Source organism: Watersipora subatra, chromosome 10, assembly GCF_963576615.1.
Source record: "Watersipora subatra chromosome 10, tzWatSuba1.1, whole genome shotgun sequence".
In the NCBI taxonomy this organism is placed as follows: Eukaryota; Metazoa; Bryozoa; class Gymnolaemata; order Cheilostomatida; family Watersiporidae; genus Watersipora; species Watersipora subatra.
The window spans coordinates 40989465-41127301 of NC_088717.1; the positions used below are offsets into that span (position 1 = coordinate 40989465).

At 36.8% G+C, this 137837-nt stretch overlaps 4 protein-coding genes across 7 annotated transcripts in view; 2 read left to right on the plus strand and 2 right to left on the minus strand.

The window, feature by feature from the left end:
- LOC137406440 (phospholipid scramblase 1-like) overlaps nt 1–12953 on the minus strand; it is a 16352-nt gene extending 3399 nt beyond the window's left edge. Inside the window, exons 1-6 of one of the 2 annotated variants that reach the window (XM_068093026.1) lie at nt 12796–12953; nt 7649–7693; nt 6893–7000; nt 4888–4965; nt 3134–3273; nt 1457–1621 (exon numbers count right to left, since the gene is read on the minus strand). In XM_068093026.1, the coding sequence (XP_067949127.1) occupies nt 1457–1621; nt 3134–3273; nt 4888–4965; nt 6893–7000; nt 7649–7685 (528 nt within the window). In that variant the 5' untranslated portion in view covers nt 7686–7693; nt 12796–12953. Of the gene's footprint in view, nt 1–1456; nt 1622–2491; nt 2632–3133; nt 3274–4887; nt 4966–6892; nt 7001–7648; nt 7694–12795 lie in introns of both variants that reach the window. The other variant, XM_068093025.1, reaches the window with a different exon arrangement.
- Nucleotides 12954–23782: 10829 nt separating this feature from the next.
- LOC137405891 (E3 ubiquitin-protein ligase MSL2-like) lies at nt 23783–29256 on the minus strand. 3 transcript variants are annotated; one of them, XM_068092336.1, is made up of 4 exons: nt 28394–29256; nt 26130–26156; nt 25700–25953; nt 23783–23940 (listed from the first exon to the last, which is right to left on the minus strand). In XM_068092336.1, exons 1-3 carry the CDS (start codon nt 29209–29211, stop codon nt 25713–25715), a joined length of 1086 nt encoding a protein of 361 aa, XP_067948437.1. In that variant the 5' UTR covers nt 29212–29256; the 3' UTR covers nt 23783–23940; nt 25700–25712. The 3 variants fall into 3 exon arrangements, with proteins under 3 accessions (XP_067948437.1, XP_067948436.1, XP_067948438.1); XM_068092335.1 differs by having other exon boundaries at nt 25696–25953; XM_068092337.1 differs by lacking the exon at nt 23783–23940 and having other exon boundaries at nt 25811–25969.
- Nucleotides 29257–29491: 235 nt separating this feature from the next.
- LOC137405904 (von Willebrand factor A domain-containing protein 3B-like) lies at nt 29492–84291 on the plus strand. The gene is made up of 30 exons (XM_068092354.1): nt 29492–29543; nt 37997–38120; nt 38686–38807; nt 40479–40576; nt 42115–42262; nt 45148–45250; nt 45595–45754; nt 46702–46871; nt 47458–47564; nt 48143–48274; nt 49619–49827; nt 50579–50733; nt 52515–52653; nt 52772–52928; nt 54434–54673; nt 55533–55683; nt 57894–58070; nt 58826–58959; nt 61906–62138; nt 62435–62611; nt 66392–66561; nt 68956–69110; nt 71625–71749; nt 74999–75216; nt 76474–76678; nt 78070–78180; nt 78564–78724; nt 79481–79695; nt 82254–82485; nt 83538–84291. Exons 1-30 carry the CDS (start codon nt 29492–29494, stop codon nt 83701–83703), a joined length of 4746 nt encoding a protein of 1581 aa, XP_067948455.1. The 3' UTR covers nt 83704–84291.
- Nucleotides 84292–100258: 15967 nt separating this feature from the next.
- LOC137407078 (uncharacterized) lies at nt 100259–113223 on the plus strand. The gene is made up of 6 exons (XM_068093684.1): nt 100259–100336; nt 104433–104525; nt 106731–106794; nt 107080–107152; nt 108746–108898; nt 112981–113223. The coding sequence occupies exons 1-6, from the start codon at nt 100327–100329 to the stop codon at nt 113221–113223; spliced, it is 636 nt and encodes a 211-aa protein (XP_067949785.1). The 5' UTR covers nt 100259–100326.
- The last annotated feature ends 24614 nt before the right edge of the window (nt 113224–137837 follow it).

Consider the following 137837-nt stretch of genomic DNA (forward strand, 5'->3'; position numbering starts at 1 on the left):
AAACGTATACATACAATTTTAAATGGTATGACAAGATTTTCAACTGAGCAGTCACCATGTAAACAGTCATACCTCGATATACGAGCCAAATGAGTTCCAGGACCGAGCTCGCATATCAATTCTCTCGTATCAATTTTTTCTATAGAAAATAACTAAGTAAAAATTGATCCATTCTCACCCTTTGAAAAACCGCTAAAACAGGATATTACAATAAAAACACTTGTTTTTAATTGGACCAATTCACCGACTACACTCACAAAGTAACAAATACCCATTTAGTTGTTATGATCTGCAATAAAATGTAACATCACTATGTACACAACTGTATGGAATTCTTACATTCGATTTGACAGCCATTGATAACGGCTGTCTGAGAGAGAAACTTAACGGCAAGGCGTAAAGGTTAAAAATAAGGGGACACTAGAGTACTGATGACAAACTTATTGTTTAAGGAAAGGTTATATGTACAAATGACATGAAAGCACTTAAAATAGCACAACTACCTTTTTAATTTAGTCTCATTCCTCGGCTGTAAGACTGTTGAACTCAATGAAAACAACATAAATCGGATATAGTGAAGAGTTTGTCACTCTTTCAATGAAGTGATGAAGAGGTAGCAGAAGAATTGTAATGATTTCAGTACACTGAGTCTAATAGTGTGTATATGTAAGAATTGTAATGATTTCAGTACAAGGAGTCTAATAGAGTGTGTATATGTGAGAATTGTAATGATTTCAGTACACGGAGTCTAATAGAGTGTGTATATGTAAGAATTGTAATGATTTCAGTACACGGAGTCTGATAGAAAGTGTATACGTAAGAATTGTGATGATTTCAGTACACTGAGTCTGATAGTGTGTATGTGTGAGAAATGTAATGATTTCAGTACACTGAGTCTGATATTGTGTGTATGTGTGAGAAATGTAATGATTTCAGTGCATTTCTCTCACATACACTAAACTTTGTTAACCCTACATAAGAAACTTGATTTTACTTGAATATATTTATCTTTCTAAACACACACTTGAAGCAAAGTTTTGATCTTTTACTGAACTTACTTTGATTTACTGTAATACTTTTTAGTATCTGTTTCTAGTCAGGCGGTTTTTCCTCGCATTCACTATAACTTCTAGCCAACCTTTTAAAAACTTATTTCAAACTGATTGAGGAGATAGACTGAGCTGTTATGGAAAGCGGGCTCTCGCATACGAAACCATGTAGTAAGAGTAGTGGCCATCGAGAGCCGACTCGAATGCTTGTATTTCAAAGATTAATCGTTTCTCCAGGAAAAAACTTGCTCAAAAGTCAGCTTATAGCCTATCTCAAGTTTCTCGTATGTCGAGACACTCGTATGTCGAGACACACGTATGACGGGGCAATCGTATGTTGAGGTATGACTGTAAGCTATCGCCATTACAAATCTTGGTTCTAGAGAAGTACTTTACAAACAACTTACATCAAACTCTACATCCCCACACATGCTGCATGTAAAGCAGGGCCCATCGATTCTGAGTATGTCCTCGCCTGCTGCATTCTGTATGTAAAACTTGGGTGTACACACACTCCAAGCTTGCTTAACATACCCTATAGTTTCACCAGGAGGTGCCTGCACCTCAACCCTCTGTAAATGTATATTTATAAATTAATAAAATCTAAATATTTGCAATGATAACAAAATTCTGTCAGTATGGCTTCTAAAATTGTTACTGTTAATCCTTCAGATCAGTTAAATAACAAGCTGGAATAGCATGATCTTTAACCTTACGAAAACTGAATTAGAGCAGTGTAAACGTGCAACACTCCAGACCAGTTTAAAAAACAAAAGAAATGATTTAACCGTTACTCTTCCATATACAGAATTTGGGGATAAATGCATAAATATATCAATAAATAGAAGGAAAACGAGATAAATCTAATAAATATAACAGTAAGATGGAAAGAAATGAGACAAAGAAGATTGCAAGAACAAGTAATTTGATAGTAGATATCAACAAGCAAACTACCTTACTTAATAGGAACTCGAATCACATCTTACAGTGTTTCTCCATAAACAAAGACCGTACAAGCTATACTGGTGCTCAACATATAATACATGAGCAGAGCAATCTCTCAAACCCTAAAAACCATCACCATAAACTACAAGCATTAGATGTAATTAGTTGTAAAGCATTAGACAGTGAGAGACAAAGAGAGATACATCTAGTTACTATCAAGAGCTAGCTGTTATCAAAGCAAGACTAACCAACAAGACAAGCAGGCAGAGCAACTATTTCAGGACAGCTTGCACCGCTACCACACGCAGCATCAAAATGTGAAACATTACAGATCTGAAACCGATCTGGTTAACACCTTCAAGTAGATCTCTCATCCCAGCTTGGAATAGAAAGACATGCACATTACCCGAAAACCAATTGATGTATTTCGCATGCGTGATAACCACCACCAACATAGATGGCTGCGAGCTTTCATCCAGCAACTGGTCCCAGTTTACCTGCAAGCAGCAGGGGCACCAACAGGTGCTACACCTGAAAGGCCTGCTAAGATGCATCACTTCTCGTTGATTATTGTCCAAAATCTTGATTTCAAATGACCTGTTTGGGCCACAAAAGAGTCTTGTGCAGCACCCACTATCTGAAGGAGAAATCATAAGCTAGAAAAGCAATTTATGGCTAACAGAATCGGCTGACACACCGGAATCCTCTTAATTTGTCATATTATCTTCCGGAAGACTTGGAATGATGAGCGAAACCTCAACGAAGGACTCCACAAGGCGAGTAGAACACCAATAAGAAACCAAGAATGAGATAAAAGCCAGAGGAAGTGAAGAAATAGGGATGCATAAATGCAGAGATTAGGCGTGCATTAAACAAACTTCTATAAAAAGTGAAAGTGACTCGCGTCAGATAAGACACTCCCACACACGCATTTGTGAGTGACGCCCAAAGTGTGCTAATGATTCAAGACGGTGTTGATGAGATAACGATAGTATTACCTACTGCTATTACCTACGCAGTGTGAGACTAGGTGAATAGTATTACCTACCGTGATTACCTAAGCAGTATGAGACTAGGTGGACACAAATTATATAATGTAAGATGCGTGTTATGTTAGGAATGGCTGAGGAATGGGTCACCTGTAGACAACATGGACACCAGCAAGTGCTGCATCTTAAAGGTCTTGTGAGCCTCACGACCTCACGATTATTATTATCAAGGATCTTGATTTCAAATGCTCTGCTCGGACCGCATATATTCCTAGAGCAGCAGTTTGTATCTGTAATTCATAGTTATACTTTAGCAGATCTATAGATTCTAGGCACATACTTATGTTTTAGTGTACCAGTTTGTATCTATAACACAGTTGCTTTCGCTTAAGCCGTGGCCTGTTGGTCTAGAAAACCTGACCTGGAAACAACAGGTTGGAGTTTATTTCCCACAAAGGCCACTAGAGGTAGTAAGAATGGAATTTAAGGTTGGATGACATCCAACCTTAATTGCCCTCTGCAACTAGGCATGCCTCCAGTTGTCAAGGTTTTCTTGTAGCTAGGCTCACATACATGCATGTCCAGTCAAAACCACAGAGACATTGTTTGCGCTGGTGAAGGTCGGTTCACCTCGATACGTTAGGGTTGTTCTCTCGATGATTAATCGTTGACTATGCGCACCGCAGACTGACAGCATCGTTGGGGCACAGCGATATATTCAGTCATAGTGCAATGAAATTGCACTATGAGTGAATACAGTTATGAACCCAGGCAATGTAAATCGTAAAATGATACTTCGCTATTCAATAGCATAATATGGCCCCATGTTTCCCTCACTGCTTATGTGTAATTTAGTGCATGGCAAACACGTAGTAACAGACAGCTGAGATCTGTTTATTTACTAAGGCTTGCGAAATTCAATACAAGCTTTCTTTGTTTGGCATGATTTACCAACACATAATGTCATGTCGCGTAGCAACTCAAAACAACTAGGTGCCATTCTAAGCAAACTCATGCAGCGGGCTATCAAATTAGCTGTAGAAGCAATGACAAGGTTTATTGTGCTTGAAAGTAGCAGCATGGCTGGCACATGAAAAATACGACTGCCAGAGATAAGACTCAAGCGCCAGACAAACATTCCTTTTAGTGCCAATTTTGATCCTTTGAGGTCCAACCATGGCGACTTTTCTATAAATCATTTCTATATGAAATTCCTAAATCTCATTGACAATGGCGTTACAAGAGAGATTTCCGAAAGACAGATTAAAAAGCGTATAATAGTCAAATGCGATAGGAGTTTCATATTGTTCTCACAAACGATCTAAGCCTACCCGACTCTAATCACATTATGGATTGTAAAAGCTGAAGGAGATGATGTGATGCTAGCAGTGAATACTAGACCATGCATGTGTATTAGTTATGCTTGACATTTTCGCCTACCACTATGTCATGATTAACTAACTTGTCAATTTCGTATTGACAAGTTAGTTAACCATGACTAACTTGTCAATACGTATTGACAAGTTAGTTAACCATGACTAACTTGTCAATTTCGTATTGACAAGTTAGTTAACCATGACTAACTTGTCAATATGTATTAGTCATGTTTTAAACATGTTTAAAAAAATCAGAACATACAAAAAGAAGGTAGTTCAACATAATAAAAACTTGGTCAATCTATAATAATGTAACGTCGGTCTAAATAGATTTTTTTCATAACAAACAAAATTACCAAATTATCATATTCCATTGGCCTTAATAAAATTGATGCTAAATATAAGTCAAGAGGCAGATGATTGCGTTTGTATATAACACCTCAAATGTGCTACAATTGTAAGGTTGACAATAGCACTAATATTTCGCAAAGCCTCTTATTTCACTGCTATTCAACATTACTATCTTACCTTCTGCAGCGAAATAAACTCTCTGGCCCAGACTGTTCTTTATCTCATACTTGTTGTTAGTCTCATAGCCAATGAAAGCTGTAAACAATAACGAGAATATTCTAATAAAACTTGAAACTTATCAATAAAATCAAACTTATTTGGAACAGAGAAAAGAGATTGGATGAAAATAGTTGGACACAGAGAAAGCCTAAACTTCAATTGCAATGCAGTGATGAACATCGTCGGTTAGGTAAACTCCTAGACCGAGTTCCATGCGACTTTTATCATCAACCATTGGCTAACATGGTATGAGTTCATGAAATCAAAGATTGGGTCTATGACACGCACATCGTTACTACTATTAGACCTACCAACAGCGGTATACCAAACAGCAGCTTGAAGAGCTAAGTGTTTATTGCAGTAGTTTGTTCTATCGATTATTTTAAAACTTGAGAAAACATATTTAAAGAAGATAAATTTACATCTAGCTGTAGGTTTCACGTTGATCCATATTGGTGTTGCTTGTTACGATTGCTTAACGAAGCTGTGCATCCAGTTTGTGAGCAGACGACATCAAAGCTTCTGGAAGCATTGAAATTATATAAGCTGTCACCTTAAACTCCACCTAATGAGAGTAAACCTCACCTTCTACCTTCAAACCTTTCCATTGCTGAGCCTACACGTCCATATAAGTGTCACTAGGATAGATTACCAGTAATATTTCTATTGATTATTATTGTATTACTTTGGTTTCTACACATATATTAACTTTCTATATAGTTTTATTTAATGCATTTGCTTTAATACTAAGCGTAATTACCTGCAGTACTGGTGTATTAACTCGCTCATTACAGAAAGCCATTAAATGGTTCACCTATATTGTTCACCCTGAAGGAATGTGGTTATCAGGGGTAACCTCAGTACCTTTACAAAAATATCACGGATTATAGGGTAAACAGCTCTACCTGAAATTTTGCCACAACACATTTAGGATATTGGGTTATCATTTAGCTAACATAAAACGAAGCGGCTAGACTTTTTCCCTCGGTGAAATTTATAAACAATCTATTTCTGCATATATGACATTTAGACCACCTATTGTTAAACCGAAACAGTCATGTTTTGATACAAGGTTCCCGGGAATTTTGATGAAAGATATTGTGAAAAATGTCGGCAGTGTTCTTCTCTTCATTGAAAAAGGCCAACAGCTTTATAAGAAAAGAAGAGCTACAAACAAACGTTCAATGGTCGACATACAAAACAGAGAAGAAGTTCTTGGAGACTATAACATTTGGTAGTATGTAGGTCAATGTTGGGGCAAGAAACCTTAGTTGGGGTTGGCAATTGACTCTGGATGTGTAGTCAATCATTGGAGTAAATTCTATTCTATACTTTAGAGAAACCAAGAAAAAAACATCATTCCAATATTAGTCTTGCTTGGCAGCTACTCCTTGAATCATTTACCTGTCTAAATAATTTTACTGACATCTCATTCGTCGTAATCTATGCTGAAATATATTGTTTATAAATTTCACCTTTTCACTCAGAAGTCACCGCATAATATAGCAGACGCCGAACCTGTGTAATTACGCCAAAAATAGCTGTACAGTTTGGTTACATATTGCTATTCAAAGGTTACACTAAATACCAAACAACCGTGTTTATGGCTCTATAACTTGAGCTTTTACACTGCCACCTTGTTTGAGATATCCAGTTAGAGAACAGAGGGTCTGTCTATTAGACAAACTGCAAAAATGATAGCGTTTTCCATTGACACCTGCTTTTTGAAACTATAAACAAGTATTGAACATGGCGTGTATACTTTGAAAAGTTTAGATGCATTGCTTATCATGCAGTTCTCGGCAGATATCAAAAAACTGTGATTGGAGCTCTATGATAAAAACTGTAATTTTTTACAGCAAAAATCCTGAGTGAACACCCGCCACCATATATAACGTTACATAAAACAAAGATCAGAAAATAGAAAATTAAAAAGAATTCTTAGTTTTAGTTTGTGTCGAACCTTCAAGAAGCTCCGTCTTCTGATGGACAAGCAGTTGATCAACGAGAGCAAGATACTCTAGACCAGGAGGACAGTTAGGTGGCGCCTGCGGGGCTGACATCCACTGCACTAAAGAATCAGAGCAGGCTGTCAACTACAGACTTGTAAGCTGAACAGACTTCATAAAGACTCGAGCCAGCTGCACATGAAAGACGTGTGGAGTCGGATATGGCTGAGCAAACAAACTACTTCATGCAGGTACGCAATGCAGGTAGTGCATCTCCTTAATGCTACTAGGGGCTGCACTATTGACATAACCTTAAATATAATAATGTAAACATATATTTTCCACAACAGGTAACACAGCACCACAAGAAAGCCAGCTTTCTGTTACTAGACTGATATAGAAAAATGTATATTTATATAACATCGTACTACGTGCCATAAACATAAAAAAAATAAATAAATTTATCATGAATTTTTAATGAAAGATGAATTTATCATAAATTTTTAATGAAAGATAAATTTATCATCTTGTTCTAAGTGATTTAAAATGCATTTCCTTTATAATAATAAAATACGCTATGAATGAAGAACTTCAGCTAGCTGTCATACAATAGCACCACTGTACACCACTAGCACCACTCACCATTTGGCAAGAGCGAACTTATGATCTGTATATATATAATCACTATTTGCCAGCATAAACTAACATAAGCGCACAACTGGTCTAGCCATGCTTATGCCCTATAAACAATTTAGATTAATTAGACCTACCTTGGCCTTGAGGCTGAGCTGTTACAGGGGCAGCCATATTTTATCCTGTAACATATGGAACAGAGAGTGACCAGCACGTATATATACCTAACAAACATATCATCTACACTTACGAACAGCTGCAAACAGTATGACTGGGTGAAAGTACATAGATCTATAATCAACAATTTTAAACTTTTGTGGAAAGATTTTTTGTAAATTTAAAGGTGCTTTTGGGTGGCAAACGGGTTTATCCATACAATCACGAAAAATCATTCTTCAGTCTAGATATTTTATATAAAGGTTTACTAGAGCCAATTTAAGAGATACAACATTGTTGTGTCATTCGTTCCCATCAAATGATGTTCAACAAATAAATATTTGCTAGTGAGAAAATAGTAAGCAAGATAATATAATAATAGCGCAACAACTAGCTACATGTCAAGCAAACATTAACAAGCTCGACATGTTTGATGCATGCTGCTGCCCTTTTTGCAAGGATCGTGGTTTCATACGAGTTTCAAAGCGCCTTCTAATAATAGAAAATTGAGAAAAAATGGACAAAAAACATTAACTAACAAACACTGCTGATTGAACCGCACTATTGTAGATGTCTTCTTTTATAATTCTAAAATTTCATTCTCAAATGACGCCATTCTTCAGCCATCCACAAACCACTAACTTCAAACACACTTAAAAAAATCTGAACATAATTAATACAAAATATCAATATAAAACCTGACAATAATAAATACAATGTACCAATATAAAAGGCAATATTGTATCTATTCTTATCTGTTGCACAGTTTTAAATTGTTCCTAAAACTATTTTGCTTCATGTTTCGATGACAATTTAACATATTGCGTTGGATAACATTGGAGAGGTATATACTGTAAATGACCATGACTTTCCTATGTTCTATAATTCTATGCACATTGTAAAAGATAACGAAATCGGATCTATTTTTTAAATTGCTGACTGAAAAATAACTTCATAGAAGGTTTGACACCTAGTAGCAAGTGAAGCCACTAATAGCAATTTTACTTCCATTGGCAAAGTTTTTGAAATATGTGTCAGGTGGACATCTCTGTACTGGATTCGCTCCCAGGAAAGCACTTGCTAACTGACCACTTGATGAGTAGTATACATAATATGTTTTGCTGTATTGTTACTCATAAGCAGTCGTACTATAAAGTACAAGAAATAAACATTGAATAATACAATATTGCATGACTAACAGTACATAATTGCATAATAGTGGTTTAAAAATTACCATGAAAATATGATTTGACAAAGAATGCAAAAATAATAATATGACAGTAATACTTGTTACAAACTCACACAAGATTTTACTTCCTTAGAGCCAAGAAACACATAGATAAACAGGTGCTACATTGCACATATATAATATAGGTTCTGTAGCAGAACCTAAGAACAAAAGCAAACTTTAAAATACAGATACTAATTTAAAATACTACATGCATGATAAAATGCATTCTTCACAAAACAATTAAAACACAAGAATAAAACAAGCATTATTTTATGTACAGTGCACCCTCGAGATACGATTACCCTGATATACGATTTTTTCACCTTACGAAGTCAAACATTGTGATATCTTCACCTCGCTATACGAATTTTATTTCACCATACGAATTTGAGAAAAGTTTCGCCCGAGTTAAAATTTGGCCGTCGATGTGCTCATAACACACGTCGAAATAAAAAAGACACCGGAATATGGTTTGCCGAAACATTCTTAGAATGTTTAGAAGAGACACGATGATCGACTTCTCTTATGTCCGCGTGAAAAATTTCGTGTAAAATACACAAGCAAGAGCAAATATTCATTTGTAGCGTTATTATAGCTTTTACTATAAACTTTTAAGTCAGCATACGTATATAACTACAACTATCTACATTTAATTCGTTATCTATGGAATCTGAGACCGATACAAACGTAACAAAATGAAGGAAAATTGATTTCTATGTCAACAAAGTTGGATGTCGTAAATAAGAAAGCACCCGTATTATTAACATTGTCAAGGAATATGATCGCAACCAATCAGCATTTGCAATTATTATTAAAACAAGGACTCCATTCAAGCAAGCACAAGAAAGAGCTTCCGACTGAAGATTTGAAGGAGCTAGGTCATGCACGCGATCAGCATTCAAAAGGAGCAACCATTTAGTAAAGGCGAGGAAGTACAATATACAGAAAACCCCACATTAGCAGAGATATTTCAAGTGTTTAATTTGCTGATGTGGACTGGTACATTAAAACAATGCATATAATTATAATACATATTATTTACCTCTTGTGTGGCATGTTTTTCACATTTTATTTGTTTCCTTTTGATTTTGTTTTATTTTTTTGTTTAACCATGTCTTTGCAGGTGGGCTTGTTGTCTCCTACGTGAATACAATTCATCGTATGTTTGTAACTCATATAACTAGCTACTCAAAATAGTTGACGCATTCACATTACTTTCTGAAACTTATTAAAGCCCTTTCCTCTAGGGTATAAATACGTACAAACTTTTTACGTGTGGTTACATTGATTCTTGTGCACATTTTATACAAGACAAACTACTGTACCACATCCTGGATCACTGGATCCTTTTACAAGGCTAGATAGCATTTTTCTGCATTGCACCGGACAGGAATGGACTTCTTTTAGCCTTCTAAAAAATTCCAATTCATTACGTTTTAAATTTATTTTCAAGTTTACATCACCATAATTAGCATTGATACGTTTTTGCCTCCTCTCTGCTTTACCCGCTACATGTACCAGCTAAAGCCACGTTACTCCAAAGGTATGTACGTCCAGTATAGAAAATATAATTTTCTTTTTCTTTTCGGTAGCCATTAAATGGTCAAGTATGCGAGAGGCCGCTTTCTATAACTGCATCGCTCGGCCTTATTGATTTAGGTTGAAAAAGGTTTCAACCAGATAGGCTAAAATTTATAATGAAAGTGAAGATAGGAGCTGCTGAAGGATAAAATTTCGTGATAAAAAGTTGAAATTAAGTAAAATAGCTCAAAATACATACTAAAACTTAGTTTTAAGTGTAGGTTTAGCAAGCTAAACTTACTTGAATTGAATTCAAAGTTTATGTTATGCGTACCTTTTGAAGGCAAGAACTCCTTAGTGTACGTACTACATTTGGTACACACATTATAATTTTGCGTTTTATTGCAGATCATAACCATTAAAATACACAAAATACAATACAGTTACTGTAGGTAACTATAATTACTAAAGTTAACATACTATTTTGTTGCTAATTGTCAATATGTACACATCTTTATATAAAAAATTGACGATTTTCACCAGGGGGTGTTTGCATTGTAGAATTACAATGGTCTCTATACCCCGATATACGATTTTTTCACTATACGATGCCAACCCTGGAACGAATTAACATCGTATCTCGAGGGTGCACTGTACTTACATAAATTGTATAGAAATATCAGTCCAGATGATAGGCTACTGCTGTAGTAAGCAATTGCTACATTTTAAAATGAATAATATGTTTAGATAAAATAGTTTAAAGTGTGTAAGCAGTAATTATGGATGCTTAGACAGAGGTGTCTGACTGAGCACTGACTCAGTGACCTAATTTAACTGAGCAAAGCAGCCAATAATGTTTTGTGGTAAAAAATGCTTCCTACCTAATGACAAAAACATACGCCATGATTCATTTCAATGTTTGACCAAAAAGCGCTGTAAACTATCCCAACACAATCTCTGTTCGCAACACAAAACCATGGCCATATTCATTCCCTGTAGACAGTCGGCAAAAATACTAAAATTATGATGAATACTGGACAACCAAGAAATTATGTGTCCAAACAATAGTTATTCGAGCAGCCGTGTTAGGTGTCTTTAGCGTTATGAAGTCAGAACACTGCGAACGGGTGACAAATTGTAAGCGTTTTTAAACATAGCCTATAAGTCACAATGTGCTAGTAAATAAATGTAAAAATTCTAGTAAGAACTGAAAGTCTAGAAGCAAGAATAGAGTAGCCATAACTTTACTAAAATAATCTTAATCAAAAGCACACCTTGCAGCGAAGGAGAAAAAATCACTGTGCTCCCTATGGCATCTTTAGGACAACTACAGACAAAACCGAACTACTAACTTCTGAGCAATTACCTACAGCAAGTAGTTGATGAATAATAAAACTGAATCAATTACCTACAGCAAGTAGTTGATGAATAATAAAACTGAATCTAAGCGGTATTGCAACAAGACCTTAGGGTACTCCAAAAGTATTCTAATGAGTGGCAATTGACTTTTAATGTTTCTAAATGTGCTGTTCTTTCAGTTGGAGAGTCGAATTCAAAAGCAAGTTATTTTTTATGTGACCAACGTTTAGACAATGTTGATTCACATCCATATCTTGGCATTGAGTTGCAAAATAACCTGAAATGGGAAATTCACTATGCAAAAAAAATAAGCAAAGCTAATAGAACATTACATACGCTAAGGAGAGTTTTAAAGCATGCTGACACAAAACTCGGCAGATTGCTTATTTTTCTTTGGTGAGGCCACTTTTAGAGTACGGTTGCACGGTATGGAAACCGTTTATGAAAAAAGATATCAAAAGATTTGAGAAAATACAGAACACCGCTTTAAGGTTCATTTTTAAACTAAAGGGACAAGTCAGTTTTACAGAAATAGGAGCAAATACAGGGATCGAGAGTTTAGCTAAACGGCGAAAAGATATTAGGTGTGCATTTTATTTAACAGCAGTGGAAAGAAACTTTACGGTGCCCGATTTTAAAAATACTATCAAGCACCACAACACTCGACAGAAAGCAGGTCTGTTTGTGCCAACAATCCGGACAAATGCGTTTTTTAATTCTTTTTCGCCGAGAACAACTCGAGACCTGAGAGGTTTTTAGTAAAGAATTTTTGTGATAAAGGTTCCACGCCTTTCCTTCTTTCTAGAAGGGTGTAGTGGGAAAATTTTAGATTAGATTATTAATATAGCGCTTGCTAAGTCAGTTCACACATCCATACTTGACAATGTATCATCCGCATCAATACGCAAAAGAAAGATAATCATCAGTCCAGCAGCTTGAAAGAAAGTCACAGCTTGTTTGGTTTAATGAAAAAAGTTATAACTAAATCCGATGTGAAAGGTTTTTTTGATTACATACCCTTCCTCTAAAGTTCCCCACAATAAGCGGATAAATTATGCTACCAAGTCGACTGAGCCTGCTTCACGTCCTTGCTTCTCTTCGCTTGCTGTAGGCTTTCTTGTATTGGGCGTGAGGTTTGTTTTGAACGCGATCTAGGTCAGATTCGTGCACCATAGGGGCAGATCAATTTCTACAATGAAGAACGAAGCAACTATATTTTCCCCGATATCGATTTGTGAACCTAGGTTTACTCACGTGAGCGGCAATAAACCAGGTTCGCAGAATCTTGAAGGAACAGTCCCTATGCGAAGTTGTGTCATCATGTGTTAGTATATACCGGAATGTTTACGAATGTGGACAAAGTGGTAAATTCAATACGTAATGCACATTCAGAAACCCATTGATGCTTGCAACAATGAAAAAATGCACAGTCCTGACACTGCTGCATATCGAGATTGCCTCTATCTGAACGACGATAAAGCTATTATAGTCTTTCATAAATATAGTAACACAAATTGTTTTACTTTCATAACTCTGATTCATACTAGACGCAGATTTTTAAGCGCGACGATTACTCAAACGTGCAACAAACTACCGTATATTCTCGTTGTAATCGTAGGCTATCAATGACATCTTTGACCTAACCGTGTAATTAATTAAAACCAAAACGCTAAAGCAAAACGGAAATATGGTGCTGCTTGTTAAAAGTGTTACATCTGTTGTTTGTGTAATGATGATTAGTAGAGGTGGAACGAGACACGAGACGTCTCGAGTATCGACCTGTCTCGTCTCGTATCGGTCTCGTCTCGACTTAACTATTGCCAAACTCGAGACAGGAAATAGAACTAAAGCGCCTGCGCACGGTTGTTAAAACATGGCTTCTTGCGGTAGCAACAACTCCATATATTGTAATGGATTGCGGGCAACTGCCTTTAAAGTTATACCCGGTCCGTTACTACCTGTTGCTATTGATTATGTTGGCCACTGAGTTTAATTATGTAGTCCGGACAACGGCCCTGTTATATTTTAGTTCGGTTCTGTGACCTTAAAACAGATACCAGGTCGTATCTAATTACTCTTCGGATAATCCAATTTAATAAATAAGACTTGCGGGTAAAATGTCTATATTTTATCGTATCGTGTTTAAACACCAACTGTCCTTCATAAAATTCGGGCCTCTTGTACGTATATACTACCAATCGCCGGTAAAACTTGCCCGGACACGGAGAAACGAACGAAAGGCCGTGTCGACCACAGTCCGTGTTCGGTTAACAATGACGTTTTGTTAGCTCAATATAAGAATATACATGTGCATGTATACAGTAATTAATATAATTTCATGAGTACAGTTTAAATATAATTCACATACTACAGTTAATACACAAACAATACTTAACATTAATGAAACGATAAGAATGAAAGTGTTATCGTGTGTTCTTTTAGTTGCGGTATTTCTTTGTAGAGCGACGGCTATCGGCTTCATTACATTAAAAAGTAAGAACTATTCAAGAGATGGTAAAAATATACATGTACAACGCAATATGTTTATAATAATTGTGATCAATCAAGCTCAAAATTCTTAGAATATATAACTTCGGTATTTTAGAGCTGTTTGTGTCACTTTTGTTTACAAAAACTACATGCATATCACTATTAAAATGTTGCATTTAAATCGTTTACACCAGGTGAAAATTCAATTTAAAAATGGTTTTATTAATTTTATATATACCAAGTAGCTAGTACTTGTGTAGTGAAATCATCACCAAATGCTCATTATTTTACTGTCTCGTGTCTCGAGTCTCGAATTTTTACAAGACAGTGTCTCGAGTCTCGTCTCGAGCTTAAAAAACCTGTCTCGTTCCACCTCTAATGATTAGCTTTATTAATTGATAAGTAGCAGAATAACATAAGAACCAGAATAACTCGGCATGTTCTCTAAGCCAGCTCCGAAACCGGAGACCCTCAGCGAAGCTGCAAATCGGCTCTAGAATATTAGCGAGCCCACTATTATTATAACATCTCCTTTTCTCTGAACGCAGTAACAATAAGATAATATTGTCCCCTAGCAGCCCGCGTAGAGGAGTGTACAGTATTATGTGTAAAAAGGGCACTCAACGAGTATTTGGGTATAATAGTAAATAAAAAGTTAAAAACAAGGCTAAATACTAAAGTGAAGAAAGCTATCTATAGCCTAATTACTAACTACCTTTACGGATCTAAGCTACTAAACTACAGTACACACGTCCTTCTAAACGGTCATAGTAATGACTACTCAGTTCTGAACCTCAGTGGCTTTCTAACAGTTCTGCCACTTCTGGTGTGGGTGACAGGGGTCGTTGGTGTAGCAGACAGTGAACTTTGAGTTTGATTTGATAATGTGCCGGAAGTTTCAGCCGGTCTGACCAGTGCTTGCTTTGGAGTACCTGGTAAAGACACAACGGGTGGTCTTTCTGACTGTTCGCTACCGGTCTGATTGACAACTGTCTCGGGTCCTGTATTCGGAAACTGCTGCGGAGTTGGTTTTGATACAGTCCTACTTACGGGTGCAGTATGTGGTTGAGTTTCGTCTTCTCTCAACTGCTGCCTGTTTCGTCGGATAACTGCCGCTGTAGCCAAATTTCGGATTAAGTATGAGCGGGTCTGACTTGCATGACTGACCACTACAGCTTGCTCCCACTTACCGTTCAGCAACTGGAATCTCACAGGCTTTCCTAGCGCTAAAACTGACCTTTCTTTACCTGTGCACTTGGCGTCATGATTGCTTTTCATGTTTTCTTGTCTAGATATCATTTTGGACTTAACTAACTCTCTATTGTATGCTCTAGGGAAAAGAGTGTGACATTGCGCTGGCAAACCATCATAGAGGGTGCGACCTTGTAAAAGCTGTGCAGGGGAAAGGAAGTTTCCTTCTAAGGGAGTGTTGCGAAGCATGTGCAACGAATGCCAAAAACACTTGCCATCTTCTGAGGCTTTGATCATTAACTGTTTTACTGTTTGTATTGCCCGTTCGGCCTGCCCATTAGAACGCGGAAAACTGGGTGAGGAAGTGTCATGCTCGATTTTGAGCTGTTCAGCAAATTCCTTGAATTCCCTAGATGCATATTGAGGGCCATTGTCGGATCTTATTTTAGAAACTTGACCAAAACCTGCGAACTGCCTCCTGAATTCCTGTATGATGTCTTGGCTTGTCAAATTCCCTAGTGGTGAAACGTTTACCCATTTTGAATAGTAATCTACATTTAGCAGGTAGTGTTGATCTTTGGTTTGAAATAGATCGCTACCGATGATTTGCCACGGATAGCTAGGAATTTCACTAGGTATCAGTGGACTGTGTTGTTGGGCTTTGTCATGATGTTTGCATACGCCACACGAACTAACTCTATCCTCAATGCGCTGGCACATGCCTGGCCAAAACAGCTGTACGAGCACGCTGTTGTGTTTTAGTTATTCCTTGGTGACTATCATGCAAACGCTCTATAATTTCCGATTGTTTTGTATGAAGAATTACTAACCTCTCGCCGTAGAACAACAAACCATTATGTTCACTGATTGTGTCTCTGAACTGCCAGTAAGGTTTAGCCAAGGGATGGCATGATTTCTTTTGCTTTGGCCACCCTTTCTTGGTGTACTGAGAAACGATTTGCAAGCTATGATCAATGCTGGCGGCTTCATAATACTCATCAAGAGCCTTACTACCACGTATAACAATGGCACAAACTTGTGGCATGGGATCATCTAGGCTCAAGTTTTTTATCAGGTGCTGTGGCCTTGTAAAATCTAGACAAATAGTCTGACAGATACATTTGTTTCCCAGGTATATGTTTGACAGTGTATTGGTAATGTTGCACACGCATTTTCATTCGCTGAAGCCTGGGCGTAAGCTCATTCAGTGGCTTTTTGTTGATCCTAACTAAAAGTTGGTGATCCGATTCTACTGTGACCTCTCGGCCATATATGTACTGATGAAAGTGTGTTAAACCAAACTGAATTGCCATCATCTCCTTTTTCAACTTGCGCGTATAAACATTGGGTAGGAGTGAGCGAATGGGTCGCATACTCTACTGGTTTGCCTTCCTGTAGCAACACTGCACCTAGACTATGTGAACTAGCATCTACATTGACTGTTACTTCTTTGTTTGGGTCAAAAAGTGCTAAAACCGGTGCATTGACTACTAGCTTTTTGAGCTCACTAAAAGAATTTTTCTGCGCCCCCTCTCAGCAAAAATCGACTGTTTCTTTGAGTAACTCCCTTAGCGGCTTAGTAACTTCCGATAGACGTGGACAAAATTTGGCTAGGTATGTTGCAAGACCTAACAGGGATCGAACCTCAGCTTTATTCTTAGGTCTTAACGCATCTACTATGGCTTGCACTTTGTCAGGAGACGGTTCAATACCCCTCTCAGAAATTAAGTTACCCAAAAATTTCACGGTATTTTGACTGAAATGACATTTGCTCGAGTTCAACTTCAAGCCAGCTTTTCTAAATTGTGTCAGAACTTCACGGAGCTTACTGTCGTGCTCCGCTTGAGTAGGGGCATGCATGAGAATATCGTCTATGTAAATTTCTACACCTGAGAGATCTCCCACGATATCATATATGGTTTTGTGAAAAAACTCTGGAGTCGACGTAATGCCAAACGGTAATCTCTTGTAACGAAATCTACCAAATGGGGTCAGAAAAGTTGTTAGTTTAGAAGACTCATCATCAATTGCTATTTGATGAAAACCGGATTGTGCATCAAGTGTAGGAAATACTCTGGAACCAGCTAACCGGGCATAAATGTCACTTATTTTGGGCAAAGTATAGCGCTCTCTGATGGTTGCTTCGTTTAGTCTCTGCGGATCTAAACATATTCTTAGTGTGCCATTAGGTTTGAGTACTGGGACTATGGGGTTTAACCACTCACCTGGCTCCTGACATTCAGCTATGATGTCTAATGAGACTAAACGTTCTAGTTCGGTTTTGAGTTTTTCTCTAAGAGCATGTGGTACTGACCTTGGTGGGCAAACCGCAGGTATTGTATTGGGTTTGAGTCTTATCTGATGCGTGGTACTTAGTTTGCCAAAACCAGTAAAACCATCTTTGAACTCACTTAATATGTACTTGTGATTTCCACTGGATTGATGGATGTCCCGTCACTACCGATGGTTGAGACAGTGTCAATGAGACCCAGCTTTGTAATTGAGGGTAGCCCTAGAAGTGTCCGAGCTTTTAGTTCTTTTCCAAGTACATGGAAAGAAAGCATGTGGTCAACATTTGCATGCTTCAATGTGATGTCGGCTACTCCTACAATGGGGATTGTATGGCCAGAGTATGCTGTGAGTTTAGTGTGGCTAGGTCGAATAGTTGACTGTGGAGAAACCCGCTGAAGTTCAGAACTCGATATGACATTAGTTTGAGCCCCAGTGTCTACTTTGGCCCTGAGGTTAAAACCATTTACTTGAAAATCCATTAACCATTCAGTTACTACAGCATCAATAACAAAAGCTTCAGCTAAAAACCCTGCATTAATGTCAACGACGACGTCATCTGTGTGTAGATGGAATTCACCCTTCTGCTCAGAAGTGTTGTCTACTGTCTCTGCCACCTCAGCCACAGCACGTGAGGATTGTTGTTGGCAGACTTTAGCAAAGTGATTGCGCTTCATGCATATATTGCAAGTCTTTCCATACGCAGGACCAGAACGTGGTGGATGAGATCCTCCGCAGTACTTGCAAACTCTTCCTTGGGTAGAGCTACCTGTTCCTCTAGCTCCACCTTGATTTGACGTAAAGTTTCTAGGCTTCTCTGACGAAGTACCACCTCTAGCCTTATCTGTAGAAGTATTTTTCATCTGAGATTTGACAACTTCAACCTTAGCCTCTGCTTTCATTTGGTTTTCTATGGTCTCCTTAGACCTCATCTTTGCAGTGACTGCTGCTAGGATGACCGCTTCATCTAGCTATAATTCTGCACTTAATGTAGTATCTAACATTCCAGAAAGCAGCCTATCTTTGATCATGTCTTCTTTTGCAAGGTTCACCGTGAAATTACATTTGCCGGCTAAATTATGAATGCCATGGATGTATTCTTCTGCTGACTCATTGACTGTTTGCTTACGGTTATAAAACTGTTCTATAATGCAGTACATTTGAACGAGGTTGAAAGTACAGAGCGAATGCTGCTATAACCTTATCTAAAGTTTTATCACCTGCGATCACCAGCTACTCATAAATGTCTTCGCTCTCCGAGCCTAGAATGTAAAGGAAAGTATCGATTTGTACTGACTGATCTTGTGCAGCTAGTCCACTGATGTTCTTAAAACGATTAAATCTTCGCAGCCATTCTGTCCACTGTGTGCTGGCATTGACAAAATCCAGAGGCTTAGGTGTATCTACCTTGATGCGTAATGGTGGTGGTGGATCCCCCATATCAATAGGATTTGTTACGTAACTGAATTGAAATTCTAATATCTCTCTTTAGGCAAGTACTAATTGTGTAAGTAAGTGTATGAACTTAGCTCTTCTGCCTTTGCGCCTAGGTTACAGAGGCCAGGTATACCTAGGCATTCAGGCGTGAGGTCCTGGCACCTGACACCATGTTATATCTGTTGTTTGTGTAATGATGATTAGCTTTATTAATTGATAAGTAGCAGAATAATATAAGAACCAGAATAACTCAGCATGTTCTCTAAGCCAGCTCCGAAACCGGAGACCCCCAGCGAAGCTGCAAACCGGCTCTAGAATATTAGCGAGCCCACTATTATTATAACAAAAAGGAGTACAGACTTATTTGTGGCACTTGTAATAGCTTCTTTACATTTTAATTATTTTATTGCAATCCTACAAAATAACTTTGTATTGGTTGGTACTTTAGTCGGTATTGGATGTTTTTTTTGATTTTATACGATAACTGTATTCATGAAGTACTAACGCCATGTTGGCGAAACTTCCTCAGCCGTGTCCCCATACAAGTGTAAATATTAAAACTAGTGCGCACTCACAGTAGCAGATGTATATATACGACATCTCCGCTTCTAAGGTGGAGTTCTAATTTAAAATTGATTGTTTCGTCAAATTAGAATTAGATTATAAGTTGAACTAGTTGATTATCCATATTGGAAATAGTCCTCTAAGTATCGTCTGTGGGTAAAGTATCTCTCTAGAAGTTGGTATAATAGGCCTTCAGCTTCATTGGTAATCTTCTGGCCCTTACTGGCCTATCCGCCCCGTTTGCACCAGACACCTGGCTGACCAGAGTGGCCTGACATTGACCTGTGCCCTCTGCGCACAGAGTATCTGGTGCTGTCTGTGATGACTCTCGGCTGGCTGGATTGACCTGACATTGGCCTGTACCCTCTGCACTACTGGCCACCACAGACGTCTCTAGGTATTTGATCTTCGCCAGAGCACTCCTGTTCCTCCTGACAGTACTTTTGTCAGTCTAGACAACCAGTGAACGTGGGCCTGCTGACTGCATGACCACACCTTCCCGATCCATATTCCTCACTACCACTTTTGCTCCTGGGTCCAGAGGAGGCAACTGGGACGCTCTGTGTAGTTCATGATAGTTCTTCTTAGTCCTAGAGTTGATGTGATATTCTTTTTCTTGAATATCTGCTCTGTGATCAGGTCTATGCATTAGAGCTCCTGAAAAACTAAACAATGTAGTTTGCAGCATCCTTCCCATAAATAGCTCAGATGGTGTATAACCATTCTCTACAGGTGTAGCCTGGTATACCATTAGGCTCAGAAGGTAGTCATTGCTCTTCTCCCACAACCTCTTAACAGCGCCCACCGCGCGTTCTGCCCCTCCATTAGCTTTGGGATAGCATGGGAAACTGGTTACGTGTGTAAATTTATATGGAGCAGCACATTCCTAAAACTCTTTTGATGCCAACTGAGGTCCGTTATCTGAGAGCCTGGTCAGGTATGCCATGAATACTAAAGATGGACTTCATGGCGTCTACACCCATCTTGGTTCCTAACAAACTGAGCTGTCGAACCTCAATCCACCTGCTATAGAAGTCTACTAGCCATAGATAGTGTTTATCTTTGAACGGGAATAAATCTGCCACTAATCTTTGCCATGGTCTGTCAGACAGTGTAGAAGGACAGAGTGGCTCAGTAGGGGTTGGTGAGTTCTTCTTGCATAGTTCACACTGTTGGACCATGCTTTTGATTTGAATCATCATAGAAGGCCACCAGACAGCTCTCCTGAAACGTCCTTGGCATTTTACAATGCCTTGATGTGCCTGGGGAATCTGCTCTAGTACTTTCAGTTGTAGAACCGTAGGAACCACTATTCTGTTGTCATATAATAGAAGTCCTTCAACACATGAAAAATGGCTTTGTTCATCCCAGTAATGATGGATTACCCTGTTTGAATCTGACTTGTAGGCTGGCCATCCATTCCTACAACAGCATGTAACCTGTTGACAGATAGCGTCATTCTCTTATGCTTCTTGGATCTCAGGTACTAATTGGCTCTGTGAAAGTAAGTCACCGACTTTTAATTTTAATTGCCAAGCAATGAATACTGAAGTATTAAACTAATTTAATCAGTTTAGAGTTATCTTCTCTACAATGCTGTGCTCAGTAAATCATCTTTCCACGCTGTTGTAACAGATCTGCAACGCTTGCCAAGAATTTTGTCAAAATTTTTCCACGAGCAAACGAGCGGAGCGATGTGTGGGAGTTTTTATGATAAATGCATGTGCACACAACTTACGGAAATTATTCATCAACAATGAGACGAACCCTTGGCTAGAAATTTCATCAAGAAATTTAAGCATCGGAATGTAAAGTCGTTAAAGTATAATAACGATACAAAACACATTTAAATCTATTTAAATATGTTACCAAGTCTTTGTAAACCGTCGGTATTATCTTTAAACTTACCCATCTGATCGGATTATACACAAATAGACAGATTTATTTGAACGAAAATTGCCACAAAAAGCTTGAAAAGCTCGGTTTAATAAAAGTTAAGACCGAAAATTGAAACGCCAATAAAGCCGTGCGACCGATTGTAGAACTATTTAGTAGTGCGTATTTCACGAGAAAACCGTGTTCATTTCACCAGTCTAAGGTGCTGTTTACTTGTAATCGAATTTATTCGAAGGTTTTTGTAATAAACGTAGACCGTTTGAGGCGTAGACCGATTTACAGGTACGAAATTGTGGTACACCGTTTATCAGCCTATGTTTTTTGTCCAATCACCGAAGGTTTCATTATTTAAAACGTTAACCGAAATTCTTTACAACTTACGTACCAGCTAGGGCCGAACTACAACGCCCCTTCATGACGAGAACATTTTTTATTTTGCTACATTTTTATACGCGTGAATGCTCCTACCCGCTCTCTGTTAAAGATCGCTTATCAAAACCATTCTACATTCAACCAACCAACTTTCAAACTGTGTATAGTACACAGTAGCTTGCCATTTTACTTCTAATTTTGCATTTCAGAGTTATAATAAACATATTTCTTTATTGTTGTTGAATTACATACATTACAGTAAATTAGGCCTACAGCTTTATAACACTTTTATAACAGCTTTTATTTTGCTGCAGTTTGCAGAAATCTTCGAGACGCATGAACGCTCATAGGTTTTCTATTATTGCTGTATTACTATATTAACAATATTGGTTATTTTAATAATATCAGTGCATTTTACTTATAATATTGGCCAACATTGCATTTCTCCTATTGCAAGGGAGAGATATAAACGTGTAATATTTTCCTTTCATTGTTGTTGTTTGTCATGACCAAACACTTTTTAAATAAATTTTCTAAAAACCTATATAAATGCCACAACTTCTCGATATTGCTACCTATGACGTTTTGAAATGTAAACAAAATTGTGTATTGGTTTTCTATTATTATTACTATATTAATAAAATTGATTATTCTAAGAATATCAGTGCATTTTACTTCTAATATTGGCCAATATTGCATTTCTCCTGTTGCAGGGGGAAAATATAAACATATTTTCCATTCATTATTGCTTATTGTTGTATATAATAACACCCACACCCAGTACATTACAGCTACCATTGCAGTTATCCTAGTGCACTGCAGAGCCATTTGATTGCTAATATTGCATTTCTCAACCATCAGTACCCTTTATTTTTTTGCCAATATCTCTGGCCATCTCTTTGGTCGTGGGCTGTATGACAGTGGAATTTCTAGTATAAAATATCCTACAAACAACATCCTCACCTCACCAATAATCACCCCAAGAGTTGCTTATACTGGTAGACAAATCAACAATACAGTAGAATCCATCACAATACAACAGGGCAAAATTAACACTGCTTTCAGCCCAATACAGTACTTTTCTTTATTGGTACACAACATAGTGCATACGAACATACTTAAAAAGTATGTTCTATGCAGTCTTCCAGGGCCACGACCAAGCCCCAATTTACTTATTTTAATACTTTAATTTGGAAGCTCATTGACACGGCCTTACAGCTGAAGAGAATGGAGAGTGACTGCAACCATATATATTAAATTTACCGCCATTATCAGTGAATATCATTCTACTTATCAATTTATCACTACTAGTTGCAACACAGTTTTACAGCAAGGAAGGATGATAGTTCTTTTGGTACTGAGAGCTTTTATTATCATAAAAAATAACAGACCAACCAATGTATATACAAGCACTTTCACATTTAGAAGAAATACCAGTTAAATTCTAAAATTCAGAGGTCTGTCGCTGCTAAATAAACATCAAGGGAAACTTTCTGATCTACGTACAAAAAGGCATAACAAACATACGAACATTGTTGGATTACAATTAATCTTAGTGACATTCTATTTACAGCTATGTTCTATATCATATCACAAGGCCTATATGCTATTTCCATTAAAAAGGTGTGAGAAGACCACATCGATGAATTGCTGCTAGATAGAGTGTCACGTGAAGGAGCAATAATTCCATAGGAGAATATTCAAAGTAGTCAGGCTTCTCAAAGACAGTCATAGAGTCAAATTACACAAAGCAATGAATCCATAGAAAAAAGGTAAGACAACTACAGGTTATTAGTAAACTACATGTACACAAATCCATATGTATTCTTTGCACGATCCAGTATGGATGGTTAGTTGCCTGCGTATGTCATATTTGCCTTCGGATTGCGTTGGACCGATGGGATGCAAAACTAGATTACAACTCTGAAAAAAAGTCATGATCTTGATAACAGCTTAAGTAGTAATTGACTACTTCACAGCTTATAAATTTCTATGCAGAGCCCAGCTAGCTGTAGCATCAGCTACCTGTAGCGCCAGCTACCTGTAGCATCAGCTACCTGTAGCACCACCTACCTATGGCATCGGCTACCTGTAACACCGGCTACCTGTAACACCGGCTACCTGTAGCATCAGCTACCTGTAGCATCAGCTACCTGTAGCACCAGCTACCTGTAACACCAGTTACCTGTAGCATCAGCTACCTGCAGCACCACCTACCTGTAGCATCAACAACCTGTAACACCAGCTACCTGTAGCATCAGCAGAGTTTAATCATCAACATATTTTTCACAAATATCATCAATCAGAATATAGTGACCAAGTTATTCTGTGATTTATTAAAGGTTTACTTGTAACAAAATTTACATTACAGTTATTTAGTATCAACAGATTCACCATGTTTTACTCTGCTGTGTTGTAGGTGCCAAATATTTGGGAATGTGATTACAAGCTCTTCGAAGCTCAAAAACGAACAGGTAATCGCCGCCATCACAAAACCGCCGTAGATCAGAATCTCTTTCCAAAACGGCTCAAATGGGACGTAGATGAACGAGATGGCATCTGTTTACACCTTCATGCAACCTTATTCGTCAAAATATTTTCACAAATATACTTCATGCATTCAATAAACCCATGTCTATTGTTCTTATGCGTCTATTTCATCGTCATTGTAATGCTGTCACTTACAGCATTGATATCTTTTAACCTACCGTGAAAATTCGTTTAATTTTTTAACCTTAGCTCGAAAGAGTAAATATCATCGTCTAATAAATATGACGAGCCTGTTGGTCACCTGTGATAATCGGAAAATGCTGCAGGAGTTATTCGCGCTGTTTGGCAGGCAGTATGGGTCACATGATCAGATTACGACTAGACGATAAGACCAAGCCGAAACAAAACTGTAAAGTAGCGAGCATCTATATTTGATATGGTATCTTCTGTAAAACCCGAAGTGTTTGTCATAAACTAGTGCTACGAAAAGTTTTATATCGAGCCTTTTATTAGCCTTTCAATTCACGTGAGCACATCACGTGTCAAAACAATGACCAAATGGAACGACTACGTCAGAGAAATAAACTGATTTCGATCTACTGCAGTTTCATGATGGCGGCGATTAACTGTTCGTTTTTGAGTTTTTAAGAGCTTATAATCATGTTTCCACATAGTTTGCACCTACAACACAACAGAGTAAGACATGGTGAATCTTTTAATACCAAATAACTGTAATGTGAATTTTGTTGCAAGTCAACCTTCAAGTAAGAAAATTGCTGTGGATCTGTAAGTTATCAGAATTTATACCTTTATCAGGAACATTTTTACCAAGAATTTAACCGCATCGCTTTACAACAATCCTGCGCATACATGGATATAGCTGTAGGACTAGTTAAAAAAGGAAAGGTCTCTTTTGGTACTACTGGATAGCATCTGAAGTTAATAAAATATACAAAAGTTCAAATAGCCTGAGGTCTGGCGTTTAAAGACAGCATCACCTTGTAAACGTATAAAACTTAACAAATTATAAAACCATGATAATTTGATTGCCTTGACAACTTCTGGCAATATCTTATAAGATATACTTTAAAGAATTCAAAACCAGATGCCTAAAATATAGTTACTTCTAATTATTCCTTTTAATACGGTACTTGCAGTTCTACACACAACTGCGAGTTTTAGACACACCTGCCTCCACATGTAGATCACTCTACATTGATCTCATCTCCATCAGTGTCCTCGGATGCCTGCTCTATGCGTACAATTTTATTAGGGTTTCGACAACCTCGACAGCGGCAGCCAAGGCAAGGAATACGAGAACTGTAGCAAGGGCACCGCTGGCCATAGCATGTTAGCTTTCCTGGCAATGAAGTGACATTATTTCCACAACCACACCGCTTCCTCTCCGCTTTAGAACTTGATAAGGTGAGATCACGGCTCTGTGAACTGACAAGACCGATACCTGTTATATAATGATATGTCACCTGCCTACACGTGTCATCTCAAGCAATGTTTTCTCAATATCACAGTAACTGAACACATGCAATGCCTGAATCTCATCAGCACTGAGCTTATTACTAGACTGCTATAAAACTTCTCAGTAGATACAACAGCCAACTCACCTGTCAAGCGTGGCTGGCTGTGAGGCACTACAAATATAAACATACAAAATAATACATTGTTCTAGCAATAACGTGAGCAAAAACGAAAAGAGAAAAGTTAGTTCTAATAAATGGTACTTTATAAAACAGAAGGAATCACATACAATATTTGTAAAAATCAACACACTAAAGCAATACAGCCCGATTCCGGTGGCATTTAATTGGTTGCTTCCTCCTTATCAGTTCATAGCATTAAAAGGACAAAGAGAATTTAAATTTCATATATTTGCAACAGCAGATCTAGTGAAAGGAATGTTATTGCCATGTGATACAGTGGCAGCTGTTCAATACGCATTTAAAAATGATTTATTTTTTCATCGTAAACTCCAAGTTGGACGTTTAGGAAACGGCAAATTTTGTAGTTTCACCCAAATCATGAGAACATGGTAGAAATATTTGATATTATAAGAACAATAAGCAGACTTGAGATAGTAAACTGTACCGACATTAATGACAAGTGCTCCATTGGTCAAAGATATTTAGGAATAATATCACCACAGTTATTGGCATCTTATATCATGGCATTGATAAGAGACTCATAAGCAAATGAACTGCCAGCTTGTAAAGAATGTTCTCATGGTCTAAATGAAAGTAAGAGTCGGGCAAAATAGTGGATATAAAAAAACTGGTTTTCTTTGAGTTGAAGTATAAAATTACGGAAAAGAATGGGCAAAGCATACTCAGATTTTTTTTTAAATGCCAGGGCTGTCCAGTAGCTATAGCTTGTTAAATGCCAGGGCTGTCCAGTAGCTATAGCTTGTTAAATGCCAGGGCTGTCCAGTAGCTATAGCTTGGGCTGTCCAGTAGCTATAGCTTGGGCCAACACCAATTTTAATCTATATATATAAATCTCAAAGTCTGTAGTTTAGTTTGTCCAGCTATAGATATTAAAATCTAGGGAGTGAAGGATCGTATCACGCAAGATTTGATCTCGGAACCTCCCGCGTGCCAGACAAATGCCTTACCAATTTAGCTGCGCAAGATTGATGGATTCATTAGGCGATATATGTCGCTATGTCCATGTTGCACCATAACGAATAGTGGTAGCTATTTTCACCCACGGGTGAAAATAGCTATTGTTGTCGTTGTTCAGTGTGTTAGTAAAAACCATAGCTAACTAGCTTACTTAAATTAGCCATCGGCATTGTGCCAGGCTAGCGGCAAGTGGCGTTGTTTATAAGCTGAGTTTAAAAGTATGGCACTGCTATCACAGTTTATTTAAGCTGATTTTTAATACCCGAGCATTCGTCTAGTATAATATAAAGATATGGCAATATTTTTTCACAAGTGCATCAAAAAATCATACAACTTATAATTCTTGTCCAATTTATGTTGTGGGCCTAACTATGTTGTTATGCCCTCTAAGAAAAACTACAAAACATTCAAGTCAAACCTTTTTTTAACTAAGATTATGGTGGAAGATTGATGGAGACTATAATTGGTGTTGTAGCATAGCCTGCCCCGACAAATCCAGACAAAACTAGCCACTGTGTGCGGTAAAAGAAATTTTTTTTACTGGATTGGCACAGGGCAGAATGTGTTTAGGCACACTGAGAGTGAGCAACTCCTTGTGAAGAAAATGACAGCCTGCTCCTTAGTTTACAAGCTAGTTTGTCGATGACCGCAAGCAATATTTGAGCGTAATTACAATTGACAGACCGAATTTCAACTAGCCAAAAGAAATATAGTGACATAATGTTATTATTTAATGAAAACAAGCTAAATTGTTTTATTGGTTTACCGTAAAAATAGCTCTTATGTCATACACAAGTGATCTCACTGATTACTAGCATGACTAAGAATCTGCTAGTTGGCGCAGCCCTAACAACCGCTTGTGATAATGGTATGTGAATATTCTAGAGTAGGAAATAATATAACTGTGTCATTTTCATGATCTGTCATAGTAATAAATCAAAGCTTTTATAAATTTTTAACATGAAACTAATATGATTGAAGAAAAATATGTGTGATAAGGAGCTGAATGGTGGTAGAATAATAATAGCACACGTGCCTGCCAGCTTACCATGATATTTCTTGTTTGCAAAGCTCACTAAAACTAAACAAAGTTATGAGTGTGATGTGTTTTGTTGTCAAGATAAAAAACAAAGCGAAAATGCAGATTGTTTTGTTTATGCACAAATAATCTTGTCAATCCGTGCCAGATGTGATTATAATACTTTTTTTCTGTAAAATTAATTATTTTGCAAGCAAATAGTAAAGCTTACCTATGAGCATCACTTTCATTTCTGCTAGTAGCTTGGCCTTCTACATTTTTTTGTGAAGATCCAGATGGATTAAGTAGCAAATCTAATGATGTTGTATGCGGGCTATCCGGATAAGACTTCCTGGACAAGCTAAGTTTCTTCCTAGCAACCTTTGACTGATGGTTTGATGCTGCAGCGTACCAATGTCGCCGCTTTGGTGATGGTATTATCAATTTGAGCTTAAGGTCACCCTTTATGGACGGTGAAGATTGAGACTGTGTATCTGCCCTACTTGAATTTAACGTGACAAGGTCGTCATTAGTGTTTAAAGGTAATGATTTTGGAGTTGTCTCTCCTTGAATAGTAACGATCTCGGCTTCCGCGCCTTCCTTTAACAATGATGCAATTTTTTCCTTAGCATTGTCAACTGAGCTGTTTCCACTTTTTATGGAAAACGCAATTTGATTACGATAATCAGACGAGCTTGCAATATATTCACAAAGTTTTTTGTAGCATCGTATCAAAACTGTCAATGACTTATTATCGATGAAGTTATCATAGTTTTTACACCACCCACAAGAGGGCTTTAGTCGCATTTTGCCACCAACACAAGTTCGACAAACCGTGTGCTGGCAAGCAGTATGATCAGGTGACACAGGATTCTGCAAAATTTTGTTGCATACGCGACAGCTAAGATAGAATCTCAGAGGCGTTAAGGCTTCTTGGAGAAGTATAAAATAGTTTTCATTAAGTTCATGAGAATCCATAACATACTGCGTAGCATTAGAATAGTAACCAAATGCTGCCATGTTTAAATAGTTTTTTATACCAGCGAACATGCACCAAACAATTATCGTTAGGTACTTCTAGTAGTGGTTCTCAGGAAATCGCGCAAATGCAAATAATACCATTTAGGAACTAAATCGAACGCGAAATTTCTCCTTAAATGTTCGACTGTCGAGTATGATTAATACGGAAACAAGTTTCCAAGCAACCATCAAACACCGGAAATAGGTTTATGCAGTTCACCATTATACACGTTTTGGGTTTCAAGTATTCAATGTATTTTGCTTGCTTTTCTTACAATATGTCAGCATAGATTATCGAGCAATTTTAGTGATGACAGCTCTCGATGTTGATCCTTATCTTCCTAACGCATACTCGAAAACTCGTAAGTTTGTATAAGCTATATTTTTGTTTTGTCTTTGTTCGCCGAATCTACATTTACCTACACGTCGTAGGTTAGTTATGAAGTGGGAGCATAGAACATTCATATTGAATGCTTGCTAGCACTATTTTGTTGACGGATGATGATGATGATGAATAAAAGCAGTGTTTTGTGTTATAATACAGTTGCTAAAATAGTTGAGACCATCAGAATTGGTTTAAATATGTATTTGTGATTAGTCATCAAATGTTAGTTATTATATATTGATAATACCGTTCTTGAAAAAAAAAGAATATATTTAATTTTTTATTTTGTAATTATTGAATGAAAACTTTTGGTCAAGAGCCATGGGGTTTAGCTATTCTATACTGTAGCTCAGCCTTCTAGCTGATTCTAATAAAATTTTACAAATGTCAGGCTTATATCAAACGATGGATTTTGAGCGGTACAATTTTAAGCAAGATTGTTTACAGTTAAATGAAGTGTAGCAATTGCTACCTAACTGGTTGAAGTGAGATTTCATATCAGTTATAGCAAATATCAATTATAATACTAAAGTGTTGGCAAATGCATATATATTTGGGTGATTTTACGTACATTGTTACAATACCACTTGTTAGTAGGCTGTCGGGTCAAGGACATAGGGCACTTCCTGTTGTGCGCGGCATGGTCGGGCTGATACAAGATACATGTACTTAATATATACTTACAATATACCTGCGATTTAGCCGCATTAAAACATGGTGTCAGGAGAGGATGAGCAACAATAATTACCAGTCTCACTAACACTCACGACCAATAGACAGTACATAACGATAAATAATAGTGCGGGTTCAACGAGCTGAAGGAGCTAATGGACTACTAATCTACTGCTACTTCGACAACCACGACTCATCATCTCGTCAACAAACCTACGTAGGAGCATAACGAAGTCAACGATCTATAACAACATACAATTACAGTAGCGCTATTTGGGGTAGAAGAGTGATTATGGTGATATATATACATAAAGACATACATCCCATAGCATTCGTTCGTGCACTCGTTATTGTTGCTATTGATTGACTACATCACTACTAGCTTATTAGATATACCCACGCAGACGCTCACAGTATTACTAGAGGCAGAAATAGTAGACTGTGTCGTTTTTATAAGCAACAGCATCTACTGCATGTATCATTCTTATAATTAAGAAGATTATATAGATAGATATATATATATAGTTTTTTTAGTCCTTGACCTGAATTTTTTTGTGTAGGTTATTTAGTATAGTGGTTGTTCGCTTTCATCTATTTACGGTGATTCATAGTACTCATTATTATGGAATCATTGCTTCCAGAACCGTTGTCAGAAACAACTGAGGCGTCTACTTTAGCGACACAGTGGACCAGATTCAAGAGACAGTTTGATTGGTTTATAGCAGCTAACGATAAGGCAAAAGCTAAAGATGAAATTAAGCTGGCTATACTCTTGCGCACAGTGGGGCCAAGAGGTATTGACATATACGACAATTTCAGTCTGACAGATGAAGAGCGCAAAAATTATGCAACAGTTGTTAAAGCATTTGATGATTACTGCAAGCCTAGAGTGAATTTGTTTGCAGCGAGACACAAATTTCTGACAATGAAGCAAGGTGAGCAGACTGTTGATCAATTCTTGACAGCATTACGTAAGCAAGCAAGAGAGTATTGTGACTTTAAAGAAGCAGCCGAGGATTGGATCTTGCATGCGCTCACTTTGGGTTTATCGGATGAGGGGACGAGAAAAAGGCTCTTTGAAAAAGAAGACCTTGATCTGGAAAAGGCTATAAAGATCTGCAGAACAGTAGAGGATACACAAAAAGAAATGGCAGGGCTTAAGCTGAATGAGGAAGCACATGCGGTGTATAAGCGTCCATCGCGACCGGTTGATAGCACAGTAGTCATAAAGAAGGAACCAAAAGCGAGAGGTAATTGCAAGTACTGTGGCACATCACACCCTCCTCGGCAGTGTCCAGCATTTGGAAAAGCATGCAATGCTTGTGGCACAATGAATCATTTCTCAAGAGTCTGTCGAAAGAAAAATGAAGCAAGCGTGAAACTAGTCGATGAACTAAGAGAAGATCAGGTGAACATGGTGATGAAGGAAGGAGACATGTCTTCGGGGTCAGAGGATGCATGGCTAATCAGGGTTCAGCGCGAAGGCCGTAAACTGGTAACTAACCTACAAGTCAAAGCTGAGGGAGTTAGGGCTCCAAAATGGCTAAAGACTCAGCTGGACACAGCAGCTACATGTAATATTTTGAGCTTTCAAGCCTATGAGCAGTTAGGCAAACCGCCATTGCAAAAGAGTTCGACGAAGCTTAGCATGTACAATGGCACAGTGGAACTATCATTGGGTAGATGTGCTTTAACTGTTATGAACAGTGAAAAGCCAGTGATTTTGAGGTTTGAGGTGATAGATTGCAACAATCTTACATTGTTATCCTTGGACTCATGCCTATTGTTGCAGTTGCTAACAGTGAATGAATGTGTTGACTTGGTAGAAGGAAAGGAATCGGACACTATAGCATGGGCTTTAGAACAATACAAAGATGTTTTCACCGGCCTGGGTAAATTAGCAGGGGAGTACGATATTGAAGCTGATGAATCTGTCAGACCTGTTCAGAATAGGCCAAGAAGAATACCTTTTGCGCTTAGGGCAGATCTAGCCAAAAAGTTGGATGCTTTAGAAAAACAGGAGATTATAGCTAAAGTGGACAAACCCACTCCGTGGATTTCAAACCTTCTGGCCATGAGGAAACCGTCAGGGTCTATTCGAGTTTGTTTAGATCCAACTGATCTCAACAAGGCAATACAAAGAAATCATTACCCATTACCAACTTTGGAAGATGTGTTACCAACATTGAAGAATGCCAAGGTGTTTTCGTTGGTGGACGCTAAGGATGGTTTCCTGCAGTTTGAGCTGAGTGAAAGGAGTAGTTTTCTTACTACGTTTTGGACACCTAAAGGCAGATATCGATGGAAAAGAATGCCCTTTGGCTTGAGTAGCAGTCCAGAAGAGTTTCAGAGACGTTTAAATGTAGCGCTAGAAGGCATTGAGGGATTAGCAGTTGTGGCAGATGATGTGTTGATAGTGGGCCGAGGACAGACTATAGATGAGGCAATGAGAGATCACGATAAAACCTTTGTAACTTTACTTCAGAGGGCCCGTGAGACAGGGCTAAAGCTGAATAAAGAGAAACTGAGATTAAGATTGAGAGAAATACCATACATAGGACATATCTTATGTGAAAGCGGAGTGAAAGCAGATCCCAACAAACAAAGGGATATAGTTGATATGCAAACTCCAAAGACAGTAGAGGAGCTTCGGAGGTTTTTAGGCTTTGCAAATTATCTTAGCAGGTTTATGCCTAATCTAGCCACGGTTACAGAGCCGCTGAGAGCACTGTTAGGCAAAGGGGCCGACTTCAAGTGGGAGCAAAGACAGGAGAAAGCATTCCAAGAAGTGAAACAGTTGGCGCTGAGTGGTGAAACCCTTGGTTATTTTGATCATACCAAACCTATTGTTTTGCAGTGTGATGCCAGCACTGTTGGGCTTGGGGCAGTACTATTACAGGACGAAAAACCCATTGCTTATGCTTCTCGCTCATTGACCAAATGTGAAAAGAACTACGCACCCCTTGAATTAGAGTGCTTAGCCATGGTCTATGGTTGCCATCGGTTTGACCAATACATTTATGGCCACCCAGATGTGACAGTTAACTCAGATCACCAACCTTTAGAGTCCATAATGCGAAAGTCATTGCTACAGACACCTAAGAGACTACAGAGGATGAGATTGATGTTGCAGCGATATGATGTCAAGGTGACCTATTGCCCAGGGTCCAAGCAGGTGATAGCAGATATGCTTTCCAGAGCACCTTTAAAGGGTGACAGTTTAGTAGATATGGGACAAGAACAGGTGTTTCAGCTAAAAAAATGGGAAGTTCGAGCATTAGAGATTGAAACTGTTAATCCAGAACAGTGTTCACAAGTAGGTGATAGGAAATTAGAGAGGGTGAGAGAAGCAACCAGTGGAGATGCAGAGCTGGTGATATTGGGCCAGGTAGTGAAGCAGGGATGGCCAGACAACAAGGATGAGGTGGATGCGAAAGTGAGGAGCTATTGGAATTTTAGAGATGAGATTGCTAGCTTTAATGGCATTTTGTATAAGGCAGAGCGAATAATTTTGCCAAAAAGCATGAGAAAGGAGGTGCTGAATAGTCTTCACAGCAGCCATCAGGGTATTGAGGCAACTCTGAGACGAGCGAGAGATAGTGTTTATTGGCCCGGCATCACAGCAGATATAAAGCAGACAATTGGAGAGTGCCAGGGCTGTCAGGACAACAGAGGGAGTCAGGCAAAAGAATCACTGAGGTCTCACTCGATACCCAACAGGCCCTGGGTTAAGCTGGGTATGGATTTGTTTCAAACAAGAAAACAGGAAAATTATGTGATTATGGTGGACTATTTTTCAGACTACTTCGAGATAAACAAATTACCTAATCTTGAGGCAGGAGCTGTGATAACAGTTATGAAAGAGCAGTTCGCGAGACATGGTATACCGGAGGTAGTACACTCTGATGGTGGGCCACAGTTTACGTCAGATATGTTTGCCAGATTTGCACGTGACTGGGGGTTTCAGCACACCATATCTTCACCGTATCATGCACAGTCTAACGGGAAGGCAGAGTCGGCTGTTAAAATAGCGAAAAACATGCTGGACAAGGCTGACAACATATATGCAGCGCTACTGGAGTGGCGGAATACTCCTTCGTACATTACAGAGAGCAGTCCAGTACAGAAATTGTTCAGCAGGCGCACTAGGGCCATGGTTCCACAACCAATACAGTCTCTAATACCCCAGATCCTAAGTAGGACACAGGTAGTGGATAGAAAGAAGTGGGGTAATTTCAAAGCACAGCAGAACTATAATGTGGGAGCCAAAGACTTACCTGTCCTTCATGTAGGACAACCAGTATATGTTCAAGATTTGAGAAGGTATACCAAGGGAAACTGGAATGGTGGTAAAGTGATAGGCATATGCTCTGACCGTTCTTACATAGTCGAAACTGGAGGCAAAATGCTAAGACGAAATCGACGTTATTTGAGGCCTGCAGCCACCAAAGAGGGCCCTAGTTGTGTGGGGGGTGAAAGGGATGATCAGTTATCTGCTGCAGAACCCCCGACTCAAGTTCAAATACCTGTTAATCGTCAGAATTGTGTGAGGAGTGAGAGAGCAGATGAAGGGATATCTGTTGCTGAACTCCCGACTCAGACAAGGGTTTGTGAGAGAAGCGAGAGAGCAGATGTGGGGATATCTGTTGCTGAGCCTCCAGACCCTTCTCAGTCAGCTTCAACAAACAACGTACCAACTAAGACTCGTAGTGGAAGAGTTAGCAGAATGCCACGACACTTAAGTAATTATGAGTAGACTGCCAGGATATCAATACACGGACAATCATAAGTTGGACACTTGAACAGTGGATTACATAACAATACTCTACTTACATAACAATACTCGGTATATACATATTAGTAGTTAACGCTCATTTGTTTTATTTTGCTTGTCATTGCTTATTTGGTAGTATGCATAATAGTTTGACTAAGCTTCATATACCTGTGGGGGGTCCGAGGGGGATGTTACAATACCACTTGTTAGTAGGCTGTCGGGTCAAGGACATAGGGCACTTCCTGTTGTGCGCGGCATGGTCGGGCTGATACAAGATACATGTACTTAATATATACTTACAATATACCTGCGATTTAGCCGCATTAAAACATACATTACATAAACATATATCGTTAAATATTTGTTGAGTTAATTATAAGTTGGAAATGTAGATGGCGAGTCGAACCATTAATGTTTAGTCATAAAATTTATGTAACACATACAATTTATCTGCTCCTGTATGGTTCATGTTCTTTTTTAGTGAACAAAGATGGATCGCCTGAAGGTATTTTTAATTGTTAAGTCTACCCTTTCTAGATCAGCTTTTGCTTAATTCATTCAACATATTTTTCACTTTTCGCTTCTCTTTCTTCTCATATGTGAGCTTGTCAAGTTTTGTCGATTATATTTTTTCTTCATTTGATTTTTATAAGTAGATATCTTTGCCAGTTTTGCACGCTTTGGTGTATAAAATTAATGTTTATCTTTTCTAATATTTCTAGTTATTGTTTAAAATTAAAAAAATACTTCACGGTAATTTAGGTTAACTAGGGTTTGCAATATATGGAAAAAGCCAATTGTCATCTAACAGCATCTAATTGATATATGAAGGTATCAGATTTTCTTTATTGAACAATAAGTCTGATTGCCAAATTGTAAACTGAAGCTCTTAAGTGATCACTATGTTAAATGATACATGTTCCGAGAGTCTTTCGATTTTCCTAGTGAGCTGAAATATTATTTAAGAATTTGTTACTATGAAATTCATACTGGTCTGGTTTGTTCGCGCTGTACATAGACAGAGCTCAGCTAACCTCATACAATGTGGCTTTCGAAAAAAGCTTAAACTCACAAGGTCATGCTATACTCATAAAAAGCAAAAACTTTGAAGTTTAAAAATGTGTTAAATTCCACTAGTTCACTTGAACAACTTCTCTAATATAATCATATACTCTTTTGACTTGCGCTTTGAACTTAATGAAAGATTATATGGAGTATTCATAGTGATATTAGTGAGCTAAAGAAGAAGATACAAAACAACTGTAAATATGGGATTCCAATAATCAATAAACCAATATCCCGTGTATATCTCCAAGGTTTCTTCGCTATTCGAGATTTCTTTAGAGCAAAACCATTAATTAGTCTATCAACTTGCATTGATGAGTTCAGCTTATCAAAGCTGAAAGATTTCTTTGTACGTGTCTAGCCATTTGTCAGTCTTTCCTATGAAATCTGCGCTGTTATGGTGTTGCCTTGACAACACCAGCATCGTCAGTGAACATTTTATTACAGTGTTAAGCCGCTACATTGATACGGTTATTTATTAATGCGCTTGCGCTAGACTGGGAATTCTTTCTAACACGAACCGTTTCTCATAAATATTCTGTTCAGTTTTATTACATACCTATGCATCATGGACTACCTCTTCATTTATGTTGAAAATATGTCGCTGCTTAGCTACTCTCGTTTGTCATAGATGTCTGGAAAGTCACAAAAAAAGTTGTAAATTATGGTTATTTGGAGCCAAACATTTATTTTGGTAAATAGTTAGCTGGGTATTAAATGATTCACACGATTTGTGTTACTGTCACCATAAGCTGATTGATATAACAACAATTTTAGCTTTATAATGTTATTGGTCGTTTCTAGAGACATCGGCGTTAGCAGACAGAATATATTGCTAGTTCTAGAATCTAGATCATATAATTTTATGCTTGTTTGGGAATGTTTGATAAAAGCTGAAATTGATGAAAATTTAATTACAATAAAGGGTTTTACGAATCAGTTTACTAAACCAGTAGTAAATAAGGCCTACATATGTTTAATCTAAATAGAGGGTATAAGTGTATCTTTTTTAAAAGAGTGAATTTAACATTCCATAGACATCTGCATTCATAGCTCTCTGTAAACTTGTGAGCAAATGTACAGTTTGTATATTATTGGTAGAATCTATCGAAAGGTCTTCTCATATATAAATTATTTTATAGTAGTACTAGAAGCAATCATCTGGCGTAGAAAGCCTGTGATTTGCATTCCCTCTTCTCTCTTTCTCACTACTTCGGGGCGATGTAGAAGTTAGCACGTTGGAACACAATAAGCAGAACCCTGGTCTATTCTGACCATACAACAAGCTGTCTTTAGATCATCTTTAGCCAGCTCTCGTCTATTGTCTTTTATTGTATGACAACCATCTGTTGACAACCGTCTGTTGACAACCGTCTGTTCTCCTTTGTCATTGCATGCCGCAGTCTTGTTGTAGCCCTGCTTTGTTTCAATCCGTAGTGTCTCGTCCTGTCTTGTGCATTACTGCAACCAAGTTCTTCCTCAGTTTGTCAATGAGGGCAAATTATAATTTCACGCTTAATTCAAACTGAAATTTGCTCCAAAGCCATGATCTGCTCAGAGATAATGTTCGCTAGAACTCTTTTTTTAGCTGATGGTGATGTCAACTATCGCTATGTTTCTTTTCCATCCTTTCATGTGTCACAGCCTTGAGTTAGTGTCACAGCCTTGAGGTAGTGTCACAGCCTTGAGGTAGTGTCACAGCCTTGAGGTAGTGTCACAGTCTTGAGGTAGTGTCACAGCCTTGAGGTGGTGTCACAGCCTTGAGGTAGTGTCACAGCCTTGAGGTAGTGTCACAGCCTTGAGGTGGTGTCACAGCCTTGAGGTAGTGTCACAGCCTTGAGGTAGTGTCACAGCCTTGAGGTGGTGTCACAGCCTTGAGGTAGTGTTTGTTATTCTAATATGCTGTGTATCTCATACAGGCTGCAGGTTTGACCTGACATCATACCAAGCGCATTTGGAGTCGCAAGAAGAGCCAGGGAAGAAGTTAGTCACCCCAGAGATAGTTGCTGACGAGCTTTTGCTGAAGAAGAATGAGAGAAAAGGGTATGTGATGGCTCAAATCTTTGCACAGCTCCTAGTAATTGTCTGCTTGTTCAAATCAAATGTGCTCTCATCAGTCTGTGGTGCAGGATTGCACCTGACAACTGCGCTACTGCCCGATTGAGCAGTTCCTCGTCTGCATTTTTAATCAATAAAACTTTGTCTTTTTCAAAATTACTCGACTACATCAAGTTGCTTAAAATTCATAAACTTCCCCAAACTGTGTCGTGCATTTAGACATATGTTAGTCTACCATAGAGTTGGCTAAAAATGGCACATTTATCCTGTTGCTGTATAACTATTTTCAGTTTATTTATTCTTTCATGGAAATTCCTCTGTCGACAGCGCTTAGACTATAGCATTATTAGTTATTCTTTTCAGAAATTTTTAACATATACAAATAAAATTATGGTTATCTAGAGTTTTCAACGTCATAAGTTCTCTTCTAAACATTGTTCAGCCTATCAAAAACTCATGTTTATATTTCGTAGATATATTTAGAATTTGTCATCTAGTGGTATTAGGCCAATCTAGCGAGTGACAGATGTAATCATTTTTGCTCTTTCAGATGGGAGTTAGACGTAAGGGGACTCATGTCCACCAAGAAGTGGCTCAACAACTATGGACTAAAAAAGAACAAGCTAGACATACAGTCTCTTATGCAGGCGGTTGGCTTCAAGAAGAATGACGGTTAGTAGCTTTGTCGACGCGCTGTCGTTGATTACTCCTGTCAGAATCTTATTAGAATTTCAAGTGACGACAATTTATGGAGTAGTGGCAGTTCACTGTCCCCATTCCACTCATTAGTGTCGGCCTAATCTGTTCATAACTCGCTATATGATTGTGAGAAACAGGTGATTAATCATACAATATCATATCCATTGTGTGGACAGTTTACATATAACATAACGCTTATTATGAACATTGTACGTAGATGTGGACAGTTTACATATAACATAACGCTTATTATGAACATTGTTCGTAGATGCGGACAGTTTACATATAACATAACGCTTATTATGAACATTGTTCGTAGATGTGGACAGTTTAGATTATTTTATCAAACAAACTTTTTTTGCTGCTACTTTTTTTTAAATTTAACTTTCACATTTGATGGGTTTATAATCCTTAGTAAAACGGTTACCTAGCCTCTGCTCTAGGTTAATTCTTAAGATTATGGTGCTTTTACATAAAGTTAAGGGAAACACAAGTCTTCAATAACAACTTAAATTGAATTTTTCCTAGCTTGCAAGGTCTGTGCCGTGAAGAACAAAATGTATGTGTAAAATAATGTAAAGCAAAATATATCTTTACTATAGTACTGTCCGTCTGTTTGTCCGAAGTGATGGTTAGAGGTTAGGATAGAAGATTGTTTTCAACGAGACTCAAACTCGTAACATTTAGCCAGAGTTAGAGTGTCAGTCTTGGTAGACTGCCAGAGTTAGAGTGTCAGTCTTGGTAGACTGCCAGAGTTAGAGTGTCAGTCTTGGTAGACTGCCAGAGTTAGAGTGTCAGTCTTGGTAGACTGCCAGAGTTAGAGTGTCAGTCTTGGTAGACTGCCAGAGTTAGAGTGTCAGTCTTGGTAGACTGCCAGAGTTAGAGTGTCAGTCTTGGTAGACTGCCAGAGTTAGAGTGTCAGTCTTGGTAGACTGCCAGAGTTAGAGTGTCAGTCTTGGTAGACTGCCAGAGTTAGAGTGTCAGTCTTGGTAGACTGCCAGAGTTAGAGTGTCAGTCTTGGTAAACTGCCAGAGTTAGAGTATCAGTCTTGGTAGACTGGTAACTATCCCCTTCAGGTGTTTATGAATAATTGTACAGCTGCTTGTTCCCTTTACTTCATACCTGACAATCTCTCATGGCACACAAGACTATCAGGGTACTAGTATATAAAATAGAGATGCTCTAATACGCCATTTTCTTTCGTAAATGCGGCAAGAAAGGAAAGGATATTTTTTAGGCTAGTAATGGTACCTTCGTTATAAAAACTTTAATTTGTAACTTACACCGATTTGATGCTTTGCATTATATGTGATTTCTGACGTAATACATGAGTTCTTTGTTACCTGGAATTTATGTATAAGGAGGTTTACATTATAGGGGCGTCTACTGTAGTCAATTAGGTTGTTGCCAGCTAAAGTCTCATATAAGAAAACAAAGCCATTACACTGTATAATGAGCTAATGATGTTTAGGCTATCATGTTCACTTATCTTGCATGTTGGTAGAAATGGAATTCTGTATGACGCCAAGAACTTTGCTACGAAAACAAGTTTTTCTACATAGGAAACAAAACTATTAATGTGTTTTGTAGGCAACTGTAATAATTGCAGTATCTGTACAACTAATGATACATGTTATCCTACAGGCTTTGACTACACTCTACTAAAGCCAATTCCATCAAAGTATACTGTTGGCAAAGGATTCGTAGAGAAGTATACAGCAAATGATGGGAGGATTACCAATGTGAGTAATACAATCACTTTCACTCGGGTCTTCACCAGCACCTTCCTTACCATCAATTGTTAGATAGAAACTAGAACGCAATCTGCTGCAATTGTGTCAATGTTTGCGAGAAGCGTTGTAAGAATACTCGCTGCAAAGAAGGGCAATATGAATCTTTGACTTGTTGATGGGTTCTTATGCCCTCCTTACCTTAGGATACTTATGTATTCGCCTCATCTAACTTTCGCATTTTCGCGGAGTCGTCCTCTCGCGAAGATTTTATGAGCGAAACTAAACTATCATAACGAACGAGCGAAAACGCGGAATTAAATAGCTTTGTTCATTGATAGTCCAAGAAACAAATGACAGCAAGCGATCAAATTGCATTATCGATCTCGGCCACACAATTCTACCTGCGGTTCACAATTACAAACTAGTCCCGAATTGAGAAATTTTTTCTTACCGATGAACCGAACCTGAGAAATCTAATTATGTTTGTTCCACTGCATTTATTTTCACATCACTATATTTTCGCACTCATCAGAGCTGCAAAATTAAGTTGCAGCAAAAATTTACTCTGTATGCTACTCACGAAACTAAATACTAGTGAAATATAAGTGTCCTAGGGTATGTAGTATTTCTACAGTGTATAACATATCATGCATTGATTCTAAGAATGCCATTGGTCTACATGCTGATGTGTTACATAATCTATAGATTTCTAAGTTACAAGTTGTTCGCTTAGACAAAGTCTCAACGAGAAAGACAATTATTTTTTAAGGGTTTTTAGTGAGGGTTTAAATACTGTTTATAACAACCTATGGCTCCTGCGTAGCTGTTAGAAAAAATGATTTTCAGTACACGTTGGGTTGCTATAGATAAACAGTACACGTTGGGTAGCCATAGATAAACAGTACATGTTGGGTAGCCATAGATAAACAGTACATGTTGGGCTGCTATAGATAAACTTATGTAATCTAATGTATAACATTGTTTTATTTAATCATCAAACAAGCTTTATTAATCCAGCATACCTTGACAAACAAACACATAATAACCAACACCACCGATTGAGAGAGTGTTTGAGTTCTGTTGATTAGAAAACAAACAAATTGGTTATAGGCGTTAGCATGGTCCGTTTTGTCTCGATGCAATATGAGAAAGACACTCGCTGTTAACAGAGTACCTTGTAGAGCTGGAAAATTAGGCTCGGGTTACTTCCATTATTTTACATATGTATATTTAATAATTGACTTGACCAATATATAAATAACATGCTCAAAATTATCGGTACCTTTACATTTCACCCAAAGGGTCTAGCAAAAGACTGCATGTGCTTCCTGTAATAGCGTTTGGTTCTTGACTCTTTATAATATGCTGTTGCAAGTTGCAGCTTTGCTAGTTCAGTGTGATGGCACGTACGGTAAGGTGAAGGCTGAGTTTTTGTAATTTTTTTGGTCTTTGTCTGTTCATCGCTTGACCAAGTAGTTAAGTAGTTAAGTTTGAACATAGCGTCTCTAAAGTTACTCAAGTAGACAGCTGGATTTTGCTTTGCTCAGGTCTCGGTGAGCAAGGAGCGTGTGAAGCAGATTGCCAGCCGCCTGAAGCAGGCTATCCAACTCTTCAAGCAACGCATGGAGTGGCTGACATCAGAGAGCCGTCGCATTTTTGGGGTCATACAGGAGTCAGTCGTCATCATTGTTTTGGGTGAGTGGATGTTGATTTACATTTTTATTGATTAGTAATGTATCTTAAAGCCGTGGTCACACAATGGCCGAGCCGACTTAGGTTTGGTTCGGAGGTTGTTTTACTTCGGTTCGGCTAAGCCACATGTAACATGGCATCCGAAGTCACTTCGTTTCCTAGATACCATACGCATGGAGACAGGACACTGTTTCATTGATAGTCCCACGACCAAACACGAGCGAAGCGATTGTTCGGAGCTTTATGATAAATGCATATGTGCACACAACTCACAAAATTATTCATCAATGCCGTCGCAAACCCTTGTACCGAAATATCATCAACAAATTTAACCATTTTTCAATGGAGTCGTTTAAGTATAATAACGATGCAAAACACATATAAACCTATTTAAATATGTTACCAAATCTATGTTATTTGTAGACAATATCAAATAGACAGATAGAACAGACAAATACAGACACAAAGACAGAATAATTTGGCCTGAAATCGCAACAAAACACTCGAAAAACTTTCTTTAATCATAAATAAGACCGGCCAACGATACGCCAATAAAGCTGTGCGACAGATAGTAGAACTATTAAGCAGTGCGCATTTCACGAAAAAAACATGCTCATTTCACTAGTCTATGGCATTGTTTAATTGCCGACGGTTTTTAACATTTTTCCGTTTTTAATATCTTGCAAAAATATTTAATTATAAGAATAATTATTCGATTTTATAAAATTATTATAAGATTTAATTATAAGAACAATTTTTCCAATTTATCCGAAGGTTTCTGTAATAAACGTAGACCGTTTGAGAAGTAGACCGATTTACAGGTACGATATTGTAGTACACAGTTTATCAGCCTATGTTTGTTTGTCCAATTACCGAAGGTTTCATTGAATTATTTAAAACATTAGCCAAAATTCTTTACATCTTATGTACAAGCTAGGGCCGAACTACAATGCCCCTTTATGACGAGAACATTTTTTTATTTTGCTCCAGTTTACAGAAAACTTCCAGACGCGTGAACGCTCATACTTGCTTTCTGTTAAAGATCGCTATCAAAACCATTCTACATTCAACACAACCAACTTTCAAACTGTGTATATTTCACAGCAGCTTGCAATTTTACTTGTAATATTGCATTTCAGAGTTATAATAAACACATTTCCTTATTGCTGTTGTTAAATTACATACATTACAGAAGGTTAGGCCTACAGCTTTAATTAATATTTATTTTATGGTTGTAAAACAGGTTTGAGATAGTAGTATATTAGGTGTGATTTTTTTACAACCTTTTGTTTTGCATAATTGACGTTTTGAATTTAATTTCAAAACAACCTGACAACTACCATGGTCATACAGCTTCCCAAAACACCACGTAGTGGCCGACACAGTGACCGTCCACGTGTCTCTCAATTATTACAGCTCAATAGGAGGATAAATAGAAGGTCCTCACAGCAACCATCAACATCAAATGCTAATGTTCAACAACACGCTACTCAAATTAATAACAACAACTCATCTGATTCAGATAATTCTTTAGTAGATGTTGTAGGCGATGTAAATGACATGGACTTGGCAACCCCTTTGTATCCAGATCATGATCATGATTTTATGGACATCATTGACCATGAAAATATTGTACAAAACAATATTGCTCCTCCCAATGCTGCACCCCTTCATCACATTCCTCAATTTCAATCTTTAGATTATCCTGATTTTCAAGAACTGCTGAACAACTTTCTAGGCAGACTTGACAACAACGTATAATAGCTCACATGTACTGGATGTAATGAGAAACATTTACACTATACTCTGTCAATTCCTGCTGACAACTACTTTTTCAACAACCAGCACTACCATTTCTTTTTTCCATTATTACTTATTACATTATCAGGCCGACGGCTGTATGACAGGGGAATTTCTAGTTTTTATGTATTTGAGCTAAATATTTCTATTATAAACAAAAAACTTTGAGGAACAATTATTAATTATAATTACACAGCAGATTTATCAGAAGATCGTTCAGCTGCTCAAAATAAATCACTCGATACAAAGATTTTGCCAACCCCTCCCATTAACATAATTATATTTTTTGTTAAGATATGAATATTTTTCTATGCTGAGTACATAACAAACAAAAACAGTCTTTATCATAGTACTGTGATTTTACATAAATAACTCAGTCAACGATTTTTCATCAGGATGAGTATGACACATTACTTCTATTCTACACGAAATAAAGCCACAACCATTCTCTTACATTTATGCAAAACTTAAGTGCAACATCTTACATTTATGCCACACAATCACAAGTCCCGGTGAGCCTTGTCGTAAATTGCTTCATGTTGTTTATTTAACGAAATAAAAATATCGTCCCATTTCTTTTTTAACTTTGCTCACACCCACGTAAGGAGAAGTGCGACGCGTGCTCACTTGAATTTTAACCAGCCAATAAGAGCAAGGGTTCGGCCATGATATTTCGAGCAGTACCGAAATGGTTTGTTTCGGCCAGAAATGTCTTAGGCCGAACAGTTTACAGCTGACAGCGACGTCCTTTTGCGTCGTTTAGTTTGTTTCAGCTCTCGTGTGACCACCCCTTTAGTCTATCCTAGTATTTAGTGCTCGTTAGGTTGTCATATCAGCTGGGCAATGGATTAGCTGTAATGTTAATAGAGTTGTAGTCCTTAGAGAGTCATTTGCAGGGTTGGTGAGGTGCAATGTTAATAGAGTTGTAGTCCTTAGAGAGTCAGTTGCAGGGTTGGTGAGGTGCAATGTTGATAGCGTTGTAGTCCTTAGAGAGTCAGTTGTAGGGTTGGTGAGCTGTAATGTCGCTAAAGTTGTAGCATAAGGTCAGTTCCATGTTATCTGTTCTACAGCCATTTCGTTCTTTGCAGATGCAAAGACACTTTCCCCTCAGCAGTTTGACCAATACCGATGTGCGGTTGAAAGAGTTCTCAAAGAGCAAGTGTCAACTGTTGCGAAGTTTAATATATACAGGTACTTTTGCTGCGGCTGTCATGAAAGCTTTCCATCAATCTGTAATTATGCTGTCTCTGAATTGCTTTATACTGAAACAGTTTGTACTTCTCATAAATATTTTTACATCAGTTGATGTCAAGGAGCTCTATGTTTGGTTGCATACTATCTACACGTATAACAGTTGAAGTTTTACATTGGCTACTAGGAGATGGTAGCAGTTCACCTATAGTCTGTATCAAACAGGGCATGTAATGATGGAGTATGTAGTTTGCTTTAGCTGTATTCTTATGAAAACCTTTCATATCCTTCGTGGGTTGTTGTTCATCTATGCCAACTTTATGATATTAAATTCACTTCTCTAGGGCTACAGATGACATGCAGATGTACAAAGATGAATGTGTAGCAGTATCTCAAAAGGCCATTGACGATGCGGTAGACTGGCTTTGGACTCTTGAACGAACCAGACCTTCTGGACAGACATCCTGTTGCGAGGCGGTCTGCAAGGCTCTCGATGATAAACAAGTATGATTTGGCTTTTTGTACTCTGAACTTTGTCATGTAAAACCTGGTTATATATTGTTATATTTAAATAATTACATTTTATAATGGAAAAATTTACAATTAATCTGTTTTAAGATATAAATTTTTTATGCGCTTAGAAAGCCATGCTTGGAACATATTTAAAACTTCCTAAAGCTGTCGTTAGTAGCGATCGAATAGGTCAAGGCCGTTAGCAGCACTTAGCTGTAACTATTCTCTTGTTTCATTGAAGGCATGAAATGCATTTGCAAAGATTTAAGATTGAAAATACTTGTGATTTAGAATTTTTCTATCTAAATGAATTCAAAGACTACATGTTGATGATTGCATTTATACTTATTATTGCTGAGTCCACTTTTATTTTAACTATATATATAGAAATTTATAGACTAAAACATATCTGGAAAGTTGAATTTTTCTTTGCTACAAATCTGTTTCGCGGTGTCGCTCATCTGGTGTCAATCAGGTGTCACTCGTCAGCTGTAGCAAGAAAAACTTGACTTTTTAGATAATTTTTAGTCTAAACATTTACTAGATTTATTACTATAATAATAAAACTTATATTTATTGACAATTATTTTACTATTAGTGTAGAGTTATGTTATTGTTTTGAATTTTACCTTATATTATTTATATTTAGTCGAAGGAATATTGAATATTTTGAATATAAATGTAGGATAACCAACTGCTTATAAATAAGTCAATACATATAGAATTTATAAATAAAATAATTTATTTATGCATTTATTTTTATATCTATAATAAAAGCATATCAGAAGTTGCGACCATCTGCATGGATCAGATAGGTTTGAAATGACTCATCTGATTGCTCTTATCCTTTAAAGCAATCTAACCCAGTTTTTGGCATTTCCTTTCAACCGCTGTTTTTTACAAACTGTTAGATAACATGCTCTTCCGGTGAATTGCAGGCACAGGGCGTTTATCTGTTCACTATGGGTAACTCTGCAGAAAGCTCTCTAGAGCTACTCCTTTCAAACTGTCGGGACTCTAGAAAGCCCCTCAATGTTGTCTCATACAATTGCACAACCCCTGAGGTTATGAAAAGTTTGAAAAGTCTCTCTGAACTTACCAAGGGCAGGTTAGAGTCATAATGGTTCTCCCTGTTGTTTAGTTTTTTGGGAATTGCCTTTACCTTTTTGCTCTTGTCCGAAGGACTCATGTTGAGAGCTCTTTCAGACAGGCCTAAAGACTTGTATGCTATGTAGATTGGTTGCCGTGTTATTTGTGAGCGAAAGTACAATGATGAAATAAAACCATAGTCTTTTCTTCAACTGCAGACTTATCTTTACACTACTATAGTATTTAAAAATTTACTGGTTTGTAATGCCGAGGACAGAAAACATTAGCTAGGCCATGTAAAATTGTTTGCTAGTTTTTTATGATTTCTAGACTTTCCTTCTTTGTGTGAATTCTATGCACACCTGGGTAAGATATCAGACTATGAACCACTCTACATTTATGAGTAGTGAATCTTGGAGATCACGTTATATCAAAAATGCATTGAGATTGCCAAGTTTCGGCCAGTAGCTATCTTTTCTTGTCAAGGATTAAACATAAAATGAGTTATCCTCTCTTATTCATGTATCGCTTGCTCATAGTTTGGCGCGTAAATTTGGCCACTTTCTAATGGGTAGTTTACCTCTATAGTCGATAACTATTTGCAGATTTCACGCTTATGGGGTGATAATGGAGATGGAAAGTTTTGACCCACTACCTTTGGAGGATGACAGCAACAGAGCGCATGTGGCAGTTAGAAGGCGCACTATAGGGGGTGAGTCATTTTCTAGGTTATTTTTGCTTTTTGTCATCTGTGACTATTTGAGAAAAACCAGCTTATAGAACACATTAAATTTTAATGGTGTAGAACTGTTTATTTACAAGGCATGGAAATTTTTGTATACATTTTTTGCTAGTTTTCAGTTTTCCTCAGATCTTGTTGCTACGCAAAGGAGGAGCGCTTTCATGCCTTCAGTGGAAAAGCTATTTGACTTGTAATTCAATGCTTAAAAAGTACAAGACTAGCAAACACAACATGGTTAATGAACTCACTCTAGTTTGAGCCATGCAATAATGAGAAACTGAACGTCCATGCCTGATGGAAGTTCCAGTAATTCCAACCATGATGTTTTGACAACTCCAAGATAAGTGCAATTCAAGTGTGTACATCGCATCCACTTTACACATGGAAACAATTTAGTGTTTGCGCTAAAGGTTTTTAATTTGGATGTGTCTAAACTTTTGTTAGCACAGTTTATTGCTGCAGCTTCATATTTAGCAGTAAAAAATCTTTGTTCTCTCTGAGTTTTTTATCTGTCAACGCATTAAATATCGTTCTATTGGTTATTGCAGGAGTTCCTGCAGGGGCGGGTGTTAGGCCAGACGTACTCAGACTATTTGAAGAAATAGAGGAAGCTGAGTCTAGCCTGGCGCAGATAGAAGCTATCCTATCAAAAATGCCTGCAAGCAAAAAGATGCCATTCAGTAAGCATTCGTCTAATTTTCATTTGGTGAGGAGCTAGTTGTGAGGGTTTCAGTTGGTGAGGAGCTAGTTGTGAGGGTTTCAGTTGGCTGGTTCTAAAGTGCCAAACTATTCGGGAATTGAGAAATTGTAGATTGAATCATATCAATTTGAAAAGTACGCGACGTTGTTTGACGTCAGAGGATGCGTAGGCTTGGCGATATCTAATCATCATCATGGGATGTTAAAGTGTGACTGGATGGTGCATTTGCTGTTGTTCAGGTGGTCTGTTATGGTACCGTTGTTGCGTGAGTTGGATGGCAAACTACATGTAGGCTTGCACAAAACTGTAGAGCATGATCATAATCCACACTCATGAATGATAGCAGGGAGCTGGCTAGCTGTACATATTATGAAGGAGCTCGAGTGGGAAACTGTTATTAACAGAAAACTTTCCTATTAAATTTTACCAGACAGATTACCAGAATAACTAGGCAAAAAAATACTAGAGTTGTCATCAAATTGTAAGCGATCTTTATGAAATCATGAAAAAGATTAAGTTTAATTTTATATAGCAAATTATCACTCTTGCTAGCGAATCACAATGTATGTTGCTTCGCATAGATCATTAGAACCTATACACTTTAAAGTCTAATCTTGTATACACAAGCAAGTCCCTGATCCTACTCTGTATTAACAAGTTTCCATCGACTGTGAAAGTACTTAGAATAACACAATTCCTTCTGAACTGAATATCATTTTGAAGTTCTAATCTTATAGAACGTGATGAAAACAAGGAAAATCAAATGATGTAAATACTTTTTTTACACTTTTAAAAATGTGTTTTAAAAATAACTGAAGAAACGTAACGATTGCAGTACACCAAGTGTGGACCAGTAGAAGAAGGAGTGTGTATATTTGTTATGAGTAGAAAAACAAAAAGTTTTAGCATAAAGCTCTTGCTGAGGAGAAGAAGCTTTCGACTTTTGTCTAGTTCTGATCATTCATTACCAAAAACCTCAGTAAGTGTGTCACTGGGAACTCATTTTATGTCAGCAGCCACTTTTCACTTCTCGGTTAGTTAGAATTCTCCTTGATATTTAGACGATAGGAAGAACTAATAATTTAATCGACTTGAAACAGCGGAATTCGATTAAAAACACATTACACACAAAGTTACTATAATTTGTAAATCTGTGTAAACTGGAAGTGCAAAAACAAAGCGAGACTATGAAACCGAGTTTACGCAGACTTAGGATCAGGGGAAGACAACTCCCTATTATCTCAAGCCCAGGTTTCCAAGCGTTAACATAAACATTATAGAATGTAAAAGTCAGAGATTTAAATTTATATTTTATGTTATACAGAGAAGAACCAACTCTCCCAGAATAACATGAGCCGACATCTCGATAGAGCTGAGGAATACATGGGCTCTGCTGATTGGCTCAATGTCAATGGGCTCAAAGTCAAGCGACTGACTTTCTATGACTTGCTAGGCAAAGTTGCTTTCCGACACTGTGATGGGGTTGTCAACTTGAAGAAAGCACCCACACATGAAAGTCAAAAGACAGACGCAGTGAGTCGTTAAAAATCTGAATACAGATTAGCGTTGTTTGTACTTACAAACCTGAAGTTCTTGAAGGCAGCTTTTTTTTAGTTTGTTGTGGATAGCTTATAGCTTAGTATGTCCTGTATAAATCATAGCCTTTTTTGCTCCTTCTGAAGGGAACTAAAGCCACAAATTTTTATATTATCAGAGGTTTCTTTGATTAACATGAACATTTTAGATAGGTTTTGAATGTTTAAAGTGATATAAAAAGAGATGTTCAGGTGATCTTTTTACAACAAGCCTGACTGTCTGCTATCTCGGCTAGTCCACTGTTCACAAACTGTACATGAAAATTGTGATGAAATTTGGCGAAGTGATTAAAGACAATAAGAATAAAAGGAAATTCATTCTAGTAGTAATGAAAGACTTGGGGGCTCATCTAGCTCTAGAATTTAGTTTGTATGTTTAGCACAATCAGCAGAGTAAACTGCTCTCAACCAGACACTTCAGCTAGTATAGTTTTGGGAGCATCTCACATCACTTGGTGTTTTCTTGAATGAATGTAAAAACCTTGGAGATAAAAATAAATTGCTTGCTATTAACAAATGAGTTCTGTATTTTTGCTAGTCTCGGACATAAGTAACGTTTTGTCTAGCACGAACTTCTTGTGTGCTGGTCTCAATACATATTGATCTCAATGTGCCTGCTGCTGTTAACGTGTGTTATCGTAACGTGCCTCTTGCTGTTAGCATTTTTTATACCAAAGTGTCTGTTGCAGGACACAAAGAACATTCTGGTAAATGCTCGTTACTGCGACCAGTTTGCTCATGTAAAGTGGAAGGATGGTACATTGGTGCATGTGCAGATAACTCCAGAGACACACCGAGTCTTTGAGGAAAAGGTGGTTGGACTCTTGGATAAAATATCCAATCGGTTAGTTATTTGTTTGTTATGAATAGTTGAGAATAATTGGTGATGTTGACCTGACACATAAAATCATCAGGGAGGAATAATTCAAGGTCGTTGAACTGATGGTCCCAAAGAGGTGAATCTGTTGGAACTGCAGTGTATCTTCCTTAGCTATTGTTGCTTTTACAAGCGTGTGGCTTTATATCAATGTTACTACTATTATAATAAGCAAGTATTCCATGTATATCATTATATGTATTTAGCAGAGCTGCAGCATGGAGATGTGATTTTAAGGCCTCATAATCATTTGCTGATTCTGTATATAGAAGATTTTTCTGGTTTGCTCGGTCAAAACCATATATATAATAAAACCATAGATATAATAATAGGTATAATAAACATAGATATAATAACGGTTTATTATATCTATGGTCAGAGCATAATTGAGTGAGTGTTGCGTTTCACTGACCTAAGTAAGTAGGTATAATTAGGTGTGTATCGCGAGCAGCATGCTCTGTTGCGTATGATTTATACAGAGTGAAATGCAGCCATAATATCTGAACGATAAATAGCAACATGGAGTATTCATTATGGTCGCACTTATTCTAGTATTTCTGCAGAATGGAAGTGAGTATTATATGCAGTAATGTTGATTACCTTCCTTTAGCTATATGTAAGTCTCTGGATATTTCAATCTGTTGATATATAAGTTTATGAATAAGTCTATGAATAATTACACTACGCACATGGCATTGAGTACATCTTATAGTCAGTCAATGATCACAATCAATACTTTTTGTGGTTTCCAGAGGATTCCTATGGAAATGAAGAAATGTCTTAAAAGGTTTACTTGAAACAAAATTCACATTACAGTTATTTGGTATCAAAAGGTTCACCATGTTTTACTCTGCTGTGTTGTAGGTGCAAAGTATGTGGAAATGTGATTACAAGCTCTTAAAAGCTCAAAAATGAACCGGTAATCGCAGCCATCACAAAAACGCTGTAGTTTGGAAACTCTTTATTTCGATTATGTAATCAAACATTGTTGTTATTGTTTTGACACGTGATGTTATCACAGGAAATAAAAGGCTCGATATAAAACGTCTCATAGCACTATTTTATGACAAAATCTTCGGGTTCTACCGGAAAACCCATATCAAATATAGATGCTTGCTACTTTACAGTTTCGTTTCAGCCTGGTCTAATCATGTAGTCGTAATTTGACCATGTGACCCATACTTCCTGCAAAATGGTGCAAAAAATTTCTGCAGAATTTTTCGACTATCACAGCTGACCAACTGGCACGTCATGTTTATCAGAGAATGATATGTTCTCTTTTGAGCTAAGGTTAAAAATTTAAACAAATTTTTATGGTAGGTTTTGAGATACCAGTGCTCAAAGTGACAGCATTACACTGATGATGAAAGAGAAGCGTAAGGACAATAGATATGCTTTTATTGAATGCGTGAAGTATATTTGTGAAAACAGAAGCCATCATGTTCAACTACGTCCCATTTGAACCGTTTTGGAAAGAGATTCTAATCTACGGCGTTTTAGTAATGACTGCGATTAACTTTTCGTTGTTGAGCTGTTAAGAGCTTGTAAGCACATTTCCACATATTTTGCACTTACAACACAGCAGAGTAAGACATGGTGAATTTTTTGATACCAAATAACTGTAATGTGAATTTTGTTGCAAGTCAACCTTTATAAATAAAAAAGGTTCAGAGTTATATTGGTGAAGATCTGAACACCTAGCTAGCCTTTTCACATGCAATATTGCTCATCGGTGGATTTCATTGTAGGGTGAAGTGGTTGAATCAGGGCAGTAGAGAACTGTTTGGGACAATCATAGAAAGGAAACTCTATCTTGTCATAGACACATCGGGCTCTATGGCTCCAAGTCTACAGTTTGTAAAGGACAAAATATTTCTTCTCCTCCAGGTATACCCGCCTCTATGGATCATCTTCCATCTTAAGTTGAAGCTTTTTATCTTCCTTGCATTTCTAGTTTTACCTCTCCTGATTTGCTTGTACTATCTGATAGCAAATTTTGTTCTAGGAACAAATTCGACACAAAGATGCATTCAACATTATTAGCTTTGGTTCCAAAGTAACTCCGTGGAGAGACAGACTTGTGGAGGTTTCTGAGGAAAATCTAAAACAAGCCTGGACTTGGATCAGAAACTTGGAAACTGACGGTTCAACCAACACATTAGGTATGCATTCTGTTGGGGTCATTGTTTATTTTGTTGCCATTACTATTATTGCCATTACCATTGTTGCCATTTTGTTGCCATGGTTGCCATAACTAGCGTTTAAGCTAAACCAACAGGTCTGTACCATAGACTGCATCATAAACTTGAAAATATCGAAGAGCAGGCAATAGCAGTCTAGTAATTGTTCTAGTTGAAAAGATCGATGAGCAGACAATAAAAGTCTAGTAATTGGTCTAGTTAAAAAGATCGAGGAGCAGACAATTACAGTCTAGTAATTGGTTTAGTTAAAAAGATCAGACAGTAACAGTTTAGTAACTGTTCTAGTTGAAAAGGTCGAAGGACAGACAATAACAGTCTAATAATTGGTCTAGTTAAAAAGGGCAAGAGGCAGACAATAAAATTCTAGTAACTGTTCTAGTTGAAAATATCGAGGAGCAGACAATAACAATCTAGTAACGGGTCTAGTTGAAAAGATCGAGGAGCAGGCAATAACAGTCTAGTAATTGGTCTAGTTAAAAAGGGCAACAGGTAGACAATAAAATTCTAGTAACTGTTCTAGTTGATAAGGTCGAGGGGCAAACAATCACAGTCTAGTAATTGGTCTAGTTGCATACTAGAGCATTTTAACTGTAATAGCCATAAACCTTATCTGTGATAACTGAATTACTGAAGGAATTTCTGTGATCTATAAGATTCATGCAGAGAACGAATGAACTCTCTAATGGTATGTCCTCTAGATTCATGTCTTTATGACGATTCGATGGCTCAATCTTACCTGGTTATTGGTGCAGTTTGTTAACACATTGAATCCTCACATCGTATACATGAGATAATCCAATAATTCTAGACTGTATTCACGACCTTCAATCAACTGTGAAAGTACTTGATACCTTTTTAATTTTAAAGCTCAACTCTTGTTAAACGCAATGAAAAAACTAAAATCAAACATAGTAAATTGTTTTTGTACATTTTCAAAGTTGGGGTATTTAGAGGTAACTGAGGAAATGCGATGTTACCTCAGGATGTATCCCAAGTCTGATAGAGTGTTTTTTATGAAAAATACAACAAATAGTTTTAGTGTAAAGCTTTTATTATTGAAGAGAAGAAGCCTTCTAACTTTCTCTATTTTCAATCCTTGATTACTAAGAAATTCAACCAGGATGTCATTAGAAACTAATGCTCTGTTGGCAGCAATTTTTCATTTTTCTGTTGGAAACTTCAATATGTTGGTGATATCTTGAGAACTAATGGTCCAAGCAACTTCAATCTTCGAAATTACGCTGAAACCGTATGCTGCACAGTGGCCAAAGTTCATAATCCTCTTGTAAATCGGAAGTGTGGATAACCAATGCGAAACTACGAAGTTGAGTTTACTCAGGTGTAGGATCAAGTGGGGAAACAACTTCCATCAATTATTTTGAGCCCAGGTTTTAGTGTGTTAAACCTTCCTTTCGCATCACCATCACATGCATTATAAAACAGATAAGGTACGACATGAATTGCAGGTGCTCTAAAGTATGCTCTGGCTGACCACAACACAGAGGGAATCTACCTGCTGACTGACGGTCGACCCGATCACCCACCAAAGTCAGTCTTAGCGCAGGTAACATTACAAGATGCCGTACCCATTCACGCTATTAGTTTCAACTGCGCGGATGCAGAGGCTAACAAGTTCCTATGTCAGCTAGCCAAAGACACTCGGGGGCGGTACCACTACTTCTCCGAGCACGGAGATGATGTAGAAGGTGAGTCTGACCAGCTGTGGGACCTCATGGAAGTGAAATAGATTTCAATACTGAGTAAGGACGGTTGACACGTTCTGGTCAGCTGTTATGGTCATCAAACTGCAAGGCTGTTGATTGGCAAATTCACAAACACTTGACCTATAACCTATAACCTAACCTATGACCTGTAAGTGCTCATGAAAGCTAATTTATACTCTGATTTCCATAGACATTGTCATTAAGTTTCTGGCGAATGATGTTTGTTGATTGTGAAGCTTCTGTATAATTGTTGTATATAATTGTGCTTTCTTGAAAATCAATAATGCATATATATCTATTAAATTTAACCTACAAGCTACTCAGACAGATATTACATATTTGTCAGAGCAAACTTAAATACTACGGTGCTTCTAATAGACAAATTTACTCAAATGCACTTGTATTTAAACAAGCTGTGAAACACTTTTTTAAAGCTTTACTTAAATAGACAATATAATTGATAGCCTCATATGTTATTAATAAGGGTGGTTTTCCATGTAGCTGGAGGATCATAACATTTTTCAGTTACATGTTAGCTAGGGAATACACTGTGGCCCTACAGAAAGGTAGGTTTTTAAATAAAAATTAATATAGTCCAAAATATTAGTTGTCATATATATTTTTCCGTTTCATGTTTGTTTATTACCTCAGAGGTTCGAGGTTTTCTGAGAAAATAAATAATTTTATGGTCAATCTTTGACAAGGAAAGATAACTTATAATCTAATTCTATCAATTTCTATGCGCTTTTTGAGGTAACTTGTCACATCTCAAAAATACTTTACTTATAAAAGTCAAGTTCAGTTGATAACCTGGTGTCTTATTCCTTTGGTATAATTTTAGGGCCCAACGCTTATCAAAGTGAGGACATAAGGCTGTTGGAAGAGGAGAGGCAGCAGGGGCTCCAACACTTGGCAAAGGTGGCTGAACTTAGAGATGAGTGCCAGGAGCTGCAATGGAAAAGGTCGGCAAATGCTAAGTGGCCTGCTTTACGGTGAGAGTGCATCTAACAACTCATCACCTCTTTATGGATTCACAGGCTGACTAATGGTTTTGTGGCTAGCCTAACACTGGTTGTTGAATCTCACTCTAACATTACTACTCTAATAATAATGGTTTGTTTAGGACAGGGTTCTGCAACCTTTTCCACTCAAAGAGCCATTTAGGCCCGTTTTCCGCAGGAAAGAATGTAGTGGGAGCCACAAACCACCCTTTGATATTTTGAATTAAAAATAAATAAACACTACATGTAACTTTTTGTTTAGTTTTTAATGCTTTTATACCATGTTTACACCATAAAATGAAATGGTGTGGCATGTATAATGATTTAACTGCTGAGAAAACAAAATTACACTTTTGCAAACAACAACAAAATAGTTTTGGCCGTTTTATTGGCGCATAAATTGTTATAAGGTGTACTACCTGTATTAGTGTTGTTGTTTGTCACTAGTGTTGTTGATGATATTGCGGTCCTAAGTGCCTGGCCAGCCTTACTAGATTTATAATTGTTTAACCCCGTTTGTTGACATAATATTATAAGGTATCTCGTAGCGATCTGGTCTTCTGCATGAATTTGGTAGTACGTTTTTTTGTGTTTTTATGTTAAAGTTAAAGCCATGTGACAATCATGTGATAAGGTACTAATAACAATAATAGAATGTAAATAATGACGCATAACAAGCGGCAATGTTTGATTTATTACCATAATTACATTTTTTAAATTATCTTACAAAATTTAGTGATAAAACTTCTAAAGTTTTATGAATTACTTGGCATATGATGAAAAAGGAAAACAATCCAAAGTCAGAAGAAGCCGCAGCGAGGAGATGAAAGAGCCAGCCGCATGCGGCTCCGGAGCCGAAGGTTGCCGATCCCTGGTTTCGGAGGTTTCACATGTCAAGTGTGACTATATACTGTCAACAATTTTCCATCATCTCTGTCTATATTTATCCAGGTCAAAATGCCTCTGTTTCAACTCGTTCAGCCCATTGACTCATGTTACATGTTTCAGCAATATTGCTAGCTGAAATACTTCGGCATAATTCCTTTATTGAAAACTGAATTAAGATATGTCTGGTAAGCGACAAGAGCAATTACTAGACTGTGATTGTCTGCCCCTCGATCTTTTCAACTAGAGTGATTATTAGACTGTCATTGTCTGCTCCTCCAACTTTTTACAGTTTTATTCTCACACACGAGAGTAAGATCATTATTACTGATCAGCTTTTAACGCAGTCTATACTTTGCAGTATACTTTCCAGTACTTTGGAGTATACTTTCCAGTACTTTGGAGTATACTTTCCAGTACTTTGGAGTATACTTTCCAGTACTTTGCAGTATACTTTCCAGTACTTTGCAGTATACTTTCCAGTACTTTGTAGTATACTTTCCAGTACTTTGGAGTATACTTTCCAGTACTTTGGAGTATACTTTCCAGTACTTTGTAGTATACTTTCCAGTACTTTGCAGTATACTTTCCAGTACTTTGCACTATACTTTCCAGTACTTTGTAGTATACTTTCCAGTACTTTGGAGTATACTTTCCAGTACTTTGTAGTATACTTTCCAGTACTTTGGAGTATACTTTCCAGTACTTTGTAGTATACTTTCCAGTACTTTGGAGTATACTTTCCAGTACTTTGGAGTATACTTTCCAGTACTTTGGAGTATACTTTCCAGTACTTTGGAGTATACTTTCCAGTACTTTGTAGTATACTTTCCAGTACTTTGGAGTATACTTTCCAGTACTTTGGAGTATACTTTCCAGTACTTTGGAGTATACTTTCCAGTACTTTGCAATATACTTTCCAGTACTTTGCAGTATACTTTCCAGTACTTTGCAGTATACTTTCCAGTACTTTGGAGTATACTTTCCAGTACTTTGCAGTATACTTTCCAGTACTTTGGAGTATACTTTCCAGTACTTTGTAGTATACTTTCCAATAATTTGCAGTATACTTGCCAGTACTTTGCAGTATACTTTCCAGTACTTTGTGGTATGCTGGACCCTTATTCAATCTGTCATACAATAATTTTAATAGGTACTAGCTGTTGTACTACAGTTTGTAAGTTAGGCAAATATCAGGCAGCTATACAATTCAATAACGTTAGTAACCTTCATATAAGCCAAACTTTGATATTTCTCGAATGCAACTATATCCATATCTTTTATATGCTTTTATGTGGAGGCTGTTTATTTTACAGGAACTCTGCTACAGGAATACAGAGGCCACAGAGTGCTATGGTTAGCCTTAGGTCCTCAGTTAGCTCTTTGGAAATACCTGAAAGACCTAAATCTTCTAGACCTGGACTTCCAACGAGTCACAGCGCACCAGTGTTGCATACATCACACCATTCTCCTCGTACCTCGGCCTATGTGCGGTAAGAATTAGTGGCTCTACCTACAGTGCACATTTATTAAGCTATTTTTAACAAATGGCTTGCAGGCCACTTATTCACTGTTCTTAGGGCTTAGAATCAATGATCAGGCAGTATTATTTAGTAGCATGACAGCTATTATGAACTATTGCTGCCCCCTATAAGCTATTGGCTTATAGGTGGCACCTTTGGCAGGTGCTACCTACTCAGTAGCATTATGAGTACCCTGGGCAGGTGCAATGCATCCCGTTGGTATTTCAAGCATTTTTCAAGATATCTTAAAAGTGACTTGTTAAGGTGGTGGATTCAGTACAGAGAGTAATAAACCGCAACACGAATAATTTGCATATAGAATGTTAGCACTTAGAGTGATTATATTTGAACAGGTTGTGATATAAAATGGCATGCTATGCAGGTGATATGCCATGACACATCACAGGTAGTTTCTATATGACATGCGATATACTATTAATAATGGGAAATCAATGACATGGATTGTGCCTAAGATAATAAAAATATATTAGCTTCGAGGCTATTCGCGTGGCCTTTGGCCAGTCGCTGGTGTTTGGAATAGACACTAGGATAAGCATTGAAATACCAAATCTGTTTAAACCATTTGATACGGAAGTCTAAGATCATTCTATGGTGATGTAGGTGTGTACTTTGAAGTCAACACAGCATGTATACTGGTGAGGATAAATCTTTTGCTGTTCCCAACAATCTCTATAGATTATATTCTCAATTGTCTAATTGTTCAGACTGAACAGCAGAGGGAGCAGGAAACCTAAGGTAGCCATGCACACTAAGACAAGCCTGCTGAGGTCCCTCAGTGCGAGCAATGACTGGGTGCTACCTGAGACCAAGGCAATGCTCACCAGACAGTTCAAATCTCGTAAGATGTACTTTTGTATTTCTTAGTATCCTTACTGTCAATCCAATGACTCAGTAATTTTGGATGAACGTTTAAAGATCTATTGGATAGCTCTAGTTAATTTTGAATCACAATTACCTTATAGTCCTAGTGTGTCTCACAGCATGCAGGTATGATTCCTGTCACAGATTCTACATCGCATTCATCATTTAGTAGACATATTTTGACTACTGTCAACCTTCTCTGTAATTTAATAGTTCTTCAAATCGGGAGTTGTTTGTCCTAATTGGATTCAGCCAATAGTCCTTGCTCACACTAAGTGTCTTGATTGGTTCTTTCAAGTTCTTGCTCTGCAGTATCCACATGTGAACATGACCCAGCACTCGCTAGAGATTGTCTTGTGGTAGCTTTCCGATGTCCTTATTTGATTTCATTTAGACAACTCAAATATGTTTTCGTGTATGAGTTGGCTTTAAAACTAAATCTTTGTTGATATTTAGATAAGATATTTTGATCTTATCATCACAGGTGAAGGTGATAAGATATTTAAATGTTAATAAACTGTGGGCAGCTATTGGCAATTATGCTCCAATAATATTTCAATTATTGGCATTCAGGATATCTATTATCTATCCGCATCATAATGGCTTTGCTGTGCTGTTTTTAGATGTCAAGGATGAATTTTCAGTTTTAAAATTAGAATTTTCAGTAGCTATGGTAATATCAATATATGGATACCGACTTAAATTACTTGCACGAGAGGAAAACTCTAAAAACTCTATCAATTTCACCTGTAATAAAGTAAGAGCCATGTCCTGAGCCAAGGAAATTAGATTGGTGGACCGACACCCTAATCACTGCACCACTCGACTACCTTGTCACATTTTGGAATAATTATGCACATTGTTATTACACATGATGGTCTCTCACAACGTGTGTGACTGTCAAAATGCTAGTACTGATAATAGTGATAACAGTGATAATTGCTAATGATTTATTCCTAATGAATGAAAGAAACTTATAGTTTGATAACCAGTCATCAGTTGGTTGCGTATTATGTTGTCAGGTATATAATAATATTTCACAGATTATATAAGGTGGGGAGATTAATATGATATAATAACAATCAGGTGTAATCAGTGTAATAATTGAGTTTGATTATCATATCTAATTATTATAATAAACTAGCAGTAAGTTTGGCGTCGCTTGGGATTTATTTTATTTGCAACGCAAGTTCTAAACTACTCCCATGACAACGATCCATGAACACATTCTATGAGGCTAATCACCATTAATCCATTAAAAGGGCCATTTTTGAGTTTCTAATCAGATAGATTGTGGCGCGTTTATATGAAAAATGAAAGCTCTAAGATTGCCAAGTGTGCCTGGCATTCCTTGAAGTTGCCTGCTTGTTGACATGAAATAAACGGTAGATAATGTGCAGTGCGCTGGCAGTCCCCTCTTTTAACTCTTCTGCCACGGGAGAATTTTTTTAACGTCACGGAACACCACTCTTATTATAGTAAAAAGTATTATGCCAATCCTAAAAATGGTCAGATTATCAAGCTGAGTTTTTTGAGTTCGAGCCCTGGACATGTCAATATTTTATGAAGCACTTTAATAGCCACTCATATCATTTCTCCAGAGTGACGGTATCAAGCAAAGTTACAAGATGATCAGAATTACATGTAATATAAGTATATAGATGTAGATAAATTTATATATTAACTTCTAAGGTGTGGTAGTGCAGTATTGCTGCAACGACACACAATGGCTGCAGAAATACCCATAGCAGCTAGTTACTGATTTTACTAAATTACTGCTCAGTAATTATAATGATAAAGAGTTAAAATAAACTTTTGAATAAAAATAAAACTTAGTTATGGAAGGTAAAAGCAAATAAAACAATAGAAGATTTATTCTATTAATAAAGTCCGATAAGTACTCCTTGAAACCGCTCAATTTACTCTCTGTCTAATGACATAACTTATCTGAAGCACTGTTTGCTTGGTTTTTCCCGTTTTGATTCCAAAAATATACTACTTAGCCGTCTTGATTACAAATTAAAAACAATTTATACAATACAAATAAAATACAGATTAAAAACAAATTATACAATACAAACAAAATACAGATTAAAAACAAATTATACAATACAAATAAAACACAGATTAAAAACAATTTATACAATACAAATAAAATACAAATTAAAAACAAATTATGCAATACAAATAAAATACAGATTAAAAACAAAATATACAATACAAATAAAATACAGATTAAAAACAATGTATACAATACAATACAAATAAAATACAAATTGAAAGCAAATTATACAATACAAATAAAATACAGATTAAAAACAAATTACACAATACAAATAAAATACAGATTAAAAACAAATTATAAAATACAAATAAAATACAGATTAAAAACAAATTGTACAATACAAATAAAATACAGATTAAAACAATTTATACAATACAAATAAAATACAGATTAAAAACAAATTATACAATATAAATAAAATACAGATTAAAAACAATTTATAAGTAAAGTATTATTACTTTTTTACTTAAACTTTTGAGCTCAACATTCACATAAACTGTTAATTATAGCTATTCAACATTTTGGCTTTATCGGTGAAGACATCAATGTAAAGAGTACAATACTGAATGCTATGTAATGATCATGACTTATTCTTATCTGTTAGTTATGATAACACACTGAGAATTGCTGTGGGTAAATTCAGAAATATCTACAGAAGTACATGAAGTGTGGTTATATCGTGATCTTGAGTGTGCATGGATTACCCTGTGGTTGGTGTAACCCATAAACTAAGAGAATAATCAATGTTATGCAGTATTTGTCTTTTTTCGATGATAATTATAGTTATCCGTTATAATTATATTGTATCTTGGCAAGGTTTCAACTTTTGTTTTATTATTATTTTTGGATTCTTTGTAGCTCGGGAGCCCTCCACTACAACCTCTGCAACTCCGAGGGAAATCGCCGCGGCCCCACAATCTGCTAGAACCAAAAAGTGCAAGCCAAAGTTTCTTTCTAGCAAAGCTTGGCTGCAAAAACATGGCCTTCAAGCTAGCAAGCTGTTGCTGCAGGATGCATTAGGAGAAGCTATTCAGAAAGACCGCACCACTTCTATTCTGGACAATGATGCTCTCTCTCGTCTAGTCGATGAGGTATGAGTTTCTGTACTTTTTATTGCAAGCATCTCTTTGCACGTACAAGTTAACGCTTAGTGTCCAGCATACAGCATCAGAAGGTGCACTTGAGTTATTCCTCTTGGTTTATGTGTTTATGAGTGTTTGTAACTGATTGCTTTATATAAAAACTTTTTATTTCTGGGTCCTTTCTTACCATATCCAATAAAGGAAAGGCTTATCATATCTCACAACAGCATTGAGCCCCTGGAGCTATTCTACGCATGATAGTCATTCCAGCTACCTATATATCATTTATCATGGCATACTTTCAGAAATTGTCCTCTGAGCATAGCCCCAGGTTGGAGGAGCTCCTGTCTAACCCCTATCTTGACGAGTGCCTGCTGGACTATGAGAAGAGACTTGTTCAGGCCACTGAGCGGTATAAATCAAGGCTTGATCGGCTTGTTTGGGAATCGCTTCCCCTTTATGAGCGAGAAAAGTATAGGTGGGTCTGTGATAAATCTTTCTTTCCTGTATCTCTTATCTCTTCCTACCAAACTGTTGCGCTCCGAGTTCAAGGTTGTTGTGATATTTCTCTCTTATTACACCTCAACAGAATAACGTTTAATTGCTGCTCTTATATGTAGATTTATACTGGAATTTTTTTTAATCTTTGTACGTGTATCCTTCATATAAATAGTTTTTGCTAACTAGTTTTTATTAATATTGAGTGAGCTTATACAGACAGCTCAGTGTTGCACATGAATAGACTAAAAAATGTCCATTTTATGTTTAAAATGTTAAGTAAAATATTAACTTTACTAGAAATTCCACTGTCATACAGCCCACGACCAAAGAGATGGCCAGAGATATTGGCAAAAAAATAAAGGGTACTGATGGTTGAGAAATGCAATATTAGCAATCAAATGGCTCTGCAGTGCAATAGGATAACTGCAATGGTAGCTGTAATGTACTGGGTGTGGGTGTTATTATATACAACAATAAGCAATAATGAATGGAAAAGATGTTTATATTTTACCCCTGCAATAGGAGAAATGCAATATTGGCCAATATTAGAAGTAAAATGCACTGATATTTTTAGAATAATCAATTTTATTAATATAGTAATAATAGAAAAACAATACACAATTTTGTTTACATTTCAAAACGTCATAGGTAGCAATATCGAGAAGTTGTGGTATTTATATAGGTTTTTAGAAAATTTATTTAAAAAGTGTTTGGTCATGACAAACAACAACAATGAAAGGAAAATATTACACGTTTATATCTCTCCCTTGCAATAGGAGAAATGCAATGTTGGCCAATATTATAAGTAGAATGCACTGATATTATTAAAATAACCAATATTGTTAATATACAGTAGTAATACAGCAATAATAGAAAACCTATGAGCGTTCACGTGTCTCGAAGATTTCTGCAAACTGCAGCCAAATAAAAGCTGTTACAAAAGTGTTATAAAGCTGTAGGCCTAATTTACTGTAATGTATGTAATTCAACAACAATAAAGAAATATGTTTATTATAACTCTAAAATGCAAAATTAGAAGTAAAATGGCAAGCTATTGTGTACTATACACAGTTTGAAAGTTTGTTGCGTTGAATGTAGAATGGTTTTGATAAGCGATCTTTAACAGAAAGCGAGTAGGAGCATTCACGCGTATAAAACTGTAGCAAAATAAAAATGTTCTCGTCATGAAGGGGCGTTGTAGTTCGGCCCTAGCTTGTACATAAGTTGTAAAGAATTTCAGCTAACGTTTCAAATAATGAAACCTTCGGTGATTGGACAAAAAACACAGGCTGATAAACTGTGTACCACAATTTCGTACCTGTAAATCGGTCTACGCCTCAAACAGTCTACGTTTATTACAGAAACCTTCGAATAAATTCGATTACAAGTAAAAAATGCCATAGACTGATGAAATGAGCACGGTTTTCTCGTGAAATGCTCACTGCTAAATAGTTCTACTATCCGTCGCACGGCTTTATTGGCGTTTTAATTTTCGGTCTTAACTTTTATTAAACCGAGCTTTTCAACTGTTCTGTAGCATTTTTCGTCCAAATTAATCTGTCTATTTGTGTATAATCCGATCAGATGGGTAAGTTTAAAGATAATACCGACGGTTTACAAAGACTTGGTAACATATTCAAATAGGTTTAAATGTGTTTTGTATCGTTATTATTCTTTAACGACTTTACAAAACGATGCTTAAATTTGTTGATGAAGTTTCTAGCCAAGGGTTTGTCTCATTGTTGATGAATAATTTTCGTAAGTTGTGTGCACATGCATTTATCATAAAAACTCCCACACTTCACTCCGCTCGTTTGCTCGTGGGATTATCAGAGGTCAAGGCCGCTTAAAGCAAATTAGACCATGAGACAAAAACAACAAATAGTAAAGTAAGTTATGTGTATCGAAAGAAAAAGCTCTTCTTGCATAACCCTTTTCTATAATACAAATTAAAATTAAATAGCGTTCCTCTTAATGTAATAATAGTGTCTAGTATTCAACACTCTTGATACTTGTGTGTTGTTTAAAATAAGTGATTTGCTGAAAAATCTTTATTCCTCAAATACAATAGTTCTTACCTAACAAACGGACTGGCTGACCCTATATCGTGATTCTTAGCAAAAACTGTCACAATAGATGCATAGTTTCTTGAAAACATTACCTACGAATGTCTGTGGTCTAATTGGTTGTTGCTATTGCGACTCCAATGATCCAACATAGTGCTGACGGGAACAGGAGGGAGGGAGCTAAAAATGGGCAGTTTATCACTTTCACTATGAATTCTTCTTTTTAGCAAGCCATAGCATATATACTGTGATTGGTTGTGCATGAGTTGTATGAAATCTGTTTCTCTTCAATAGCTTGCAGTATCAGATCTACCTTATGTTATTATGATGCTATTGGAATACTTTGTCCTATTAGCAGCCACTCTGTGACCTTTGAAAGGTCATGTAGTAGGTTTTATGGAGCCATGAATTCTACCTGAAGCAGTTTGATCTTTTGTTGTGGCTGCATTAATCAGATCTCTGTAATTTGATATTTATTATGATTATCTCCTAAATTAGATCGGATGCAACTATAATGTCATGTATCCTGTCTTTCTAGCTCTCAGCTCCAGTTACGCTTCATATCAAATTTTTAGCTTGAGTTTTGTGGGCTGTCGTGTTCTTATTACTGATTGTTTGTTCATAGATTGTAATGAATTGTTTGATGATGAAGTCGACTCAGATCCACCTATCCAAATGTGTTTTACAAATAAAGGCGACAAGTTAGAGAACGGTCAAACATTATTAGATGGAATTAGTTCATTTACTCAAACATACATGGTTGATATGGAAAATTCGTTTAAATCGATGAAGTAATGCATTAAAATTATCTCAGCTTTTTGTTGAGCTGGCAATCAGAATATGGTTTGCAATGTATAAGGTAGACAATGGTGAGTTCAGATCATCAGATGTGACTATGTTTCACAACATTTAGCCATGTTTAAACTTAAGTGATCTATTTGCTCAGGTGACTGCCCAAGTATACAGCCTCTGTTCTCTTGAGGCTTTAGTTGGGTTTGCAAAATCTGTGAACATATTTAAACTCCACATTGACATCATGATTGCCATATCTGTTGACATGGTTGACATATCTGTTGACATGGTTGGCATATCTGTTGACATGGTTGGCACATCTGTTGACATGGTTGACATATCTGTTGACATGGTTGGCACATCTGTTGACATGGTTGACATATCTGTTAACACGATTGACATATTTGTTGCCATGGTTGGCGCATCTGTTGGCATGGTTGGCATATCTGTTAACATGGTTGACATTTCTGTTGACATGGTTGGCATATCTGTTAACGTGGTTGACATTTCTGTTGACATGGTTGGCATATCTGTTAACGTGGTTGACATTTCTGCTGACATCATGATTGACAAGCTGATTTACATTATCTTCACTTAGTGTAAGAACTTGTAAGAAGTGTAAGTAAACTTTTAAAAAGGATTTACAATTTAAACTTGGATGTTGAAAAATTCTATTTTATCTGATTGGCTGGGAGTTGTTTGTTGAGAAATGCTATAACTTTAGCATGGATGAATGCAAACATCATGAGTTCATCCCAACTTAACTTGGATTATCAGGATGCATGCTGTTACTAGTAATGATACTAGACCTTCTGGTTGCTTACCTATGATACCATTTCTACACTGCAGCATTAGATATTCCAATAATTTCTAGTAAGGGTCTATCACTGCTGCAGGGATGAGGAGGAGGAGGACTCCGCTGAGGTGGAACAAAAGAGCTTCCGTGACAACAAATCAGAGCTGATGAAATCTCTCGACAATACTGGATGGCCTGTGTCTCAGAGTAATGTCAATCTTTTGGAGGAAGAAATTAGGCAGGCGGAGGCTTTTCTCGCCAAAAGTTCAGAAATTAGGTTTGTAGGTTTTTTACTGATACACCTGTTTGTAGGTTTACTGCCAACACCGCAGTTAGTAAGTATTCTACTAATACAGATTTTTCTAGGTATTCTACCAACACAGCTGTTTTAGATCTACCAAAACAGCTGTTTGTAGGTTTTCGACCAAAGCAGCTGTTATATAGGTCTTCCATCAACATGACAGGCTGTATGAGTTGTATGAGCTCCCTTGTAGCTAGCTATCTGACCTCTACCAATCGTAACGTATCTGACCTCTACCAATCGTAACGTATCTGACCTCTACCAATCGTAACGTATCTGACCTCTACCAATCGTAACATATCTGGTTGACAGCCACAATGAATTGTCTGCTGGAGATGCGCACCGATAGTTTTTGCACTTTAGCCACTGCTTTACTCAGCTCTGTGGTCGCTCTATGTAGCCTTGATATAGCTAGCTCTGTGAACTTTAGCTAGCTGGTAAGCTCATAGTTAGCTATGTGTTTACCTCTACATAGTCGTATGGCTGCCTCTAAACAGCTGCCTATATTCAGTTATTTCAATGGCTGCCTCTCTTCTGTTTTCTTTATGACTGCCTCTTTTCTGTTATCTCTATGGCTGCATCTATTATGTTTTCTCTACGCGTGCCTCCAATTGATTACCTCTATAGCTGTCGATATACACTTATCTCTATGTTTGCATTGATGCTGTTCGCTTTAACCATTTTTATGCTGTTAGTTTCACGGCAGGGTATCAGAGCTGACATAAGCAAAGAAAAAGTGCGTAAAAAGTAAAAAAAAACAGTAATTGCATAGAGAACACAATTGACCTGTCAACTATAACTGTGCCATATTTAAATTATAACCACCTTTTCCCACGACCAAACGCGAGCGAAGCGATTGTTTGGGAGATTTATGATAAATGCATATATGCACACAACTCACGAAAATTATTCATCAACGGCCGTCGCAAACCCTTGTACCGAAATCTCATCAACAAATTTAACCATTTTTATTGGAGTCGTTTAAGTATAATAATGATACAAAACACATATAAACCTATTTAAATATGTCACCAAGTCTTTATTATTTGTAGAAAATTTCCTATACCTTTCCCATCTGATCGGATTATACATAAATAGACATTAGTTCGGCCTAAAATCGTTATTAAAACTTGACAAGCCTTATTTTGATCAAAATTAAGACCGACAAATGAAACGCCGAGCGACAGAGAATAGAACCATTAAGTCGTGCGCATTTCACAAGAACGTTCACATTTCACCAGTGTATGGCATTGTCGAATTGCCGAAGGTTTCTGTAATTAACTTAGAAGTACTGAAAAGTAATCGTTTCTTTTTTGCCGATTTCAAAGTAACTGACATTTTGGACACTTATGAGTACTTCAGTATTCCAACTGATGTCCAAAGCAGTGAAAGTAAAGGAAATGACGATGATATTTTTTCTAACGATTCTTATGAGATTATTACAATATTTAATTATAAGAATAATTATTCGATTTTATATACGACTTAATTATAAGAATAATTATTCAATTTTATAAGATTTAATTATAAGAATAAGCATTCGAATTTACAAGATCGAAGTATATAGTGACCGATGTTGGGCAATATGTTACTGTTATTTTTTCTAAATAGTTTTATTAAATAGATTTTATAAAAATCTATATAAATACCACAACTTCTTGATATTGTTAGCTATGATGTTTTGAAATGTAAACAAAATTGTGCATTGGTTTTCTATTATTACTGTATTACTATATTAATAATATTGGTTATTCTAATAATATCAGTGCATTTTACTTCTAATATTGCATTTCTCTTATTGCGGGGGAGAGATACAAACATATGATCTTTTCGTTTCATTATTGCTGTTTGTTGTACATAATAACACCCAGTACATTAAAGCTACCATTGCAGTTATCCTATTGCACTGCAGTGCCATTTGACTGCTAATATTGCATTTCTCAACCATCAGTACCCTTTCTTTTTTCCAATATCACTTTGGTGTTGGGCTGTATGACAGGGGAATTTTTAGTACTTGAAATGTTTGATGTGCTGTGTTCTTTGTCATTTCATACTCTCATTCCATTGCAGATGGACTTAGCTAAGAGAAAGACCTTGAGGGTTTACATCTGTATAATATCATGTATAGATAACTCCTCTATACTATTTAAACTGACCAATTGCTTCTCTAATGACATGCAAACCTCTGCTCACCTAAGCCCTGCTGGTTTATACTAACATAGTGTTTGTCTGAAACAATTCCCTAAAGATAGTAATGGTGGCTATATCCATACACATATGCGTGTAGAAGTTATGTGAAGAGATGGCTTCTGTCAGGTTGTCTGTCATACCATATATAGCCTGTTATATATACTGTTATATATACTGCAGGGAAGCGAGTGAAAGTTGTGAAAAAAGAGAAAAGTACAAACCACTGGGTCAACCAGTAGCAGTGAAAAAACCAAAAAAGAATACTTTCCACCCCGACCAGCTGAGAGGTCAAAGAGTTGTGGCGCGAGGCGATAAAGATGGATTTTACTACAGTGGTAAGCAGTGGTCATATTTCTTGCAGTGAGATTTGTAGTGAGTCTTCATAGTGAAGTATTTAACGCTTTCACATCAGCGGATGTAATATAATACCTTTTTATCTTCTATCCCTTTGTTTGGGAACTCCTGCAAAGGTTTTAGAGAGAACTCTGTTATTTTTCATTTTCAGCACAAATTGCAGCACTGCTTTTATGACAACGATCCATGAACACATTCTATGAGGACAATTGCCATTAATTCCATTCAAAGGGCCATTTTTGAGTTTCTAATCAGATAGATTGTGGCGCGTTTATATGACAAACGAAAGTTCTAAGATTGCAAACTGTGCCTGGCACTGGTTAGAGTAGCCTGCTTTTTGACATTAAATGAGCCGTACTGAGTCTGCTCTTAACGCTTTCCTAGCGCAAGAATTTAATATTTTATATTTTAAAGTTTTTAATCAGATAGATCACACATAAATGGCACATTTATATGGAAAACTAAAGTTCTAAGATTGCAAAGTGTGCCCGGCATTGTTTGGAGCTGCCTGCTTTTGACATGAAATAAACAGTAGATAATGTGCAGTGCTCTGGCAGTCCGCTCTTATAATTCTTCTGTCATGGGAGAACTTTTTTAACGTCACGGAACACCACTCTTATTATAGTAAAAAGTATTATGCCAATCCCAAAATGGTCAGATTATCAGGCAGAGTTTCTCGAGTTTGAGCCCCGGACATGTCAATCTTTTATGAAGCACTTTAAAAGCCACTCATATTATTTCTCCAGTGTGACGGTATCAAAAAAGTTACAAGATGATCAGAATTACATGTAATATAAGTACAGTGAAACATGGATAACTCGCCCTCGGATATAGCGAACACATGGTTAACTCGACTGGATTTGCTTGGTCCGTTCCCACGCAATGATAAATGGCTCAATATAACTCGAATTCTACACTGTTATAACGAACTGTTTTTTGCCCAACGGCTACCGAAACGGTTGCTATCGCTTTAGAAAATCACTTTATTCCAAGCCATTGAGGTAAACCTCAACTTTTCGTAATTCATAAGCATCGTTATTACCTCCATCGGCAAAATATTTTTGTCAACGACTGTTCTAAAGGTTTGGTGAAATTTGATTTATACTGCTATACGATGAATAGCACGGGCTAGCCGGGTCACGGGCGCAAGGATTTTCGCCACGCACATACAAAACAAAAACAGCATGTTGTTTTTGTTTTGTATTTGCATGGCGAAAATCCTTGAGTGCGTGACTCGGCTAGCCCGTGATGAATAGTTTTCCGACGTTGATTCCGTGTTGAATTAACGTCGGAATGTTGAATGTTTAAAACGTCTTAAAAATTGTTGTAGTCAAACGTATACGTTGTCTTAGCTAAAAAAAACTATTCATCGTTTGACCTAAACACAAAATACGTGTGTACATTCAATAAGTATTCTTAACGAATCCCAGGTAAAGTAAGGTAATCTTTCCATAAACTTCATGAAAGATCGGCAAAATTGATCGTGGGTAAAACGCTCAAAAGAAAAAGATGTCTTTTCTTTGAGCATTTCAGCAACGATCAAGTTTTGCCAATGTCAATCTAAAAAACGTCCTGGCAATAACATCACCTCAAACAACAAACCAATCTCAAGTGATAGAAAAATCTCTATACTTTTTGATAAAAAACGTTTTAAACTTTACATTAGAAGCATTTAATTTGAAACAAGCCATTTGTGCTTTTGATTTATATTATAGTTTGTATATTTTCATGTATCTACTAATAAATAAGTAAATACATGGACTTGTGACAGTGCTCTGATAACTTGAACACTCTGATAATTCGAACACTTTTGCTCGGTCCCTTGAAGTTTGAGTTATCCGAGTTTCACAGATGTAGAGAAATTGATATATCAACTCATAAGATGTGGTAGTGCAGTATTGCTGCAATGACACACAATGGCTGCAGAAATACCCATGACAGGGTTGGCATGAAGTTGATTTGATTGCTTTGAAGCTGTCCTAAAGCATGAACACGTTAGTGAGTAAGAGATGATGTCAGATGTTTTTACACCTTTAAGATCGTTAATAGGAAATATACAAAGTTGTATGCATGCATTTGTTTTCTTTACAAATATATAACTTGTTTTTGAATTTGCATTTAAAAGTGATGTTGTAAACCGTAAATATAATTATCATTTTCATTTGATATTTTGATGAAATATCTTTACATATTTAGCAAAAAACAATATAATACATTGTATCTTAGAACATTATGTTTTGCATAAGGAATAAATATTCAGGTGAAACGTAGAGTATAAATGAAGATGAGTATTACTTCTCTTGTTGGCATAACTTAGGCATGCATATTCCTAGTCAGTCACGTGTAATCTTGTTCTCCCAACAAGAGAATGAACATAGTATTTTAATAATCTTAAACAGTTCATTCTATCCGATTCCATTAAACATCTTTATCTGAGAAGTATTGGTGATTGAGGATTGTTAGAGAATGATATGATGTCACTGCGATGTGCGTAGGTCTGGTGATAAGGTCCAAGGGAGCTCACCACGCCCTCGTCAGATTTGACTCTGGTGAAGAGCAAGCAATTCCAAAGCAGTATGTGATTCCATCTAAGGGAGCTATAGCTGTACCCAAACTTCAGGTGAGATATGCGTTCTAAGATAGTAGAATTTTTTTGTTTGTAGTTTTAATATACATGCACTCTCTGTATCATAGCCGGTGTAAAGCTGTCTCCTTTACAGTCATATCAACTTTTGACTGCTTGGTATTATCCTAGAGGTTCGGATGTCATTGGAGGGTTCATCATCTATATTCAAAAGCATGCAAATGGGTTATTTGTAATCTAAGGCTTTGATATGGGTTATCTATAAAGATAGGCTTTGGGATGAATTATCTGTAATCTAAGGCTTTGGGATGGGTTATCTATAATCTAAGGCTTTGGGATAAATTATCTATAATCTAAGGCTTTGGGATGAGTTATCTATAATCTAAGGCTTTGGGATGAGTTATCTATAATGTTAAGCTTTAGGATCAATTATCTATAATCTAAGGCTTTGGGATGAGTTATATATAATCTAACGCTTTGGGATGAGTTATCTATAATCTAAGGCTTTGGGATGAGTTATCTATAATCTAAGGCTTTGGGATGAATTATCTATAATCTAAGGCTTTGGGATGAGTTGTCGATAATCTAAGACTTCGGGATGAGTTATCTGTAATCTAAGGCTTTGGGATGAGTTATCTATAATCTAAGACTTTGGGGTGAGTTATATATAATCTAACGCTTTGGGACAAGTTATCTATAATCTAAGGCTTTGGGATGAGTTATCTATAATCTAAGGCTTTGGGATGAATTATCTATAATCTAAGGCTTTGGGATGAGTTGTCGATAATCTAAGACTTCGGGATGAGTTATCTGTAATCTAAGGCTTTGGGATGAGTTATCTATAATCTAAGACTTTGGGATGAGTTATCTGTAATCTAAGGCTTTGGGATGAGTTATATATAATCTAAGGCTTTGGGATGGGTTATCTATAATCTAAGGCTTTGGGATGAGTTATCTATAATCTAAGGCTTTGGGATGAGTTGTCGATAATCTAAGGCTTCGGGATGAGTTATCTATAATCTAAGGCTTTGGGATAAATTATCTATAATCTAAGGCTTTGGGATGAGTTACCTATAATCTAAGGCTTTGGGATGAATTATCTATAATCTAAAGCTTTGGGATGAGTTATCTGTAATCTAAGGCTTTGTGATGAGTTAATATAATCTACATGTAAGACAACAGTTGGATTTGTAATTTCTATTAAAAAAAGCACAGGCTTGAACTCTGACCTTTCCAAATATTTGGTGTGCAGCTGCCGTGGTACTTTCAATTGTTGTCTAAGATTTGTGTATGTCGGTAAAGCACTAACACATTTTCAAATATTCAAAAGGGGTTTTGAGATAAATATTCAAAATTGAGTGTATTTTAACTTTTTTTTCAAATGTGTTTATCAGCTTTAACAAGAAGCTCTAGTGAGGTTTTCATTTAGTTTTCACTCTCCATTGCATTTACCTCAATGTTTCTGTGAGCGGTAGTGCTTTATTCGGGCATAGAAATGGTTCGATATCTTTCAGGCAAAAATTGGTAAACTAATTTTTGATCTGGAAACATCTGTTGGATACATACAATATGCGAATCATCATGCTAGTTTGCCAAAGAAATTGTATTCTTACGTACGTACGTATGTACATACATTATTCACAGCCCTTTAATGCTAGATTACTTTGGGTCTATTTATAGCACTGATATACATACAGCTGAAATGTATTATCAGCATCTCTCTTGAGATCACTACTGACTAGGTCATAAGCCTCAACCGTATTATATTACAGGCTGCTGTCAGCTTTCGTATGATGTCTACTAATATTGAATTAGTGGTTCCGGGTCATAAGAGTGGTACAACTGACCTTTGTATAACCTGTTATCAAGTGACACTCGAGTGTAGCTGTCAAGGCATCTCGTCTCTGTTGTACGCTAGACTGATGGTGTGGCGAATCAAATTTACTTTTCTTTGCATGCCAACTATGAGTGGGCTACTCAGAAGACATATCTATGCAATTCTATTTTTTTTATTTGCTGCAGAAGTCTAAATTATTTTTATGGATGTGTCGGCTAATGTACTGTATAGTTAATATACGGTGGTGGTATTTAGGTTTCCTCTACACAGATGGTGCTGAATGTCATGACCCTTTGATCTTTATGTATTGAACTAAATTACATGTTCGATTAAGCTTGGAGAGAAACCATATATCCATATATCGTATGTATAAAATACAATATATGGTTGTGACAGGCCTTGATTGGTGACACTGCTCATTCATTTCCTGCACAGTTTAGTTATAAGCTATGCAGCTGAGATGTAAACTCGCAGCATAAGGGTTGTGGTCGGCTCTACAATTTGTGCCTTTTTCTTACTGAATTTTATTTAGTTGGACAGATGGGATTGCTTGGCTTTTTGACCTATGGGCGTTTCTCTATGCATGTGGGCCGTGTGATGGCGTTGGTTTCGATTACATACTATTCACAATTGAAAAAAGGCTACAGTAGTTTTCCCACTACTCGATCAATCAGTTTGATAAGACATATTGCTAGTAGATAAGCATATGAGTTTTGTCACCTCAGAACTCACATACTTATCATGAAACATGAAAATTCAGCATCATGTTTCTGAGGCGACAAAAATATGATACTTTTTTGTCACCTCAGAACTCGTAGCCTCGTATATTCACAAGTAGTTTTATGCTTTTAGGCTAAGATAACTGAGCACCGGACGATGTATGCAAAAAATGTATTTATTGTAATTCATGTGAGTTATTACAGTTGCGTGTTGAAAGCATGTTTTTGTAGAAGATAACTCCAACTCGTGGATCTTCATGGCGCTAAACAAATTCTAATCGCTTACCCTTTGCAATGACATATATTTTTTGATATTTTACACTCTTTTTATGGTACAAGCAAAAAATCTGTGAGCTCCCTTTCTGTAGTCAGTTAAATGTTAGCCTCCTACGCTATGTGAAAGCATCTAGATTTTGTGTCACACAAGCAATGTGACGATCAACTAGGTCTGCTAGGCACCTAGATGGTGTGAAAGCCAACTAGACCCCATGCCCATCTAGACTATGCTAAGGCGAATTAGACCTTTTAGGGATCTAGACTACGTAAAGGCCAGCTAGGAGCTTTAGTCACCCAAACAACGGGAAATATTCAATCAAAACGCTAACATAACGATTTTTTTTGTTGCTCTCTCCCCACATACATATTGTCAGCATATGTCGATGGAGAGAAAGCAGCGTACCAAACAACTAAGCAGAGGTCTACCATTAACATATCTGTGTAATTCTGTAGGTGGGTGACTACGCACTGGCATTGGTTAGAGGGACTGGAGACGAGCCGTGCTATGTGCCAGCTCGAGTGGAGACAACACCTCAGCAGTCTCAGCAGGAGAATGGAAAGTTCTATGAGGTGACACTCTATAACGGAACTCAAGTCTCCGTAAGGCGAGGGTCGATTGTGAAGATCGGCAAAGATCGTTACAATTTCTCTGTCACTTATATCGCTGAGAGGTAAGATGCTCTGCGAGGAGGCTTTGTACCTGGTTCATTGTCATAAATGGTCTAAGGTTGAGCAAGTTAGCAAACATGCTGACTAGTTGAAGCAGTAAATTTTCAATGGGGAGCTTTTGGGTGCAAAGGAAAAGCTTTCCATTGTATATAGCTAAATTAAACAAAATTTCTGTTTGTGCCTTGATGTGTTTGAATGCAACAGTAATAATTTTTACAATTTTAATGATGTTGACAGGGAGATTAATCCTATAATACAATTAAGCATGTCTAGGAAGTACATGTTTTTGTATGCAAATAATTGTCAGCCAGCTTTTGTCGCTTACATTTTTATTCGGTTAAGGACCTAACTTGCCCAAAAAAGCGACTAATGTGCAGATATATCAAGATCTAATAACGCATTGTTGCATTGCTATGTAACTAAAGTTCAGAAATTATTGACTGTTGTTCTCAAAACATTTGCTACTTTTTGGTCCACAAAACTGCAAATTGATATCATTTTTGACTGAAATCTTCTGTCTGTTTACAAAAATTACTTTCTCAGACACAAAATTTTTGTTTGGACATATGTAAAATTGGGTTGTGTTTAAATTTAGATGAAAGCCATTTAGGTCATAACAGATATTTATTGATGACAGCACTCCTTCAGCATCTAAAAATGTTTTGGTTCAGCGAATCTGAAGGCGGTCATAATTAGAGCTTTATCTGTATACGGCAGCATTTCTTATTTGTAGTTAGCTTAGCTTTTCATTCACAGTATTCAACCATCAAGTTCTTTGGTTCTTTTGGTGCATGATAATCCCCAGTTTATATACAGTTCTAATTCACTCATGCATCTCCTGCAAGTTCTTGATCTGTGACATCATGTCATAGTTTTAGCTAGAATTCTTAGACCGTCTCTTGTTTGAATGTTAGCAATGTGTTTGAACCCTCATCCTTCCTGTTGATAAGCCGAACTTTAGAAACTAGGCCTTTAAAGTCGACCTTTAAAGCCGACCTTTAGAAACTATGAAAAGGGGTCCTCTTTCGTGAGAAGGACTGTTGACCCAGCTTTTTGCGATTGCGTTGCTAGGCAGTTGTCTGTTAATCTTTTAGCGATGGCCGGCTTACGGCTGGGAGCAACTTCAATGCTTATGGCTCCTGTAAACTTCTCAGAATTATTTATTGTCAAATGTCCTCCGACTGGATATTAATCTGACTGCTGTCATATTCTTCCTTTTTGATTATCTTTATTGTTTTCACTCATTCCTCTTGCGCTAGAAATGAAGAGGATGTTGAAAGAGAGAACTCTGGTGATGATAGCGAGCACGAGGACTCGTGGAATGCGGAGAGGGCAGAAATATTGAGTAAAGTCGAGACACTCTGTCATAAGATCCTCAGCAAACAGAAAGAGACTCGCTCTAGACAGAAGCGTATCCGCAAACAGGTGCAGAAGGCTCGAAAGGAGTACAAAGAGTATAAAAAGGTTTGTGCAAAGAATGGAGAGAAACGAATATGAGTAATCAACTATTCTACATTAAAGTGAACTTAACAAGGCTCCTGGTTTAACTATATAAAGGTCTTACCTATATGTGGTGTTTTTGCATCCATATGTTCACTTTTGCACTTTTCGTAAGGCCGAAACATTCTTTATTTAGTTATATTCAGCGTGTTGAATGTTAGCACCCTATCATAAATGTTGCCAGTTTGTGGGTATGGCATTTTTTATTGGTTAATGTGAAGCTGTACGCAAATGATAACATTTAAGGAGATCCTGATTATGCAAGCAACAATTTTTTTGCACAGAAAAACGTGTTGAAAAGATGCTCAGAAACACAAATTCGAAATTGAGCAATAATGAAAGAGTTTATTTTAAGCTTTCAGCTAGTAGGTATGTCGAGGCCAGAAAAACTACCTACTACAAATATGGATGTCTTTCTCTGGCACCAACTGGCCTTATTTATATGGAAAGTAGTTGCCGTCTAAAAGAGCACGGAGATTTACTGTAACCAACTCATGTACTTGTTATAGAGCAAGGAGACTTACTGTAATCAACTCACATACTTATTATAGAGCAAGGAGACTTTCTGTAAACAATTCATGTACTTGTTATAGAGCAAGGAGACTTACTGTAATCAACTCATGTACTTGTTATAGAGCAAGGAGACTTACTGTAATCAACTCATGTACTTGTTATAGAGCAAGGAGACTTACTGTAAACAATTCATGTACTTGTTACAGAGCAAGGAGACTTACTGTAACCAACTCACATACTTATTATAGAGCAAGGAGACTTACTGTAACCAACTCACATACTTATTATAGAGCAAGGAGACTTACTGTAAACAATTCATGTACTTGTTATAGAGCAAGGAGACTTACGGTAACCAACTCACATACTTGTTATAGAGCAAGGAGACTTACTTTAATCAACTCACATACTTGTTATAGAGCAAGGAGACTTACTGTAACCAACTCACATACTTGTTATAGAGCAAGGAGACTTACTGTAATCAACTCACATACTTATTATAGAGCAAGGAGACTTACTGTAAACAATTCATGTACTTGTTATAGAGCAAGGAGACTTACTGTAACCAACTCACATACTTGTTATAGAGCAAGGAGACTTACTGTAATCAACTCACATACTTATTATAGAGCAAGGAGATTTACTGTAACCAGCTCATGTACTTATTTTAGAGCAAGAAGACTTACTGTAACCAACTCATGTACTTGTTATAGAGCAAGGAGACTTACTGTAACCAACTCGTGTACTTGTTATAGAGCAAGGAGACTTACTGTAACCAACTGATGTACTTGTTATAGAGCAAGGAGACTTACTATAACCAACTCATGTACTTGTTATAGAGCAAGGAGACTGCAGATCAGGAGAGAAAGAGTAGGTTTAGGTCTCTGGATGCAATAGAAACAGGTGAAGAAGTACTGGCCAGGTGGACAGACGATGGATGGTACTATCGCTGCCTTGTAAGTTTGCTCTGCAAAACTCTCTTGCGCTCCGGGTGATAGTTTATCTGTATCAATTGGCTTCCATTTGATTTGCTTAATTGCTGCTATTCTTTCAATGGTTGCGTTTGTTTTGCGGTGGCATTGTTTTTATTTAACTGAATTCTCATCCTGCCGTCATCGCGACATAATGTGGCACATGACCTAGTTTCCTGTCCGTATCGGCACATCGCTCATCATTAATTGACTAGAAGTAGGCGCGGAGTATGATTCATTTATGAGGTCACGATACTTGGCAATAAAAACTTGAATAAACAGCACGAAAACTTGATAGGTATTCTCTAAGGTCTTGAGTTGTCTGATCTGGATTTCTGATTGCTGGATCACAAACTTGCTGTTCATAGGTTCACCACAGGGTCAGTGACAGAACGTACATGTTGCAAGACAGCTGTGGAGATTTACAACAAACATCAAGAGATGAAATCATAACAGACAAGGATGACTCCTCAACTGACATCATGGAACAAGCACCAGTCATAGCCTGTCATCCCAACTATAACTGCAGGTCAGGGGGTGTAAGATTTGTTGGCTGAAGTTAAAATCAAGTGACGATTTTGACTACATTTAATCTTTCTATATTTTGCCTTCTGGTTGTTTGTTGGCCAATTTTGGATGACCTACTGAACTAAGCTTGTCAGAAAGTTACAATCATTGTCAGTGGACAGTAGAATTGGTTATAGATGCAATATTTGCTGAGACTGGTCTTTAAATATGAATTATATCCTCGAAGCCATCACTTGTTTCAACTTTAGTAGCTGACTAAATCGATCACGCCACACAAGCTGCTAATGTGTAAAATAATAGTGACTGAATCGAAAGCTATCATTTTCAGACAGTTTTATGTGCTGCAAGCTCTGCATAGCACTAATGTACTGACACTGTTGTGTAGAGTTCATCAGAAAAGTAGTTGTCCCCCAGTCTTATAAATCTGTGTACACTACTGCCCCTAACAGATATGAAACTGAATTTAGTGATGACGTATGATTTTTGATGGCTTATGTTACCTTAAAAGAAATGAGGTTGGAGTTGCGTCAACTTGGTTCATGAGATCTTATTTAACTTACTCAAGTTCTGGATTCTATGATATACTTGAGTAAATCTGTCAAGCACTTGAAGTGCTCAATTATAGTGACATGTCGTTTGATGAGATTGAACTCAGTTATAGCCGGTGTTCCACAATTTGATTCATTAAATCTAATGTTATCTGAATACCTTTTCCTTGTTTCTTTAAAGCTCACCCATCAGACTGCTTTGCTTACAGCTACGCTCCTGCGTTTGTGGATGAAATCGTTGACCAGTCGAGTCCATTCGTTACTTTCTACGATGGAATTAAGTCCGTTGTAGAAAGGCATGATGTGTTTGCAATCGATCAGGAGACATATGACCGTGATGTGGCATTCATATGCAAACGTGAGGATGAGCTTGTTGGCCAGGCTGTAATCGCGAGGGATGACAAAACTGGCAATTACGCGCTTGGTAAGAGGTAGCCTTAGGTCCTATGTAGGCATGTATGGAGTGAAGTGCTCCCTTGCCATTTGTTTCACATCGTACGAGGATTAGATTTGTAGATGCTTGTAGCCACAGATTCTGAACATCATGTAGGTGTCTACAATTACTACTTACAATTAGGTGTCTACTTTAGGTGTTTTTGTGTCTACCGACATTTGATGAAGTAGTGGGTGGTACAGCTGAGGTGAAATTTTGAAGAACACGAGACCTTTTGTTTTTCTAGTTACTTAGTTAAGGCCATGCCAGCCTTACAGGCATCTAGTTTTTAATGTTGACAGTCCTTGTATGTACTTGACATTTGTCACTAGGTGGGTGTCCGGGTTTGATAGAAAAAGAGAGAGAGGTGAGCGCTTGAGGTGCATTCAACGTGTATGAGGAGTTTGCCCGTTTCCTGGTCCCCAAGCTATGCTTATTTTTAAAGTAATAAATGTTATTTCAGGATGAATTTGCACAAACTTTAGTAGATTTTATCAAAAAGTATTTTTCTATCATTTGCGATTGTTTTTGGTGTTTGAGGTGATCTGACAGCCAAGATGTGGCAAGATTAAAATCAACAATGATGCATTGTGGTTCAAACGTCCAGAAGAAAGATACGTGTGAGATGACTTGTTATACTGATCACTTGTTATCTTCTTTGCAATAGCCGATATCGGCTATAGCATTCGCGTTGTAATGTTACGCATCTCTATTCTGTCCGTCTCTTTGCAACTATAGTCGTCATAGTTGCACTTTCGCTTGTTGTCAGCGTTGCAACCGCGATCAAGTTTTCTCAATTTTAATCTTGAAACAGTCTGGCAGTCAGATTGCCTCAAGCATCAAAACAATCGCAAATTATAAAAAATACCAATACATTTGGATGAAATCTACTAAATTTTTGCACAGGTTCATCTCTAAAGCAATTATTGTGTAGGATATCGGACAGTGTGGCTCTGCTGATTATTGTGTAGGATATCGGACAGTGTAGCTATGCTGATTATTGTGTAGGATATCGGACAGTGTGGCTCTGCTGATTATTGTGTAGGATATCGGACAGTGTGGCTCTGCTGATTATTGTGTAGGATATCGGATAGTGTAGCTATGCTGATTATTGTGTAGGATATCGGATAGTGTAGCTATGCTGATTATTGTGTAGGATATCGGATAGTGTAGCTATGCTGATTATTGTGTAGGATATCGGACAGTGTAGCTATGCTGATTATTGTGTAGGATATCGGATAGTGTAGCTATGCTGATTATTGTGTAGGATATCGGACAGTGTAGCTATGCTGATTATTGTGTAGGATATCGGATAGTGTAGCTATGCTGATTATTGTGTAGGATATCGGATAGTGTAGCTATGCTGATTATTGTGTAGGATATCGGACAGTGTAGCTATGCTGATTATTGTTTAGGATATCGGACAGTGTAGCTATGCTGATTATTGTGTAGGATATCGGATAGTGTAGCTATGCTGATTATTGTGTAGGATATCGGACAGTGTGGCTCTGCTGATTATTGTGTAGGATATCGGACAGTGTAGCTATGCTGATTATTGTGTAGGATATCGGACAGTGTGGCTCTGCTGATTATTGTGTAGGATATCGGACAGTGTGGCTCTGCTGATTATTGTGTAGGATATCGGATAGTGTAGCTATGCTGATTATTGTGTAGGATATCGGATAGTGTAGCTATGCTGATTATTGTGTAGGATATCGGATAGTGTAGCTATGCTGATTATTGTGTAGGATATCGGACAGTGTAGCTATGCTGATTATTGTGTAGGATATCGGATAGTGTAGCTATGCTGATTATTGTGTAGGATATCGGACAGTGTAGCTATGCTGATTATTGTGTAGGATATCGGATAGTGTAGCTATGCTGATTATTGTGTAGGATATCGGATAGTGTAGCTATGCTGATTATTGTGTAGGATATCGGACAGTGTAGCTATGCTGATTATTGTTTAGGATATCGGACAGTGTAGCTATGCTGATTATTGTGTAGGATATCGGATAGTGTAGCTATGCTGATTATTGTGTAGGATATCGGATAGTGTAGCTATGCTGATTATTGTGTAGGATATCGGACAGTGTAGCTATGCTGATTATTGTGTAGGATATCGGACAGTGTAGCTATGCTGATTATTGTGTAGGATATCGGACAGTGTAGCTATGCTGATTATTGTGTAGGATATCGGACAGTGTAGCTATGCTGATTATTGTGTAGGATATCGGACAGTGTAGCTATGCTGATTATTGTGTAGGATATCGGACAGTGTAGCTATGCTGATTATTGTGTAGGATATCGGACAGTGTAGCTATGCTGATTATTGTGTAGGATATCGGACAGTGTAGCTATGCTGATTATTGTGTAGGATATCGGACAGTGTAGCTATGCTGATTATTGTGTAGGATATCGGACAGTGTAGCTATGCTGATTATTTCAAAGGTTTGTTGTTGCTGCATGCTAGTAGATCTTTTTATTTTGCTACTTCAGTCGTTGATGTTGTTTGGGCTGTATAGACCATGATCTTGTCTGGTTTACAGGTACTATAATCTCTAAAGCTGGCTGCAGACAATACCATATCGAGCTTGCAAATGGTCGAGAAATTAAGCAGTCGGCTATCCATATATTTGGAGCATTCAGCAAACAGTATAAGTTCATCACCGGAGATCACTGCCTGAGCGTTTGCGATAGTGAGCTACTTACCTACCTGCCTGGCACTGTCACCGGCAGGTCTCGATCTGGCCTCAACATCACATTTGTTGATGGATCCAAGTGAGTTCAATTGTGACTCAGTATGGATGTCAGGGTGCAAACTATACTCTGTTACTTCCCTTTGTCTCAAAGTTCTCTATCAACCTGTACAACCTGTTGGTTTTGTCTGATTTTGTTGACAGCCACAATCTAATACAGTCGACACCGTAAATAATCCATTCCAAAGACATTTCCGTTATATGGATGTTACATTATACAAAGCGTAAAATACATGCAAATAGCCTAATTTATTCCTAGATCTTCCCACACTCACCTCTTTGGTCTTTCAAATAGGAAAAACTGAACTTTTTAATTTACTGATTGTACAGTAACTGGTATAATTGATTTGTATTGACAAACTTTCTCTTTTTCCTTATCACTTTCACTTAGTTCAGGGTCGTTGATTACGATAATCTTTGGAGGAGCGCACACTTAAATGGAATTATAATCAATTTTTGTTCACCTTGTTCCCATGCAACAAGGCTTACGCTACAAAGAAAAAAGAATATAGTAACTGTCTAAAATACTATAATACCAAATTATATCTTTACTATAATAAAGATAGTGTCTGTCTGTTTGAGGCCAAGGTTAGAGGTTAAAATAAACTATTACTTTCAACAAGACTCCAACTCGTGACATTCAGATTGGTAGACCAAGACTATAACACCTGCACCAATTGACCGCCTTTAAGTATACCTGAATACTTGTGCAGCTACTCACTCTCTGTGCTTTATCGGCATACCTGACGTTCCTTCAGGGCACACTAGACTGTGAGGGCGCTTGTATATATAATAGGGATACCGTCATCTACCTTTTTATCTCTCAAGTGGGACAAGAAAGGAAACAATATTTTTAAGGTTAAACATTGAACTTTTGTTATTCACTAGTTAAATGGGTTACCCTTTCTCTTCAACTGCTCGAACATGTTAGTGTTATTGTTTTTTTATTATTATCATTACTATTATTCTATGCGTTTTTGTCTTTCATTGTTTGCGCTGTTTCATCAACTCTTTTCTCGAGCCTCTTTTTGCTAAGCTTAATTTTTCACTAAAAACATTCCTAACCTTTTCTAGACAAACAAATGTGCACTCACTCAAGTCCTTCTGGCTCTCCCAAGACTACTTTGAGACTGCAGAGACATACTACAACAACAGATCAGGTTCTTCTGCTTCAACTTCTCCTAGACACAATTCATCGGCCACCGGATCAACTAGGTCCAACTCTCCGTCCAGCCCTTAGTTTTCTTTATATATATAATATGTGAGCGAGTCCACTTCTTTCCTCAAACTGGTCATTTTTAGCACGTCTGTCATAGCCTACATGTCTTTTTTAGTAAACATTAATGATTATATTAGCGATTTGCACTGCCATCATAAGTGATGTCAGAGTATTCTATTTTTTCTTTGCGTTATTTATTACATATATTTTCGCTACTACCCCTCTACCTGTCTGGCTGTTCTTTTTCTAGCCTGATAAACAGTACTGCTTATTTTTTTGGGCATTATATAGTTAGTTAACCCTGTTGCCATAGCGATCATGTAATGATCCGCTTGCAAGCTTACTCTTTGGTTGCTTAAATTTATAGCAAATTCTTTGCTTTTTCTTTTATCGTGTTTGTATTATTTTTTATTGTTTTTTCTTAAAGCTGAGAATGTTTAACATAATTAGTTTATTCTCCCCGCTACTGCGCATTGTCTGGTTTTCGAGTGATGCTATTTCTTATTCACAGCAAGCTCCATGCTTCTTTTACCATTGACAATTGCTCTCTGCAGATTTTCAATTCACTTTTTAGTTCTGATCTTAGGACAGGATGTCAGAAGCCACTTTATACGCTGATTTTATGGTAAGGTTGTGTCTGCTTTGTGGTCTGAAATAAAAAGGTTATTTTGTAATTAGTGCCATTCTTCTGTTTATTATACAATCGAAACGTATAGTCTCAGGCTCATTTGCTCGACAGGAATAATGTCAGGATACAGGATACAATCGATTGTCCAAGGCTTAGCTTATCCAACTGCATCTATGCTTGTATTTAAAGATGCAGAAAAAAATGATTTCATGAAACTAACATCACATTTTATAGGATGATATATAAAATTGCTTTACTGTCCTGTTACTTAGACACAATTTGAAAATCATAGCAAGGAGAAGTTTTTATGTCTATGGCAGACGTGTTTATTGGTGAATCACACTAGAGCAGCCGGGCTTTAGCTGACTTGGGTTTTTATAGCCATCGGCTAAACCTTGCGAGAGGGTTATTACGCATCTTTCCTCCACATCTGGACCAAGGATTTATGGTTATAAAAATAATAAGAATTTACAGCTTCTCAATTAAAACTTTAAACAATGGCTGAAACAAACATTTCTAGCAGACATTACTAGCAGACATTACTAGCAAAAGTTACTAATTTGACTAAAAAAAACTTGAGATTATGTATGAGAATAAAATTTTATCCACAAAAGATTTACTGATGATAACTTTGTAGGATGTCACATGGTGTGCAGACTGTCAAGTAGCGATTCCATAATGCAACCGTCATGTATACAACATAGAAGCTCCATACTAAATATCCTAAAAACACCAGTTGTGTGTAGAATATAACGGCGATGTTTAGAATACTACAGTGAAAAGGAGTGTAAGCAGAACAACAGTGAATAGAGTTATGCAGTAGTCTTTAGAATCGAACAGTTCTCCAACTCATACAATAGTCTACAGAATGTGCATGTAATATAAGTTTATAGAAGAAACCAAAAAGTTTAGAGCGTCACATAGATTTATAGATAACTGCAGAACTGTAAGAATCATTTCAGACATTCAATGCGTTTGGTGTCTATGATGTTATCATTGTCTTATACTGTACAACAGACACATAAACTCCTTATTCTAAGTCATTCAGTCAATCGTTCACGATTTTTTGATTACTTTAGGAGAATGAATTTCATAGAATTGCTACATTTCTACAAACAGAAATATTGGAAAAGAAAGACGAGGAATAAAAGTTGGATTCATTCACCAGCAACAACTCCGCAAAAGTCTCTTGAGAGAAAAAGCAAAGTAATAACATATATTGAAGTCTCGGCAGCTGCTTGCTATGCTAGATGGAAGCATCACCTATCGTCTGACCAATGCTTGTGGAAGGTCAGACGAAAGGTCAGGTTTGCATACTTCTGTTATGCAAATCCCAAAGCTTGTTGGTGTAATTGTATTTTATCTACTGTGGATCTCAGCTCTATTACCTGATGGACAGATGATTTTTGAATGGTAGTTTTTGTTTAATTGCTTAGATGTTTAGTCACATCTCAATGTTTATACGCCTTGTATGTGTATATACATATACACATATATGTGTATGTGTATGTTTATATGCTACATAGTGGATCAGCATCAGCTATGAGTTTATTTTCACATATTATCCATGGTGAAGACTGTTATGTCTTTGCAAAAAATAGAGTTATCCGCTAAAGTTATTGTTGTCATCCTTTGTAAGCTGTACACTAAGTTTTGTCTCATTCCATAGAATGATACCCTTGGTGTGAGCTGTTATGCTTATACGATAATAAAGTTACTAGTTAGGTATGCCTCAGTTATCTAAAATATATTTACCTACGTATATGAATAAAATTTTTATTTGCTTACCAATAAGTTCAAAAATAGTTGCTTATAGTGCTGACAATGTTTTCTTCTTCATGTACATACACAAAGGGCGTAAGCGCGTTCTCTATTTGATTGTGGAATGAAGCATTGGTAATCTGCCACACGGGTATACAGCTTAAAATATGTTTTTTGTATATGTGTATAGCAATTTGAGTACCCAAAAGCATTTTGGCTTCAAATGAGTTATTTCTCATGACAATACATAGCTATCAATATCAGCACATCTATAACAAGGATTAAAGTCTATCTGTCTATTACCGGTTTCACACTAAAGAATTATATGAATTCATGGCTGCCCAGAGCATTTCCCCTACCTTCATTTTTGTCGCATGATAAATTTTTGTGGTTAATTGTTTGTTGAATTTTGTCAGAACAAATTGAAGCTAAGAGCTAGAGTTATCAGTCAATTTATACTATTGATCACTTTAAAGCATGCAAATTTATATGGATTAGCCTTGCAGAGGCTGAAGAAGATCAGGCTAAGATTAGAGGCAGGAAGAGACTTTAGCAAAGTATCATTCCTTTGTTTCTTTTCCTGCTGACCATATCCTACATCATTTGACCTTCACTTTGACCTTCACTTTAAATAATCTTTGACAACATGTAAAAGGAAATATGTTCTTGTGTAATTTTAACTACAGGCCTTGGATGACACTAAAAAGGTAGGTAAAATAACATATATCTGTATACTATATACGAAAAACCATATATAACAGATATATATATATATCTATTTCCATATCTATATACTAGTATATATATATATATATAGATATGGAAATATATATATTCATATATATTAAATACATACCTATATACAATATACTATGTACAATATAATATATATATATATATCTCTATATATATACATGTATATAATATACATATGTTATATATATATATATAACATATATATACGTATATATATAGCTACCAGGCATATTGTAGCTATCAGGCATATTGTGTCTTGAATGATACATTGAGCTCTATACAAATATATATACTGTATTTATATAGAGCTCAATGTATCCTATGAGACACAATATGCCTGCTAGTTACACTCTTCATAAAACCTCATATGAAACTCAATCATTCATTCTCCAGAGACTCAAATATGAAAACTCGGTTGAATAATTCAGTATGCTGCGCAGGAAGCTCAAATTCGATTAATCTGATTTGACCTTGCTGTACACAATATGATAATGATAGCGACCACAAGCCAGGAACCTTTATTGCTTGATGCCCTAGTCCAATTTTATTCCTTACAGCCGATATTCTAATCAACCTCCCATAGAGTCTTTGAACGCAGGTCATGGTAAACTCATCTCCAGGAGGCTATCCTTCAATGTAACCACTTTTTACCTCCTTCAGTCAAGTCACTCTGCATCTCAATTGTAACTCTAACATTAGTCAGGTTGTCATCTACAGAATATATTGATGTTTTAAACAGTTTGTAACTTTACACCAATGCATGACAAACCAGGAACAAACCATGTTCATACTCTTGGTGTGAGCCATTATGCTTTTAGGTTAGTAAAGTTATCATACTTTATTTGCAAGCATATAATGACATCTCTGATAAAATTCTAGCACATCAGCACTTACAGAAAATTCTCTGAGCGGAATGACGTTAATAGTTATTTATTAATGCTATGCAAATTCCCACCAGTGTGTTTGTGCTAAGATGTTTCGTTTTTAAAGGCGAGTTGTCTAGCAACAAAATTATGTATAAAAAATTACGTCATCATGTATCGTCAAAATTTATACAACTGTGCCAGCTTGGTCACAACGATATTGACACTGCGTTGTAATTTATGGTGGCTGTTTCACTTACAAATAGTCAAATAGAAACCTATACACATTAGCCTGTTATATAAAAATGGCTAAAATTGAAGTCTGGGTTTGTAAGTTTGTATTGATCGAATCATTTTCCGAAAAAGTAACGAGATGTTGCAATCATTCTCATATCCTAAAAATGGGCATCTTGGAAAATGCTTAGAGTTTTTAACAGTTGTTGTACTTGCTGGATATGAAAGGGGATGCAAATGATTTTTTACAAATAAGCCTTTACGTAACAGGTTTGCTTTAAGTGTTATCGCAGCTAGTTTGTGTTGACTGGTTAGGTAAATGGCACTTTTGGCTCATGGCAGCTGCATTCACCTAATGGCTATTTTAGTGCTTGCTTATATATTTTAACAGAGTGACTGCAAAGAGCAAAGGATAATACGTGTTGAATTCATGGAAATTTTCATCCCAAGACACGATAAGGTTTGACTCACTCTTTTTAGTGCAAATCTATATCAATCTTAGTCGCATATTTATCACTGTTATTAAACTTTGTGATCATCTCATTGCACTATTCATAAAAGCCCAGTTCCGCTCGCACTGAAATATTTCTGCACTCATTAACAATTGTTGATTAATGGTTTGCATTTTGACTCCGGCATTTTATTGTTTTGTTGTTTTGTTTTCGAAGACTAGTTGCCTAGCAACAGGCTGTTTGGTAGGGAAATTAAGTATGCTTCTTTTACATTGATATAGAATTTAGTTGGTAGTGCTAGCTTAGTGATAATGGAGTCAGAGTATATTTAACTATGCTGGGGGTTTTAGATGCAAATACCAGTTGAATACGCTGAGAATCTGAAATATTAACTGAACCTTATATTTTCAACTGTAGCAAATATATCTTTAATAAACCATTTTAAAGATGTTTTTTATTTGTTTTTTAAATAGATCTTTTTTACTCAGACTTAAAAGTAGCACTTGAGCCAACTTTTGACAGATTTATCGCACACTGTTCTCATTTTTAATGCATTAGCAGTGCTCAAGTGAGCAAATTCAAGAACTATTTCTGAAGTAAACAAAATTAATACTTGAGCAGACAAGGCCAGGCTTTGCAATGAAGAAATAGGCAAAGCCAAAGCTACACATATCATTCCTTCATATATAGACAGCGAAAGTTGAAGCCACAGTTTATAATCAGTTTGTATGTAACTAATCACTTTCCAAAATTCATCTTGATAAGTTAGGAAAAAGTGAATATCATAGCGACTATAGTCATTTTAATGATATCTACCTATGATGAGAGCCACTTTATTTATTAGATATTAAAGAGACCTATTGGGAAAACACAGTCTTACTAGTTTTGAAAAATTGAGTCAAATATTAGTTGACACATTAAGGTCAAAAGGTCGGATATTAGTTGACACATTAAGGTCAAAAGGGGGGTTATACTAGGTAATGTTTCTATGTCTAGCTCTTTTAGTTTAAATGTTTATATGTCCCGCATTTGAATCCCAAACTTTGTTCAGTTGGAGAGCCATTTTTTTAGTAAACACACTCGCCTGATAATTGTTGGAGTGAACTAAATTTTAACAAGTCTTTTGTTCACACCGCATGAAACAATTTGTAGTGAAAGGTTTTCTAGTGGTCATTTCTAAATCTTCATTTTATCAACTATTTTAGACCACATCTTTGCCTCTTTATGAAATATATATAAAATTATTAGCACAATTACTGCCGATGCACGGGTATTAAAAATCAGCTTATAAGCAGTGATAGCAATGCCACACATAAACTCAGCTTATAAACAATGCCACTTGCCATTAGCCTGGCACATTGCCAAAATTTAATTTAAGTGAGTTATTTATGGGTTTTACGAATACATAAAATGGCGTTACGCCGTAAAAGAGAGTGGTAACGTATTTTCACCCACATAGCGACATATGATCCGCTGAATCTTTCAATCTTGCTTAATTAAACTGGTAAAGCATTAGCCTGGCAAATGGCAGGTTCCAAAATCCAAGCTTTGGTGATACAGATACTTCATTTTAATATTTTAAATAGTTATAGCTGGACATACTGAATTATACACAAATACACAGACTTTGAGATATATATATATATTATTTTATTGTTATGTTAACATCATACATACATCTTACATAACATAACACGAGACATAACATTGTACATAGCATTGTACATAGCAGCATCATACATAATAACACATCATAATAACGTAACACTGTACTTATGTAAAGGAAAATGCTGGTTTTCTTTTTGGCTTCCCAAAATTAAAGCCACTGAGTGCAAAGCAATGAGATGTATTATATATATATCTCACAAATACATATAAATACATGTGATCAGTGTTTGAGCCTACAACAGAGCAACATGCAAGAGACTGCCAGCGATATTTAATCTCGTCATTCTTCTGGCCTCTTTATATACGCATGGTCTCTAGCAGGCTTCGCCCATTGATCGTTTTGGTCCTTCGGTAGACTCAGCTATCTTCTCTCGGTATGCTGAGTTGGCTCACCTACAGCCGGGATTCCTGCTGTACCGGGATTCGGCTCAGCAATGGTGCCAGCCCTGGGGTTGGCTATACAGCTGGCCCTGGTCTTGGCGGTCTGCTGTTACACTTAACGTAACACTGTAGGCCTACATAATATACCATCATACATAACACTGTACATAGCGTCATACATAAAATAGCATCGTACATAGCAAAATATCGTGCAAAACATAACATCATACATTACATCATACTATACATGGAAGGGTAGTATTAGGAAAGGTGTATGCTGATATTTTTTAAAATAATTACAGAACTTCAAGCACTTACAACGAGTTTAATATTGATCATGACAATAATATCACATCTAACCAGACTAACAAGTATAATAAACAGCAACATTGTAGCACTCAGGTGTAAATAACTGCTGTTAAGAGCCGTGATAGACACATTTCTTAACTATACTAAAAGCCGTGTCCATCCATCTGATTGCACTGATCGCACCGATTGCACTGCAAAGAAATCAAATTTGAATATTCAAATTCGAAAGCAAATGCGCCAACACTGCACTACTTGGAGACTTTTTCACAGCAAAGAATTAATGTGCACATGATTATTACAAACGATGGTCTTTTATGTTGCACGGGACTGCCTGCGTAAATTTTGATAATAGAGAACTGCTTTCTATATGTATATATCTGAGCAATGTTGCTAATGCATGTGTTCAGTGAAACACTCCTTTATTAGCTCTACATATTATCTATGATTATATATAAATATCAATGGCTGTCTGTAGGTCGTTCGTGTGTCCAATTATAGAATTAAGTTTTAGGAACAAAAAATCTGCTTAACACTGGATTTGAACTCGGACCTCCAGTTCTGTAGGCAGGCGTTTTATTTATTAGACTTCGTATCCCACTGACCATACTAATGAATAACTGTGCAATATGCGCCTGCCAATTTTTAGTGCTGATTGGTTAAAATAGTAGGCCTATGCTTCACGCTTCAAGTTTATGACTGCTAAGAGAAATCATGATGCAATATATTTTCTTCTTTTTCTACTAAAGTAAAGGTTTAGACTAGCTTAGGTCTCTCAAATTCATCGGGTGAAAAGACTTGGCCAATTTAAAATACACTTTCTATAGAAAAACATTTTTATTACTTGTGCAATTATGAGCATTCAGATAGTTTACAATGCTGGAAATGATTAAAACAATGCTTAGTCTAACAATACTGTATAATACTTTTTGGTATAATAAAAGCGAATTAATATTTGCTATATTATATTTTTGAATAGTAACAATTGAGCATAGATACATATTTCATGTGTGTTTTGGTAATAAAAAGCAATCAACACACAATAAAAATGAGTAGATGCATATCTAGATGAATAACATGATAGGTTTCTGGATTAGGTTAGTTTCTAGTGTTAATATAGCTTATAGTGTACAGTTATATTTGATAACTAAACCCATTATTTCAGTTATAATTAGCAAGACTAGAAAACTAGAGCCGTAGAAAAGCTGCCTTCTAGTTTCAAGCGCCTAAGCACACTACTTGCCCTTGTGCAGTGAGTGTTAAAGGCAGTTTATCCATTTTTAGTGCAATTGATCTGGCAGTTCAGCCAATGAGCTGAAGTGAAGTTATGTTCAGCAACTGAGCTCAATTTAGCAAGGTGATACAAGGATCGGAGCAGTTGACTTATCTACAGTGCTGGTCGTAATTATGGGACCACTCAGCAATTTCCTTGCAGGTTCTTTGTAATTTATGGCATGAATTCATTTTCTGTTATTGCAGACCATACATACTACATATGCAAATTTGTGAGGCAAGTTTTTTAGACAGTCTGACTGCAACCAAAAGTATTCTAAAGAGATATTATCAATTTATTCGGCACCCATTTTATCCTATCCTATGATTGACAATAAGTCCTGTCTAACTAAATACAGTATTAAGATGCTGCTAATACTCTAAAGACCACTACTTAACTTTCATATAGTTACATGTATAGATATGTTCAAAAACCATGTTAAATTTGGCCTATTTTGTCGACCAATACAAGCTTAATATTTATTGATTTTTCTGTTGCCATGTGCGGATACTGCTATGCTATACCCAAATATGACTAAAAAAGTAACTATCAGTTGATATTTAGAAATATTTATATGAAGAACATCTTTAGCTTTTCATTGAAATGCATACTACCGTAATTCATCCAATAAATGCTTGAATTATGAATTAATAGCCAATAATGTGTTTATATTATGTTGCCCAATAATTGCAATCATCACTATACCTTTTGCAGTTGCTATATATCCGCTAACCATTACCAGCACCTTTTTTAAAAACAAATGTTTTCAAGTGTTCCATTACACATCTAAAAACGTACCGTGTTGATGGAAAACATGTTTCCAAGAAAAATAACGACTATATTTTGTTCATCTGTGACGAATAGCCTTGTAGCAAAAATAACCGCCCATGGTACAATGTATCACGAAAAGACACAGGGGAATTTGTTTATACAATGAAGTCCCAACGGGACTTGTCAAAACAGCGAGAAGAACAGAAGGCCAAAAGAAGTACAAAATTCTACTACGATACTTGCATGTGAAAATGTGATGTGACACGAGAAAAACATGTCAGACGTAAAAACATGCTTAAAACCATTGACGTCAGAGTTGCTCGGGAACATCCAAACTTTTTAAATGTACCCGACTAAATATTACAGGCTAAAGTAGTGTAATAGAATTAGCTTGTAATGAGATACTATAATACAAGAAACTTTTAATAGAACTGTGCGACAGAAAAAGTTGCAATAGAATACCTAATTAAACCTAACTTGTATCACTTTCCGCAGTACTTTGACCCACGTTATTTTTTCAACAGCAAATTATTTTATTATGTGATTATTCAACTCAGAGTAAACTGCTATAATATTAGTATTATAATAACCATTACTATTAGCTAACTATTCATAACTAGAGATGGTAATGAGTAATTGGTATAGGCATAATTAATCCATGAAGGGGGTGGTGATTAAAGCGATGGTCTGTAAAACATAGAACCTGAATTCAACTCCTGAGTGAGGCAATCTTTTCCGCTAACGCTGTTAGCTTGACTTTAGACAGATGATTGGACATTGTTTTTATCCTAGCAATGATTACAACATTGAAACAAATCTTGTAAGTTTTCACTTAACTACTTAACTTGATAGCTGCATACCTGCATACTCTAATATTATCATTACATTTTGTGGATTTAATCCTTTTCTTCAAAGAGAGCAAGGATCATTATAGACACTCAACTTTATAGGGGTTTCACTAGTGATAACTGGAATTGAGCTCATATGAGTGACTTCCAGCAAATGCCTCCTCTCAACCTCACTGAAGCTCAGCAAACCCGTGACTGCACGCCACTCTTATTCAGCTGGTCAGTAAGTTACAGTAGTACATGTTTAAATCTTCAGAGTCAACCCTGCAGGTAATAAAGGTGTGTATTATAAATATACCTATATTTGATTTTTTGCGTGTGTTCAAGGCCATTACCCTTGCTGTTACCATTTGTACTCTGTTCTGTATTGTTATAAGTTCTAAATGGTAGTCTGAGACATTCAGTATACTATCATGACTTGTATAGACCCTATTTGAGCTTAGACTCTAGATATCTATGTTTAGACTCTATCTATTCCAAGTCTCTACCCAAGTCTAAACTCTTTTTATATCTAGACTTTACTCATGTCTAAACTCTATCTATATATATATAGACTATATTTATGTCTAAACTCTATCTATATCTAGACTCCATCTATGTTTTAACTCTATCTATGTATAAACTCCATCTATGTCTAAACTCTATCTATATATACAAAGTCTACTTGTGTCTAAACTCTATCTATATCTAAACTCTATTTATATCTACATGTAGAATCTATCTATGTCTAAACTCTATCTATGTCTAGACTCTATCTATCTATGCTTCATTAATGAATTCTCAGTTTTACCTTACAGTCAATAACAACAACCATGACTTCTACGATATATGACAGTAGGAAAGCTGCACAAGCTATTGTTGGTATAAAAATTGTGTTATAAACTTAATGGGCTTTGTGGAATGGAATAAATTCAAAGCATATTTACACGACGATTTTGGAATAATACTAAGTAAATACTATGTTTTGCGCAAGAGGGCTTCAAAAGTAGCATATCAACTCTGTTATGTACCCATGAGAAGCTCAAACTGGTTATACGCTAAGTTTTTTGTTAGCAAATAAGTGTTATCTAAAATTTTTGACATGATTGAAATGTTCACATTTTATGCATGGCAGAATATCCTAAGCACCTTTAATCAGTAGACATGTTGTTCAAGGTTTGCAACTATGAGCTCTAATCGTAGTACCCAAATATACGTTTCTTTGTTGTGGCTTGTTGGTTATACTGTAAAACTGGCCTGATGCCAACTATACCAATCTCAAGATAATATAGAGGTAAGTTCATAGATTGAAGTTCATAGGTTGAAGTTCATAGGTTGAAGTTCATAAGTTGAACACTAAACTGAGTTTTTAAACAGCTCGTTTTTGTTTATTGAAATTTGGTAGAACGGGTTTATTGTTTTTGGCACTACTTCTAAAATTTCGTTTTATTTGCCAAAAGAGAATAGCTGGCAGATAAACTTAACACTACACAGCCATAGACAGATTTCGAAACATGCAAGTTTCTTGCTTGTTGTTAGTTTTACATTCACACTTTTAGTGCATAAACAACTAACCTTTTCAAGGATATGCGGGTACATGTATTAATTTCATGTGTGATAATGTATCAGCTGAAAAGAAAGTATACAATTTCTTTTGGTTCAATAACTAAACTATAAACAAGCAGTCCAATAAAAACAATTTTATCTTCTATAAAATAAATAATAGTTATGTACTACTAGTACATGTAGTATCAGTACAGGCATGCCATGGAATGATATGTCTTGATGAACATGTCTTGGAGGTCATAATGTTATAAAACACAATTTACCAAAAAACAATTTGCAAGGAAAACCTGTGGACTCTTATAATAATCATCCAAGCGAGAATGTTTACAATTGACGCAGCGTAGTCACAAACATACAAAGCATATCAGCAGAGAGTTGTTGTTACTAAGGTGACTGACAAGCAGACACAGTCGGTATGAGCCAATCATAAATCATTGATTACAAAGGCTTGGCTCGTTAGGCTGTAAATGAGTTATCTTGACACAAGAGAGCAGCAGAGACAACGGGTCACGCTGACTGGAGTCTCATGGTTGAGCATGAGAATTGGCAGCTCTTAATTGCTGCTCCGTCTCAGTTAAGCCAACTCAATGAGGAAAATACCAAACTATGTTTATTTATAGTGTTGGCTGATTAACGGAAAGGATATGCTGCCAACATTAATTTGCTGATCATTACAATTCACAGACTCCAACAATGATCTCTTCCGAATCATTTGTATGATTTAATAATTTGATATCCTTGACTAGTTGACACTGTCAATTGAATGTATCTAATTGTTTATCAGCCATAATCTTACCAATATGATTGTTGACTCTCTTCTAAAAATTTTCTTGATAAACGCGTTTTGCGTCTGCATGATTTCACTCCCCTTGATCGTTCCATGTCTAAGCTAACTGTTCATAATAACCTAGTCAATAAAACTGTTCATAACAACCTAGTCGAAAAAACTGTTCAACGCCATTTTATACCCAACACCTCATCCTAGTTTACCTGTTTATTACTCTTATTATATGTTATTATTCTTATTATCTTGTGATGTTCTTATTATATTCTACTATTCTAATTATAATCATACAAGCTACTGCTGATGATAAATTTATTCATAATAAGAAAGCAAAATTTTATAATTTTTTTAATACTTCATATCACTATCAAAAGCATAGCTGTATATCTCAATGTAATGATACTGTCATCATTGTAGCAGGTTTTCTGCAACACAGTCATACCTCCACATACGAACCTCTACATACAAACCTCTACATACAAACCTCTACATACAAACCTTTACATACAAACCTCTACATACAAACCTCTACTTACAAACCTCTACATACAAACCTCTACATACGAACCTGATGCGTTCTAAGACTGAGCTTTTATGCCAATTTACTCTTAAAATTAGTTCCTTACCATGTTAAGAAAATCCACCTAAAATGGATATTATGGTGAAAATAAGTGTTTAATTGGTATAATTCAGCAACTTTACTAACAAAGTAACAAATACCTTTTAGTTGTTTTGATCTGTAATAAAATGTAGCATCACTACATTTATGTACACTATTAAATGGAGTTTTTAACTTTGAGACATTGAGACTTTAAAAACATTTGAGGGCGACGAGTTTGGTACACTAAACTTTTGTGACCCTACGTAAGAAGATTTTAATTTAACTTCAATAAATTTGGCTCACTAAACACACACTTGAAGCTAATTTTTCATCTTTTATTAAACTTAATTTAATATTGTCATCATTTTTTTAGTATCTGCTTTCGGTTATGCGCTTTTGCCTCACCATTTTAAGTCAACGCCATTTTTAGCCTCGCCAACTTTCAGCCAACCATTTAAAAAACATTTTTTAAACTGATTCAAAGAGCAATACTGAGCAATGCCTCTCACATACTTGGCTATAGATTGTAATGGCCATCAATAATTGGCTCATATATTCGTATCATAAAGAAGAAACCTGCCAAAAAAGTCAGCACAGATCTTGAGTTTTTCATATGTTGAGTCACTCATATGTTGAGGCACTCATATGTTGAGTCACTCATATGTTGAGGCACTCATATGTAAGGGTATAACTGTATAGGGCTGTTTAGGTACTTTTCTACAATATCACCAACTAGAGTAGCAGAACTTTGATCAAATCTTTTGGTATCATGATTATAGTAAAAGCTGCTGTTCTTCAAACTAGTTACATGTATAGAGCTTTTTGCAATTTATCTATGAGAACATCCCACAAGTGATTATCTAAAAAAAAGTGTTACAATAAAGCTTCATAAAAGTTCTCAAGCTTGTTTGAGCTTTCAAATATAGGGCCTAAACTGCGTTCTGAAAGGTTTACATGTAACTGGTGTTCAGCCAAAACAAGTAGCTATTGCATTAACTATTAGATTATTAACTCACAAAGAAGAGCTGAAGTAGAATGTCAGGAGAAGCTTCTTTTTAGATTGAAGTATAGTCTTCTCAGATTGATAAAACTTTCTCCCATATTTAGCCTATTATCAGGCACGGAACACATCTCTGACGTCGGCCGCAATAATTAGCTATTGTATCGACTAGCATGTTTTACTAAGTGCGCTAGCATTTTAATCACTGCTATCTTTTTCAATTAGTTCTGATAAGAGTACCCGCTGAGTACCCACCGAGTACCTGCCGAGTACCCGCCGAGTATCCGCCGAGTAACAGCCGAGTACCCGCCGAGTACCCGCCGAGTACCCGCCGAGTACCCGCCGAGTGCCCGCCGAGTACCCGCCGAGTACCCGCCGAGTACCCGCCGAGTACCCGCCGAGTACCCGCCGAGTACCCGCCGAGTACCCGCCGAGTACCCGCCGAGTACCCGCCGAGTAACCGCCGAGTACCCGCCGAGTACCCGCCGAGTACCCGCCGAGTACCCGCCGAGTACCCGCCGAGTACCCGCCGAGTACTCGCCGAGTACCCGCCGAGTACCCGCCGAGTACCCGCCGAGTACCGCTGAGTAGCATGGGTAGAAACTGGTGAGACTGAACGCAGATGTACTTCATGACATAAAGTGGTTTGGGTTACAGAGAAAAGGGATGGGCGAGATATTGTTTCATTAAGTCCCAGCAAATGAGATTAATCAATGCTGCCTGAGTAGCTTTTCTGATGGTGAATAATGGTGGCCCTACGACTAGTGCCAATATTTTGAGTCTGTTTACTCTGTTTACGCTGTTCACGCTGTCCGCGCTGCTTACGCTGCTGACGCTGCTTACGCTGCTTACGCTGCTTACGCTGCTTACGCAGCTGACGCTGGTTACGCTGTTTATATGCTGTTTGCGCGTAAAATAGGCAAAACTTGACCGCAGTTAAAACGCTCAGAAAAAAACATCCTTTTCTTTTGAGCGTTTTAATAAAGATCAATAATGCTGATTTCATTTTAAGTTCATACGAAAGTTTCCACGCTTTCGATGGGCCATGGCCAAGCGGACGTTTAGTAAAACTTGATATTTTGCAAATCTTTATAAAGGTCATTAACAAGAATATTTTGCCGCTGATGATGATAATAATGACGCCTAAGAACTACTAAAAGTTGATGTTTGTCTCTATGGCTTCGAACAAAGTGATATTCTACAGCGATAAAAACCGTCTCCATAGCCGTTGGGCAAATAACTTTTCGAATAAACTATGTTGAGGTCGAGTTATCTGAAGCAATTTATCATTGTGTGGGAACGGACCAAACAAATCCGTTTGAGTTAACCTTGTGTTTGAGATGAAATGTTACATTTTATCCGAAGGCAAGTTATCCGAGTTTGACTGTACTTAGCCGCAGAAAGTTCCTAAAAAGTTGGGACGGCTCAGCCCAAGCAATTTGTAATTGTGAACCGCAAGGTAGAATGGTGTGGACGAGGTCGATAATGCAATTTGATCGCTTGCTGCCATTTGTTTCTTAGACTATCAATGAACAAAGCTACACGTATTTAACTTCGCGTTTTCGCTCGTTCGTTATGATAGTTTAGTTTCGCACATGTAATTCTCGCGAAATGATGACTCTGCGAAAACACGAAAGTTAGATGAGGCGAATACATAGGTTTTTTAGGGTATACATATACTAGCCGAGTGCCCGGCGAAATACCTAATGAATTTGAATAACCTACCAGAAAAGCTAGATCTTTATTAAAGTTTTTACTAAAACAATACTCTTGTTTTGGGTCAGCTTAACTTGACAATCGTTAGACATAACGATCAACAGCGCTAGTTATTAACCCAAAGCAAGCTGTTTTCAGTGTAAGTATCTTAATCAAGGTAATGACTACTTGTTTATTAGACCTATTGTATTACATGTAGCTTAGTGATTAAGTTCACGTTAAGTGGTCAAATCTGGAGGTCCTGAGATCAAATCTAGTTCAGAACAAATTTTTCATTGCTAGTTTGTAATTGCTATAATTGGACACAAAGTTTAACAAAAAGATAAAAAGTCGAAAGTAGAAATGCAGGGATTTATATATATAGATAAAGAAATACATAAATAAAGAAAGAGTTGGCAAAGAAGATATTGACTTTGATTGACTACAAAATCTTCGTCAAAGTTTAGATAATCGTATGCTATTTCACTTATCTTTATCTTGATATTAGTGAAAGATTAAACCACTGAAGGCTCAAGTGTGAGACCAGCAGATTTAGTAGACCACAAAGTTAGTATATAGCTATTTTTCTAAATTACTTCAGAGACATAATAAGAGAGGGAACTCTGTAGACACAATCATGAACTGTTGACCGTGTTAATCTCCTACGGTCAGTTGTTGACTACATGCAACTTCGACCGTATGTATACATTCCTTACATTTTTATATTGCTGCTTAGTATTTCCTTTTTGGCTTATAAAGATGGTGTAACAATACAACATTTTAACATGAAGGCCTTTGCCTGAACTTTTATTTGGCTAATCAATTATAGGAAATATTGAAAATCCGTAATCAATTGCTACGCCCTGCACCCTTTCAATAAACATCTATAATTATCTTTATTGCCTGCTTTATTACCCCGTACCAGTCAGAGGCAATCAGAACCTCATACTATATAATACTGGCTACTAAAATAATCAACTCAACATTGTGTGGGATGTCTGAGTTAAAGCTAGAAGGAGTACACACTTTCTTATATTGTCACTTAGCTCACATCTAACGCACAACATCCCAAACAAGCATGAACACATGTAAGTAAATAATTGCACATCTCATAAGTTTTATCAGACATTTTATTTGCTGAAGGAAGATATAATGTTGATTTTTAAGATTTTAAATCCGAAATTAGGAAACTTAACTAGGAGCTTTTCACACATAAAGAGCTATTCAATAATCTCTTTTCTGATTAGTTAGAACTAGCCACTAGCATGTTGGAATAAAGATGCATTTGTGACCATACCTAGTAGTCAGCTATGTATTTGTGACCATACCTAGTAGTCAGCTATGTATTTATGACCATACCTAGTAGTCAGCTATGTATTTGTAACCATACCTAGTAGTCAGCTATGTATTTATGACCATACCTAGTAGTCAGCTATGTATTTGTAACCATACCTAGTAGTCAGCTATGTATTTGTGACCATACCTAGTAGTCAGCTATGTATTTATGACCATACCTAGTAGTCATCTATGTATTTGTGACCATACCTAGTAGTCAGCTATGTATTTGTGACCATACCTAGTAGTCAGCTATGTATTTATGACCATACCTAGTAGTCAGCTATGTATTTGTAACCATACCTAGTAGTCAGCTATGTATTTGTGACCATACTTAGTAGTCAGCCATGTATTTGTGACCATACCTAGTAGTCAGCTATGTATTCGTGACCATACCTAGTAGTCAGCTATGTATTTGTGACCATACCTAGTAGTCAGCTATGTATTTGTGACCATACCTAGTAGTCAGCTATGTATTTATGACCATACCTAGTAGTCATCTATGTATTTGTGACCATACCTAGTAGTCAGCTATGTATTTGTGACCATACCTAGTAGTCAGCTATGTATTTATGACCATACCTAGTAGTCAGCTATGTATTTGTAACCATACCTAGTAGTCAGCTATGTATTTGTGACCATACTTAGTAGTCAGCTATGTATTTGTGACCATACCTAGTAGTCAGCTATGTATTTGTGACCATACCTAGTAGTCAGCTATGTATTTGTGACCATACCTAGTAGTCAGCTATGTATTTGTGACCATACCTAGTAGTCAGCTATGTATTTGTGACCATACCTAGTAGTCAGCTATGTATTTGTGACCATACCTAGTAGTCAGCTATGTATTTATGACCATACCTAGTAGTCAGCTATGTATTTATGACCATGCCTAGTAGTCAGCTATGTATTTGTGACCATACCTAGTAGTCAGCTATGTATTTGTGACCATACCTAGTAGTCAGCTATGTATTTATGCGCTGAACTACATAAGTGTTCAAATGATTGGATTGAGTTGTTGCTAATCTCGATATACAGTTAAAGCAGGGACAATAAGGTGCACACAATATGCCTAACTGCGCTTTCTTGAAGATAAACTCGCACAGAGTTTTAGTAGATTTGATCAGACAGTGTCGGTATTTTTCTACCATTCGCAATCTTTTTGATGTTTCAGGTGATTTGACTGCCAGGATGTTCATGAATTAAAATTGACCAAACTTGATCATGATTAAAATGCTCAGCTCAGATCAAGTGAACATGCAATTATGATGTTCATAGTTGTAAAAAGACCGACAGAGTAGAGACGCATAACAATACAACTTGAACGCAATAGCAGTTATCAACAATTGCAATGATAGCAACTAGCGACATCATTTCGCATGAATTTTTCTTCCTATCGCTTCAACCGCGATCAAGTTTTGTCGATTTTAATTTTGAAACATCCTGGCAGTCAGGTCACTTCAAACATCAAAAACAATCCAAATGATGCAAAAATAGCGACACTTTCTGATAAATTCTACTAAAGCTTTGTGTAAGTTTATCTTTAATGAGTTGAACATCTCTTAGCATCTCTTACTAACACTTTATATCCTTGTTAGTAAATCATAGACAATCATGTACCGGTATATAGACAATCATGTACCGGTATATAGACAATCATGTACCGGTATATAGACAATCATGTACCGGTATATAGACAATCATGTACCGGTATATAGACAATCATGTACCGGTATATAGACAATCATGTACCGGCATATAGACAATCATGTACCGGCATATAGACAATCATGTACCGGCATATAGACAATCATGTACCGGCATATAGACAATCATGTACCGGCATATAGACAATCATGTACCGGCATATAGACAATCATGTACCGGCATATAGACAATCATGTACCGGCATATAGACAATCATGTACCGGCATATAGACAATCATGTACCGGCATATAGACAATCATGTACCGGTATATAGACAATCATGTACCGGTATATAGACAATCATGTACCGGTATATAGATTCTTTAAAACAGCCCGTGCAAGATGCTTTGCTCCATAGAATTATCATTCTCTAAATTAATAATATGATATTATATTTTATTCATTATGCTGTACATTTGTAATTTTACTTTGTTAGTGGAACAGATACAGCGTGTGTTGGTAAACTAATCTAGCATGTCTTTAGTTGGGGACGAATTTAATAGCCTTAGCTTTTTGGTGACTGAAATTTAATTTCATTTTTGATCAAATAGCCGGCAGGTGGGTGTTTGAGAAGCAAGGACCAAAAAACCAAATGGAGTGTTGAAACAAAATGTTTTTAGCGATTTGGCAGAAAGCAGGAAGCTCATGTTGTGTAAAGTTTGTATAAAATAGGCAATAAAATGTGGCAATGTATAACAGTTATGCAGACCTACAGAAAAATGGTCCAACAAAGAATTTTTTACAAGCAAGACAAACAAAAGTTTTTTATTAATATAAATGTGGTCTCAAGGGCTTTACTTGTCAACAGCAGGTGGGTATTCAACTCCTAGAAAAGCTGCTGGCGAGGCATCCCACCTAAAAGCGCTCTATCTGCCAAATGAGCGTTGCATTTAGTCTTCCTTCTGACAGACTATCACTTAGCTGCTGTTTAGTAAAAGATTTAGAAAAATATTATCTTTGAGCTAGAGAATACAATTTTTAACATATTAGTGACACTGATATCTTAAATTAGGTCTGCGTCATATTGATGATAAAGACACATAGCCCACTTCAAACTGACATTATCAGTAACCACGCTGATGTTGCAATCACATTGAGCATACGCTTGTAAGACAATAGCTGACATGAACTGTTTTAATGAGCTGAGGTACTCATAACATTTGCATAAGATCAATCAATATCTGAAGATAATAATGAGGTATTAGCACCGCTGACATCACCTGATCCATAAATTACTGTCTCAGGGGTGTCTCTGAGTATTTAACACGGTGAGCACCTGCCAATCTTGTCAGATAAGGTATAAACGTCGACGCTCCTTTATAATTTTACAATTTAATATTGTATGTTAGAAGAATTTCAACTTCATTAACAGTAAGTATACTTAGTAACTAAACTTTAATATGATTTATAAGTAAACATGCAGTGGTTTCTGTTTAGTGGATGATTTTCAATGAATTCAAACTTTTAACAACTTTTAAATTCTTAGCATATTTTTGTAAAGTATAAAAATACTACTTAATTTTCACAATATTATCTGTTTAACATAGAGAATCAATTTTAATTAGGCAGTTTAGACTTAAATCAATTTAAAGAAGCTTGAATGATTGCTCAAGCTAGGCAAACTGCTCATGGAGTACATCGTCCTGATTGACAAAGTTGGAGCTAACAATTAATAGCTGTGGTATGTAAAAGAACCATTAACTGATGCAATGTTTAAACTTGAATGAAACTTGTTCACTAAATACATGTATGTGTACCTAGACAGATAAAAATGTTCGTTGCAGTCATTGTGATTTAATTGAGCTTTATTTTTATTTTATAAATTATATAAGGTCATTTATAGTCATATTAAGTATATCATTCATTCATTTGATTTTGTTGACTAGCTGATGATAACATTTTAGTATTCTTATATGACATGATATGAAAAGTCATTTCTGTTTGAAATGAGATTGCAGTTAGTAAACTATTGAAAATACTTCACTAAATAATAATAACTCATATTTTCTATCAATTCATTTTTGATTAAACTCACTGCATTGATACAGAAATGTTTTTATGCTTATGACAAACTTTCCAATATCCCTTTAGCTTCTACAAATAAATTTGATTTGATTTGTAATACTATCTGTCTGTTACAGATCCTGCTGAAGAAATGACTTTCATAATACAGTTCCTGCTCATCACAGCAACCCTGCAGTCAGTTGTACGAGTAGATAGCTTTCCTACTAGAGGTAATACATGACACTTACCCGCTGCAAGAGAAAAATATGCGCAAAAATGTGCCCCTAGTTGGTATCGGTTATTGTGTTCTAGTTTAACCTTAACCTTTAACCTTACACATCTCTATTCTGTCAGTTCTTTGCAACTATAAACGTCACAATTGCGCGTTTGCTTTGTCTGAGTGTTTTAACAGAAACCAAGTTTTGTCAATTTTAATCTTGAAACATCCTGGCAGTCAGACCACCTCAAACATCCAAAATAATAGCAAATGATAGAAAAATATCGATACTTTCTGATAAAATCTACTAAAAGTTTGTTTTTAAACAATTTAAACTTACACAAACCTTTAGTAGATTTTATCTCAAAGTATCACATCATATTTTTTATCATTATTTTTCGATTGTTTTTGATGTTTGAGATGATCCGACTGCTAGGATATTTCAATGCTAAAATCGACAAAACTTCATCGGGATTAAAATTCTCAAAAGAAAAATATGAGCTGAAATGACATCACTAGCCGGTATTATTGCTATAGTTAATACCGACTATTGCAGTCGAGTTGCAGGGTTAAGCGTCTCTACTCTGTCGTCGGTCTCTTTGCGACTATAGATGTCATGAAGACCCTTTCATTTTATCTGTGTGTTTTAATCGTGATCAAGTTTTTTCGATTTTAACCTTGAAAAATCCTGGCGATTAGATCACCTCAAACATCACAAACAATCGTAAATGATAAAAAAATACCGATACTTTCTGATAAAATCTACTGAAGGTTTGTGTAAGTTTTTAAAAACTCTGAAGCAGCCGGTAGAAGTTGCCAGAAAATTTGAAAAGCTTTATAAAGAAAAGTATAAGAGGCTATAGCTTTGATGTTACTGGTAAACGCGACAGACGCTGCAAATGATTTGCGTGATTACAAAGATTTGTTCAACAGTATTCTGCGTCACAGCTGCCTTTTATCATGATAAGTGTTTTAATAAACGAAGATCATTTACTAAGTGACTCCTTTAATTTAAATATGCGTTTCAAATTAATCAATAGTGTCACCATGATGCTACATCGTAAAAATAGCAGAAAAATAGTAGAATATAAGGCTAAATCGATGAATATTGTCATAGCAAATGTAGTTGCTCCTAGTTACAGACAGATGATTTTGATAACAGCATGAAGTGAAGCGCATGAGTAGGTGTAACTGATATAACCAACCATAGTTACAAAATCTACTAGTTGCTTAAATTTGTCAGAAATGATTAATGTCTAAAATCAACACCAGTTTCTAACAAACAGTTTGTGAGCTTTTTCAAAGATTGAATTGCTAATTTTATAAATTCCACGAAATGGAAACCTATTTGTCTGGTTTACAGATGCTGAGTATGCCACAACTTTGTATTGAAAATCATTTTGCATGTATAAATTTTTATTGGCAGTAATAATCATCAACAACATGATGTTTTTCATTACATGCCAAAAAAAACATTTTTTTCAACTATTTTAAAAAAGCTTTTAAAGAGAAGCTAGCTAATACAAAACTTTTAGTGGCGTCGTTTAAGTGGCGTTGCTTTGCTGCAAATGCAAATTTTTTAAAACTCTTTTTTCTACTGTTCAATAGAGCCGTTTTTGATACATAAAATTATGCATTTTACACCACGCTGCCATACACTAGTGCAACAGCACAAAATCAATGAAGCTTGCCTCATCTGAGCTAATTTGTCCACATTGTTTTGCCGCTGTTAATCACAGCATAGCAAAAAGGCTTTCTCACCACCACTGCAGCATAGCGTACAGTTTGAGCTGCTGATGCTGAGAAATACCAGATAGAAGAGATTGATTTTCTCATACCAACGATATGAAGCTTTAATCTCTGTCTGTTGGCTGGCAGCCTAGCAATGTGAATAAAATAAAATGGCAACATCATGCCTGTTGGGAGTTATTGAGCTAACAGACTATTGATTTTTAGCTATTGTACTAGGGTGGACACTCGAGCTTTTAAAATAATGATGGCTTATGGAGGTATTCCAATTGCTTCAATGACACACACTGACACAACATCGCTGCTTTGTTACGTTTGTATAAATTACTAAAAAAAATGTTGAAGAGCATCTGTCAGTTCACATTTACAATGCTTGCTATACCTAGCAGCGAGTTACTTTTCACCAGCTCTATACCTTGTATTATGTAAAGTATATGGGCGTTTAAGCTATCTAGGCATTATCTTACAGAGAGTGTCAAATACCAGGCGAGGTCTAGTGATGGGAACATGAAGACAAACTCTAAAGAGTCTAAGTAAGTAAACATTGTGACTTCCTGGTGTATAATACATTGTAGTTGCTATGACTACCAAGTGTTAATTTGTGTCACAATTAAAACTGCCAAGAAGGAATAGATGCAAACAAGTCGTAAACTTCCAACATTCGTTATAAAATAAATAGCGCAACATAAACAAATGAATAAAAAATTCATTAAGCCTACCAGAAGACGTCTATGGTTGCTCTAAATATGTCTAATGTGTTAAAGAACTTAACTCTATTACACACGTACTTTCATATCATCTATTGTATATTTTTACAGAATGCAGGAGACTATTGACTATTTAATGTCTCATCTGGATGAGTTGGATGTAAAAGCAGTCTACCAAACTGAAGTATGTATACTCTTTACACACCTTATTTTACATTGGCTTTACCATCATTCACCTATCTAGTTATTTGTTTAACCAATGTAAATAAAGAAATAAATATGTCAGGCTGACACAAAAAGTAATCTTTAAAAAGCCTTGACAAAACGACAATGATTAGTTTCTGAATATTCATCAAATCATATTTTTTGATTTGCCTAATCTCTAATTATTATATAAATTAATTCTCAAAATTTCTAAAAAAAATTTATTGGCAAACCGTCACAAGTACTTTTTAACCCTGTTATCTATGTGTGCATAAAAATTAGAATAAGCGTTACCAATAAATTTAAAAACCAAAATCACTTGTTTTTATCAATGTATTCTTGTAGAACTCTTTTACAATACTCTCTGACAGTGTTTCTTTTATTTATTTTAATCTATAGATTAGTTAAACAGACTAGAAAAATTACAACAGGAAGTTGATAATTGAAATAAAGCTAACTATGGTAGGTGAGAATTGCAGCCAGATTTCTAAAAGTCACCAAATGATTTAATATTACAAACTTAAAATATCGAAACAAATTTATTGTCTAGTTATAGACGATAGATTAGAATTATATATAAACCAAATCTATTATCTGTTTGTAGAGGAATTGTCTATTTATAGACGATTCACCATACATTGCAATATTATTATGTAAAAATGCTTGCAAACTTTGAAAAAGATTTAAATTAGTATATTTAATTTTAAAAAATTGATTTGTGTTTGTGATAATTAGTAATATTTATTTTATAAAGGCTCATGTGCATGTAAAGCCATGGAATGAACATATTATAAAATAGACCATTTTAGTTCCAGTATCGCTCACTCTGAAAATCGTCAGATTTGAGATAAATCATTTTTATTTGGCGATATCTCTTTAAATGGTGATGATTTTCTAATTGTCTACCTTCCCAATCGCCACGAAACAATTTTATCTGTAAAAATGAAGCTACGTAGTGTGAACTGCCTAAAAATAACTATCAACTTTTAACAAGTCTGATATTCTGATTTTTAATAAGACGACGATGAAATGCTGTTCAGGAATGAAAGCATTTTGTAACACGATTGATAACAAAATTACTAATAATGGAATTTTCCTCCAGCTTTACTTCTAAACTTGTTTTTTACTCACAATGCATCTTGTGAGAGTGGGCTCACATTATTAAAGAATTGGGCTTTCATTCTCATACTAAAAAAAACAAAAAAAATTCTTACAAAGTTTTTATGTCCAGTCAAAGTATTTGACCAAATGGAAAACTGCTTTCCGCCAGCTCTTATCAACAGTTTTTGATAAATCCTAAGTTGTCTCCTCAAAAGGTTGACAACTCCTGTGTTATAATACTCTCTATATCAGTATAAAGCAATATAAGAATATTGACCCTTCTCAAGTCCTAATTAACGCACTTAACTCACTGCAAACTAATTAGTTAGAAAACTAATTAAAAATATCTTCAGCAAACATATTGTATCATTGTGAAATTTAATTATTATCCATGCGCCTCTTTGATACTTGCATTTTAATGAACATTTTTGTACACATGATGAGCATTCCTAATATTCTTTTCATACCTTAGACAAGCCTTGAGAGGTTGGCCAATGAGAGCCAGGAAAGTTCTCCGCAGGTTCCGAAGTACATTGTCACCAAGCAAGAGAAGGTATATATTTTCACTGACCCAATTGAGTACAGCTCAGAATCAGAAGGACTTGCAGGAGAAGATAATTCCAAGGTAAACTGCTAGTAATACTATTTTGCGTATCCATAGTTTTGGGTCAATAACTACAGAGCTTATAGAATATGGAACTAGCTTCCTAATTTGCTAGCTCAAGGGATGTCAAAGTCTGTATGCCCAAGTCTTGAGGTCAATATCCATGCTCAACTGCTGACTCAATATTTAAATACATTAAATCTATGTGATATATTCGTTTAATGTGAAAATATTTAAACAAATAATGTAGAATCGTGGACATGAAAAGATAGATTAAGCTCTAAGTATACAATTTTTTGATTTTGTTAACAGGTTAACATGAAACGAAACACTATTATGGAAGGTATAACATTGACAGCTTCAGGATCTTTTTTGCTACATGAAAGTGAACATGTAACCTATACCATGCCTCAATAAATAAATAAAAATGGCATGTTACCTCTATGTTTTACTAAATAAGAGTAGATTAGTGACCTAGATTGCACTTCAGATAAAAGTGGAACATGGGCTATGTTGTACCTCACTAATTGGAAGTATGCATGTGACTTACATGTACATACATGTAACCTGTGTTACTCCATTAAATAAAAATGTGCGTGTGACCTACCTATATCACCCTCACCAAATGAAAGTTGCTATACAAACTATGTCATCATTTACTAAATTAAAGTTGCCACGTGATAAATATCGTTTCTCACTAAATTTAAGTAGGTATGCGACCTATATATTCTATCACCAGTTTAAAGTACATATGCGACCTATATTTTTTCTCATTAATTTAAAGTAGGTATGCGACCTATATTCTATTTCCTATAGTGTATCTACATCATTGCTACTATTACTTTTCCTATAGTCTGCATGTAAGGGACGCCTACCGCTTGCATGCAAGGCAAGCTTTCAAGCTGTCCCAAGTACATGAGCCACAACAACAACAACAACAACAACAACAACAACAACAACAACAACAACAACAACAACAACAACAACTTGAGAGCTTATAAAACTACCTTAAGTTAGCCGATGCATAAATTGTTGCGACCTTCAACCATGCTCGATTCTGTTTTTAAACTTCAATATCTGAGTTGCCTGTTGCTGGCCATTTTTGAGTTTCATTTATGTCCCTAAATTTTTACTCAACTCTGCTAGTTTGTTATCCGGTTTGAACTTCAAAGGCGCTACTTTGTGTGTTTGTTTACTCTGTATCCAGCATATTTTGCAACTGATCTAGTTGCTGTAGAACTCTAGTGGCTCTAGCATAGATTAATTCACTGGTCTCTATAATGTACAGGGTTTCTTATATAGTTTATTGATTTGCTTCCTTTTCTTGCCTCAGTTCTGATCATACCTTATCTTCTGTAAACCCGGCACTCTTTGGTTGTTATCTGCATCTTCTAGTGTGTGCATTCTTATTGTTTCCTCATTCCTACATTTTTCTCTTAATTTTAGTATCTTCCTTAGGTCCATTCTTTTTCAAGATCTGTCTCTTATTACGGCTTTGAGAATCTCTATTCACATCTCCATCTTTTTCAGTTGGTTCTGCTCTAATCTCTGTACCTGATGCTCTTCCATTTTATCTGTTAGTGTCCTATTCTTTATCTCTTCCTGGTCAATCCTAGACAAGAGTTCATCTCTTTTGATTCCTGATCTGTTGCACTGAATGACCTCTTGTCTTTCTAGTATCCATACAGTCTTGTTTACAACTAGTAACCACTGGCTAGCTAATTGTAAAGAAAACTGTCAGCTCCCTTCACTGCTCCACAAGATTAAAGATACCGAGTGCCAAGAAATAAAATATATAAAGAGTTTACAAATATATATGAATGCATGTGATTAGTGGGTATGAATAACAACAAAACAACATGCAAAAGACTGTGGTCCCTGTCTTTTGCGTTCTTTTTGCCTCGTTTTATAGGTGCAGGCTTAGGCTTGCACCTTGGCGAGGCTCCGCCCCTCGATCTTATTGGCCCTTTGTCTACTCTTCTCGGTATCTACTCTACTCTTCCGCTGCGCCTGGGCTAGGGCCGGCTATAGCGTCGGTGATGTTGTCAGTAGGCAGCCATCGCTGGTCTCTGCACGCTGTCATTACATAATGTAGTGCCATTCTATTACAATTATGTTATCCTCCTTATTCCATAATTTTCATCAATCATTAGTATTATTCTTATTAATATTATTTTTATTAGAGACAGATAGCAGAATGACAAGCGCTCATCCACAGGTACGCTGCTGGCTAGAGTAGACAAGTCTCAATAATATCCCCAGTGCTCTAAAGATTCCTTTTTTATTGTCTAGTCACCCTTGAAATGAGTGGTGATTGTTATCAAAGTTGTCTCCTCTTACCTTACTTCAGTATCTAACTCACAAAATGCCACAAATCTTTTATTGGGATTCTCTCCAGGGACCTTTGACCCTAGTGATGGTTCTTGTCACAAAGTAGTGGGAGTCCAGTTACATATCTGGCATCAAGCCGACATTAGTGGGTTCCCATGTAGGCTCACCTAACACAGGCACTATTATTATTTATTGTTATCAGTTTTACCACAGCTTAAGCTGGGTTTATTTCTTGTCATCGACTTAGTTCTACTAGACTGGGATAAACATGACCTTCCTGAGAATATTAGCTGATCCTAGCAGAGCTGTCTCTTGTATTAATGGGTATTTTTTTGCATCAACTCTCAGTAGAGCTATCCAAGCAGTAACTCGATGTTTGACACTGAAAGCTCCTACCGTGATGGAGATAACTCGTGCTGTTGTTTTCCACATTTAGGCTACCTCCGGTGCCTGGTCCTCGTATTTCTTCATTTTCTATTAGTCCTTCTGTCTCACTGAAAAATCATCAGAGACTGCAATAATGGCAATCAGTGTTTCTGACCTTAGCTTGTCCCCTACTACATTATCAGGCCTTTTAGCTTTTATGACACAGTCAGTGGGTATATTGAAATCCCTACAATATCTTTACATTTTCATTTTTTAACAATGATTCAACGCGATCATCACACTAGTTCTTGTGATTCTGTAGTTCATTGGTACCACACAGTTTCCGGTGTATGACTGAAGCTACATATTAGTATTATCAATGATATTTCTTAGAGTTTTGTCGGTTAGCAATACTGGTATTAGGTAAGGTCTTTTCTCATCAGGTATTCAGTATTAGTATTACTAGTAATACTAGTATTACTAGTATTACTAGTATTACTAGTAATACTAGTAATACTAGTAATACTAGTAATACTAGTATTACTAGTATTACTAGTATTACTAGTAATACTAGTAATACTAGTAATACTAGTATTACTAGTATTACTAGTATTACTAGTATTACTAGTATTACTAGTATTATTATTGTCATTATTATTTTTTATTATTATGATCGTTATTATTATTATTATTATTATTGTCTTTGTTGATTCCCTCAGCTCTTCAGCCAGTGATATGTTGGCATTAAGCGAGGGCCCCCTAACCTGGGATGTCATTGCACACTATTTTCTCTCGGTCTAACCACTGGAAAGATTAATAATTACAGGCTTTAACTAAAAGTCAAAGAATACCATTTCATTTTTTATTGTAACTGAATAGCCTTCCTGAGTATTCTCTATGTTCCTAATATTGCTGATTTCTATCTTGTTTCAAAAGACATGTTAGCTATAACTCTAGCCAGATTATTATTATTACTTTTACTAATAACATGACTACTGTTACTATTGTTTGCGCACATAACGTAACATTATGCTAAATTCTCTAACTTAAATAGGTGTTAAATAAGCTGACCTAAATATTCTATCACTCTTCTGAGTGATAGTAAAAATAATGCAATATTATATGAAGTCTCTTATCAATTCTAAAAATAAAAAGTAAATAATTTTATGTTCGAAGCAAATTATTTGTAAAATTCCGAAATGAAGTTTTCTTCAACAAGTATTGAAGATTTGAGCTTAGAAAAAGTGTAAGAAATGGTCTGTCAGTCTCTCTTCCGTTTCTTATACTAATGAATTGAAAAGATGAAGAACCATTGAACAGTAGTGACTTCTGCTAAGGTTTTCCTAAATGTACATGGATACAATTTTATCTATTTATATTTTGCATTTGATTTTAATGCTTTTTAGGAAGATGAAGGAGCAATACTGCAAAAATACATTGACTTGGCAAAGAAGCACACAAACAACCCACCAGGATGGAAGCGCGCTATCGAAGAAAAAGGTTATAAGCAGATGCAACAACCAAAGCTGAACACTAGAGCAGAGCCAATGGCGAGTAACTCCGATGATTCTGCTGACTCGTACAAACCAGAAGAGGGACTTGATGAGCTCATAAAGACACTGCGGGCCTACATAAAAGACAAGCAGTGATACAGACAGACGGGTACTTTCTGTGACATCGGTCACTTCATTCTTCCTCAATGTCACATGATTTGCTAATAATTTCTTTAAATATTTACCCAGTTTCAAGTTGCCTCTTCCAGTTTTGCATCCGAATTGTTTTTGGATTTGTGGAACACATACACTCACAATAGCCAACCGTTGTAAGTGATTATGATATCTGCTAAATGGCTATGCCTTTCTGCTGCAATAAAAGTAGTATAAATCATATAAACATTGTATATTTCAATATCTTATTTGTTTTGTGATATTGTCCATGTATTTTATTACAACTGTAAAAAATTTGTCAACAGAAATCCAGACAGTTGAATTTTAAGAGCAAGCCATTGGTTGCTACAACATGATACAAAGTATGCCATACATTAGTACTGCGATGCGGCCAAATAACAAAGAAGCAATACATTAATTATAGCGTATCTTTATTTGAAAGTGTCTGTTCTTGGTATGTCCCGTTATAGAGATGAAATCTAGAAACTCAAAATCCGTGTCTCCCAGGAATTGAACTCAGAATCTCCAGTGCTGCAGGGAGGCGAGCTAACCACTACTCTACACTGTTCTCACAGTATTAGAAAAGAATTGTAGGCATACTTATGCAGCTTTTGCAAAAATACTACTGGTTACTACATTGTAGTTGCACGCTTAAAGACCATAATCGCGTGAGAGATAAAGTGTGTAACATAATGATTATAAGCACAATTATAAGCACAAGCTGGTGCTAGACTGACAAACACCGCTCTTATTATAGTAGAAATTTAAATTACTAGTTTAGGTTACAAGTTTGAGTTACTAAAATTCATTGCATAAAGAAATTTTCTGGGTGAAAACTTTTTTATTACCCGTGCAATGCCGGGCATTCACTAGTATTGCATAAACTCGCAATGTTTGAGAATGCTACAAACTTGTTAGGGACGCTCAAGAAAACCTAAATATAAACTAAAAACTAAAATAAAATAAAACTCAAAAACTTGCAAATTGCATTTATAATATTTATCACAACACAAAATGCTGTTTAATCACTTTACTAATAATAGGGTTTGAAGTCTTTTTTTTCATATTAGCACCATATTTCAATTAACTGACCAAGCATAAAAACCAATTATAAAAAGTGTGATAATAGTAAGCTATAAGGTATAGACATTTGGATAAGATATAGCAATAAAATTCGCCACAATTAACCATTGGTAGAGTGATTAAATCGAAAAATTGAAAAACCATAAGATGATGCACTCACAATAAGAAGACACGCGCGTATAATGCTTATGTGTGAGTATGAAAAAGCCAATCAAACAAACAAAATTTAAATAAATAACAAACAGGCAAGCAGTTTTTTTGTTTTTCGTTAGATACGTGTTATCAGGGGCAGCAGCTTCTTCGTTTAATTGACGGGGTGAGCCCTTGGGATGGTGAGGTGCAGGTTTTCGTGCCCTCTGATCTTCAGTAGCATTGTCTTCTCTTAATTACTTGTTTAAGTGTTGTATTGCAGACGACACCAACCAAACATGAGCATATTTGCTGATTGTGCTTTTAAATGCCATTTCTTTAGCAACGCATCGCCTGCTTCTGATGCCGGCTAAATCTATTGATGAACTTGATCTATTAGCAACCAAGCGATTTAACCAGAAAAGAGAGTCGACATGTGACAGGTACATGTCATAGTCAGGAGTTTAAATCAGACTTTAGATATCGACTTATTTGCCGGCACTACTTGTATGCTAGTATTTACAGTACTATGCTGGTATTTACAGTACTATGCTGGAATTTACAGTACTATGCTGGTATTTACAGTACTATGCTGGTATTTACAGTACTATGCTGGTATTTACAGCACTATGCTGGAATTTACAGTACTATGCTGGTATTTACAGTATTATGCTGGTATTTACAGTACTATGCTGGTATTTACAGTACTATGCTGGTATTTACGGTACTATGCTGGTAATTACAGTACTATGCTGGTATTTACAGTACTATGCTGGTATTTACAGTACTATGCTGAAATTTTTGGTACTATGCTGGTATTTACGGTACTATGCTGGTATTTACAGTACTATGCTGACATTTACAGTACTATGCTAGTATTTGCAATACTATACCGGTATTTACAGTATTAAGCTGGTATTTACAGTACTATGCTGGTATTTACGGTACTATGCTGGTATTTACAGTACTATGCTGGTATTTACAGTACTATGCTGGTAATGACAGTACTATGCTGGTATTTACAGTACTATGCTGATATTTACAGCACTATGCTGAAATCTTTGGTACTATGCTGGTATTTACGGTACTATGCTGGTATTTACAGTACTATGCTGACATTTACAGTACTATGCTGGTATTTGCAATACTATGCTGGTATTTACAGTACTATGCTGGTACTTACAGTACTATGCTGATATTTACGGTACTATGCTGGTATTTACAGTACTATGCTGGTATTTACAGTATTATTCAATTGACAAAATGATGAGACATTAATTAGCTAGTCGGCTCTACTTGTACAGAAAGAACAAGCCAATAAGGCCAACAGATTTATGTAGGATGACCAAATTCTTTATGCTCCAGCTCTAACCGCTTAGATAACTTGTCTGTAGCTGTCACACTTGGCCCTCTCTCAACAGCTTGTATCCATTAAACAAGATGAAGGAATATGTTTGTTTTTATAAAACTAACTTTGTCTTTTGATTATTATGCTGCTGATCAGCTATCAAATAATGCTTGCATTATGAAAAAATATAAAACGAAATACAGTCATTGTTTGTGTTGATAGTTGTTAATTTACTGATAAACAAACAAAAACAAGCAAACTGACCAAGACATACCAAAATGCTATTAATTTAGGCCTACTTTGCTGCCATAGGTCAGCATTCAACATAACTCCTTAGACAATCATTTTTAAACCTTAAAATTTGACAAGGACCTATTAAATTTGCAATAATCTTGAGCAAAAATTTGCTAAAAACTACTTGTTTTCACTAATAATTTTTAGTCAATTTCAATGTAAGTCAATAATCTTTAGTAAAAATTATTAGTGAAAATAAGAATTTTCAATTAATTTATATTTCCATGCAATAGAACAAATTACAAACAATGCAACATGCTAAAAAAATACTCCTACTGAGTTTTTATGTCTGGTGAAAGTTTTTGAGCAAATGGGAAGATGCTGTCCATTCCCTCATATCAAGACCATTTAATAAACACTAAATTGTCTCCTCTAAAAGTTGACAACTCCCGTTTTTAATTTTTTTAGTATTTTCATTTGAAATTTCCTGTTTCTTGACTTTGCATCTTTCTCACAATTGAGTGATTTCACTCAATGCAAAGCTAGTTAGACTGACCAGTTGACGATTTAAAAGTAATAGAATTACTTCACTAGCCTCTGCAACAAGTTTACTGAGTTAAAGTGATCAAAAAGGCACAGATGAGTGAGTGAGCACATGACCACCTTTTGCACTTCTATCTCTAAAAAAAGAATGTGATTGTAATTAACAGTAGAATTCAGTATAAAATCAAATGTTTTATGTTTTTAATTTTTACTTATTAAATGCAAGAAACAGTAAACCAGAAAGAGTCTTAATTTTTCAACCAATTTTCTGAATAAACTAGTGTCCTTACAATGAAATCAGTTCAGCGTCTTGAAAACACGCAACACCTCATAGCTACTATCAATGTGCAGTTACTGTTGGTGTCAATTTCACTGTTAATGTGAAGTGTGTTCAAAACGGACACATAGTTTTATACAGTCAATGTGAAGTGTGCTTAGAATAGACACACAGCTTTACTGTTGCTGTTAAGGTGTCAAATACTTGATCGATTTATGTCCCTGGCCAAATTGGACAGTTGAGTTATAATATTATCAACAAGCTGATGAGTAGTTTCTGCTTGCATGCACTTTGTGACACACATCAAATCTACTGTATATAGTATAAATATCAATGCTTGTCTGTTGCTTAGTTAGCTATAGCGATCAAGTTTTAGCAACGAAAAACACCCTCGTACTAGATTTAAAACTAACAATTCTACTAGCAAGTGCTCAATATCACAAGGCTAAGCATAATTAATACAGTGCACCCTAGGGTTGCAAAGACCTGCTATAAGATTGTTTCTTCTTACTAAATAGAAGAAAATGTTTTTCGTCCTGGCCAAATGAGAGCCAATGTTTTTCCGACTTTTTTCTGCCATACAATATCAACGAAAACTTCTTTTAAAATAAAAATTTGGCTGTCTGTGTAGTGATTGCGACAAAATAACAAAACTGCCGATATGCTATTCACCAAAATCCCTCCCACACACCTGAAAGAGATACGAAGCATTGCTTACTCCTTATCTCAGTTCAACGTTATTCATTGTAAGTTATAGTAAACATGATACTAAATACTAAATAAACAGATAAATTCATTTAAGTTTAATTTAATGTTTATGTTATATGTCTGTCTCGAAGGTAAGGGTAGACCAGCTAGTCTTTACTATAATAAGAGCCATGTCTGTCTCTCCGAAGCCACGCTAAGGGTGCTAAAAAAACTGCCTTGCACATGGATTGAACTCAGATAGTCCGATTATATATATACATATATATATAAATATATATGTGTATACATATATGTGTATTTATATGTGTATATATATGTGTATATATATGTGTATATATATGTGTATATATATATATATGTATATAAAAATTGTTTTCTCACCCCGGATACCCCGTATGGGTGGTAAATTCTGCTCTAACTCGGGTCTCCTACCAGAGACCTGGGAGTTTGAGCACTCGCCTCAAGATCTTAGCTGTTCCCAATAGCGCACTTTTCTGCAACTCACCTGAGTTGATTGGTGTTGGTATTTGGGCAACCCACATTTTATGCGCCGGTGTTATTGCGCTCAGTGCCCCAATGACTACTGGAATTACAGTTATTCTTACATCCCAGCATTTTTCAATCTCTTCTCCAAGAGGGAGATATTTCTCTACCTTTTCTTTTTCTTTGCTGGCTATATTGTAGTCATTGGGTACTGCTATATCTATTATAGTAGCCCTCTTGTTCTCCTTGTCTACCACCACTATATCTGGTTAGTTTGCTAGGACATGCTTGCCAGTTCGGATGTAGAAGTCCCAGAGGATCTTAGCGCGATCATTTTCATTGACTTTACCAGGAGGTTCCCACCAGTGTTGTGGTTTATTAAGGCCATACTCATCACATAGACTTCTATACACAACACCTGCGACATGATTATGCCACTCAGTGAATAAATTTCTTATAGATATATAGGAAATGCATACACTGCATATATGCACATGCATATATGCATTTCATATATATATATATATATATATATATATATATATATATATATATATATATATATATATATATATATATTTATATATACAGATAATGGTTGAGACTTCACTGATATAGTGCTCAAAGTTGTTCACCAAGCCTGTATAAGTACAAAGATGGAAAAAGTTTTTAGCAACAGTTTATTACTTAAAGTTTCATGATGCAAAATGATGTTAAGTTTACACCAATCGTCAGATAAAAAATTGCATGACACAAACACAGAACCAAGAATACACTAAGAACACCAAAATGAAGAGTTACCTGTATAAGTACAAAGATGGAAAAAGTTTTTAGCAACAGTTTATGACTAAAAGTTTCATACTGCATGCAGTAATCATCAGATGCTAATGTGAAGTGCTTGTGTATAATACTTGGTCAAATCAAGTATAAAAGCCTAACTATTAAATTTGTTAATTGGTGAGCTTAGCTTTAGATACATGTAAGTAATATTTGGTGAAGTGTCTACAGGATGTTACTATATTACTTCTCTGATTCAGGGTAGCCATGTGAGGTTGGAAAATTATAAAGTACTTCTCAGTTAAGCATAGATTGCACTTAGAAACACCATTTTGACAGGCCTTAGCTCTTGTTATTACTTTCCAATCAATACTAAAATCCTTTCCCTCGTCTTTTAATTGCCATATATATCTGCTTAATTCGATGGTCTTTCTCTTGACACTAATACCAAAGGATGTTTTGTGGTTGTTGAATCTGTCCTTAAATTGCCTCTCTGTCAATCCGATGTATGTTTGACTGCTTCTGCCGTCTGTGTCAACTGTTGCCTGGTAAATAATAGAACTCGTGAGACACTGACCATTTAAAGGGCATTCATTACGATTTCGGCAATTGCATTTTCTGCTGCTTTCGTCTGTCGTAAAGTTCGCTAACAATTTGTTGTTGTGCTTGTCTATAATTGATTTTAAATTAAGCATACAGCTGTAGCTAACTTTCACAGTATTTCGGTTAAAGATTTTGTTTAACTTATTGTTCTTAGGAAATAATCTTTTGATTAGCAGTAGGAATTGCCTTCTGATGTTAGTGGCAACATTTTCACTATATGGAGGGTTATACCATAATACGTCACTCACGTTTCCGACTATTCCTACTGCCAGTGGTATTAGTATTGTCCTGCTCGTATCTCAGCTGGTAGTCATAGCCGCTTCTTGACAGTGATTCCTGGAAAGGCTCAATTTCGCTATTAAAAATGCTCTTGTTGGACGATATTGTGCACAGTCTCTTGTTAATTGATTTTGGGATGTTATGTATAATGGCTGGAGGGTGGTTAGATTTTCTATACACATATTGCACAGCATTGCTTGGCTTTCTATAAGGCGCGTGTTCTCCATTGTTCAGGTTCAGTGTAGTATCCAAGTAGTTTACTATTTTCAAGTTGTCCTCTATTGTTACTCTAAGACCGTGACTCATGAATATAGAGCATATATCCTTCTTAATGTTCTCGATTTTCCTTGGACTGGCCTTAATCGCTGCCAACCCGTCATCCCTGTACAACCCAAAACTGCCGCATTTAATTTTTTCTTTAATTTTGCTAAGTAAGTATAAGCCAATCAACTCACAACTTTCAGCTCCATCGAAGATTCCCATTGTTATGTCAAATGGGACATTTGACATAAACATGTTGAGCTTCCTATAAACTTCACATCTCCATAAATACCTTCGGCTCTCTGAAGTTCATCTGCTTCGATAGCTGCTAGTCCAGGATTAACGTCATTAGTGATTGGTCGATGATCTAGAAGTCGTTGCATGTTTTCATAAAACCGCCAGCTTGACGGTGGAGCTCCTGAATAACAAGCAAATAGATAGCTATACAATCCAGATGTATTTTGGCACTTCAAACATTTACATTAAGTTTCTAAGAAAACGTTATATGTAATATAACATAATAATATAATGTAATATGTGTGGTTCTTCCAGACTGGAAGGAAGGTTGAGGAAATTACATACATGCATCGTAAAATTAAGAGGATCACAGTTTTAAATCAACGAAATTTAAAAATATATAGACAACCTTTCAGAAGTTCATCTGAGATTACTTTAGGCAATTTCCAGCTTCAATTTAAAAAATCACTCTGATTCATTTATTGTTTTTCTTTCAACAATTCCTACAGGTCTGCTACGTACATAGGCTAATCTAACCCATCTCGTATGCTATAACATCATTTTTCAGCTTAGATGTTGATATGCATGTATGTTAAGTCTTGAACGTAAAAAAATGACAAATTTCTGTTTAAAAACGACGATAATTATACTAGATCGACTAATTCAAATCAACCGTTTTTTACATTTTTCATACTTCACCACATAACTTACCAGATTTAGAACACTCTCTCTTTTCCTCCAAATAGCGTTTCTTTAGGGCTTTCCATTTATTTCTAATTTGTTCGAAGCTTCTGCTGCCCTCCAGCTGATCCGCTAAACTTTTAAAAATTTCTTGGTTTCTTTGCACCTTTCCATCGATTCGTTTTTGCACGTTGTTTTCTTCAATTAGCAATAACATATTATATATTTCTTCATCGCTAAACGGTGTGTTTGGCATTATTTAATGATGAAATATATTACCAGTTAAAAACGCGTGAAGCTGGCCGGCCAAGTATGAGCGGAAGTACTGAAAATGTTTAAAACTGAATAGCTGGTGCGGTACGTTAATGCGCTTCATTCGGATCATGCGCATCGGTACTGTTTCCATGATTCGCAAGCATGATGGATTCTGTACTATACCTGGTAGTGCGTTGCAGTATAGCTGAGTGTAGCCAGAGCGTCGGTCAAGGCACGTCCTTCTCGGTCGCTAGCAGATCAGAGAGAGCGAGCTGGAGCGTCTTGAATCGTCTCTCCCGCTGCGTCACACTTCCGGGACTACCACACCTCCCTCTTAAGCTCTTTTCCAATCCAGTGTTAGTGAAGGTGCAACCACACCTAAAACCGACAATCCAAACACGGGTGCAGTATCACGAGTTGAGTAGTGCATGGAGTTACATTATTAGTATACATGTATTTTTTTTCATCATTTATGAACTGTCCCTCTCAGGAAATTGAAGGAAAAACGAAAGGTCTTTCCTGGTACACTTAACTAATTAGCTGTCCTATCAGCAATATAATTAAAATCTAATGGTGACCACTCTATTTAGCATTATTCAGCATCACTGCCAACCTGCCAACCTACCCCCGGCAAGCAAATGGTCTCCCATTGTGAGCTGACAATGTCTCTGACGATTGAGTTGCCAATTAGGAAATTTCTCATGCTAAAAAAAAACCACACACAAAAGTTATATATTTAGTCTCTCAGGTGCCCTACTTACCCGGCCACTTCTGGTTGTCACCCTCCTGGTCACTGTTGGTGAGGCACGACGGTCACAGGGTTGAACCTCCAATCTTCGTTGACTCTCTTCTGACCATCTCTCCGTTGTACCACTGTCATGACCCGTCAATGGCTCCGGTTCAGCAATTGTCGGCAATTGTCTAGATTCGGGTACCGCTGGTACCTCTACATCCACCCCTGTGCTGAACTCAGCTTGAACCGCTGGTGCAACCACACCTGACTCTGACTGTGGACTTGAGTTTTCACCACGAGGTGCTACCACACCTGGAACCGATGCTTCTGAATCCCTACAAGGTCTGGTTAAGTGCCGATTTTGCCTCCACAGCCTTTGTGATTGTCCTATGGCTACAACCTCACGCCCCTGTGCCGCCACAACTCTTGCCCTCACTGGCTCTTTACCTAGGTCTTGTATGGCTACATCTTGTCCAATCGGGACTGGTTCTTGTGCCTTAGTCCTGTACCTTCGATTATACTGATACATTTGGTAGTTCCGTTGCAACTTCTCTGTCTCCAGTAGCCTCACATAGTCGATCTTGCGGCCATTCAAAAATCCCATTGAATTTAGCCCTCTTCCGAACAACAGTTGTGCAGGGGAGTAGCCATTGGCTAATGGTGTGTCTCGATATGAACAGAGTGTCGCATCAAGACTAACATTCTTGTTCATCAGAGCTTCTACAGTTTGTACCGCCCGCTCAGCCTCACCGTTACTTTGAGGGTACCTAGGTGAACTTGTGACATGCTGTATGTCCCACTTTCTCATCTTCGTCCATTGTACTGAATTTATTTGCAATCATGTAAATTGACAGTTGTCCCTTGAAAACCTTCCAACTTGCTGCTAAATTTCCATCAGCCCATCTCAATCTCTGCATAAACCGGTCATCCTTAGAGTGATTGTCTTCGGCCATTATTGTGGATGTTCAACGCTCACCAGTGACCAGGGAGTTCAACCAAACTCAACCTAACAGATGGACACTGACATACCACAGAGAAAATGCAGATCAACAATGGATTATAAGTATTAGAATAATCAAACTTGTTGCAATTACAACAATGTATTGTTTTGCCCGTTACTCAACCCAGTACTGCGTAAATAAACAATGCGCTCTCTGAATTAGGAAAGGACCACACTAGCTAGTGTATATTATTGTTTAATCCTTAACCTAAATGCTAATACTATTGTTCGAAAGCACAGGTTCAACCAACCCTCGGCTGCCTCGTTTTTATTACACGCGTAAGTATTGACGTCCGCTATCTGACACCATGTACTATACCTGGTAGTGCGTTGCAGTATAGCTGAGTGTAGCCAGAGCGTCGGTCAAGGCACGTCCTTCTCGGTCGCTAGCAGATCAGAGAGAGCGAGCTGGAGCGTCTTGAATCGTCTCCCCCGCTGCGTCACACTTCCGGGACTACCACAGATTCGATAAAGTTTTGCGGATCACAAAACTCGCTTAGCTTGCGGATTATGCGGAAATTATACCGTTTCCATGACGCGGATAACTTGCGGATTGGCTCAAATTTGCGAATTATGCGGGTCATGGAAACGCAGTGATTAAGTTAAACAAAATCTTTAACCGAAATACTGTGAAAGTTAGCTACAGCTGTATGCCTAATTTAAAATCAATTATAGACAAGCACAACAACAAATTGTTAGCGAACTTTACGACAGACGAAAGCAGCAGAAAATGCAATTGCCGAAATCGTAATGAATGCCCTTTAAATGGTCAGTGTCTCACAAGTTCTATTATTTACCAGGCAACAGTTGACACAGACGGCAGAAGCAGTCAAACATACATCGGATTGACAGAAAGGCAATTTAAGGACAGATTCAACAACCACAAAACATCCTTTGGTATTAGTGTCAAGAGAAAGACCATCGAATTAAGCAGATATATATGGCAATTAAAAGACGAGGGAAAGGATTTTAGTATTGATTGGAAAGTAATAACAAGAGCTAAGGCCTGTCAAAATGGTGTTTCTAAGTGCAATCTATGCTTAACTGAGAAGTACTTTATAATTTTCCAACCTCACATGGCTACCCTGAATCAGAGAAGTAATATAGTAACATCCTGTAGACACTTCACCAAATATTACTTACATGTATCTAAAGCTAAGCTCACCAATTAACAAATTTAATAGTTAGGCTTTTATACTTGATTTGACCAAGTATTATACACAAGCACTTCACATTAGCATCTGATGATTACTGCATGCAGTATGAAACTTTTAGTCATAAACTGTTGCTAAAAACTTTTTCCATCTTTGTACTTATACAGGTAACTCTTCATTTTGGTGTTCTTAGTGTATTCTTGGTTCTGTGTTTGTGTCATGCAATTCTTTATCTGACGATTGGTGTAAACTTAACATCATTTTGCATCATGAAACTTTAAGTAATAAACTGTTGCTAAAAACTTTTTCCATCTTTGTACTTAAAAAAAAAATTGTTTCCTCACCACGGATACCCCGTATGGGTGGTAAATTCTGCTCTAACTTTTGAGTTTGAGGGGAGTTTGAGCACTCGCCTCAAGATCTTAGCTGTTCCCAATAGCGCACTTTTCTGCAACTCACCTGAGTTGATTGTTGTTGGTATTTGGGCAACCCACATTTTATGCGCCGGTGTTATTGCGCCCAGTGCCCCAATGACTACTGGGATTACAGTTGTTCTTACATTCCAGCATTTTTCAATCTCTTCTCCAAGAGGGAGATATTTCTCTACCTTTTCTTTTTCTTTGCTGGCTATATTGTAGTCATTGGGTACTGCTATATCTATTATAGTAGCCCTCTTGTTCTCCTTGTCTACCACCATTATATCTGGTTGGTTTGCTAGGACATGCTTGTCAGTTTGAATGTAAAAGTCCCAGAGGATCTTAGCGCGGTCATTTTCATTCACCTTACCAGGAGCTTCTCACCAGTGTTGTGGTTTATTAAGGCCATACTCATCACATAGACTTCTATACACAATACCTGCGACATGATTATGCCGCTCAGTGTATGCGTTCCCTGCTAGCTGCCAGCATCCACTGATGATGTGTTTGATGGTCTTAGGTGCATCTTTGTACAGTCTGCATCTAGGATCGTCTCTAGTGTGATAGATTTTCGTTTGGAGTTGCCTTGTTGGGAGCACTTGCTCCTGGGCTGCCATGATTAGCGACTCTGTATTGGCCGTTAGGTTTCCTTTGTTCAGCCACATATATGTCTGGTGAAGATCACCAGCCTTAGATATTTGTTGGTGGTAAGCACCATGAAGAGTTTTCGTGTGCCAGTCAAATTCCTCATCATCAGGGCGTAGGTCCGTTGTAAGAGCAGCCGATTGAAACTCAGCTAGCAACTTATCTGAGATGGCCATGGAGGCTGCATATGCTTTGATGCTTTGCTGCTCCTCTTTCACTGTCTGCTGTACACTTTTGAGTCCCCTACCGCCATCTTTCCTATCAAGATACAATCTAGTAGTATCAGATTTTGGGTGGAGTGTTCCTTGCATGGTCAGCAGTTTACGAGTTGCTATATCTGTTTCTTCGATGGCTTCCTCAGTCCACTTCATTATGCCTGCTGGATATCTTTTTACTGGCAGTGCGTAGGTATTTATTGCCATGATTTGGTTCTTGGCATTGAGCTGGCTCCGTAAGACCTGCCGAAGCCGTTTCTTGTATTCGGTAATGGCTTTGTGACGTACCTCGGCTTCGTGGTTGATGTTGCTTTGCATAATCCCCAAGTACTTGTACCCTTCTTCTATATCTTTGATAGTACCATTTGGCATTCTTAGGCTATCTGTGAGCATAGAATGGCCTTTCTTAAGAATTAGCCTTCCACATTTCCCAATACCGAAGGTCATTCCGATGTCCTTGCTGTATACCTGAGTGAGGTGTATTAGCGAATCAATGTCCCTTTCTTTGTTAGCGTACAGCTTGATGTCATCCATGTAGAAGAGGTGGTTTATCTTGGTGCCACTCTTAAACTGGTACCCATATTGAGTCTCCTCCAGTATATTGCTTAGAGGGTTTAGGCATAAGCAGAAGAGCAGCGGTGATAAGGAGTCACCTTGATAGATGCCTGGCTTAATTTGTACACTCGCCAGCTTTTTGCCATTAGCCTCCAGTTCCGTCTTCCATTTGGTCATTGACATCTTGATGAATGCCACAAGAGCAGGGTGAACATTGTACATACTGAGGCACTCAAGTATCCAACTATGAGGAATTGAGTCATAGGCCTTTTTGTAGTCAATCCAAGCCATGGCAAGATTGGCTATAGATTATAAGATTATATATATATATATATATATATATATATATATATATATATATATATATATATATAGGACAGATAGCGCAGTTGGTAAGGTATCGGGACCGTGATCATTAGGTCCTCGGTTCAAACCCCAACAACTGCACTTTTCTGGTGGTCCTTAGACAAGACCCTTGCTTGTATAACATCTATAAACCTCAATGATGAGTGCAATAACCAAAGCCATGCCGGCTCGGACGTCACCCGGTCAAACAAGGTCCGCGCTGCCTGTAGCTGAACCAGGACAAGGCAGTGAAAAATGGGCTACTGGTTCAAAACGGTTAAAATGGACTCGGACTGATAACACGGACCTCATGCAGTGCTACTTTATGAGTGAACCTCAAAAGTGGGGCTATATGGGAAGGATGCGGCAGCTGTGGATAAACATGCGCCCTGAATTGCCACTAACCGCTAAGCAACTTGTAGCTCAGAGGAGTAACATAATCAAGCGGCACCTCATATCGGAACTTGAGGTAGATGAAATTAGTGAACAGTTCACCCAAGTAACCTCAACCAACAAGGAGTGCATATCAACTGTCACACATACACAATCATGTGTTGACTCACGGGTTGAAGAAGACCCGTGAGTCAACACATTGACTCACGGGAGTTGCACTTAGACCTTGACCCAAGGGTGAGAGAGCTTGCGGAAAATATCATCAACAAGATGTCAGCTGCTAATGATTATGGAAGCAGGGTACCACTACAAAGAGTTAGCAAGGCCATACCTAAGAAGCTGTTAGAAGACATTAACATGGCACTGGATCAATCAGTGAGACTAATGCCTTAATCTACAGTACAGCAACCGTCATCTTGGAGGAGATGGATATTAAGCCAATGCCAACAAGGCTTCAAGCCATTCCATCTTGGCAGCTGAGGCTACAAAATAAGATCAAGGACTTGCGCAAGAAAGTTAGTAGGCTCAGTGAGAGATCTAACCACAGTTAGGAGCGTCCAAAAAGGGAAGCCACAATAGAAGCTCTAGAATCTGCCAAACAGCAGCTAGTAGCACTCTCGGCACGACTGAAGCGGTACACCAAAGAGCGGGATAACAAGAGAATGAACAAACTGTTCATCAATAACCCATCTAGAGTATATTCCCAGTTCAAAGGTGAACTGCAGAGGCCAATGTCTGAGCCTCCCCGATCTAGCACTTCAAAGTTCTGGAAGGACATCTGGGAGAAAGAGACTACTCATAACACCACTGCAAATTGGTTGAAGAGGCTTAAAGAGAACCATCAACACACTGTGGCTCAGCAAGGACTCACCATCAGCAAAGAGGACATCAAGTGCAGAGTGCAGCGTATGAAGAACTGGGCAGCACCTGGCCATGACATGATTCAAGCCTTCTGGTTAAAGAAATTGACATCACTTCACACTAGAATGGCTAAGCAGATGGAATGCCTAATAGAACAAGGTGACCATCCAGAATGGCTGACCAAAGGACGAACTGTACTTCTGATAAAAGATCCAAAGCAGGGGCCGATTCCCAAAAACTATCGACCAATAACGTGCTTGCCCACCACTTGGAAACTGCTCTCAGGAATAGTTGCAGACAAACTGGAAGAGCAAATGAGTCACTATATGACCAGTGCTCAGAAAGGAATTGGGCGCAACACCCGAGGAGCTAAACATCAGTTACTGGTGGATCGGACGGTCTGTCAAGACAGCAGAAGAAGGCAAACCAATCTTGCCATGGCTTGGATTGACTACAAAAAGGCCTATGACTCAATTCCTCATAGTTGGATACTTGAGTGCCTCAGTATGTACAATGTTCACCCTGCTCTTGTGGCATTCATTAAGATGTCAATGACCAAATGGAAGACGGAACTGGAGGCTAATGGCAAAAAGCTGGCGAGTGTACAAATTAAGCGAGACATCTATCAAGGTGACTCCTTATCACCGCTGCTCTTCTGCATATGCCTAAACCCTCTAAGCAATATGCTGGAGGAGACTCAATATGGGTACCAGTTTAAGAGTGGCACCAAGATAAACCACCTCTTCTACATGGATGACATCAAGCTGTACGCTAACAAAGAAAGGGACATTGAATCGCTAATACACCTCACTCAGGTATACAGCAAGGACATCGGAATGACCTTCGGTATTGAGAAATGTGGAAGGCTAATTCTTAAGAAAGGCCACTCTATGCTCACAGATGGCCTAAGAATGCCAAATGGTACCATCAAAGATATAGAAGAAGGGTACAAGTACTTGGGGATTATGCAAAGCAACATCAACCACGAAGCCGAGGTACGTCACAAAGCCATTACCGAATACAAGAAACGCCTTCGGCAGGTCTTACGGAGCCAGCTCAATGCCAAGAACCAAATCACAGCAATAAATACCTACGCACTGCCAGTCATAAGATATCCAGCAGGCATAATAAAGTGGACTGAGGAAGCCTTCAAAGAAACAGATATAGCAACTCGTAAACTGCTGACCATGCATGGAGCACTCCACCCAAAATCTGATACTACTAGATTGTATCTTGATAGGAAAGATGGCGGTAGGGGACTCAAAAGTGTACAGCAGACAGTGAAAGAGGAGGAGCAAAGCATCAAAGCATATGCAGCCTCCATGGCCATTTCAGATAAGTTGCTAGCTGAATTTCTATCGGGTGCTCTTACAACGGACCTACGCCCTGATGATGAGGAAATTGACTGGCACATGAAACCTCTTCATGGTGCTTACCACCAACAAATATCTAAGGTTGGCGATCTTCACCAGACATATATGTGGCTGAGCAAAGGAAACCTAACGGCCAATACAGAGTCGCTAATCATGGCAGCCCAGGAGCAAGTGCTCCCAACAAGGCAACTCCAAACGAAAATCTATCACACTAGAGACGATCCTAGATGCAGACTGTACAAAGATGCACCTGAGACCATCCAACACATCATCAGTGGATGCAGGCAGCTAGCAGGGAACGCATACACTGAGCGGCATAATCATGTCGCAGGTATTGTGTATAGAAGTCTATGTGATGAGTATGGCCTTAATAAACCACAACACTGGTGGGAAGCTCCTGGTAAGGTGAATGAAAATGACTGCGCTAAGATCCTGTGGGACTTCTACATCCAAACTGACAAGCATGTCCTAGCAAACCAACCAGATATAGTGGTGGTAGACAAGGAAAACAAGAGGGCTACTATAATAGATATAGCAGTACCCAATGACTACAATATAGCCAGCAAAGAAAAAGAAAAGGTAGAGAAATATCTCCCTCTTGGAGAAGAAATTGAAAAATGCTGGAATGTAAGAACAACTGTAATCCCAGTAGTCATTGGGGCACTGGGCGCAATAACACCGGCGCATAAAATGTGGCTTGCCCAAATACCAACAACAATCAACTCAGGTGAGTTGCAGAAAAGTGCGCTATTGGGAACAGCTAAGATCTTGAGGCGAGTGCTCAAACTCCCAGGTCTCTGGTAGGAGACCCGAGTTAGAGCAGAATTTACCACCCATACGGGGTATCCGGGGTGAGGAAACAATTTTTTTATTTTTATTCATATATATATATATATATATAAGTTATACTTATACACATTAGTAAAAAGAGTGCTCAATGTTTTGAGTAAAACCAGGGCTGATATAAAACTATGTGTACTAAAAAACTACAAGTTTTGTTAAAACATTTTATTACTTAAAGTTTCGTGCATTAGGCTTGCATTCCTCAGATAAAATGTTAAAAATAAATATTCTACTAGCAGTAATGCTGTATAAAAGCTAAAAGCCAGAGTTTTAAGTTATACTGTTTCTTAGCAGGTATTTACTGGCATGACGGCAACTGGATAGCATTTCGTTGCGCTTATTTAAGGTGGCTAATTGGGGCTTGCATATTATGTAATACTTCTCCCATATACAGAGTTTACATTTTTTAGTGGTGGGGCTATAAGATCTTGCAGTTTTTAATATTGACCATTTGATGTTCTGGTCTAGTCCACTATCCTTTAGTTGCCAAATATATTTACTTAGCTCTGTGGCATTAAATTTTGATGTATGGTTGATGGAAGTCTTATGATTGGTATATCTAGTCTTGAAAGTATTTTGTGTCAAGCCGACATATGTCTCTTCTGTTCCATTGTTGGTGATGACTGATGCTTGGTATATGACATTCTCTGTTAGGCACTTGCCTTCCATAGGGCAGCTGGCTCTATTGCTACAGTTACATGTCCTGGAGTTGTCAGCACCACGAGTAGGTAATAACAAAGCTTTATTGTGAGCGTTGATATGGCTTTTAATATTGGCCATGCACCTGTAGCTTAGTTTGATTGTGTTGGCATTAAATAGTTTATGCAGTTTATATCCAGGTGGAAATTCTGTTCTTATGATGTTCAGGAACTGCTTTCCTATGTTGGAGGCAACATTAATACTATATGGCGGGTTATACCATATTATATTCCGTCTTCGCTTTTGCTTGTTATTGGTGGTCTGGTCGAATTCTGGCAAATATGATAGTTTGTAGTCGTACCCACTTTGTTGGAGTGCTTGTTGGTATGTGGGAGCTATTCTTTGAAAACAGTCCTTACTGGAAGAGAGTGTTGACAATCTCTGATTTATTGCTCTAGGTATGTTCTTCAAAATGCATGGTGGGTGGTTTGACCTTGCATGTACATAGATGTGTTTATTTGAAGGCTTTATATATAGTCTATATTCTCCATTTGTCAGGTTAAGTGTAACATTCAAGAAATCTACAACTTTGGAGTTGGCTTCTGTTGTAATTTTCAGACCTGGTCGTTTGAATATGGAGCAAAGATCTTTCTTAATATTTTCTATGTTACGGGGCGAGTCTTGTATGATTCTCAGTACATCATCTCTATATAGACCGAACTTGTCTCTATATTTCTGCTTGATTAGATGTAATAAAAAGCAGCTCACCAGTTCACATGTTTCTGCACCATCATGGCTGCCCATGGTGACATCAAATAAGTTATCTGCACTTGATCTTCCCCAGTCTTCTCCTGAATGGTGTAATATCGATTTCTTAGAGTGCATAATGATGTGACGTTTTTTATCTGTGATGGTGGTATATTCAGAGACAAAATCTAAACTCTTCAGTAATAAATTGCTTTTTATGGAAGGGTAGATTTCAACTACGTCAAAAGTGATGAATGTACTCTGGCTTTTGTTGTCAGTGCCAGTGAACCATTTCAAAACTGCTGGAGTGTTTCTCCACTGGTTGAGTTTTAGAGTATTGGCTACTTTTTCGTTGATTCGCTCCAGTATAATCTTGCTTATTTTACCTATTTTAGATCTTGTGGGGTTGATTAGCTGACACGTAGGGTGGTTGACAAAGTTAGCCTTATGGTCCTTTAGGGTAACATATGCTTCGCTTTTAGCTGTTATATTTATTCTGTCATCTAAGTCTAGATCTTTCGCAATAGATTTTGCTTCAGTTTAGATGTTGTCTGTCTCTGTGTTGTCAACTTTCTTATAGCATTGTGTGATGCTACTTCTAAGCATATCGTTGTATTTGTCATTGTCGAGTTGATAATAATTAGATGTTTTGTCAGCGCTAATTATGAGCTTGTTGGTCGATTGGATTTTCTGCTGTATGTCTTTACGGAGCATATTTCGAAATTCGCAATGTTTTTCGCGAAATTTTACGTTCCTAATTAAGTTAAACAGTTGTGTCTCAAGGCTCTGCAGTTCGAGTATGCTAGGTGGGGACTTTTTGAGTTAAATCCATATGTCTTTTTACTTGCGGTGGTTATTTCTGGGTGTAAGAAGAAGAATGCTTGCCACCTTATACGTCTGCACAGTGACTCAGTTGCTGCGATTAATGATCTCATATAATCCTTTTGTGATGGTATGTTAATGTTCTTAGTAGAATAGTCAAAACTGATAAATTCCATAGCTGGTACGTCAGTGTATACAAGAGTGCTCAACTAAAAGGAGCTTGATATAAAAGTTATACTTATACACATTAGTAAAAAGAGTGCTCAATGTTTTGAGTAAAAACAGGGCTGATATAAAACTATGTGTACTAAAAACTACAAGTTTTGTTAAAACATTATGTAATAATGTTTTAACAGAACTTGTAGTTTTTTAGTACACATAGTTTTATATATATATATATCTATATATATAAATATATATATATCTATATATATAAATATATATATATCTATATATATAAATATATATATATCTATATATATAAATATATATATATATATATATATATATATATCTATATATATATATATATATATATATATATATGTACTGCTATATATGTTATAGTAGCCCTCTTGTTCTCCTTGTCCACCACTACAATAACTGGTTAGTTATATATATATAAATATGTGTGTGCGCGTGCGTGCGCGCGTGCGTGCGCGCGCGTGCGTGCGCGCGCGTGCGTGCGCGCGTGCGTGTGTGCATGCGTGCATGCGTGTCTGTGTGCGTGCGTGTGTGTGGTACAAGTATTGGTGAGAAATGCACAGCTGCTTCCATCTTGAAGTCGGAGTGCGTCACAAGTTTTTCCCCAAATGCAAGAAACTCATTTGACAGGACCTTAAGAGCCAGTTCATTACCAGGAACAAAGTTGTGGGTATAAATACCTACACACTTCCAGAAATACAACACTAAGCAGGCAGAATAAGGTAGGCAGAATAAGGTAGGCTGGAGAAGCCATCAAGGAAACACGCGAAGCAACTTTAGGCTGCTGATTCTACATAGAGCATTCCTCTAGAAACCTGATACTGCTAGACTTTATCTTAGTAGGAAAGATGGAGACAGAGGACTCAAAGGCATACAGCAGGCAGTGAAAGATGAACATAGAATGCAGCTTATATGGCTACCATAGACGAATTACTAGTGGAATTTCATGTGGTTGCTGTGACAATCCAACCCTGCGTTGATGATGAGGAATCCGACTGACACACAGAATCTTTATATAGTGCCTACCACTGGCGAGTATCCGAGGCTGGTAATCTCCACAAATCCAGACATATGTGTGGCTGAACAAAGGTGATATAACAGCCAACATAGAGTCACCAATCATGGCAGCGTAAGAGCAAGTACTTCTAACTAGGCAAATTCAAACACAAACCCATCACACTAGAAGTGATCCAAAATGGAGGCTGCACAAGGATGCGCCAAAGACCATCCAACACATCACCAATGGATGCAAGCTGCTAGCTGGAGAAGCATACACTGCCTGGCATTGTCATGTCACAGGTATAGTGTACAGGATCTTTGTGATGAGTATACCCCCAATTAATTATAACACTGCATGGAAGCTCTAGAGAAGGTCAATGAGAATGGCCATGCCAAGTTCCTCTGGGCCTTATACATCCGAACTGACAAGCATGTCCTAGCAAACCAACCAGATATAGTGGTGATGGACAAGGAGAACAAGAGGGCTACTATAATAGATGTAGCAGTACCCAATGACTACAACATAGTCCGCGATGAAAAGAAAAAAAGTGGAGAAATATCTTCTACTTGGAGAGGAGATTGATAAGTGCTGGCATGTAAGAGCAACTGTAATCTGGTAGTCATTGGAGTGTTGGATGCAATAACACATGTACATGTATGTCAAATGTGGCTTTGCCTAGTAATCGTTGAGGTTATAAAGCCATATCTTCATAAACTTGGTAATTTATGGCTCCTTAGATAAGATTGCAGGCTCATATAGAAATCCTGAAACCAATTACTGCTTATCTCTAACTCTTACCACTGATAATGTTTGCAAACATACAAGAACGTCATTTAGTAAGGTGTTCAATTTGATAACCATTTGCTCTTTTTTGATTATGATGGCTATACAATATTTAAAACTAGACCCTAATACTCATGCCTTAATCAATCTCTGGGAAGTTGGCGTAAAACCTAAAAGTTTATCTTTTTTTCTAGAGCAGAGTGTTACTCATCTTGTTATACACAGCTCCTTGCTAGTTTCCATATTTATCAGATAAAGATATAAAGAAGCTAAAAAGACCGCACAAATTCTGTGTTAGAGTGAAAACGCCTTATAAGGTAAAATTACAACCAGCGATTAGAGCTTTTGGATTTGAACTTTCAGTATTTTGGAAATGAGGCTCTGTTGTCTCAAGTACTTTAACAGGCTATTCTGTATACCCAATTACCACTTCCTGTATCCTGTATACCCACTTACCCACTTAACAACTACACCTCATAAAAACTCACTGAGCATACCAAAAATAAACATCTCGCTTGTCTCATAATCTAAAATGTCAAATATATCTAAGAGTCTCCTTTTCTAAATACTACTGAATCTCTATGTTATTACTTTATGTTATTTTTTTAAAAGCCTGATATGATTTTGTCAGCATAGGACTGTGAAACAAAGGAAATATTACATCAAATCAAATTACCGGTAGAGCAGTACCACATGCCAATACAAGCAACAAATTACTTGGAGTTCTATATGTTTTTGCAAAAAAGCCTTAATTCAATTTTGATATAGTTGTATAACTACAAATATATTGTTAAAACACACACACGCATGCACACACACGTACGCACTCACACGGTCACGCACGCACGCACGCACGCACGCACACACACACACCAAACTTTTAAAACGGGAACCAATCAGCATGAAATGAGACTCTTCGAAGCTTTATTTTGTTCACTTTATCAGTGTGTGTCAACCACTCTTGTGTATTTGCAAGTCAATTACAGTAATTTGTAGGACACTCTATAGTTGTAATTTATCTTGTCAATAGCTCCATCAGTGAGCTAAAAATGAATAGCTAGCTCCTTAGATCAACCTGTTATTGCGATCATCTGTACTTCACTAAACAGTTCAGCAAAAATCATGCAAAAGCTTATTTAAAGAGAAGAATCATATAATTCAATAACATGATAATAACAATAATATTTTATAAGGGATAATGATGACTTCTGCCAAGCTGCACTAAGTCTGATGTAGAACGAAGAGTTTATAAACATGGATTTATAGAAAGCACATGGAAAAATAGCATAGTGCACAGCTGATTAATGTTAGCATTTGTTTAGTCTTTTGTAATGCATAAAAGAGATGGGTTGTTTATGTATAAGACAAGCTAATCAATCTGGGTGCAGCAATCTGGCATCATTTAGTATATAAATGTGTAGAATTGGTCTATACTAGTATGGAATTAGTCTATAGAAGTGTTGAATTAGTCTATAAGAGTGTTGAATCAGTCTATAGAAACATAGGATGCATAAACAGATTGTTTAGCTACAGAAGACTTTGAACAAGTTAGTCGCTGTCACTTTCTTGATTGTCAGCACTAAACGCTTTATAAAGCCCATAAGCGCCCAAGGCTAGAAGCCCTCCAACTACTACTGCTCCCACTATAGCTCCAGTTGCTACTTTCCAGTTTGCTGTGATCCATTCTGCAATAGCGTGTCTATAGGGCCAGATAGCAGAAAATATAGCTGCTGCCACCTCCACGCAGAAACGAATTGTAGGAGGCAACAACTGCTTTATAATTGTAAGAACAGCATCGTATATTTCCTGATGTTTCCTGTAAGTAGATACTGCTCTATTTCTCAGCAATCTGGCATCTTCTAGGAGCTGATGCCAAGAATTCTCTGCGTTATCTCCAATGATCCACTGTTTGAAGTCGCTGGAAATTGCCGCCATTAGACATAATATTCCGATGGTATCCTCCAACACTTCAGAGGCTTCTTGTCGATCAATAGTCATCAACTGCTTTAAAACTACAATCAACTTGGAGAAACTTTTGTTAGAGAAGTATGATGTTAGAAGTCGATCATTAACTTTCAATCTGGAACCAATAGAATCAATTGCTCGATGAATTCCTTCTCTTACCACAAACTCTGCGATCTGTGTACCCCATGATGCTGTGCAAGCTCTAAGATCGTTCAACACATTTCCATCTAATGATGTCTGGTAGTTTCTCATAGGGCTTGGAGTGCACTGAAGGTTCATTGCCATCTTTGCTTCTACTAAAACACATACATAAATCGCTTACAGAGTTTATGTGATGATATAAGATATAATAATGAAATGAATAGATAGAATGCCACTTACACAATAAATGAACTTGAAAAGGCCTGAGGTAGAGAATACATAGAAGGTAGGGGTTAAAGATCAAGCGATGTAAATGAAGTAACCAAATTGGATACACTGTAGTTTGGTGCCATCTAGTATGAGTGCATTACAAATAATAGAGGTGAAGGCAGCCATCATTTCTTAAAGACGTGTTTGCGTCAAAAAAGTGGATATGATGAAATTAAGACCCTCATCTTTTAAGCAAAACTAAATGTGTGAATGACGACCTACTCACAGACAGAGAATAGATTTCTTTAGTTTATGAGAACAGAGAGGCAACTGATGTATTCGTAAGCAAAAACTTTACGGGTGGTACACACCTAACAAGAGTAAAATCTAATCAAAACATGGAATTTATGGGAAAAGCATAAAACTACTTAAATGAACTGCATTAGTTTTCTTTGGATAAAATGATACATATTTATGCAATTTTGAGAAAACTCTTATATTACTTTTTCCTGCAGTAATATTTCCTTTGAAAAATTTTTTACGTTGAGATACTGTCAACATATTAGCTCACGTTAGGCTGTTTTAGCCACAAGCTCAGGAGGCAACCAAAAGCTAGCAAAGACTGTTTGAACTAAAACGCTCGTTTAGCAAATATAAATACAGAGGCCTTTGCCGTACCAATAAGGTCTGCAACTCCCTTAAACAACAGCGAGTCAAAGGCTCTCTAGAAGTCATTATTAAACATCAGCCTCTTCCTAGCAAGAAAATGTCTAGCAATTAATTAACCAAGCATATAAAAAGGACCAGTTTAAAATTTTAGCACCTTTTGAGATACTCTAGCAGAAGACAATGGGGAATCTAATGAAAGCCAAATTTAATACATGAAGAAATCATTTTAGAAAAAAACAGCTATATGTATTTTGAAAGTAAACACTACTACGTGTTGCTTGGTTTTATAGCTTTGTGTAAAAGTGCAATATATTACTGCTCACCACCATAAAAGAGTTTATAACATATGATGGTACAAACAGTTGCATTGCCGTGCATAACATAACTCAAATTAGGCGACTTGCAGCCACTTTCATTAGACCTCATCGAGAATTCTCTTTAATCTGTTAATGACCTTTAGTTTCTGGTTGGACTTGCTCTAATCAATAGGTTATTGAAGCAAGTACCAATTAAATAGGCTAGAGCTAAAAGAAAGAAGGACTAGCCAATACACAAAATGTTCTTCAGACTCAAATACTCATTTTAACAAATCTTGTCTGGTGTACCCCAACATTCACTCACTATTTTTAGCACAGTTTTTAAAAGCAATTGTAATTGATTTCTTCAGAAGTTTGACAGGGCTGTCAAAAAGTATTCTATAGTACAGGTACATGAAGTTTTATTTTATTGAAAGTATTCTATAATACAGGCACATGCAGTTTTATTTTATTGAAAGTATTCTATAATACAGGCACATGCAGTTTTATTTTATAGAAAGTATTCTATAATACAGGCACATGCAGTTTTATTTTATAGAAAGTATTCTATAGTACAGGCACATGCAGTTTTATTTTATAGAAAGTATTCTATAATACAGGCACATGCAGTTTTATTTTATTGAAAGTATTCTATAATACAGGCACATGCAGTTTTATTTTATTGAAAG

Bases quoted from the DNA above. Each gene is read 5' to 3' on its own strand.
- LOC137407078 (XM_068093684.1), top strand. The intron at 107,153-108,745 runs GTATGTATACTC...TTCATACCTTAG, and splicing joins AAGCAGTCTACCAAACTGAA to ACAAGCCTTGAGAGGTTGGC. The intron at 108,899-112,980 runs GTAAACTGCTAG...AATGCTTTTTAG, and splicing joins CAGGAGAAGATAATTCCAAG to GAAGATGAAGGAGCAATACT.
- LOC137405891 (XM_068092336.1), bottom strand. From the start codon at position 29,211: ATGTTCGCTGGTATAAAAAACTATTTAAACATGGCAGCATTTGGTTAC. The intron at 26,157-28,393 runs GTAAGCTTTACT...TTATATTTGTAG, and splicing joins AATGAAAGTGATGCTCATAG to TGCCTCACAGCCAGCCACGC. The intron at 25,954-26,129 runs GTGAGTTGGCTG...CGGTCTTGTCAG, and splicing joins CAGCCAGCCACGCTTGACAG to TTCACAGAGCCGTGATCTCA.
- LOC137405904 (XM_068092354.1), top strand. From the start codon at position 29,492: ATGACAGCTCTCGATGTTGATCCTTATCTTCCTAACGCATACTCGAAA. The intron at 50,734-52,514 runs GTTAGTTATTTG...ATTTCATTGTAG, and splicing joins TTGGATAAAATATCCAATCG to GGTGAAGTGGTTGAATCAGG. The intron at 78,181-78,563 runs GTAAGTTTGCTC...TGCTGTTCATAG, and splicing joins GATGGTACTATCGCTGCCTT to GTTCACCACAGGGTCAGTGA.